The 144179-nt window shown below is 38.7% G+C and overlaps 5 protein-coding genes and 1 long non-coding RNA gene across 11 annotated transcripts; 3 read left to right on the forward strand and 3 right to left on the reverse strand.

Annotated features, from left to right (window-relative positions):
• The first annotated feature begins 10322 nt into the window (after positions 1–10322).
• LOC129777968 (uncharacterized) lies at positions 10323–11450 on the forward strand. Its single transcript, XR_008743336.1, has 4 exons — positions 10323–10540; positions 10602–10733; positions 10803–10997; positions 11059–11450. It is a non-coding gene; the product is annotated as an uncharacterized LOC129777968 (long non-coding RNA).
• A 50-nt stretch (positions 11451–11500) lies between these two features.
• LOC129777644 (FERM domain-containing protein 5) lies at positions 11501–25352 on the forward strand. Of its 4 annotated transcripts, XM_055784022.1 has the most exons (9): positions 11501–11593; positions 11651–11890; positions 13026–13130; positions 13282–13324; positions 13795–13968; positions 16362–16741; positions 16803–16891; positions 16946–17172; positions 17232–25352. In XM_055784022.1, exons 2-9 carry the CDS (start codon positions 11801–11803, stop codon positions 17798–17800), a joined length of 1677 nt encoding a protein of 558 aa, XP_055639997.1. In that variant the 5' UTR covers positions 11501–11593; positions 11651–11800; the 3' UTR covers positions 17801–25352. The 4 variants fall into 4 exon arrangements, with proteins under 4 accessions (XP_055639997.1, XP_055639996.1, XP_055639998.1 ...); XM_055784021.1 differs by having other exon boundaries at positions 11539–11890; XM_055784023.1 differs by having other exon boundaries at positions 11539–11890; positions 16946–17163.
• On the reverse strand, positions 13740–14561 carry LOC129777645 (uncharacterized). The gene is made up of 3 exons (XM_055784026.1): positions 14434–14561; positions 14223–14381; positions 13740–14166 (listed from the first exon to the last, which is right to left on the reverse strand). The coding sequence occupies exons 1-3, from the start codon at positions 14512–14514 to the stop codon at positions 14008–14010; spliced, it is 399 nt and encodes a 132-aa protein (XP_055640001.1). The 5' UTR covers positions 14515–14561; the 3' UTR covers positions 13740–14007.
• A 7626-nt stretch (positions 25353–32978) lies between the features above and the next one.
• Positions 32979–81171, reverse strand: LOC129776937 (uncharacterized). Of its 3 annotated transcripts, none has more exons than XM_055782892.1 (26): positions 81003–81171; positions 80100–80265; positions 62156–62200; positions 61488–62098; positions 61388–61432; positions 60927–61327; positions 60734–60868; positions 58297–60679; positions 53093–53424; positions 52816–53026; positions 52399–52754; positions 50355–52344; positions 45528–45686; positions 45090–45473; positions 44468–45033; positions 43575–44408; positions 43412–43520; positions 42848–43351; positions 42457–42792; positions 42234–42402; positions 38670–39385; positions 38474–38615; positions 37598–38415; positions 35231–35314; positions 34593–35170; positions 32979–34537 (listed from the first exon to the last, which is right to left on the reverse strand). In XM_055782892.1, the coding sequence occupies exons 2-26, from the start codon at positions 80176–80178 to the stop codon at positions 33562–33564; spliced, it is 12963 nt and encodes a 4320-aa protein (XP_055638867.1). In that variant the 5' UTR covers positions 80179–80265; positions 81003–81171; the 3' UTR covers positions 32979–33561. The 3 variants fall into 3 exon arrangements, with proteins under 3 accessions (XP_055638867.1, XP_055638865.1, XP_055638866.1); XM_055782890.1 differs by having other exon boundaries at positions 61488–62101; XM_055782891.1 differs by having other exon boundaries at positions 61488–62101; positions 81017–81169.
• A 10457-nt stretch (positions 81172–91628) lies between these two features.
• On the reverse strand, positions 91629–115158 carry LOC129776940 (galactosylgalactosylxylosylprotein 3-beta-glucuronosyltransferase S). Its single transcript, XM_055782898.1, has 5 exons — positions 114462–115158; positions 97893–98189; positions 97560–97822; positions 97137–97491; positions 91629–93299 (listed from the first exon to the last, which is right to left on the reverse strand). Exons 1-5 carry the CDS (start codon positions 114580–114582, stop codon positions 93238–93240), a joined length of 1098 nt encoding a protein of 365 aa, XP_055638873.1. The 5' UTR covers positions 114583–115158; the 3' UTR covers positions 91629–93237.
• A 7646-nt stretch (positions 115159–122804) lies between these two features.
• Positions 122805–137329, forward strand: LOC129776938 (ubiquitin carboxyl-terminal hydrolase 3-like). The gene is made up of 7 exons (XM_055782893.1): positions 122805–123380; positions 129442–129583; positions 129653–130190; positions 130241–130738; positions 130798–130940; positions 131000–131146; positions 136166–137329. The coding sequence occupies exons 1-7, from the start codon at positions 123212–123214 to the stop codon at positions 136359–136361; spliced, it is 1833 nt and encodes a 610-aa protein (XP_055638868.1). The 5' UTR covers positions 122805–123211; the 3' UTR covers positions 136362–137329.
• The last annotated feature ends 6850 nt before the right edge of the window (positions 137330–144179 follow it).

Raw genomic sequence — 144179 nt, forward strand, 5'->3', positions numbered from 1 at the left:
ATTTGAACGTCTGCAACAATAATAAATGAAGTTCGAATGAGCTAATATTCTGCATAGGATACATTATCGTGCAATCCAATATTTCGCAACATGTTCCAAATGAAAAATCGAGATAACTATTTTTATTGGCACTTAAAACCCTATGTTTCGCTTCGTATTCGGAAAAAAAAACTAAGTCCCAGAGTGTCGGTTTTTGACAAAAAAAAAATTCGAGATGACACTATATCTCGAAGTTTCATGCAATTTTAAGACATTTGGCAACACAACTTTTTTTTCGAAAACCCCGAATTCCCCCTCTTGGTCGATTTTTCGATTTTCAAAAGACTCAAACTTTGACCGCTTTGCGCCTCTCTCCCATATGTCCGATTTAGCTGATATTTGGCATAGGATGTAATGAACATTTTTTATGAGGTAACTTTTTAAAATTTTAGGGTCGATTTTTTCCCATACATTCATTGGCACTAATGTTCATATTGTCTTCACTATTATATCGAAGAAAACATAACATACATAACTTAGATTATTCAATGTTTATTCTAATTGACATTGTTATATAGCGCATTTAATTGAACTTACATTAAGGTTTTGAAGTTTATTTTACTTAATGTGAACAAAAAATATATATTCCGCAACTGCTAACTAATTTTTATGAGCTTAGAAATGGCTTGATATACAGTCTATCGCAGTGAACAAATGCTACTTCGCGATACTTTCCATTTATTTGGTATGAAGTATGTTGATACATTGATTCTTTTGATGCATATTTATTACCCATGCATTCAACTAGCTGTACGTGCAATAATATAATTCCTATTCCAAAAATTCCTAAAAATTGAAAACAATCTCTATTCTAGGCATCGCAGAATTAAATTTCTTAAATTTCTCCGAAAAAATTCGTCTTCTAAGTAAGTTTCTTTGCGAATTAGCGTCCTTTTTGTCATCAGTGATTGGTGTCAACACTTAACCATTGCTTGGGCAATGTTGATTTTCGTTTTTTTATTGATGTTTGCATGTTGTCAAAATGGCAAGATATTGAATGTGGAATGAATTGTCGTAGAAAGACATGGCAGGAAATAGCAAATATAGTCGAAAGAACTCACTTTACGGCAAAGAAAATCATAAACAAGTGGAAATGCGAAGGAACCATGGAAAATCTCCCGAGTAGAAGACACAAACGTATCCTGTCTTCTGATGATGAACGAGTAATTGTGCGAACATTGCGAAAGAACCCTATAACAAACATTCCTAAGTTGTCTACCGAAGCGGCCGGCATCATTGGAAGACCGCATACAGGAACAATTTGAGAGGTCGTATTGGCCGTGAAAATTGTTCCATCTCAAAGGTGAATATGGAAAAAACGACTATAGTTTGCTAATGCATGTGTAAACGGACTTAAGGAGTTCTGGAACAAGGTCTTTTATACGGATGAGCCGGAAACCAATCTCTTTGAATCGAATGGAAGACAGATTGGTGTGGAGAAAACCAGTATCGGTGCTCACGGCTGCGGTAGTCAGATGATGTATAGGACATTGGCGGCTTCTGGATCTGGTACCATGGAGTTTATTGATTCGGCGATGGACAAAATGGCTTAATTGATCTTCCTGAAACGTAACCTGCAGTCTCCCGTTCTGAAATTGAGTCTCCCTCGTGATTACTACTTTCAGCAGAATAATGACCCGAAGCAAACTGACCTTATCGTGCGGGAATACCTGCTCTATAATGTCCCAATTAACTCAAAACACCTCCGAAATCAACGGACTTCAGCACTATTGAGTATCTATGGTGGGAAATCAAGAAGCGGAACTCAAAACGATGATTACGGAAATCTGTGAGGCACTTCCGTCTAAAGTGTTCAGAAATCTCGACACGGCGCTTGCAGAAAGTGCTGAACGAAGGGGGACCATACCAGATACTAGGGGATTGGTTTTTTGTTATCTGTTAATGTTAACACTGAACTGATTTTAATTTTCTTTTTAAGAAAAACTTAAACTGTACACTCAATTTTGCCACGTCTTAATTGGAGATTTTTTATTTGTATTTTAAATATGAAGTAGAAATATGACAATTTTAATTTTTTTTAGTCACTACATGAGAGTAAAATGGATCAATTTTACAATAAATATGAGTCGCATTTGATTATTAACTTTTTAACCCCAAAATACTCAAAATAACCGCATGATGTGTATAATTAATTTTGCGATAGACTGTACCGTTGATTAAGTAAATATCGCCCCATTTCTTCCACAAAAAGGGAACTCTGACAACGCAATCTGTTTATATGCATTCAGACCGCTTAAAGTTCTCCAGAATTTTAAGTAAAAGTCTTTTTGTTGTTGAATTCAATTTATGGGGGGGTATTTGGACGCCCTAAGCAAATCGCCTTTCTTTCTTTCTTTGTTTTTAAGAGGCTTTAAACTTTGAAGTTCATTCGCCTCTAACAAATCGCCTAATATTTCCAAATCAATACGGTCTAAATAAAAAATGTCACATTGTATACTGAGCTACACTTGTTTTCTCTCAATCAATAATGTTCAATCATTATATCAAGCTTCAAATTACCAAATATACCATAAAATAGAAAAGATGATTTTTGGACATTAAAATTTGATGCGTGGTGATTTGGACAATCTGTGGGGTGATTTGGCCCAGTGTGTGTTTCATCGAAAAAATAAACATACTTATGTTTATGAAAAGTATTTTGGGATAACGCTACAATCAGTAACAGTGTTCTGGGATCGATACCAGGTTTTGGCCAGATTCCAGACCCTAAAAATCGAATTGAGACCATCTCGAATTCTGCGTTGCTCTTTCAAGCTCCTCCTTCCTCCAACGTTGTCTGCCACCCCATTTTTAGATTTAGCGGCATCTGGAATCAATAAGAACTACTGCACAACACACGAAAAGTTTATTTAATCAGCGGGAAAACCTTAAAACCATGATCGGGAAACTCACATTTTTTGACACTCAAAGTGCTTGCTGTGTTCATGCTACCGTTTCCTTCCACCTGTCAAATTTTACCAAAGTTTTTTACGTTAGGTACATACGGTTCAACAATAAAAGGGGATGCCATTATAAAAAACCCAAGTTGAGCCGTACTTTTTGAGATAAAGGGGTGGTCTAAATCATCTCGTATGTCCAACTCACCCCGTGTTACCCTACTTGTGTTTTTTTGCTTGGAAAAACTGAAAGCGAGTAAATTACCCCGTGACTAGCTTTGCGCAGTGGCGATATCGTAACCAATGAGGTTTAAGGCCCATTTATACGTTGCTAGTAGCTGACTTGACAATGAGCAGCTACTGACCCGGTGGACTCGCTTGACAATTGGTTGACTCGCCTTGTCCGTTCACATAGTGTGAGCTGCTGGCGAGAAACTAGATACTACGGCACGGGTTTACCTGGGATGCCAGGCGATTTTTCAAATGTCCATCAAATAGTCAGAAACAGCAATCAGGTCCGAATTTGTCAAATGATTGGTCCGAAATCGACTTCTTTATTGGTAGTTTTCATCTTAGGTTTTCAGTTGAATGTATCATTACACAATTTTATAGAGATTACAGAGCAGTGTTGAGAATAACACCTGAACAAGTGGAAAAACTGTTGAATTTAATTGCTCCACAAATACAACGCCAAGATACACTCATGAAGGATGCTGTACCTGCAAGAGTGATAATATAAATGACATTGATATGCCTTTCTTCTGGAATATTGTTCAGATTGTTGTCGATATTTTTTAGAATCTCGAAAGCATCCATAGCTAAGATAATTCCGGAAGTATGTGATGCTTTAAATGATAGTCTAGAAGACTTTTTAAAATTTTATTCACACGCGTCAAAAATTAAAATAATGAATGAAAATGTACTTTTTTAAATCGAATATGTATTCTGTTTCTTAGAACCTTACTTTTTTTCGCAAGTTGTGAGTGAATTTTGAATGAAAATTGTGCCTGATAATGATTCTATATTAGACATTCTCCAGAAAACTATCTCAAAAAGAAAGCGTGCCCCGCCAGCGTGCAAAACAGAATAACAATGATTTCGTTAAGAAACTATGAGGGTTTTATTTGTTTTTCCAATAATTTTCAAGTCTATAAATATCTTCGCATATTTTCAAATATCTTAAAAATAGAGACATTTCTTTACATTTGGCATCCCTGATTCGAACGCTAAATTCTGTTTTTGACGTTTTGAAGCATGCGAGTGCGAGTAAATTCAAAAAACTTTGAAGTAGCTCGCACGCCGGATCACACATGACAATAACTGGCATGATGTGTTCACACGGTGTGAGTAGCTGCACTGCAGTAACTGACTAGACCGACTCGTATGCTTGCTCGCACCGTCTGAACCCGGCTTTAGGTGCGATTATTGCTAGTTGAAAACTAAAAAAAAACACCGAGACAAAAGTCTCCGTTGATTACTAAGAACAAAAATAAACAAGTTACACTGATAAAAAAGCGAGCGAATGACACTGAGACAAAAGCACTACTTCTTTTGACGATATTTTCGACCAATGGTTAGAACTTTATGGAAATAATATCTATCACAAATTCACATACGCTATCATACTGAAATGTCTTCACATATTTCAGAATGTCTTCAAAATGTTTTCACAAAATCAAGTCTTTAAAATGAAGACATGTCTTCAAACCTAGCATCTCTGCTAGGTTTGATTGATTCGTTCGACTTGTTTGTTATATCTTGTTGCAATAACTCGTTATAATTTCATAATATTTGAATACATAGACATATATAGTACAAGATAACATTTTGAAGTTAACAATAAATAACTGTTCAAAAAATTGTGTGGCTGACACCAGATTAAAAAGACTCTATCGGGACAAATCTAATTATGAAGCTTCAATCTTTTATAATGTTCGTGTTTGAATGTGTTGTCATTTACGTGACCATTTTACATCACGAAATTCTAAAGTCGTAAAATTGCATGCTGACTGAAAAAAGGAAAAAAAACATTCTGTTGAAAATGCCCGAAAATCATTTTATCGTTTTCTCGGCAAAAAATTTATAATAATCGCGATACGACTCGCGTCGCGGGTAGGCGTAGGCACAGCTGGACGGAAAGAGTGATTTATTTGTGTTTTTGGGGTGTGCTTCCTATATTTTGCTTTCATGCTTGCTCAACGATTTTTTTTTGCGCTGATTCGCGAAAAATGTGGATGAGAATTACCAGACTAGCCGTGCTTTGTTAATGAGCAAATAAGCCAGAGAAGCGCGTGTTCGACTCTCCAACAACATCGCACAGATGATTGTTAGCTAAATCGTTGGATCGTCCTCGGCGATATAATTGTATGCTGGGTCAACGTTCGGATAAGAGTTCCTAGTGTTTGTCGCTGATCGCCGTAGAAATTGTTATAAATGAGATTTACTTTGCGAATCGATTCGCAAAGATTGATCCAAATGTGAGGATATGTGTGTTAGTCGGGCGGAGGAGAGCGTTTGTGGATGGTCAGTGAAGTAAAAATGAAAGTGTCGTATGTTTTGCTCTCGTGAATTACTTCACGTCATTACCATTTCGTAACATCATTATGTTATCATTATCATTGTGAGCATTCAGTTTTCGGCACAAATTGGACTGTTATCTACTATTAATAGAGAAAAATGATCAGTCTTTTTAAGATCATGTCCAGTTTAACAGCCAGATTTACGGCATAAATTCATTTTGAATAATCAGCAAAAACTGCTAATAATATGCGGTCAGAGTGGACCAAATCATAGCGACTAGAGATATGCCACGTTTTTCTGACAATCAGAAAATGGAAGGAATTTCAATGGAATGTTGGATTTCTCCGCAAAAGAGGATTTTTCCCTTTGTCCTTCAATGAACACAGAAGATTAACTCAAATCGCAACACAATGTAGATGTTGTTCAGACAATTCATAGCTATTGAAAAGTTGATCGTATAAATTAGGTTGGGAAAAAAGGTATTCATTATTTTTTGGTGAAATTCAAAACTATTTTTAATATGCTTCGGATTGTCCGATGTGGTTCAAATATGCACCGTTTCGTTGTAAAATTTGTTGCCATTCTGAAGGTAGCTTCATAATGTCTCTATCGTAGAAGTCTTGGTCCTTATTGGCAAAAAACTCTTTCACAATCTCCTCTTGATCTCAATTTCTTATCACTCTGGAAATTTTGCAAAACGAGAAAAAAGTGGTAATTTCTTGGTTCCAGGTATATGGTGGATGCATTAAAACATCCCAATCAAGCTGTGGCCTTGCGTTGTCCTGATGGAACACAACGGCTCTTCTGTTGTCCAAGTCTGAACGTTTCTAGGTTTCGTTACTTAATGTGACATAGGGGGAGGGGAGTAGCCGTGATCGTTTACAGATTACAAATTTGTTGTGTTTCATATAAAATTTACAGATTTTTCAAAATAATAATATTTTTCCCATCTCACCTTTTTTATTCATATAGCGTTATAATAAATAAATAACATCTTTTATCTTTTTCTTACTAAAGCACAGAGAATGTAAATTCGAAAAGTGCACTGTGCACTGCACTCATACTGTCGTGAAAATTAATTTCTTTTTAAAGTTTTTTTTTATCCCTTTTGTTTATTTTAGGCTCATTAGCGTTTTAGCGTGTGCTCCCGTGGCCGAGTGGTTAGCGTCATAACTAACATGCCGGGTGTTCGGGTTCGATTCCCGTTCTGGTCGGGGGAATTTTTCGTCAAAGAAATTTCCTCCGACTTGCACTGTGATCACGCGTATTCTCTAGAGCTTGCCACTCAGAATGCATTCAAGGCGTGTTATTTGGCATAGAAATTTCAACTAAGTACTAATAAAAATGACGCAAGTAATACTACGTTGAGACGGCGAAGTTCCTTTAGGAACGTTAGTGCCATTGAAGAAGAAGAAGAGAAGCGTTTTAGCTGTAACAGAGCCGAATTTTAATCGAGTACATGTCACATGTTTATCATATCTATAATTAGCACATTACACAGTCGCCATTTTTCGGCGTTAGAGTATTCTCTTCTATACCATTGCATATGGTACACATTTACACAGTAGTCATTTAGGCGTAAGAGTTTTCCTTCTGTTCTTCCATTATCCAGTTAGACCGGACAGTGGAGACAGTTGATTGATCATTGTTGAGGTATTTATAGAACAGCAGCCTTGTAGAGCAGAGCAGTTGTATAAATGAATCGACCTTATTTCGACCGTGGATCGATCTCCATCGAATCATCGAATCAAATCAGTTCAGGAAACATTGAAGCTCGAACCATTGAGAATGCTGAATTCGTCTACTCTCACAGGAATCCGCCGTTAAACATAACCTAGAGAGATTCAACTACGACCGAAATCCTATTTTACTGTTTTTTGAACTCGTTTTTGCTTTTGATTGTTGAATTGAACAAAATAAACTGAAACACTTGAATTCACTCAGATTAATACGGACACCAGAACACTTTATCTTATTTTCTTGAGTAATATGTGCCCAAAAACAATGCATCAAATCTGATGTTTCAGGACCAGACTATGGAGATTTAGAAAAGCATCTGAAGATATCTACGTAGGTGTTGAAAATGTAGAAATAGAAGCTACTGAACTGGGCGAGAACAAAACGATAGCTTTTAGGACCATCTGCTGAACCATCAAATGGTTAAACGACTAAAGTATTAAAGAAAATAAGAAATTTAAATAAAAACATACATATATTATTTGTTTAGAATGAAAAATTCGCATTTTTAGCGTTACGTAATTTGTGCACGACGCCTTATATGAGGCTCCCATTGTTGTGTTATTAGTAGCATAGATACTGATGTTTCTTGCTGTTGCAGCAGAGCGTGTGTGGGCGGAGAGAGGCATTATTACATGAACACTGAACTTGAACACTAGAAGAACTTCGAACTTTACAGCGTCTGAAAAACTAACTAACTGATTTACTTTACTTTATTTTCTTTCGATATATATATCGATCCGACCCTATCATGAAACTGGCTTACACGATTCGCAATAAGTATCATGCGATAAAGATGTATTTATTTATTCAGGATAGATAGTGTTCATTTTGGCTCGATCGGCCCTATCACAAACTTGGGTAAACAAAACCCGTTTGTTATTACGAGGTCGCTGCTTCATGATTTGTGACATTCACAACCATCTCCATATCACGTTTTTCTCGCGTGCCTGGCAAAAAAGAAGAGTTGACTGTGGATTGTTGTGACTTGTGATGAAAAGTGGATCTTCTACGATAATCCAAATGTTTGGAAATCATGGACAAAAATCAGCAACGTCGCAAAATCTAGTTTTATCTGCTTCTAAAATATCAAAACATATAGAGAGTGAGTTTTTCATCGATGTGACACCTCAAACAGTGCGAAATTGTCTTCGAAAACACGGTGTTAAGAAACCATCGCTATCAGAGAAAAACATTAAAAACGGCTGAAGTGAGCACAACATCACAATTAATGTCTGGACGAAGGTAATGTGGTCGGATAAGACTAAAATAATGTTATTTGGGTCTGATGGTATCACACGCAAATGAAAACGAACCGGTGATAGTCTGTAAAGTGAGTGTTCGAAGCCGAAAGTCGAACATGGAGGAGGCGAATTGTTGCAACCTCATAATTCGTGGTCTAAAAAAGAAAATAATCCAACAAGCCTTCAATATCTACGGCAAGTAATTGCAACGGAAACAAAATCGCACCAGAAACTACAGCTGATCTTGTTTCGAATAATGCCATGACGATGCTTGACATCGCAATCATTTATGCCAAGGGTTGTCACACAAAATATTAAGTGGATATCCAGAATAAAGTGGATATTCACTTTTGACTAATTTCTACTGTTATCTTGGATCTCAAAAAAAAAATTATCAAGGTTACTATGACTGTGATTCGAACTCAAGTCGCATAATTTTGATAAAGTGTATTGCATTATTTTGAGGAGAATTTTAAAATTGACCAGGTGTGGATACCCTTTCCGGTACTTATGTATTAACGCCACCGCAGCGCAATTTTTATTATGAAGATATTTTTTTTCTAATGAAATTTATACTGAGGTCAACGTAATGAGGGTGGAGTCCACATCTAAGGAGGATAAGGCGGCCCTAGCTGCCGAGGCGACACGATCCGAGTCGGCCGCTGATTCGCCGTCGGAAGCGGCGGCCTCTCGTAAGCAATCCTTTGTTCTACCGATTGCCCGGTTAGTTTGAAACATAGGAACGATCCTTCAGTTAACATATAATGTTCGACGTCTCCTATGTTTCAAACCAACCGTGAAATCATTAAAAAGTTACACAAGTTTCTGCAGCATAGAGAGATCGTGGAATGAAATGGCCGCTGACGTTGACCAACAGAGAGTCTAAACCTCGATGGCAGGTATTCGAGGAAATGTACGAAACTCTTTCCTATACATTTTCGAATCCATTGCCTTGTTTGTGACGATTTTTTGTCCACAGCTGCAAATCCCTTACCAAATAAAAAACTTCCTAGAAAAATTATCAGCGAAAACGAACTTAAAACTGCTACGAACATTACCTCTGGCAGTGACCTTATAGCTTATACGCCTGAGCGCTGTCCAAAATCCTTCTACGCGTACGTTTCGTCATCCATCAGTATGCATCCTTCGCCAAAACCTTGTTTTAAACCAACTTTTCGAATGCGTCTTTTGGCATCAGCATCCCGTTTGGTTGCTTTCAGGCACGGGTATCACGATAACCTTCTCGCATACGGATTCTCCGGATGGTATATTGGTTAGAGTTGTGTTTTATGTCGTAGTCCGAGAGTTCCGGGTTTGCCTTTATTGTTCTCAATACCTTCAATCTCAGTTTCCGTTCGCAAGTTCCACTACGACGCGTAATCTGTTCCATCTGAACAATACAAAAAAAAATGCACGAAAAAAAATGATTTCAGATACGCCTACTACGGATTTTAAATGTTTCAAGTTTTATTTGCAGTTTTATCTAATATCTTTATTTATTTGGGTGATTAAAAGTGTAATACTGGCTGTTACTCAACAGTTATTAGAAGAGTTTTCAATATGTTTACTAGAACTTTTTATTATAACATGAAATTATCAGCCACAATTTTCGAGTTCTAGATTTTTTACTACTTGCAGGGAACTTACTACCCTATTACATAGAATAGTAATTACATATTACATTACAATATTCATTCCATATGGAAAATGTAATTTTTCTCCATAACATTTATTTTGAAAAAAATGATTCATGTACACGATCTGTTTCTATCAGTTTTTTCACCGCAAATTGTGATCTTTCACCCCATTTTCGAACAAATTCCTCGCATAACGCTATAAACGATTAGACTCCCAGATTCCTATATTTTCGAGCGGTTATAAGCACAGTGTCGACCGAGTGACGAAAAGTGCTACAAAAGTGCCGGAATTTTACCCCGCTTTGCCACCCGCAGGCAGCACTGCCCTAAGCTTCTGCTATAATCACAATAAAACTACACGAATTGAGCGATTCGCCATCACAGCAGCCTATTTTCTCACACTGGACTGTCACTCATATAAATAAAAGCGAGAGAAGTGAACGGAGTAAACAATTTTCTTGAGCAAGTAATTCTTCCCCAATTTACAATTATATATCATATTTAACGCCTTTTTCTTCGAATTTCAGCTGACACTGATGTGAGGGATGCGAAACAATGGACAGACTTTAAGGATAACAGTACCAACGACTGCTGCAATGTACTATCCACGCACTAGGAGGGAAGTTCCAGTTATGTGTGTTGAAAACCGGCGATTAAACGTGAGTCAATAGCAGCTAAATTTGTATATCAATTTAATAATTTGTTAGATAAAATGCATTTAATTTCAGAGTATGTCGCAGTTGTGGAAGAACGTCTGATACCATGCATTCAAGGGTCCATCGCAACAGTTACCGATCCTCAAATTGGCACCTCCTTCATCGGCAGCTGGTATTGGACCCGTATTTACATTTAACGATTGCATCGAACACATCAATCGGTGATGCTATCAACATCCCAGAATTTAGCTGGATAGGGTTGTTCAGGTAATACTCAATTGCACAATTCATAGCAATCAAAGTATTTATGTCTGCATATACATTTCAGTTAAAATGTTATTCGTCCACATCAGCGAAATGCTGCATAACATTGCGTCATCTGAAATGAAGCTGTACTCTAGCCGTACCTGATAGTTCTACAGCATATACGCCATTTTGTCAGTGTTAGTAATCTGCATTGTAAATAAATGAAATAATTTCTAGCGACGGTGTTTTTTAATGTTTATTTCAACTTTTATGAGAACAAATGATGCTATAAACAGAGCCGAGCAGTTTTTCAATCGGTCGACGCGGTGCCAGATTGGCACAGTGTTGGCTCGTAAATGGTAATCGAATACGAACTGTAGGTCGACATAATCATTGCAAAATGGCACGACATCGGCACCGTTGTCGACACCATTTTTTGGAACCGATTTGACACAACAAAGTAGACTGGGCTGTATGGCACAAAACTGTTATATTTACGCTTCCCTGCCATAATATCGTCCTGTCACAATCCTGTTGCACACAAATACATTCAGCTCCACTGGCAGTGTGTGGCGTGAGAAGCATCAGGACGGCAGAAAATGTCAATGTCGTTAAAAGTCCTGCGAGAAAAGTGAAAAATTTTGGTGCATTTTAAATTTTATCCTACCTTTTAGTTTCGAACCCGGTACCCAACAAGTGTGTGAATCCAACGAAACTAGAGAGCGGCTAGGAGGGCGCATAAACTAGGCTGCAGCTGAGGCCTGGTATTTTTGGCTACCATTTAGTGCTGCGGGGACGACAAATTATAAAGTAGCACCCAAACTATGTTCAAAAGTCGCAGCGAAGGAAATGTGGTTTATAAGTGCACGGTTCGATTGTTGGAGGATTTGGACGTTTTGGAATGCGAATTTCAGGTAACGTATGATGCAGAGTTCATAAGCAAATATAATCTTCGCATTGCAGCTTCTCATAAATCTTTATGTGCTCCTTCAGTCAGCCTACGAGAATCTTGACTCAAGTGCTTTTGTGCGACATAAATGGTTCTATTATACTCGAGTGTTATCTTGAGCTTCTTATTTTTGATTTACCAATCTATTCAATCGTTTGAATGACAAAGATTATGGACACAAGTCCATTCAGTTTATATCTCTTCACTCTTAGTCATATTTCTATATCTACGTTGCTAGGATTCATGCATACAACATTACGCTAGCACATGGCGAAAGTTTTTATGTGCTCTTCGCACGATGGTATCCCGCGATTTACGTAAGACTATCAAAACAAAAGGACGACGCGTGCTAGAGATATCTCTGGGGGTGACCGGAATAAATCGCCACAGTAAACAACTGCAACAGAAACAACCGCTTAGAAAAAGTGTAGTAGGCTAGAAATATTTGGCGCGGGAAAAACATCATGTGCCTCACATTTCTATTATAAATTTATTCTCTTGTTCTCGTTTTTCGAAATTTATTCTGAGGACAATGTAATGGGGACGAAGTCCCCATTTGGCGAGGATAAGGAATCGAGGCGGCCCATGCCGCCAAGATGACGCAATCCGAGTCCACCGCCGACCCGCCGTCGGAAGCGGCGGTGTCTCGCACGCAAACCTGGGATCCACTGATTGCCCGGTTAGTTTGAAACATAGGATACGATCCTTTAGCAATGTCCGACCGAGCTCTAGCGAGCGTCGGACGGTATACGTCTGCCCGGGGCGTTACGTTTGCCTGGGGCGATACGTTTGCCCGGTTAATTCTTGTTTTGAAATACAATACCGCGCCACAATATTTATAGCCTACTACACATTTTATAAGCGGTGGTTTCTGTTGCAGTCGTTTTCTCCTGCGCTTTATTCCGGGAATCATCTCTGGGGTATACATTAATGCCAATTAATTATCCATTAGTGGATTCATTTCAATAATAGTGCATCTCTCACAGGAACGTATTTTGCTACAATCGTAACTGCTTTTACAATAAAAATATGCCAAGCGGCAGTAGAATATTTAATGCCTCGTACGTATTAATATGTCATTTTACCCCTTTTAATTTTAGCCCCACCACAAGGGCAGCTTTTTGCTGGAATATATTTGTGAACAGTTGGAGATCACCGAGAAGGACTATTTTGGGCTTCGATTCGTAGACTCCGCAAAGCAACGGGTAAGTGCGGTACGCCAACATGTCATCATTATGTAGTTGGCATAAATTTGCATTCGCTGCTGCAAAATGCGACCCCGGTCTCTGTAAAAGCGTATATAATAATATAGCTCTCTAAATGGCTTTCTCTTTGGCGCGTTTGTGGAAAATGCAGCACTGGCTGGACCTTGCGAAAAACATTATCAAACAAGTGAAAGGTAGATATTCTAGCCGTTTGAAAATAGAAACGCAGTAACGTTTTTTTGTGTGACTATGTAGAAGTTGCGAGTTTTGGGACGTGTGAACATAATATTCGCACATTGACGATTAGGGGAATGCTTCTATCATGATAGTTTTGATTTATGGAAAGCAGTTAACAAGTTGGATATTCCGTTTTAGTAGAAGTTAATTAGTTTTACTTTTTACCAATTCGATTCAAAACATTGAAACCCGTTGAATTTACACAAACTTTAAATTACGTCACATATTGTTTTTATTTCCTCAAAACTATAATGTGCTGTATTCCCAAAAAGTTTCTGCTTCAAACCTCATTTGTAGGTGACAGTTTACTCCAAATGTGCTTCAGAAAGCGTGAATTATTCTAACCAATGTTTTCTACATTTTAATATGCCTTCGACATTCATAATTAATACATAATCCTTATCGTTTTCCCTTCAAATCTTCGCAGATGTCGAGCCCCTCATATTTTCCTTTCGCGTGAAATTCTATCCTGCTGATCCATGTCGGCTAACGGGAAATGGTAAAGTGATGCTGTTTCAACAACTGAAACGAGATTTACGGCATGGACGATTGTACTGTTCGATTGGAGAAGCTGCTGCGCTGGGAGCGCTTATTGTGCAAGGTAAGCCAGGTTCCTTTTGCGAATATTATCGTTACACGCTTAGTGTTTGCTGGTAATTGTTGTCTCCGAACGGATACAGCTGACGATTTGTTTCGATGCATCAATCAGTCGCATCTCCGTTTGCCAGTGAGTATTCCCGATGGGGAATATTTCAAACGCCTTCATGTCAAGCACACCGTCTTTCGCAACGTATTTCCCCTTGAATTGTGGAATTATTTATAATCATTTCAGAGATGTTCATGAGCTTCACTTACTACTTGAACGGGGCAAGTCAGAGGTGGAGAGAAGAATCCCACAAAGGACCTGATGAGATGATTCTCATTGTACAGTGCACAAACATCATCAAAAGAGATTGTATCGAAATGTTCACATTTGGTTTTATCCACCTCACAACGGTGCAACGTCAGTTCAAACTAAAAACTTCGTATAAATGTATTCTAGAGTGATTATCTGTTGCAAAAATACCTGTAGTGGTGATTGCAGACTTCTCAAGACTTCTATTGTGCCTGAGATCAAAACTGCTTGCGATTTTCCAACGATATTCATATTTGAGTATTTTGCAACCCTGTTCGGAATTTCGTCACACAAATCGTATTTATCAACATGGTACAAATATGCAGCCTGGAATGAGTAGAGAATTTTATTGCAAATATTAAGAAAAAAATATTCGAAACCGGATAGAATACCTCGGAACCGCTTATTGTGAAACACCCGATCGAAAAGGCAACTAACAAACTGTACGACAACATTTCGATAAACTTGACTATTGAGATCAAACATGTTCTGACGAGATCTTTTATATCAATGGAATTGAGCCATTTCTCGCTCCAATGAGTTTTGTTGGAACGCACAGTACTATTTGAGTGTTAAATTTGATGGAACGTCGATTCGGATGCACAAAGTAACGATCGTCCGAGTTATCTCAATTGGATTGGCATGGACCTAATTTCACCTGCATGGAGCTACAATGTGGCGGTGATAGATTTTTAAAACAAACAAAACAACAAAACTCACAGTTTTAGAAGTAAAATTTGCAACTAATCATGCTCATGCTCAAGAGAATCATAAAGCTGCGCATTTGAGGGGTCTAAAAAGTCAACCATATGACCATATGTATATACAGGGGCTTTCAGAATAAACGCTCACGCAAAAAATCGAATAGCTCCTTATTTTTTTTCGCTCCGTCAATGGTAACACTGCATTCCCCACTTCGGGACGATAATATTCGGCTACTCGTTCAGTCTGATCAGGATTTTAGTGTCAAGATGTAAACTTTACAAGAACGTGTTTTTTCAGTGAAATCGTATTACTCGAGCAACTGAAGCCTTAATGAAACTTTGTCCTCTTATGGTAGGAATTTCAACATTTCTCGTCGTCGATTACGTCTCTGGGGGTACGTGAAGGACCGTTGTTAAAGTTAATAAGCCACAAAATTTGGAGGAACTTAAAGAAAGAAATAACTCGGATTTTCAACAGCATCGAAGTCGTAATGTCAGAGTTGTGCATGAAGAATTTTGTTCACCGTTTAAAACGCGTTATCGAAAAAAGGGGTGGTCACATCGAAAATGACCTAAGATAAGCTTTTTTTCGTTTTTTAAAAACAAAAATCAGTTCACTTTTGTAGAAGTTATTAAAATTTGTTGCGTGAGCGTGTAATCTGAAAGACCCTGTATTCAAAATGCATTTTTTTTATTGAGTAGTTGATTGATTGGTCAATAACATTGTTGTACATCATATTTTAATCTGACATCTAGATTTCGAGCTATGATTTTTTGCAAAATAGGTCAGTGATTCTAAATACGCTCTCGAAGTCAGTTGTAATTAGAATTGGTCATCTAATAATGAAAACTCTCATTTGTACATTATGCCACCTTATGTACAATATTGTGAAAAAATCAGAAAGAGCTGCGTCCAAACCGGCTGTTTTTTGCTGATTTGGCGTGAGATTGCTCTATAATATAACAAAGGTATTCAAAGTTTATTAAGTTTTATCGAAAACAGTGTCATCTATTTAATCAACGTTGTGTTCGAACATGTTTGATATAATCAAAAATAAAATACAGTAAAACCCGTTTATAGTGACATCGAAGGGAATTGACAAACGCGTCATAATAACCGGACATAATTTGATCATAACAATTGATCATAACTTTTTTTCAATTGATCATAACAAGCGACATGTCACTGTAAAGGAAGTCATAATTTTTTTTTGCAAAGAATGTTAAAAGAAACCAAACTTCGTTGTGAAATTACATCATAGTAAGCGGTTGGTCAATACAAACGGAGTCATAATAAACAAATTCTACTGTAGTTTCCATTTTCTAAATAACAATACATACATTCATATACGTTAAAAAAATGCATTTATGTTTTTTTTATTTTCATTCTCACAGATGAAATGGGTGATTACGACGCGGAAACTCACACCGGGGAGTACGTGGCGTCATTGAAAATAACCCTCCGGCAGACCGAACAGCTGGAGAAGAAGGCAATGGAGTTACACAAGAAGCGTGACCCGGGACAGGATACGGCGGGTGTTCATGATGAGTTCGTGGGTATCGCACGCAGCCTGGAAACCTACGGAATCGATCCGCATCCGGTGAAGGATCATCGGGGTACGCAGCTATATTTGGGGATAAACTTTTCCGGTATAAGTACATTCGCTGCAGGACGACGAGCGCAGCATTTTCGATGGCCAGAGGTACACAAAATCAATTTTGAAGGGAAAATGTTTATCATCCACCTCGCGTATTCAGATGATCGACGGGAGGTGGTAAGTTTGAAAATTGAGCTCCCCGTAGCGCTATTTTGAACATTTTGATCTGTTTCAACAGAAAAAACACACTGTAGGATTCAAGTGTCCATCTGGGTCAGCTTGTAGGTACGTCTGGAGATGTGCTATAGAACAAATGCTTTTCTTTACGTAAGAATACAATTCTTAAACATAGTGATCGTTGTATAACTAGTTCGCTTCTAGTCTTCCAACAAGCCAGCATGCATCAGTAATGTCCGGAGGAGGATTCTTCTCGTGGGGTACCAAGTTTAAATACTCTGGCCGAACGGAACGTGAAATCCTATCAGAATCGTTGAATGCACTCCGCCAACAGAAGCTAAATAACACCAGCCCAAGCAAGAGGAAAGCACAAAGTGTGCCTGCCACCCCTTCGAGCCCACAAGGTGATCTAGCAGAAATTCGTAAGTCGCGTAAGTACAACTGTTTCTGGCCAAACGAGCACTAATTTCCTTCTATTTCCATCTTATAGGATACAGTAGCCTTCCACGATCAACTATGTCTGAACCGTTAGGTGGTTGTAACGACCACATGGCACCATCTGTCTACTGCACCGATAACCCACTGCCAACGTTGGAGACTGTCTCAGAGGAAGCGCGCAAAACCAACGGTGAGAGCAATGATCACCTATCGGATTACTACTTCCGGGACTCATTCGATCATTCGTCGTCTGAGTCTGGTTTTACCAGCAATGTGATAGAGAACAGAATAGGATCACATCTACACCATCGCCAAATCTATACTTCCGATAACATCTCATCGCTAGCAATGCATAGCATGGCAAACAACTCAGCTATCATTCAGCAGCAAAATGCCACAAACAGTGCAAAAAACATGAAAAAGTTTTCACTCGTCCAAGCTTTCGTACCGTCGTTTATCTTTGTTGTTGTGATACTGGCGGTATCGGCGGTCTATGTCCTAGAGTCGGACTCGGAAATGTTTAGCTCAATGAAAAACTGGCCGGAGATGATTTGTTTGCGGTATCAGTATTATCAACCGTTGAAGGAATTCCTGTCGAAAAAGTTCGGTGCTATATTTTGATTCATTTTGGCAAGACCTGATGGTGATGGTGGAGTAATCAGTAGTAGTGTTAATAGTATCGAAGAGCGTCGTTACGCTAAAGCTGGCACCCTCGCAGAGGAGAGAGAAATGAGTTCGAATGATAGTCATATGACTCTTACGCTAACTCTACCCATCACGCGGCAGATGTAGAAGCAATTAGCTACTCGCATTTTTCGGAAGCGAATCAATCACATCGAATTAAACCGATTTATGTACGTCAGTATTCTTTGTTCCATGGTTATTATGTTTAGAAGTCAAGTTATATCTTCGGAAATAGCACGGCATTGAGCAATTTTCAAGGATGTTATCTGCTTTCCTGCCTCTGAATGTGCGGTCCACATTACTTTTTAGAATAACTAAAGAAATATGTTTTATACTATACGGTCATGAACAATATTTAATTGATTGATTTTTTTTCTTGTTTATTTGATAGTTGTTGCTTATTTGTATATCAAAGCTTCAAGATGCTCTATGAATATAGAGCTTATCTATGGTAAAATGGCTTTTCGGGTATTCCGTTGTGAATACTTGCTTTTTTTGTGAATATTTCAATGTCAAAAAGACAATCCACACAAACAATATTAATTAACAAGCAAAAATAGTAGAAATTTTCAAATATTAAACAATTTTTAAGTACATCGAGCTTTTTGTGATCGTGTGATCGCAAAACGCTATAACCAAGGCGGTATAATAAGGTGGAACGTTATGTCAGAACTGCTGTTCAGCCATTACTTGAGTTCGAATTGACAGCGGCCAAACGAACGGCTAGAGTTTTCCGATAAAGAGGATGGCATGCAATGAGGAGCTATGTGTTTGCTGTGCATAAACGTTGGTTTTGTTTATTTGTTTAGGCTGTTGGCATCATTGTTGTGTTTCGGTGACTGCTGCAAGTTATTGTCTGCATTGCTGTTTTACGGGACGTGAGGGTTGTTGCCGTTGCTGCTGGGATTGGCAACTCAGCGATTGTGGGAGCTTTGCTAGTGGGTATATGAAAGAACCACTACCGGCGGGCTTGTGCCGTACTGCTTTAGTTGGAGACTCACCTGATCGTTCCGGTTGTGAAACACAACAGCTAGTTCGACTGAAACCGGCCCAGCGTAGGTATATGTTGGTGGGGACCGCTATGTAACATAAAAATTAGACCTGCTTCATTTATAAACAAAAAAAGCCGCTGTCATTTTTCATCCCCTCTCGCATCTTCCATGTCTTATCTTCATACTGTCGAAAACGAACCACCTGTCAATTTCAGCTCCTTGGCTATAGCCTTATAACCGTTAAAACATACACAACCTTTAATAGTCGAGCATTTTTGGTCGTTTGAGATGCAGAAAAGAATCAAAATCTCTTGAGCTATGCCTGAAATACAAATTGTTCTAAAAGAGGACCGAAATACCCGAACCTGTCCCAAATACTCAAAAGATCTTGAGATTATTTGATATCCACGATGCCAGAAACAAGTCGATTCTTTTGTACCACGGAATCCTGGAACTCGCACTTGGACAATTATCATGACAGGTTCATTAAAACTTTATTCACGACATACTAGACGATCACGATTTTAATTACTTCTTGATCTCATTCACATCGAACTTTGCATTCGATGTTCATTGGTTATTTCCATATGATTAGGCTCCTCCCAATTAAATCGGAGAACTCTACACAAACTATTGGGAATGAACTTTAGGACTTTAGTTTAATCATGATTATGGGTCAGACTCTCGTCGTGAGCAGACGAAGTCCATGAGTATGCGATTCCGCTATCTAAGTGGTGGTCTTCAAAGTCGTGAAGAGCGCCTAGGGGTTCTACCACCGGTCCTGCTACGACAGGACTTCCGCTTTCTGACATGTATGTCCATGTTCGCCAGGTACTTTTTCACCGTTTGGTCGGTTGCACCGACCTCCCGGACAAGCGCATGCAGCGATATAGCCGCACGATGTCCGTTTTCGATGCTGTGGGGTACCGTTATTTGAACGTGCACACTTCTGACAGAGTAGCTTCACTGTTTTCGCCATCACGGTAAGAGTTCGACTGATAGAGCAGTCAAATTTTTCTGCTCACTCATGGGTTACTATGATTGATGCTGCATGGGTTGTTTCGTCAGTGCGTGTGAAGGTAAACCGACGAAAAATTGGCAATTTTTGTCCACTTTTTTTAAATGCAAACGTTAGTTGTCCGAAATTATTGCAACATGTCCTGCCCAACGTATCCTTCCAGCTTTAATCATTTTCTGGATACTGGTTCGCCGATGAGTTACGTGAGCTCGTGGTTCATTCTTCGCCTCTATACGTCATCCATCACACTGCCGAAGATGGTTCTTAAAACACGTCGTTCGAAGACTCCGACGGCTCGCAGGTCCTCTTCGAGAATTGTTCACGTTTCGTGCCCGTAGAGGACCACCAGTCTTATGAGCGTTTTATATAGGGAACGTTTTGCACGATTGCTGAGTCTGTTTGACCTCAAGTGTTTGTGGAGACCATAGAAGAATTTCATGCCAACTCGTCTTAGGAGTTGGCAGCACCATCTCAGATAGTAGTGAAACGTTGTGGGTGTAAAGTCATGGGTCATTTAAGCAACTTTGCAAACTTGAAATATTCGAAAAAGAATTAGACTACTTTTTGAAAAAAGCCAAACATTTTTTCTTAAATTTTAACTAAAATTTATAACTTCAAAACTATGATACCTACAAAATTCTGGCCAAAGATGAAATGTAGGAAATTGTTTAAATTTTTACAAAAAATATCAAAAAATTTTTGGAAAAAAATTTGATGAAAAAAAAAATATTTTAAAAATTAAAACTCATTTTTCTCATAAACTTTTTTTTTAATGGGCACTTTTACAGGAAAAAAAGTTTTTCTAACAACAACTTTTTCATGTTTTCTTTGAAAAAATTACAATTAATCTAATTTTGTTTAAAGTTAAGATAACGATATAGTGTATTCGACAAAGTTTCGGATCTTTTTAAAATATGAACTTTTGTCAAAGCCGTCAACTTTTTATCATTTATAGTTTTTGGAATGTAAGTCATTTTTGTATGAAGACCCCTGAAAAAAATAATGTTATGCTCGTAACATTTTTTTGAGTGAATTCTCACGTTTGATATGTTCTTGACATGTTTCTAAATAGAAAAAAAAGTTAGCGGAGCATAAAAATTTCGATAATTTATTCATGAAAATGTTACAAATTGAACATTAATAGTATTGTTTCATAGATAAACATGAAAAAGTTGTTATTCGAAAAACTTTTTCCATGTAAATGTGCCCCTCTTTCGATGTATGGGTGAATTGTTGGAAATTCTAAAGGCTATTTATATCTATTTTTTTCAGAATTTTTAAAACACATGTTTTCGAGAAAAATGAATTTTAGTTTTCAAAATTTTCAAAAACATGTTTATTCCAATGATTTTTTCACCAGCGCTTTCGATGCAGTCTCTGTGATATAGTGAGCTTGGTGAACGATATAAACATCTAAAAAAGCTTTCGATTTAAGATTACGACTGCGTGATGCCGGGAATTCTCATTAGAGCAAAACTATACGGAGTTTCCCGACAGTCGTCCAATGGCGGTTCGTAGGCTGCAGTACTTCACGAGACGACTGAAGACAAACCCAGTAATCAACGAGAGCGTTGTCTTCGTGTATGCAAGCAGGGTAAATCTTACAAAGAATTCTTCCAACCAAGAGAGGTATTCTATGATGTGTAATCAGACAGTACGGTCCACTCGATTTACTCCCGCATTTCCTTATTCATGACCGAGTTATCATACAATGAAGGTAGGTTGGAACTACACTGTCAATGTGGTGATCCTCAGCCGATTTCCCAAATGGATAGAGGTGTTCGAGGAACCCAGCAACCCACGAGTGTATTTCCTGGGTGTACGATAAGAAGAGATCGAGGACTAGCAGCTCCACGTCTTCGTCGACGTTAGTGGGACAGTTTAAACCTTGATTGGATCATTGGCTATAGCAATGTGGCCAAGTCAATCTACGGCCGAAAAAACGCTGGTTGAGTTAGAGCCATTGCCGTGTACGGTACATAACATTAAGCCTATGGAGGAACTGTCCGGTTGAAGTTGGTTCTCCAAGATCGAGAGGCTATGGTGCGCCGTCGCACACATCAACCGTTGTGCAGGAAACATGTCAAAGATAGATTTCGATAAAATAATGCTCCAGAGCGAAGATTGCTCCTTTTGCTTAAACCATAGCCACCTTTCTCCTTAGCTTTGATGCTGTTCTTCATTCCGCTTTGGAAGGAATTGCGATAGATATTCGTCTTATGCTGCTCTTCGTGCCACTCAAGTCTTTGGCATGCCGAAACAAAGTTGGCTCCGGTATGACGTAAAACCGTGAAGATTCCTCTTGTGTCATTGATTGGCTTCGCACAAAAGCGCTGCAGCAACAGTATACTTCGTAGTCGTAGTCGTAGTCTAACGTACCTTCAGACCATAATGGACAAAAAGTGCGATTCACAAGTGGCAATCAGTCGATTCATACCTTTGTTTCAACTTGCCCCGTTGTATGCGTTCCAACTTACCCAGGCCGTTGGTAAGTGGTAAGTGGAAAAAATCGAAAATCTACGAAAATAACAAACAATGCCATGGAGCGCGTTGAGACGCTTCAATCTTCCGGCTATGGCAGTCAGTTCGTGAATTTAGTGGATATGTATCCTGAAAAAAAAATCATGGCAAATGAAAAGTTCCGGCAATAGTTACGGCTTCCGTTTTAACTGACCCTGCTTTCCAATTTTCCCCGGTGTACCTTAATGAAAAAATGTCCGGGTTTAAAACCTTCCGGATTCAAAAGCAGTACGGTAATAGTAAGAAGCTCGTTGTACTTAAAAATAATGAAAATTGATTGTTTCTTCTAATGTGTATTTTAATCCAGTATTATGCTAAAATTTAGGTATTAATGTGTATTATTAGCTTTAAACAAAACACGCTGTTATTGTTCATTCAAGTTCGCTTCTACAGTATTATCATTACAACAGTGTCTAGAATTTTTTTTTTAAGTGTATCGAATCAATCGAGTCAGAATAACATGTTAAGACTTGTCATTAGAGGCATTTCAACCAGCATAGAACGCCACGGTGTGCGGACATTTGCACTTGTTCATCAAAAAAGTATTATTCAAGTTTGTAATGTAAACATTTCAGCTTATCGTCAAGATAGTTTTTTGCAAAGAACAACATCAATGAATACGCTCATTATCGTGCTATTAGGAAATATCAATGAAATTATTTTGTCCGATTCAAATGATTTTCCTTCCTTCATTCGATCGGTTCTAGCAACGTAGAATGGCTTTAGTTTCATTCCCATTTAGCGGAACGTCAAATAAACGAAACGTTATGGCAATTTAACGTCGAATATTTTTCTTTGTAATTATTGAGCTAATCACGTATACTAGCAACGTTATCAAACCTCGTCGGTACTCGTCAAACGTCATTCGTACAAATTTTTTGTATAAAGATTTGTAACCGCCAAATGTCAAATCCTAACATCGAACTTGTCATTCCTAGATGTTGCTATTACGGTAGCACTTTTTGCAGAAAAAACGTTTCTTCGAACATTACCGCCACCGTAAAATACTTTCTACTACAAGAATCGCTGGACGTTGACGTTTGCTAATGTCTGTTCTATTACACACATACATGTGAAAGTTATCATCAGAATTGCGATGAGAAATATCTGACGTTAGTTTCCTATCCCTTGATTGAAAATGGGGGCTAGTACGCAAAACATAAAAACGCGCGAAAAATATCATATATTCAAGAAACGAATTCTAATTTTAGGATAAATTAGATGAAACAAAATCTGACAAGAAATCAACTGCATAGTCTGGTAACGAGCCAAAGTTAATGAACGAAACCCAAAATATTAGTAATACGTTCGTCACAGTTTGACGGCAAGACTTTTTATTGATACGACATGTGGTACTGCATGTCGGATCCTAACCAAAAAAAAAAAAACTAAATGGGCAGAATTATTAGCACATTACAGTGAAAATCGCTTGAGTATTTTTATTGAAACTGGATTAAATAGAAGACAACTATACGTGAGAACGGTATGCACAAATGTACAATTGCACTTAATAATATTAGGTTAAGAGTGCGGCTAATTAGCATATTGCAAGGTGATGCAGCAAGGAAAACAACAAACGAGCCCGTCGTTTCTGTTTAGTTATTTTAGTTAGGAACATTGCATAGTAAAAAATAAGATGCAAAACGTAGTTCGATCACTTTTTGTAGAGTGAGTTGATGCAATGGAAAAAAAATGAGTAGTTCAAGAATGAAGCGACACGGCGTGATACATTAGTTCAGCTTTGTTGAGAAGTTGTCCGGCCTTTGGCCACTAACGAAAATTTTAGCTACGATGGTGTACTAAGCAAACTTTTCTATTTTTATGGAAGGCTTGAATGGAACACAAATTACTCCAGCCAATAGACGAATTAGAAGATTTCATAGTAATAGCGCGAAGGATAATTTCAATTAAATATACATTTTGAAAACAATAATGTTGCTTGCCTTATTTGTTGCTGTACCTTAAGAAGCAAAACGGTGAATAAAAATGTCAATAAAAGTGCTGCACTTAGCTAGCTAAGAATTATATCAACAAGCTGCTGTAGAGTTGCGGCGAAACGTCCAAGTCCTACTAATTAATGGAAAAAAATTATGGTTAGATTCTTAAATCAACTAAAAACATTGGAGATTTTCTCCCAGAGAAACACAACCATCCGTGTATAGCAAATTAGCGACAATCAATTGTACTGAAAAACGAAACTAGCTCAAATACCTAACAAGCAAGATATCCCATTTTGAATACTCGATCCGCTCGCGGATGCTTTCAGCCACCGGAAATTAGACATACAAAAGGTAGAACATATCGTAAGAGAAAATGGAATATAGATCTATAATTTCCTGTTGTAACATACAGTCACTAACACACTAAAGCATTACCAGTTCCTATTTATTATTCTCAGAGGAGTAAGAAAATCTGTAAAATTACGAAAAGTATCGATATCACCCGAAAGCATTTTGTATCACAATCTATGGCCGCAATCCCAGAACAGTGGTGAATAGTATTCAAAGCGGGATAGCCGAAAGGGGCTGTTTGGTTTGGCTTTTCTGAGTTCTGCCTAGATTCCCAGCTGCTGCTGCATTGACTGCAGATAAACCCATGGCCAGTGGTCGTATTGTAAATAATCCCGTGACCATTTTCCCTTCTTTGTTAAGGAAAAAGAAAACGCAATTAAAGGAACTACCATGATAGATGAGAGTGGATGATAACGAATAGAGAATGGACCCAGAAATGTGAGCATTTAAGTTTGAAAAACTTCTTGTTTTATTGGCAATGGAAGAAAAAAAAACATATATTTTTGTTCTAAGGACTAATTCTAGCGAGCGTAAGTATCTTTGAAATGACGTCAGGAGTGAGTAAATAGCATATGGGCAGTCGAGAAGCAAAAATTTTCAAGAAAACAAGTTTAATTATCCGAAGTGATGAACATGTAGGGAATATTAACGGAAATTTCCAATTAGTAATAAAGATCTTCTTTCCTATGTTGGTTGTATGTGTATATCGCTCTAGTTTATCACACATTCATGAAGGTTTCTGTTTTATTTTTCAGAGTAACAGTATCAAGGCTATCTAGTTATGAAGAAAAGAAGCGTCGGATCTTCGCGACTACTATAAGGTAAGTCAAAATGCTACTTTACCGTCTTTACTTGAATTCTAATTCGATTCTCTGCATGATTTTTTGACGTATGAATACGCCTATCTTTGGATGGTCCTTACTCGATTATTAAAAATGACCAGTGTGATACATATCAGTTTGTAGAATATGTCATTCTTTACCAGAGATGGTAAACCGTTCATGAACTGTTCAAAAGAGCGAAAATTCAGGAAAGAAAACAAACTATAGTCTTATGAAATACTCCTAAATGATAAGTACAAATTAACTTTTTCATATCAATTATGTAATTTATGTAACTGAGAATCACATTATTTTGCAAGTGATGAAAAAATCTTAAACGAAAATTGTTTCTGATAATCTATCTTCTTCTTCTAAATATATAAAAATCTCTAGTCACAGTGTTTGCGGCCAAACTTCTTCGATACAGTTCGACCGATTTATGCAGAGATTATGCACAAAAAACTTGGAATGCATGAGCATAGGTCGTAGACTATATATGACACTGCTAGGGTACCGATTACCGTATATTAAATACTGATTAGACTTAAATTTGACTTCAAACCATACATATAACCCCAATTTGAACCCTCATCTCCTATTTTCAAACGTTATTTTAGTATTTTTGTATAAACAATATTCAAATAATGTAACCGTTTTTCGTATTTCAAGCAAAACGAATTTCTTTACGTTTATAAATGATCAAAATCCTATCAAGAACTTATGAGGAGTGATCGTACGGATAGTAGATGTAGCTTACAAGCAGTATGAGTGCAGTATGATTTGAAGGGCCCAAACGAGCAGTATCTTCTTCGTAGAACGAGATACAAATGGGGTCTCCGTAGCCACATTGGTTGCGCGTTCGCTTAGTAAGCGATCGATCGTGAGTTCAAAACTCAGGGCCCTCATTGACCATCTTTGTGTTATTACAGAATAGCTACGTCCACGCAACAATCATCAGCGATATGGAGATCGATCCACGGTCGAAACAAGATCGATTCATCCATACAACTGCTCTGCTCTGCAAGACACACGGGCTGCTGTTCTATAAATAACTCAACAATGATCATATCAACTGTCTCCGACGTCCGGTGGTCTAACTGGATAATGGAAGAACAGATATAAAAATTTTACGCCTAAATGGCTACTGTGTAAAAATGTACCATATGCAATGGTATAGAAGAAATACTGGCGAATGGCAACTGTGTAATGTGCTATAATTATAGATTTGATAACCATGTGACATGAACACGATTAAAATTCGGCTCTGTTACAGCTAAAAATACTAATCCACACTTCCATTTCCCCCTGACACTAATTCATTACCCGCGTAGGCAATATTATTTTTACGTCCATATAAAAAGGAACGAAACCATGATTTCTGATGCAAAAAAGAAGTTACCCCATCAATGGACGGTTTATTGTCTACCCATCGTGAATTCAAATCAACGAACTTAGACATTTATCAAGTACGCTATAAAGGTCCTCGCGTTAGTATTAGTAAATAGCGTGCAAAATAGCGCACACACACTGCACGCTATTTTATACGTGTGAGTAATTTTCGTGTACGGTACAAAAGAATCTAGCTCAGCTGTAGCGTATTTCAAACCACGTTGAACTCAAACATCGATGCATGCACACGTACATGGGAGAGAGAAAGAGAGGAACGAATTCGTTTTTGGGGGAAGTCACTTCAAAATGCAATTTGACTGGGAAGAATGAAATGATATAGTCGAGTCGGTAGAGGGAGATAGCGACTAAACACCCGACTGACTGTTTAGTCGTTTTGGCGGAGAATCTGCGTGAAGAAGCCAAAAGTCATTACTAACTGAATACGGGTATAGTCAGTCAGACAGTCAGCTGACTATCCTCAGTTGACTGAGACTATGCAGAGATCTGATTCGAACTGATTGAGAACTAAAGATGACCTACGAACCTGAAAGTTATTGTAATTCATTTGAAATAGACGGTAATTTTATAAAGGAGTGAGAGTTTTTCCATCTGGTTCTACAGTTATGAAACACCGACCAACCGAATGTTTCGCTCCTGGACACAACAATAAAGTTCTTATAAATGAAGATAGTTATTACAGTAAAATCCGTTTATTATGACTCCGCTTATATTGACCTAACGCCTTTTATTACGTAATTACACAACGATGTTTGGTTTTCATATAAGATTCGTTGTAGAAAAGTCGAATATAATAACTTCTCTACATGCTTTTTTTTCACAAAAAGCTTTGTATGACGTTCGCTTAATATGACCTCTCTTCGATGTCATTATAAACGGATTCCACTGTATATCCTACATCATGTACTTCAATCCAACCGACTTATCACATATCTCTGAAACTCAGAAAAATGGAGTGGTTCTATAGTTATGAAACGCAGTGTGTAAAAAATTTGAGACAAACGGAAATTCGATTCTTTCCAGTTTTTTCCAGTTTTTTTTTTCGAATTCTCCAGCTTATTCAAAAATTTCGTTGGCATCTCTGCTGCACAGTGACGTAAGACATTGTGATTCAAAGAAAAAACAATAGTCTGATTTATCGTTGACACACACAATTCCTACGACACAATCAACAAAAGCGGCTTGAGGAAGATTACATTACCTTGCGAGACACTATCATGAGCATAGCCGACATAATTTTTGCTTTTGCCAAAACGCAATTCATTGTCATGACATTAATGCGCGTGTGTTCGAAATGGAATGCCGGTCGTATTTTGTCCCACCTGTTGCAGGATGTATTCGGTTGAATGGAAGATGTGAGGATTACCTCATGCACACATTTTTAGTTTGGTTAGTGCGCAAAATACACCCTGAGGAAATAGATAGTGTAATTTCCTCAAAAAATCCAAAGCTGTCTACTGATGTGCTACTCACTCATGTTCTGAAATCATATCGAGTTCGAATTACCCGATAGGATTGCAATTTTGCGTTTTGTAATCCGTTCGACTCAAGTCCAATCGAATTGTAGAAAAGTGGAAACTTTGCCACAAAATTCGACATAGACAACATTGAGCTCCGTGTTCCATTTCTGGGAAGCAAAGATGGTAATGGATATTCGGGTGGAATAAACACACTTTCAAAACAAACATCTATATAAATTAAAATGGAAGGCCAAATGTGTTGATAAGCGCAAGATCCGAGGAAGGAATAAAAACGTAAGGCCAAATGTTTTGTTAAGCGCAAAACCCGAGGAAGGAATCTTCCGATTTGAGCCTACTATATTTTGTTGTATTTGTCTCTACCCGTATTCAATGTTATGGTGCGAAAAAAAATTGTAAGGGGTTGTATCTAGGACACGAACGCATTTTCGACGTAGAACTATGGAATTATATTATTCAATCCGCTTGTTAGCACTTCGGATATTATTTTAGAATGTATCGAAATTTTTGAAATAATAATTTTGTTTAGTTATTTAGTTATTTCTACGTAAGAATTTTCATTTGAAATTTGAACAACTTAAAACTTCTTTCGGACCTGGTAAACTGATAGAGAATAAAATGCGTCCCTAAATATCGCTACCAAACGTCGACATATTAATTACACAACAATTTCATGTCAAACCGATATAGTGGTTCTCAGATTTTCGTGAAAAGTAGTAATTTTGTTCTTTATCGCAAAACATTAGACCCGTATTTTTAAATTTTTTATTAAGGTGTCCATTCCCAATTTAGGGTGGTCCAAAAAAACAAAGTCCTTTTTGGAAAAAAGAGGAAATAATGTACGCCAGCGACAAGGCGTCCACACCCCCGGGATGAAGTACAAATACAAGCATAAGTTTGAGAAGAAAGTTATGCTGTATATTGCAATCTCCGACAAAGGGATTTTAAAGCCATGGTTTAACAAACCGAGCGGACTTGCCATCAACCAAAAGGTGTACCAGGAGGAGTGCCTGGAGAAGGTTCTGGTTCCGTTCTTAGAGGAGCACCATTCCGATAGGAAGTACGTCTTCTGGCCGAACAAGAACTCGAGGCGTACCACGAGGAAAAACAAATACCGTACGTACCCAAGATACGGAACCCGACTAACTTGCTCCAGTGCCGGAGGATCCGGAATTGCATCCGGAAGATGAATGTCAGTGCCGTCCAGCGCTCTTGTGAAAGTAACTCCACCGAGTTGCACCGTACATTCACAGACTTTTTTTGAAGAACAACCGCTATGTTTTTAATAAAAAATATTGAATTGCTTGAAATATTTTTTTCTCTCATTTTTATTGAACACCCGTTATAACATATCAAATAAATCTTAGAGCATTTCCGATTCGATTAGTATGCAAATCATCAGCATTCGTTCGCTGTGAAAATAGTTATTAACGAAAACTTTATTTCATAACAACGTGACCTGTTTTCTAATTTGGCATCCTCGGTTCTACGTCAAAATTTTGATTTTTTTAAGCTTTGAAGTTCGAAAAAAAAAACAATCTCCATGTGTTCCACAATGACATCGTTGTTAGTCCAATTGGATTTCGCGTTTGCGGACTTAAGCTTCGTGTTCCGTTGGTCTGAAGCGAAAATGGCAATGCATTCTCAGGTGGAATAACGCGCTTTGAAAATAAAAATTATGAATGAACATTTTTATTTTTATGTATCAAACATGTACTCCATGTAGCTGAGAAACATGTTATTTGTAAGTGAATCAAGAATCATGAAAGGAAATTGTGTCTGAAAATAAATTTATATTATAATGGCGAGTTTTGGTAGAAGTACTAGAAAATTTATAGTAAAAAGAAATTGACCAAAGGGAAGGGCCAATAAAAAAGATCAATCAGTGAAGTGTTCTGCGATTGAATCCACGAACGGTCGCTTAGCAAGAAAACGTGAATTTTCGAATGAATTCATATCGAAATCTACGGCAACTCTACGGCGAACCCAGCATGCATAAAGTCGCTAAGGCGGGTTGAGTGCGATGAGCAGGACATGGTGCTAGAATGCCGAACAGCAGCTCCGCAAAAATAGTGTTCGCATCGAATCCAGCAAACAATCAAACACACACGCAAACGATGTGGACCGCTTTTTCTTCAAATGAAATTTAATTTCGCAAAAATTATAAATTCTCAAGAAATATAATCGATGGTTTCTTGAGCTTTGTATTATTGGTGCCGTGTTTTGGCCCAATACTCGATGGGGTTACTTCATAAGACAACGCGATCTACTGTTACAATACCTTTATTGGGTGGCATTCGATTTCGGATATTTACGCTGCTATATTTATTAGGACTAAGGGGCTGTCCACATACCACGTGGACATAAAAAAATCATGATTTCAGACACCCCCTCCCTCTTCGTGGACAAGCTTGGACATTCCTTATACCCCTCCCCCTGTTGTCCACGTGGACATTCCTCCAGCTTTAGAAAAAAATCAAGAAAATTCTATATTTTTCTATATTTTTTTATATTTCATTTCAAGATTCGATTTCCTATTAGATGTTTTTATTGATAAAATGAGAGCTTATTAATAGTAAAGATTCGTTTCATATTCTTGTCCAGGAAGCTTCCAAATTCCATTTACATTATCTCTATATCTCCATATACAGTAAGTTTAATTTAATTCGACATCTAGCTAATTGGACAGACCTGTAATGCGACACGTTTAATTTGACATATTTACCTCTAATTGAACATTTTTGTAAGTATCGAGTTCGGGCCTAAATTATGGCCCCACATTGAAAGTCGCCACCAGATGCAACACTGTACCACTGTTATCGCGAATGTACAATCACAGGTCAAAATCGCCTCCAATGCGACACTGAGCGGTGCCTTGGCATGTCCAATTCAATGTAAATTACTGTAGTTTTAAAAAATCAGACAATGAAATCGAGCACTTTGTTTGGAAACAGTCATTCGCATATATCGAAGAAAAACGAATCTCTAAACAATACAGAAGTGGTAAAAATGAACAAAAAGGTTTTCATATCACCGCGTTGTTCAAATTGTGAAAATGTTGTATTTTATTGCAGGTTCGGTAGTGACCGGTGTCTGTAATGGAATTAGTTAAAACAAATCATCTGCAGTATCATCGTGATCGATGATTTCGTTGACCTTGTTCGGATCGAATTTGAAAAACTCGTTTTGTAGCAGGCTGTAGTACGCAGCTCAAAACTGAAAATCATTTCATTTAATTTTATGACAATTTAGGTATATAAATTACTTACATTAGTGTTTCTGTTCATCGGTTTCTTTACCGAACAAATTCTATAATCGATCTTTATCGAGATTTACTAATCCTATAAAATAAATTTAGTTCCATATATTTTCATATTTTTTATCTAAAGCCATGTACTTACGAATCCGAAAATAACTAGAATAACGAATTCAATAGACTTTATAATTTCAATTTTAGTTTTAAACCCTTCTGACTATAGCTTTCTTGTTCAATTTAATTTAATGCTTTCTTCTCTATAGAATTATTGTTTACATCTTCTTTTCTATAAATCCTTAACGTCAAACTCTGGTCTATTCCGATCTGTCACGACGATCGTTTTCCGACAGGTTCTTCAGCGTGCCTACCGGTGTTATGCCTAAGGGCGGCGGCAACAGACCTAGTTATAACCCTTAATTCTTGAACCATGCTAAATATCGTCCGGATTAATTCGTGTCGATTCTAAGGAAGAAATCAAAAACATAATTTTTATAAACATACATTTATTCGAAGCCCTTGCGTTCCTTGCGTTAACGATCTAGAATCTAGATCGTTAATTTTAATACGTTCTGCTGCGAGCAATACCTACTTGTTGGAATTCATCGAGACTAGCTGATTGGTAGAATAACATTATTGTTAATGATTTACCCTTTGAAGCGAAATAAATATGTATTTTCGTGCTCCCGTGGCCGAGTGATTAGCGTCACATATTAGCATGTCGGAGGTTATTCAGCATAAAAATTTCAACTAAGTACTACTAATAAAAATGACGCAAGTAATACCTAAGTTAAAAAGGATAAAGTTCCACTGCAAACATTAGTGCCATCCAAGTCGAGTCATATTTTTACGTTGCGTTTATGAAATGAATCGTAGATTGAGATACGTTCCTTCAAATGACTCTCGGTAAAATAAACCCTTATTTTGGAAACCAGTCGGATTTAAAATTAGCACAATGTTGCGATATGTCAAATCCGATCGGGTTCCGGAATATGGGTTGATATGTAGTCCATACATTGTAGCGTTTTTCGCTCATGCTTCACAAGGTGCTCATGAGCAATTTTAGACATCTGTAGCAAATCTACTAATTCATGTGACGTGTACCGATGATTAGTCTTGATAAGTGTCTTAATTAAATTGCCATCAGTAGCAGCATGGACTTTCCAGACAACCCACTATAAGCGTATTACAAAAATTACCAAATATCAATAAAGAAAAACATCATTGCAAGAAACAAATCTCCACAGAAACGGCCTGTGCACTCATGGAAAAATTTGTTGTTCATTTAAAATTTCGGGAAACCTTGGGAGTTCTCGAAAAATAAAAACGAAGCAGTTTTGTCATCAAGAGCGGAAGCTGTTTTTAAATCCTTACATAAGTTGTGATTTTCAATACTACAAAAATTACAGCATTCTTTGTGTCTTTATCCTGACCGAATTCATGGTCCACTGTTAGCGATTGGAATAGATTAATCGATCCCAGTTCATGTGCGATTCTTTCAGAATATTCATCTCAGGGAAGAAGATCAGCCACATGAAAAATTATGGATGTTTGACTTGGCAACTTAGTCTTTTTATTGATAAATACAGAGTACTCAGGGCGAGCGTAAAGTTTGAATCATGTTGTAAATACAGTGCTGATCTCATTCAATTTTGACTATAACCATGAATGTTTTACTTAAAAATATATTTTACGTATCCACGTGGACATTATCTAAACCCCCTCCTCTCTCACCGTGGACAAGCGTGGACATTTTCGTAACTCCTACCCCCCATAAAGTTTTCCACGTGGTATGTGGACGGCCCCTAAATAAATCCGATCAAATACGAAACGCTTTTTTTATTCCTAATAAAAAAGATTCATTTTAATATACAGCCTTGTGTAACATATTGTCCTAACAATATGTTATTATAATAATTTATAATAATTCATCATCTTCCTCCCAGTCCCAGTCATGGTCTGGCTGCAAAACTGACAGTAACTCATCCTCGCTCATACGTTCGTGGTCTAAGCTGAAGGCAGAAGGATAACTACACGGCAAGCAGAGCATGTAAGAAACTCCAGTATTGTGACCCGTACATTCACACGTCTGGCATGCGTTTGGTGCAGCCGTGAGGGCCACTCTCTTCGTGAACACCGTAATGAATTTCTTCGTTGGATTCCGACGTTCTGGACGCAGCTTGCGTCCACTGAATACCGATCCATCCGTTTCCAATGCCAATGCGGCACAACTGCCAAGCGTTGCCTTCGGCAGTCGTACCTGTTTCCGCAGATCGGCATCTCCAACCACATCTTTGAGATCCTTTTTGGTGTAGGCTTTGTCGCGATCCATCCCAAAGAACATTCGGGACACACGAGACTTGTCGAACTCAATGTCCTGATCGGTGAGAATGTGTAACTTGATTCCATTCTCCAGCATCAGCTGGAGAAGCGACGAATAGTCTAGTTTCATACTCGAGCTTGCACATCTGGAGCATGGCATTAGGATGAAGGTCTTCGATGCCCCGGGTCGGAATACTAGTTTGGAGGCCACAATGATAGCGTCGAATATGTCGTCGTTGGTTCCGGGTGAAGTGGTAATGTGGTTGAAGAATGGTTCGATAAATTCGTGAGAAACGAACACGTTATCATTGACAGTGACACTGCGTGGCTTATCGAACGGCGATGCTCCTCCGAACGACAGCACAGAATATCGATTTTCAGTTATGTTCAGCTCTAGTAGTTCCTTGTGTAGAGATTGAACCATTGTCATGATGCTCTTTGAAGTGGTTATATTGTGATTGCACGGCTTTGCTTCAATGATAAACACGATATCCGTAGTTTGTGGTATCTCGTCGTCTTTTATCGGAACGAAAGTTCCCTCGGGGACATACGATCCATTGATGAGTTTGCAACTAGAAATAAACTGTTTTCAATTCACTGTATCATGAGCGATTCGATGAAACTTACTGGATGCATGTGTCTGGAACTCGAAGTGGCATATCTTCCAGACTGCAAGCTTCCATGTATGCGAGTGCAGAGGTACACGCGCCGTTGTTTGATGGGTCATTCGCTTTGGCTTCCAAATGGAGCCCAAGGTCGAGACACATTTCAAAGAAAGGCGTGGAGTCCACTATCGGGAAGCATGAAGCGAAATACGAATGTTTTTGCCGGAAAAAGGATTCGCATAGCTGACTTAACTCATTGGATGAAGAGAAATAGTTGCTAGTGTGGTTGGTGGTTTCCACATTTGTTTCACATCCGGGCAACTTCCAACTATTGATGAACTGCTCCTTCGAAGAGGCATATTGCCGATCGGATGTAATGGAATCGTCAAACGCCTCGTTGTTCATGGTTCCCAAGATGCCAGCAATTTTTCCGAAGTACCATCCACTAAGATCAAATGAACACATGTGATACTGCAAACTACAGGTCAACTGGAATCCTCTAAAAGACTTCACCGTGAGAAGGTCGGCCTCACGATAGACAACGGTGTCCCCTATCTGAGCGGGAAGGGCGGTTGTGACGTTACGACCGATTTTCACAGACTGTAATTCAGAGTGAAAGTTTGTGGTTGGGTTGTTCAGGAAAGTATGATGATTACTCACGGTATCGAATATGTCTATCTCGAGCAGATTATCTTCGGATACTAAAGTGATTATGCGGGACATTTTTCCACCTTTCTCTTGGACCTGAAAGTGAAACATACAAATTCATTAAGAATATTTGCATTCTATTAAGTCCATACGTTCTGTCAAATATATACCGACACTAGGGTGCCAATGAATGTATGGGAAAAAATTGACACTAAAATTTAAAAAAGTTACCCTATACAAAATGTTTACCACATCCTATGCCAAATATCAGCTCAATCGGACTTAAGGGAGAGTGGCGCAAAGCGGTCAAAGTTTGAGTTTTTTGAAAATCGAAAAATCATTCAAGGGGGGAAATCGGGGTTTTCGAAAAAAAAATTTGATGCCAAATGTCTGAAACGTCGAGATCTAATGTCATCACTAAAAGTTTGTTTTTTTGTCAAAAATCGACACTTTGGGACTTAGTTTTTTATCGGAATACGAAACGAAAAGTATGGTTTTGGGTGCCAATAAAAATAGTTATCTCGATTTTTCATTCGAAACTTGCCACGAAATGTTGTTTTACACGACAATATTCCCTATGCAAAATATTACTCATTCGGACTTCATTTACTGGTGTTACAAACGTTAAAATTTGAGTTTTCCCAGAGTCGATTTTGACCAAAAAAAAAATTTTCGAGATGACACTAGATCTCGACGTTTCCTGCAAATTTAAGACATTTGACTGTTAATAACACTACAATGAAATCCTCATATCAACAGTCCCACTGGGTATGGTCCAACTGTGAACATTCGAACAATGGGAATGTTCTTACGCCGAGAAAGGCGACATTGTGTATTTTACAACATGTGTATCAATAAGACAGGGATACTCTTACGCATAAATAGCTTCTTTGTAATATACAATATTATTATCGTTAGATAAAAATGTACACGAATTCATTCGGCTCTGTTACAGCCGATAGCTAAATGAACCTAATAAATATAAACAGATGGGATAAAAAAAAATCATTCATACATAATTCAAAACAGATGCAGTTCCTTCTTTTTGGTGAAAGAAACAATTGTTGTTTTTGAGAGATTTATGATCAGACCTTGTTTGGTACACCATGATTGTGTAAGGTTTAAGGCCATTTGCATCCTGCTCGATATCACATCGACTTTGCAGTAATCGAAGCTCTTCTTCTCATAGCCTGTGCCATTGATGCATAACAAGCATTTCGATTCCAACGAAATATAAAAATCGATAATCGAAAGCCCTTTCGATATCAAGAAACGCACATAACGCAGTTTCTTTTGACGAAAGAGATTTTTCAATTTTCTTGACAAGCGTGTGTAACGCTGTGAAGCCAAACTAAAAACTTGGCCTTGAGAAAGGCCATTTGTAAAACCCCGTTGCCATTGCCATCTGGTCGCTAGTAGGATGAAAGATAAATTGTGAAAAACTTATTGGTGACTTTTCTGATCCGAACAATTGATTCTCGTAAATCCGGTCATTGTTTCTGGGTGTAGCGCATTTCAAGCCAGGTGCGAAGAAGATATTTTTAAGTGGTGAGAGCTGCGTTCTTCGGTGGAAAACTGAAGATGAAAATTTATTCCGCTGCGGTTGCTGTCGAAAACGCCACCCTCCCACACATTCGATTCGATTCGGATTTCGAAGTCCTACGCTACAAAGCGTTCGTATCTTGGAGAACACACTTTTTCATTTTCTTTTTTTTGCGGCCCGCGACACTATGACTAACATGACTAACAGAGAGGTCCTCTGGGAAAAAGATTGACGGTTAACGATTCGCCGCGTCAAGGACGATCATCCATTTCTTCAACTGATGGAAACATCAACAAAATAAAAGGAATGTTGCTCGAAACCGTCATCTAAGTTTGAGAGAGCTATTCTATATCTCTCACGAGACCGTTCGTCATATTTGTTTGATGTTTGATGTTTTAGGCATGATTAAAGTCGCAGCTCGACCAGTGCCAAAAGAGTTAAATTTTTTTTCAAAAATTTCATCGCAATCAAGTAGCTGAACACATGCTGAAACGACCAAATTCTGAACTCACGTTCATCCAACGCATAATTACTGACGACGAGGCATGGGTGTGCCTTTTTTCCTATTTCCGAAACTCAAATTACCGCTTCGTGGGACCCGATTTGACAGCATTGAAATTGAAGACATAAAAATGAAAATGCTGCATGAACTGAAGCCAATTCCTGAATACAGCCATAAAAAGTGTTTCGATAACTTGATTGTTTGTTTGTATATTGCTTCAGAAGGCGCCTATTTTGAAGACGATAATATAAGCTTAGATGATAAATGAACAATTTTCTTTAAAAACACAAATTTCTGGTATATATTTGACAGAATGAACATACAATCAACTTACCGATGGTTCCAGCAAAAGCGTGAATGTCCTATTGTAGAAATCATGCGCTAAAACATAAGAGCATTGCTTCACATCCCCATATTCGTTCGAATCGCTCAAATCAATTGACACAAATCGTCTGTCAAACGACATGTAGTGCCTTGCTCCAACGAGTAGTGAATTTGCTTTAAACGGTGGCAACCACATTTTGGGGTCCGTATAGTGTCTCAAACCGCTATACAGTGACCAAATGGTGGTATTGCTTCCCGTGAAAAAGTCCTGAATGTCACCGACAAATCTATACTCCGGGATCTCTTCGAACTTTGGCGTTTCGTTGAACGCATGCCACGACATTGGTAGCTTCTGTTCCAACTCTAATATTCCTTGATCGGGATCGAAGATAAACTTGGTTTTCGCCTCACGGTAGCGATTTTCCGCCTGCAGGGCAGTTTGTGCGTATTTCGTTAGCTTATTTTTGGCAATTCGCAGCAATTGATGCAGACGCTTCTCCAACTGAAACTCTTCTGCTAGCCATTCGATCTTCGCACGTATGTCATTGACGTGCTGCATAATGAATTGAACATATTCTAACTTCTGCAGTTGCTTTATTTCCTCCCATAGCTCGGTGGTGACTTGACTTAACTCCCGCCCGAATGGTACCAGTCGAAAGAACTTCTCCTTCACGAAACGTATCACAATGGCGCCATATTTCTTAGTGTTGGTGATTATGTCATTTTGGACCAGATCTTTGTATAGGGTGTCCAAATCCTGGGTGAAATTGGATACCTTGGTGAAATATGGGGACTCAGCAATTTCCTGTGTTTTGTTGTACAGGAAAGCTGAAACCAATTCGGTTAATTATAATTCAGTGTCTCAAAGAATATTTAAAATGCTTACTGAACACTTCGTGACCTACATGCCACGTCAAAGATTCTACGTAATGAGCTAGTTTGATTACTGAGGGCTCTATGTTCATCAACATACGCTGCCAATACGAAGTAATCAACTCCGATAGCTTATTCCAAAGTTCTTGGACGTTCTGTGGAAAAAATCTAATTAATTAATCGCTACACCACATGTACCATACACGTACCTTTATAAACTGCAGGTGCACATCCTTTATAAACTTGTCATATCGAGCAACCGAGTTTTCCAAAACTTCAGAAAGGTACCTCATTGAGTCTCCCTGTAGGATGCGTCCTATAACGTCGACTAATTTCTGGTATGACACTCTGATGGTCTCCATAAGCCACGTGACTGACTTTTTGAGCGCCTGTCCCGAATCACCCATGACCTGCCAAAACTCGGTGATGATCTTAGGGAGAGATGTGATTTTATTCTTGATTGCCAATTCATCCAACACGGTAACGGTGAAATTGATCACCGACCGAATGTAGAAATCATCCGCCACGTAGGAAGCGTTCAAGAATTGACGCAGGTCCTCCAAGTCATCCTGAATTACATTCAAACCGGACACATCGTCCAGGAATCCTTCAATGTACGGATGTGCTGATTCCCAAACCCCGTTCACTGATTCCTTCGATTCCAGGTAAAATTGCTTTACCCAAAACTCCAGGGACTCGGTAAACGAATTGTGCATCGAGGAGAAATAGTTGCGGAGAAGATTGCGCACATCCGATCGAATTTCCGGCCGCCAGTGCAGTTTGCTGGTCACTAGTCGGGAATGGTTCATCTTCAAATAGTATGCAACGTCAACCTCCCGCGAGGTATCGTAGTCCCGCCAGAAATCGAAATAGGCACTTCTCGAGTCCGGAATAATTCCATACATATAGATGTTCTCCGAAGCGTCTGCAATGGGAATGAATCATTATATGCTATTTACATTACATTCACGAAATAGCTAATGGCGATTCAATTTGTATCATCAATCTATTTTCCGAAACATTCACGGAAATAAACTGTATAAATGCCTCGATCAGCTCAAGGGAATATCTCGATTAGATCAACAACGGAAAGATTTCCCTATCCGAAGCTGCGAAATGAAGGCGTGGGAACTCAAAGAGCTTATTAGCTAGCTGTCATTTGAATCATCATAACGATGTCACCCGCTGTCCAGGTGTCTCAAACGAAAGTTCCACCTGTTTCTTCTGATGGAATTCAGATTTTAGCTAGATGAACCACTCATGGTACATTCCAGATGAGGTATGCATAGTGTGTATGTGTATGTATGCATAGTGGGACGATTTCCGCTGACTAAACGTCCTTGAATTTTACGACCGTTGTTGTCAGTTCGATCGATTACAACCAGGTGGGATTATATTACAGTCAGCTCTTCCCGCTAGCATATATTCAGTTTTAGACGCATTGATCCTAAGCCCAATCAGATATGATATGAACACTAAAAACATTATTTAGTTTTACAGTTTTTCTTTGATAAAGGAGAAAATGCAAGCCAGGGTGCTGATATTGTGAATGGTGTTTATGGTGCCAATACTGTGACAGAGAACTACGTGCAATTTTCGTTTCGTCTATTCCGTTCTGGAATTTTTGATGTTAAAGATGCACCTTGAACAGGCAGGTCGAAAATGTCAATAAAGTCACAGAAATAAGCGAATTTGACCGGCGTGCTAGTAGTCGTAGCATCGCCCAGGAGCTATAGATCGACAATGAAGAAAGTTTTGAATCACTTACGCAAAGCTGGATTCACAAATAAGCTCGATGTCACACCAATTAATATCAAAAAAACATGATGAATCAAATTTCCATCTGCGAAGCCTTGAAGTCGAAGCGTGGTGAAGCAGCTCAAACAGTGCCCAACAAAGGACTAACAGCCTGGAAGGTTCTACTGTGTATTTGGTGGGACTTGAAAGGTGTCATTTGGAGTTGCTTCCGAATGGCCAAACACATATCACTTCGTACTATAAATTCCCCCGTTCACGGCCAGTCCGGAGCTAAAGAAGAGCGGCTTAAGCATCCCCTTCTCGCTGATTGTCAGCCACATCAGCACCTTCTTGGCCTTGCCCTGCCAGTCGTTCCCATCCAGGATGAGAAAGGTCTGGTCGTCCATCACCACTGCCACGTCGCGATTGGCCGGGGAAATCGATTTGACCATCTTATTCAGCCGCTACCACTGCATCATTGCCTGCAGTACTCGGAGCTGCAGGCAAGGTACTTTTTCACTGTTTGGCTGGTTGCACCGACCTCCCGGCCAAGCGCACGCAGCGATGTAGTTACTTTTCCCGCGATCTTCCTCTTCAGCATCTTTTGGAGCTTCTTGTAGCTCAGGGTCGTCTGCCGTTCGGGGTTTCTTTCGATGCTCTGGTTGTTGTCCAATAGTGCCAAGATGCTAGATGCCGGATCGGGCGAATCCGGCGTCCACAAAGTGCGGCATGTCCATTTTCGATGCGGCGGGCCTACGTTCTTGGAACGCGCACACTTCTGAACGGAGGAGCTTCACTGTTTTCGCCATCACGGTTAGAGTTCGACTGATAGAACTGTCAATATTTTTCTGTTGCCTCATGGGTTACTATGATTAATGCTGCATGGATAGTTTCGTCAGTGTGTGCGAAGCTAAACCCATGAAAAATCGGCACTTTTTGTCCATTTTTTTAATGTAAACGTTAGAACATTATTTTGTAGGAGTCTTCATTCAATATTGCCATATATTCCAGGAACTGTTAAAGATAAAAGGTTGACGTCTTCGACAAATCCCAAGACCACTTGGCATGGGATTCGTCTATCATCTTTTGAGTCGGTCCAAGAATCGAAACAAATTTTTGGCTCGACCATACCATGGACCGTCGAACGGAACAAAAGCTACTCTGGAAGATGTTTGTGCTTGCGACGGGTGAAGTTGGACATTCTTTTAAAGCACCTACAGCGTTTCTCTACGATTTCCGCATCATGTGGCCGAGAGTTGTCATGCAAATACAGTGTCAAACAAAACATTAAGATCACTGCTCAAGCAAAAAAAAGTACCAAATTTTGAGAAAAAATTATCCAATCCAGTGCTTGAATCTATTTATGATAATTTATGTGCATCGTTCGAAGAAATTTATAACATCTGCAGTTGAAACAATAGTGCGTTGCGTTTTTAGCATACTTAACCCTTGACTTGACGTGTCGAATATATTGACGTGACGTGTCGAATATATTTGATCAGTACACGTTGATCAAATTTTATCTATCATAAAGAGTCAAATATTTGGCTTCAGTCAAACAGTGTATGATCACCCTTAGGCACAGTGCGGGCGTTCGAGTTTGAATTCTCGCCTTACTCCATGATTTACTGCACTTTGAGGTATCGTAAAGGAGCGCGTGTTCGTTTCTCTCCATAATCCAATAAAAAAACACTTCCGATTCCGATTTTTTGACTTGAGTTCATGTGAAACTTATTTCCTTATTTGTCATCATAACTTTGGCCGAAGATGCCTCCGGCATGTTTTGTGTGACGCTAACCACTCAGCTAAGGGAGCCACTAAATAAAGTATCTACACAATTTCTATTTCTGGCGTTCTCGGCCAAAAACTGGTTCATTAAAATAGAGGAAAATTGTTTCATTGTTCGACACCTGTGACCGATTTTGTTTTACCAAAAATAGCATTTCTGCTGGTGGTCTTTCATCGTATTCTATCCATTTACAATTACATTACATTACATTACAACACGTCGAATTCTGCTCAGAATAATTACATACCTGGGGTCATGTTAACTTTCATTTCAACAAGCTTCTCATCAATATCGATGAGGAAGAATCCTGCTGAGTCTTGTTCTTGTCCATCCAGCAAGCTTCCGTTAACCATGTAGACAGGATAGTTGCCTGACGCTTTACCCCAGAGCCGATAGTTGCTATGAGATGTCATTTTCTGAAATAGGATAAAATATATTTGTTGCAGATGGCGTTAATCACTTATACCAACCTCCAAAAGTATTTCCCTTTTTTTGACATCCATTCTACCAACCACTACACCTTCCATTTGTGACAGGTATCCCCGTTTGTAGTGCGAGTTGGAGTTGATCTCATACAAACCCAAGCGAAGCCCAATCGAACCGACCGAGTCAAAATCTAGGCTAGAGGCTTCATGCTGGCCATACCCGTGGTATGAATAATTTCGATATCGAACCATTCGCGTAAGGTCTCTCGCATTGAATCCCACTAAGAGGTGATGATCATCTGCGTGGGTATACCGAACATCTACGTTTGTTTTGAGTAGATCGTTTTCGTCTGAGTAGTAGACTCCTTCAAGGGTGACGTCCTGAAATAAAGAAGAATTTGTAGTAGCTGTTGTCGTTGGAACGGTGTTAGTGTACCTGCTCAAAACTAGGATGACCCAATAATACCACAAAACTATGCTTCGTTGCATTGCTGACTGACTCGTCAACCCACCGAAGAGCACCTTGCAGTGTACGTTCACTAACATCATCTTCGTATGCTGTTTTGTTCGGTGTATAATGGAGCGATATTTTTGAATCAAACGCGTTATCGGTCACCATGTACCACCCTCCAGCCGATAAGTTTCTCCGAGGATAGGAAATATCCAGTCTAAAGTTCTGTGAGATATTATCCGCTTTGGAAAGATTAGTCAAATGAATGTCGTATGCAATCCAACGTTTCGGCGAAAGCTGAAGCTTTGATCTCTGCTTTATCGTGTCGCCTTTTTCGTCGTAATCCGCCGTCAGGACCACGGTTCGGTTTGGGTGAATTGCTGTAATGATGTATTCTCTACCGGTGTCCCTTGAGGTTATCTGAAGTTCACCTGTAATGTTGAACTTTTGTTTGTTGCGAAGCTCGAACACTTCGGCCCGTTTGGTATCCTAAAACAGTACTGGTAAATGAGTTGATATTATTGGATAAAAACATAAATAATAGCGTACAATTTCTCTCTCTGCATCCTTATAAAGCTTGGTGTGCACGTAGTGCACTCCGACAGGCTTGAAATCGTTCTCCAATATTACGTCAACTGTTTCCCTCTCATGACCCGCTCTACAAATCAAAGTATTTAGATTATCTGGATATTGGTTGGTCAAGTTAGTTTACCTGGATTCCTGTTTCGAAGTGTACTGGCCCCTAAGAACCTGCCGGTTGTTGTAGTCAATTTCAGCATGGCCGGTAGTTATTGCCGGCCTTTCAGCAAGGCCATACTTTACCTCGGCATAGTGTCTCGTTTGTAGAGGTATTTCAATTTTTATTGTACCCTGCTGCTCACGGTCCAAATTGTGTGGACTACTACTATATGTTGTCTTCGCGTCCAGTATGGCACTGGATTCTGGCCACGTGGCTTTCAGGTAACGAATCGATTCCAGTGGACTCTCAATAAACTCCAATTGGCCGTGTAACCATGTCACGTTCAAGAATGGAGTAGTGCAGTTAACGTCCCCTTTCATGTTAGAAAGGTTAGCAAATGCAACATTCGCCTCGGCTACTTTACGTGAGGCGGGCATGGACACGTTACCATTCACCAGGAACAGATTATCGTCGTTACTGTATACAGCCAAGGCATGAAACGCATCCTCGGTATACCATGGCCCGCGTAGCTTCGCTGAAATTTCGTGTTTTTCGCCGTTCTTGATTACATCGAAATTAGACTGAACCTGTTCCGAACGCACATCAGGTCCCCACTCGAAACGGAACAGAGTGCGTAGATCGTTTACGCGATCGTATTCCGAGCGCCAGGCATACCGTTTCCGAGACTCCTCAGTTTCGTACGACGACTCAAAGTTGAATGTGCGAACGTTTTCCAGGAACGGGATATTACCTTTCATACTAGCAGCTAGTTTGTGGACATCGCCGACAGGATTTGGAAGATGAACTCTGATAATGCCCGAAAGATCCGATATAGAGATTAAGTTTGCAGAAACATTTGCACTGAAACTAAAAAATGGGGAAATAGGTTTCACCAGGAACGTATTTTGTTTTCAAGATATACTAACACCCAAATATTATTCAGGTTCAAATCGCCTCCGAAGGTCATGTTGTGATTGCTCTCCAAATCTGGGTGAAGATAGCGTATACCTGTTTGGAAATACCGTTCAACAGAGTCTCGCCTCACTCGGTTGCGTAACTTAAATTGCATGTTTTCCAATAGATGCCAATTCCACATGCAGCTAGCATCACCGTTAATGGGAGGAATACTATAGTTCGCCATCACTGCTCCGGAAATCGGGTGTACGTCAAATAGTATTATAACGTCAATTCTTTCGATCCCGTAGCGCTTCCAAGGTGTCCTGAGTTTCAGTTTTCCCAAAGCATTGTCATTATCGCTGGGACTTATACCGACTTTAAGATCGATATCATTCAATTCCGATTCCGATGACTTCGAGTCTACACCGATGTTCCAGTCAGCAAGGGACGAGAATTTGAAACTTCCATCTAGATTGGTGTTTTTGTTCCCACGTTCAAATTTTGCTTGAAAACTAGTAACGTCGTTAGTCACTGAATACGCATAAGTTATTGATCCTTCCTCTCCACCACCAACTGGTTTCAAGTTCAGTGCAACCTATAAGAAATTATTCTACTACAAACATTTCAAGTTAGCGTACATAATTTACGTACATTTTTGGGAATGTCCTCAATGATTACAGCATCCCCGTCGACGTTGAATACCTCTTCGTTGCGATAGAACTGACCAGCCACAGAGTATTCGTTGCCTCGTTTCTTAAGCAATCTGCCATACAGCGACATATTCTGGTATTCATGCATCGGAATGCTCAGTTCAATCGTGAACATTTCTCGATTCCGTGAAGCTGTGGCACGAACATGTTGCAGATGACCATCGCTGTGGTTGTATCGTAACTCAAATTGTGCCTTTGGATATGGGTCACGAGTTACCACAAATTCACTATCGATCATCTCCAGTGGTAGAATGTTGGATCGATACTTCCCTTTGCCCACCAAAAAGTGTGGCGCGGCCGTTGACCATACTCCATCCACGCGTAACTAGAATCATGCGATGATAGCTAGACAGCAAAAAAAATGTAACATTCGACCTACGTGGTTGTGTTGATCCCCCTCAATTACGGCGAATCCTATATCCATTAAGTTATCCGATCCAGCAAAATCTTGTTTGTAGAACACTCGACACGCATAGTACGGTACCAATGGAGCTTGCACCCATATTGACAACGTAGAATCGATGAATTGGTCTTCGCTCTAAACAAGTTCAAAATGGTGATATAGAATGTGTGGGATTATTGGTAATACTCATTTCACAGTACATTGTGACACAATTGATTCTGTAGATGATATTCATATAATTTACAACATATCTACAGGCAACTGGTAGTAACCGTACTCAAATTGATAGCGCCTTGTTGTTTTTATTGTAAGCCAGTTCTCCTAATAATTTGAAATAGTTCATATAGTTTTATATTTGTACAGTTTGTATTTCATTTCCATGCAAACCCCGAGAATACGAGAGAACGTTCCTACTAAAATAATAAATCGATAGATCTGTTTCATCTGCTCATCTGAGATTGCAAACAGAGGACGTTGCGGTCATCAAGAGAATTATCTTCAATACTGCAATATAATTTTTCGAAACATTTCCAGTTATCTTAATTTTAGAAAAGAAAAATTCCCGTTTTTAATAATCCTTATAACACTACATTTTTTACATTTATTTTCTAAGGATTATTTCACCCGAAGGTCAGCTACTACTGTTTCATTTATGGGTGCGAGCACCGGAGTATCTTATTTTTGGCTTAAATGAGTAAAAAGGTCTAAGGGTTGTCTTTAGTCCAGTCAAAAGAAGGAATTGCTGATGTTTAAATGCCATCGGCATATAATTTGGCTTTTTATATGCAGCCCGTGAGACCATGTTTAGACCTTTATCTTTTGGATCACCATTTAGACCAGTAAATTGTCAGGGCGGAGAAGAAGGCAAAGTATACTGAAATTCGTAAATAAAAATGGTTTCCAAAAGTTTGATTTAGTTAGAATTCTGAATCACTGTTGATTTTACAGCAGCGGTCGTAGTAGGCTTATCTTAAATCTTTTGACAGCAAATTGTTCGGAAAGCTGTATCTTTCGACGGTAAAAATTAACCGTTGGTACGTTTTGTATTGAAAAAATGTGCAGGATGGAAGCCGAGAGAAGAAATTTGATTTCGGACATCCACATTGAAAATCCGGCGTGGTCAGGTACTAAAATCGCGAATCGACCGTGTATGATGTTCTGAAACGTTTCCGTGAACGTACAACTGTTGTTCGGATGGATCGGAGGACGAGTTTTAGTGGAACGACCGGAAGCTGAGGTTAAAGCTATTGAGAACAATTAAGCCAAATCCGAAACTCTCGGAATACGTCATTGCCAAAAAAAAACACAACTCTAATCAATGTACCAATCCGTATGTGAGAAGGTTATCGCAATTTCTGTGCCTGCAAGCAATGCATTTTGGCAATAAATGACACTATTTTTCGTGTATCCGTTTTTTTCGTATTCAACTTCAAGTATCGCAAACCGTTGCGATGTTATTCATATAATTACTATTTCCTGTTGATTACACCGCAGCGAATATAAAGCATTCTTAATGCTCATTATCTTGTAACATTTGTACATTTGATGTTTGGAGGTTATAATAAGAATTCTCAACATTAACAACGTCATTCATCAAATTTTTCATCGTACCATCCAGCATGAGCTTGGTTATATTGTACACTTTGTAATTGATCTCCATGATTGACTTGCACCAATGAAGTTGCACAAAAAACACACTAAATGGTGCTCGAGAGCAGGGTTGCCATAAGAAAAAATCTGTGTTTTTGGTCTCTAAAAATCTTTCTATCTGTTTTTTCTCAGAAAATCTGTATCGAAATCTGTATAAACCCTTTGCGGTAGTTTGTCTGCTTTCAGCCACCACAGCAAAGCAGTACACTAATATTATAATTTATGCAACAATGTATCAGTTAAAACTTTTTCTAAACGAATTTTAACGTCTTGAGAACTTATTCACGAACCAAAACTGTGCTACTATGAATAAAAGATAACGGTACTCAATATAAACAAAAGTTGTCATCCATGCTTGAGGAAAGGATTAATGGAAAACTCCATGTATTGCGGCCCTGTGTAGATGTAAATAACATTGTTCTGTATGTTCAAACAAAAAGATAAAAGGCGAAAGATGCCAAACTAATTATTTTTGTGATTCGAAAAAAGGCGAAAAACGCCAAACTAATTATTTTTGTGATACACCCAGGTTTTTTTACGCGGTTTTTTTCGCGTGTTTTTTTACGCGGATTTTCCAATTAACGCGGTTTTTTTACGCGGATTTTTCAATTAACGCGGTTTTTTTTACGCGGATTTCCAATGTTTTTTTCCAAACGCGGTTTTTTTTTACGCGGATTTCCAATTAACACGTTTTTTACGAGGGTTTTCCAATTAACGGCGTTTTTTTACGCGGTTTTTTTACGAGGTACGTATCTCTCACGTAAAAAAAACCTCGGCGTACATGCGAAAGATATCACACGAAGAAGAATTATAACAAATATTTTTGATCATAAACATAAAAACATTGTTTAGTAAATCCTTATCAGAAGTTTACAAAAAAATAAGGAATCTTGTTCATTTTTCATAACCTCACAAAGTTATATATCACTGCTTTATCATGTAAAAAAAAAAATTGCGACCAGTACGACACACATGTCGAAATTCAATACGACCACAAAGAGTTAAATTTATAAGTTCAATCTTGAATCATAATCTTAGCTTATTATAAATTTTACGATGTTGATGGTTTCCACGTAAAAATTCGTATTCACTGTGCTTCAGTAGGAAAAAGATGAGCAGTGTTATTTAATTTTCGTAAAGCTAGCCGATGACGCAGACTTTAGCATATTTTCGCCTTAGATTGAACATGAGAAAGCAGTACTACTCACTACATATGAATGCCAAAATGGCTCTCATTCAGACTGATTCGAATGCAATATGAATGAAATTGGTGAGTTGGGAAAAATATTATTGAGATCAAACCGCAACTAATATTTGATCGTTCTTTTGGAAAATCTCTAAATCTGTATGAAAACCAAAAAATATGTAATCTGTATCTACAGATTCTTGGTTTCAAAAAGTCTGAAAAATCTATATAAATACAGATTATTCTGTAGATATGGTAGTTCTGCTTGAGAGTAGCACTCAATTTGCGTAGTATAAGTTTCAGTGATTCGAAATTTAAATAGTTAATAACGACGATGTGTTGTGTGATTTATAGTCTATCAATTTCTATTTTATCTCTATCTCTTCTGAACAATTGGTGACGTGGGTTAGCAACATTAGAGGGCAACCAAAAGAACACCACCACCATAAGGACATATCTAAAATCATTGTTTTTTTTAAATCGTAACTTGAAATCCAACTGTCTAATTAAAACAAGGGGTATGAAAAAATTCATGGAAAATCGTTCATTATTAGGAACAAATATCAACTCTCTGAATTCGAACGATTCGTAACTTTCGTATTTATGAGTTTGTGGGTGTGGAGCGCGTGTACGTGTGGAAAATGCGTATGAATATGTGTGAGTATCATCATTCCTTACAATATTTGTACGTACAAACGCATGAAAACGAAAGTTACGAATCGTTCGTTCAGAGAGTCGCGTAGGATTTTGTACTTCTGATACGATTGCGATTAAATGCTCCTCTAATTTACTGCAAACTTTGAAAAATCGTCTAGAATAAACGGCTGAACGTATCAATATGAAACGTTCACGGATGTTTAGGAAATACACTAGGCTAAAAATTTGCCTGCAAACATTAGAACTAACTGCGATATTTGCAGAACTACAGTGGATTTTGTAAAACACTATAAAAATCCTGTTTTTGGCACTTTTTTGAAAACGATGAAAAAATTTTAAATATTTTTTTTTCGTCGAAGTAATAGATTATCGTTGTGCAAAATTTATCGGTGTTTTCATAACTGCCTTTCGATTTGCGGTGCGATGGTTTTTTATTGAATTATTCATCATCAAAGACGAAGGGGTAATTTTTCATTCAAACTGGAATATCTCTGTGTGGCGTGTGGCGAGTTTCTGAGTCCTATAGGTAGGACCAAGATTCATCATCAATAATAACCTTCAACATGATGGGCCCTGTTACAGAAATCAAGTCGACAAGAATTTTGCTCGATAGCTCCATATTACTATTATAGATACCGAGCAAGTTGATAGCATCGACCGAGTGAAAACTATCAGTGCTGTCATGCTTTTTCGAGTTGTTTGGTTTGCTTGTAGCATATCTTCAGAGAATTATTTTGTTTTGGTTTGCGTCCCTGATATTTTCCTTCGAGAAACATTTCAGAAACGCTTAAATATATGCAGAATTCGACTCGGTAAGAAATTTTACTTGGTGTGATAGTGATGGGGATTGTAGTGGTTTCTCGATTCGATTTACATAATAGGGACCGATGTTTTCATCTGTTACAAACTGTTTTTTGAAGCACGACATCGTTCGACTAGATGTTTTTTTGGCTATCAGACAGAGCTCTTGTTACAAATGTGACAGCGTCCCTTGACACGAAAAAAAGATCACAAAACAGCTGCTAAATCAAAATCTACTAGAATCAAAACCCCCTAGGACAAATGTGGCCCAGGAGATGAGAAGATGAACTGAATAAGCGGGCTAGCGGGATGAATTTGTACTGCATACGCCCAGCCCAGAGCAGAGCTACTCGGGAACATTTGTACTTTTGATATATTTGAATCCGACACATACGATAAGCTTCGCTCTGTTGGTGGGGTATTCCGACTTACTCTACAGTTAAAAAAATATTCCACAGACTTTGTATTCGTTGTGAAAAACTATGAGGAAACCAATCCTTTATTCTTACCTCAAACCCTAAAGCCATGGATGCTTCGGTGGTGCTTGTTTTTGCCGTAAGATTCCCCTTGTACCCATGCTCCTCGATGTCCAGCACACCGTGGAGACGAACTTTTTTCAGATTGTTCATTGGAGTCATTAGATTAACAATTGCGTGATGAGTTTTCGTGTCCGATTCATCATCCGTAACGTTGTAATATATGTGGAATCCACTGTTGACCCATTCCGTTTCGTTCAACACGAGTACATTGAAGCCAACCACAAATTTGTTCGTGGGGTAGGGTATCCTCAATTCAAACCCAGACTGAATTTCTTTCATAAACGGGAAGGGAGTTTTAACCTTCAGAAGATTCTTCATGTTCATCAAGTCCTCCAGCCAGAAACGGTCGTGAATATCCACCTGACCTTGGGGTAAATTTATCATCCCGCTTATGTAGTATTTAGAATTATGCTCTTCCAGATCCACGGAACCGGTTATGGTCGGCCACACGATTGTATCAATTTCTACGGTTCCCACTAGGTTCATAAGATTTTCCTCGTCCTCTTCCTCTTCGTCTTCTTCCTCATCAAGATCCATTTCTCGGCTACTAGGAGACTCTTCGAGAAATTCATCTATTATTTCGAATGCCTTTTGCACTCCGAGTTGCTGTAGTAATCGTTGCTTTGGCTCTGAGACCGCCTTCAGACCCAATTTGTATTGTGAGAGTCTGCCACCGAACTCCAAATCGAAATATTCACTGTTTTCCTCATTAATAATCAACTTCAGTATGATTCCATTCTCTTCGAATTTGGGCAGTGGCGAAAATACTTTGTACGAGTATTCGAAATTTTTCAAGTGTTGTTTGCGCCAAACACCTACGAAGCCTATGATCATTTTATTGAGACCAATTCGGAAGTCAACGTTGTCCGGTTTCAACTTTCCTCTCAGCAAAACCCTCTCGAAATCCTTCAAAGGGGTGGCTAAGTAAAATTTCACATCAAAATCGTAGGCGGACACTAGCGCAAACAGGATCTCCACTCCCAGGGCACTTCTGGGAGTTATAATTTCCGCAACAACATACCTATCTTTCTCACTGATACCGACTCGTCCATTGATATTTCTGAACTTCTCGTTCGACGAAGTTACGTTAACGGTCAGCATATTGTCCACCAGGTTACGAACGTGTCCTCTTAGCACAAGTTCATACTTGTCTTCATCCAGCTGTAAATCAGCAGCACCTTGAAGCTCGCGACTTTCACTTAGCGAAAACTTCGTGGACAGCGCTCCCATTTTGTATCCTTCGAATGGACTCATCAGCGCTAGCTTACCGGAAATATTACGATACATTTCGTCGTGATCGTATTGCCATGCGGACCGGACTGAGAACACTTGCGGTGGTTCATCCGTCACAGTGTGGTTCACAGTAACAACAGTATCCACTCGTTTGATGTCGTATTTGTGCTTCAGATGAACCTTCACCGTGGGGACGTGTGGAATTGAGCTGTGCAATTTCGTTTTCATTTCACAGTTAAAGTCAGAGTCGTTGGACTGGTAGAGGCCCATTACTTCCAATCCAAGTATTTGATCTTCCGCCCAGTTGGCGGAAATGTTTGTTTTCAGAAGATTATCCTTGAAATAGAATCCGCCGTTTAAAGCGTTATATCGCCAACCTTCGAAAGGGGTGGTTAGTTTGAACAGCAACCACATATTCCGGAGGATCTCCTCATCCGATCCCGCATCCAGCTTCAGTTCAATGGTTTCGGTGGTGTTCCAGGATATTCTAGCGTTTGCCATATAGTTGGGATCGATTGCTTTAAGATCGAAAACACCACTGACAGTCCGATTGGGATAAGCCACCAGGAACCGCCCATTGAAGATACGATACTTTGGCGTATTAAGCTCCCCAGTAATTGCGATCTTCTGTGTTGGGTCTCGGTTTGCGTCCCATTTGATTTCCACGCCTGCTTCCCTCTTCCGATCGGTTGAGTAGCCTTTCAACGTTACACTAATGTCTCGCAATCTGGAAAATAACTATAATAATTTCATGTTTTATTTGCTAATGCTATAGTCCTACTTGTCGATATGAACTTCAAGTACCAGCTGCTTAATCGGAGCGGAATTCATTACGGCTGAAACCCAGTATAAGCTGTCCCGCCACTTGAAACCCGCATATGTATTGGTACCATTTTCTAATTCTCGCGAATGCTTTACCGTTATCCCGTAAGGTTGTTTACCATACTCGGCATTGGCCTCTAATTTGTATTCGATTTCATCACGGACGTATTTAACATCGGCCGTGAGGTCACCGAACGAGGGGCTTTGAGCATCCATCTTGATGTGATGGTAGGTTTTGATGAACGAGCTACGATCCTCGTACCATCCATTGATAGTGATTGAATGGCCTGAGAACCACATACCAGTGATGTCGAACTGAAATAAATAGCGTGGCTTGGAGCATGATTCTCTACAGTTACCTTGAAAGCCTACTCACGTAGTACTCCTTCCGGATTTTCTCCGTCACTCTGAAATGGATCGTACACGAGTCGAAGCCAGGAACTGTGATATTGGCAGCTGTGTCGATGGCAAACAACACTCCACGAGGTAAATACACAGAGAAAACGGCAGTAACCTCTTTGTTCGTAGCGTATCGTAATAACATGAGCACATTATGTTCAGTTCCTTTCTTGATGTTATTTTCATGTCTGGATAAAGAACAAATAAATTATCGGTGTAAGATTGGTTGGGGAAGTGGGGAAGTGTATATTTACTTGATCATTGCTTTGAAATCCATTCTCGAGCGTGGTCTGGTCAGTTCGACAGAGGCTTTAGTTCTGCCAGAGTCGGGCACATGGAAGCGAGCAAATATCAGCCGTAAGGTTGTCGTATAGTTCGGATCCTTCAAATCCGGCGCATTATTGTACTCCACTTTACACTCGATGTGACCCATCGCCGAAAGGAACTTTAGGTTCGAAGCGAAATCAAAGTATGGATAGGCCGTTGAACGTAGATCAAAAGAACCATGGTACTCTGTGCGGCCTCTGTTGCTTCTATTCGCCAGCGTTCCTCCGAGTGTGAGTCGCTCAAGCTTCCCATTGATGAACTGCAAATTGGGGCAGAAATCGAGAATGAAAAAAGGGTAGATGCTCCAGTAATAGTGGGTGTACCAGTTACGGTTTGAAAACCATCGTCGTCGTTATTTACGCTTACACAGGGTTATTATCAGATGAAGTATATTTCTTGACGAATATTCCTATTTTAATATGTATAAACATAGGTGATTTAGATTAAATTATATCGGAATATTAATACTCTATTATGGAAACAACTTCCAAGCTCCACTGATAGGCAACATAAAATGAACTCCTCACCATTTTTCGAATTTCTTTCATTTATTTGGTTCAATTTGAAGCAAACATGCTGTAATCGTTTTTGATATTTCATTTATTATAATTTTTTGATGTTTCACTTATGGAATACTGAAAAAAAGTTAACTGAAACTTAAAGCAACAAACAAATCAATTTGTATTGAAGAAAAACTGTGACAACAAAGAGCACATTTTGAAAATCGATATGTTTTCGATAATGTTCCACCCCTCTATTATTTAGGTTTTGACATTATGTCATGCCATTGTACCCGACAATTTGTCTTACGTGTTGTACAAAACGGTTAATCTAACGGGCTGTCGCTTGGATGTACAGTATCAGCATGATTTGTATTCTCAGATGATGAATTGACAGGATTTGGAGCATACGCTAATGAAGAAAACAACGGCAGCATTGACGGGATCCGTTGTAAGGATATGATGGATACAGAAACGGTGAATACACTGATGACAGATTATACCAATGATCGTTGTTTGCAATTGAAGCAATGATGGCACAGAAAGCTGCGGTAAGAGCGACAGTTAAGAAACATCGATTCATCCTAACCCGAATGATCAGCAATCCAGACAAATATCAAGTGAGACTCAAACATCGTATGCAAATCCTGCAATACTTTCACAGCAACACATCGCTACGCGTCGAGTGCTGGGTAAAGAACCTCTAACATTTAGTGGAAACCCCGAAGACTGGCCCATCTTCATTAGCAACTTTCCGCAGTTTATGCTTGTGGCTTCACGGATGCAGAAAACCTTAGTCGCCTCCAGAGGTACCTACGCGTCCGAGCTCTAGTGTCGTTTAAGAGTCGGTTATTTCTGCCATCAGGAGTACCGCACGTCATACAGACTATGCTGCTTGTCCATTCGCTATTCGACAAAATCCTTCGCTAGACATGACCGACTCGACACTTTGAACGATTTCAGAATTTCGGTGCAGAATCTCGTGGACCACCTCTTTGCACCTTTCGAATCCGTTTTTGATGAGAGAGCTGGTGGAAAAGCTTCAAGGATCGATGTAGCCGGACTGGGCTGCATATACAAACTGTTCTCAGATAGTAAACCTTGAGAATTTCGAAAGTTCTTTAACCCATTAACGACCAAGCCGTAAAAATATTTTTTTTGACAAAAGCCATTGGTGTAATTTTGATTATTGACGCTAAAGAATCCCCAATGTTCAAGAATTATTTTTTCCCATCTCCCGTTTTCCGGGAAATTACTGTTCGAAAAATCGAACATTGGCCCAGACCCGCACTTTTTTTATAAGTACAAACATACTGCGAACTAAAAGTCACTTCAATTAGCAAGTATGCGGCATTCATAAATGCATTGATTTTACATTCCGGGAGCACAGGAGAATGAAAGTCTCTAAGTATAAGCCTTAATCCTTTCATCCTTTCAATCCTAAGTAATAAGACTTAAATTAATACATTTATGTTGAGATGTGACATTTCTTGTTTCATGTAGTTTTAACTTATTACCGGCAGGCATTTTCTTTCAAACAAAAGTTAGTGCTGTTATTTTTATCATTGACCGTGGAGCAATATCATTGCTTGAGAATTATTTCTTTCCGATTATCCATTTCTCGAAAAATCGAACATTTCCCAAAACCTGCAAAGTACAAAAACGCTGCGAAAAAACAACGACATTGAGTTTGAGGTGTTATTATTCAGTTGGACAGAATCGTCACTTAGGTTTACTTCATCGATGAGACCGCCCACCGGATCCGGCGGAAGAATATTGACACCAGAAGTCCTTTTAGAATCCTCGTTACACGTACTGAAGATTTTCTCCAGATCCTCCAGACACGAAATTCTATGGACTCCTAAGGTTATTATGGACAACAAATCATTTCTTAATTAATCAATACTTGCGAACATTCACATTTGAGAATGCAAAAATTAATGAAAAAACCTTCCGTCTTCTAAAGTGAACAAACCAGAGAGCGCTGCGGAGGCTAGATGTGTTGGTATTAATTCAGCAGAAAAAAATGTTCGTTATGGCCAACGTTCGATTTTTCGAACACTCAATTTTCCCGGCTGTTATTTCCCTGCAGGAGGATCAATCGAATGATTTTTGCCCTGCAATACAATGTGTATCGTTTTATCAAAGTAATACTGTAGGAAAATTTTCATATTTTTGTATTTTATTGGGGGTTTTTATTTGAATTTAAAACACCTTCCATACATACTTGCTTTAAATCGAATCCATTGCTCAATAAAGTTGTACAAAACTGAATAAAATTGATGGTAAGTGGTAGCTAACAAATTACGCTATCTTTTGATCCAAAAACATTACCATATGGTTGCTTCTCAAAGACATGAAAAACTATCAAAGTTGCTGTTCGATTTTTCGAACGCTTGGCCTGAAATGGGTTAAGGATGGACAAGCGTAAGCAGAAAGATACTGGGTTCATTCATGCTCACGTCCCCGGTTCAACTGAACCCTCAACAATAGGCGGATCTTCTGTGTCTGTGTGTGTCTGTGATGAGCATCGAGTTGACGGGTTGACGAGCGGTGGAAGTTAGTCCAGCGAAAAGGACTGCGTGAACCGTGTATTAACATATTAAGGACCGCTCACGAGTTTTCTCGTGTTTCGCGTTCCGTTTGTTACGGATGGAGCACGAAATAACCCGTGTTTTCTACATTTGGTGGTTACATCCTTGGTCTGCCAAGAATCTAATAAGACCTACCGATGGCTCGCCTTCGTCTCATCAACACCGAAGGGAAGGATCCGATTCGTGGAATCCGAACAAATGTACCCCAAAACGTGCGGTCTCAGGCGGTTGTCTTACAGATTTTATTTGTGGTCCTTATTATGTTAATAGTCATGACAAATGCCCATGTCGATCATGGCGAGGCTGTAAAATCGAAAGATGAAATCACTTGACCTCTCTACCGAATATGACCGATAGTTCTCTCTGGGAAGCATGTTTCACTGGTGGTGTTCGCCTTTATCGACGAAGGATCCTCGTTTAAGCTTCCGAAAAACTCGGTTGCCGACAAGTTAGGCATTTCAGGACGAAAAGAAACTCTCACGCTTCAGTGGAGCGGCAACATTGAAACGATCTAACTAAAATCAATGGTGGTACAAGTCAATATCTAAGGGAAAAGCTATTCGATCAAACACGAGTTACTCCTTCCGTGTCAAACGCTGAGGTAACGCGAATTAACTCAACGATTTCCCCATTTGCGTAGTTTTCCGGTCCGCTCAGTCTTGGGGAAAGGGGTCCGAATGATCCCATCGCTGCCAAATGCCGCATGGGTGGAGTATATACAGAAGCATTCAAGGAAAATGGATTTTACTTTGAAACTGGGTTGTTGTGATAAATATCCATTCTCTTATGGATTTGCTCTGTTCATTGCCTGTACAATTAGTTTATAGCCGTCCGCATAGATGAAATCTTGACAAACACGGATCAAATGGAGTGGAGTTGGATTCCCACGAAGCGTCATCGATCAAGCAACGAAGTGGAACAGCGGACCACAGCTTTAGACAGAGAATCTTCTGTGAGTTTTCTATACGAAGGAGAAGGTTCATGGCCAAAACACCGCAAATGATTGAATATCTCAATCGATATATCCCGGTTCAACTCATAGACTAGGATTCAACAAACCGTAGCCTTCGTGTTCCGCTACGTGAATAACTGTTGCCGAATGAACAGGCATGAGAGTTTGCAACTGGAAATTCTCATTCAGGACGAATTGAAGCGAGCTGATGAAGTACTGTGGAAGAATTGTCAATGGTTACAGGGACCATCCGAAAAAACGACATCGTAATGTGTCCAGATTCAGCTCTATTTATAAGACATGGACGATCGTGGGATCTTGAGGATGCGTGACAGAATCGGTGTTGTTCCTCAAATACCAAAATAAGCTAAATTTCCCGCAATTTTGTCGATAAATCATCCAATTACACTTCATTGACTGGTATCATTGTCATGCAAATCGGGAAGTGTAGTCGCGAACGTGAGCGTCATCGATTTGAGATTCTGTGGCCTAAATTGATGGCGGAAAAGATTACATTCGATGGGATTCACTACTTCGGACCGGTATTTATAAGAGTTGGTCGAAGTCTCGCAAAACGGTGGATTGTGCTGTTCACATGCCTGGCAGTGCACATGAAAGTGGTGCATTCTCCCAGTTCGGAATTCTGCATCATGGCATTTTGTCGTTTTGTGGCTCGCCATTTTACCCCACGAGAATTCTACTCGGACAACGGAACGTGGCAAAAACGGAAGAGTACATCAGGTGCTCGTACGCACTGCAACAGGATTTATCCGACGATCAGCAGCCTTCTATTTAGAACGTCGTAGAAAGAGCAGCTGGTTAGAAATCATCCGGAACTCCAAAAGGCCACCAAGGTTTATGGACGGGGTAATGTAACATGACACAGTTCCCAATTATCTATATAAATGTCAACATTCTAATGGTATATGAGAATTTTTACATCTTAACATCATACACCTACGAACCATCACGTAAATTCACCAAAAAAATAGAACAATTTTAGTTTTTTTAAAACTCTGATGCTTAAACTCACTGGTACATCTATCTAATAGCATTCAAATGTAATAAAAAAAATCCATACTCACCCTATAATCCATTGAAAGCTTACTCGTAATTGAGGCCTGTGTTTGTTGGATATAACCCAAGATTTTCGTCTGAACTCGTTTCGTTTCGAACTGGAGACTGTAATCCCACTGTTTGATGCCTTTCTTGTCTGTCATTTTAATCTGACCAGCCATCCCGGCTATCCGATCGTTGTTGACCGACAGAAACAGGGTAGGGCTGTATATCATACCGTACTTGATTTCCGTTTTGTTATAACCCATCTCGAGTGCCAGATACTTTCGATCATTCACATTCAAAGACATATCCAGCCATCGCTGATCTTTGTTGTTTTTATAAATACCAATCGCCGAATGTGAAGTGTCCCCATTTCGGAAACCCATCGAAACGCTGTACCCTTCAGGGTCCGCCGAGATATTCGCAATGAAAATTCTCGGTATCTGAGAATTTGGTGTTTCGAAAATTATCGAGCCGCTTGAGGAGTTCTGTTGGCTGTCCCAAGCGTACTGAAAGAGAAAAACTTTAGCCGTGGGATCTGCCTTCTGCAGACTTATGTCCATATTGACGGGACCACTCAGGATCAAGCTAGGGACTTCTGTATTGTTGCTAACATCTGGCAAACTGTAGTCTGCGCAGAGCTTGAGACCAATCGCTCGATCGATGACCGGCCACGTGCAGGTCGAGTTCGAATAGCGACGTTCGATTCCCTTCTGGTGGATTTCTTTGGAATCGTGGAACACTAGCATTTCCGATCGAACACTGAAGATCTCGTTGTGATCTTGTGGTAACGAAAATTGAAGTGAAGCAAGACGATCTCCTCTCACCTTGAGCTTGGCTTCAAGTGCGGAACTGGAGTACAGATTGCTCTTGACTTTTATTCCAGTGGCCGTGTGAATAAAGTCCGTTTTCATAGTCGCTGTGATATCGACCGAAATACTTGGCTTGATTTTGCCTTCAACATCAATGTGGCGCTTGGGACTGAAAACATCCGCTGCTTTGAATGATCCTGCCATTCGGAGATCAACAGATGATGCACCAACTACGCTTAGCGCTAACGGCAATCCGACACTGAGCGGGACATCGTAAGACGTGTCCAAAATTACTCCGGATTTCGTGTACGAAATTTCCTTTCCTGAAAGAAGTTGTCTCAGTTTGGCGAGAGGATTTATTTTCTCAGCAGCCATCATTGTTTCGGCGAATCCTTCAATCGTGTAGTATTTAAGATCGTTGCCGAAAATTTTGATCCCAAGCGATGCATGGGGGTCTTTGAAATCAGTCCTCATTTTGTAACCCATGTCGTCGATTTGCTCATGGATGTCCCTAGATATAATGACTGGACTTCTTGTGTCCTCGCGTTTTTCTCTGGTTCTAATTTCATCTTCTTCAAATGTATATTCTCCACTATCACCCGACTCCCGTCTCGTTCGCATGTGTCCAGTTGGATCGTATCCGGCTTGTTCGTCCTCTTCTGATTCCGAGTTGAACAATGAAGAAACAGTTGCGGTATATTCCTTGATTTTCTTCGAATTCAATGGTCCCGTGGGACCAAATATCGATTCAACCAAATATTCGAATCCTTCGGTGCGTGCATTGAGTTCCAAAAAGTTCACAGATTCACCGAATACGTCCGCGGTTAGGTTCAGTGAAGCTGTTTTCGGTAGGTACGAATCCGTACTGAAGATCAAATTGGCATCCGTCGCAACACCAAAGTTGTAGTCATCGAAAAATAATGTGTGTTCATAGTTTCGCGAGAACTTCCGGATATCCATCTGGAATCGCTTGCCAATATCATTGTCTGCCAGAAGACCTTGCGCTTCCACCTGCACCGGCGAAGCGCTTTTTGCCAGATTGCTCAAATGAGACCAAACGTACGATCCGACCTGGTTTACCTCCTCAATTTTTAGCATGTATTTGATAAGTTTGATAGAGAGATAGTCCGGACATCGCATTGATTGCTGGTACGCGGCTATTCGGATTTCGATGTCATTTTCAAAGTTTGAATACAGTTTCAGGAAGTAATCCCTAGTTCGGATGCAGTCGTGTCTTCGGAACGCATAAACAGCCTGAAGCCTGATCTCATTGGGTAGTGCTTCGTTTTCGATGATTTTTCGTAGGACGTGGTAATATTCTGCGTTGATCACTCCCATATTCCCTAGTCCTTTCAATATAACGAGTATATTTTCTCGCTGACGCCTGGTTAGCTCAGCCGTAGAAGCCAGCTGTTCAATCAGGTCGGTTTCCAGGAGATGGACAATCGCTTGGATACCTTCGCTGTTTGTGCAATCTACATGGACGGTACAGAATGTGTGAGCCACAGATGTGGCAGCGAGAATAAACTCTTTCTCGCCAATATTCTTTCCATGTTCAACTAGCTCCAACATAGCTTCGAGAACTTCTTCGTTGGGTCTGCAAGATCATGATGTCATAATTGTTGTAACAAAAAATTGCATAAAAGATTACCTGGTGAGACACGCAAACGAATCTAACCATTGCCTCGCTAAATCATTCGGAATCTGCTGTTTCACAATTTGATCCTTCATAAGGGTTACCGAAGCGGGACTTCCAATGTACGGAAGACTATCTAAAACGTGATTCCTTTGCACGAAAATAATAAATCAATATATGCATGTTACAATGATCATAAACTATTCACCTTCCATTATCACATATGCTCTTCGACCGGTACAGCAGCTGTGAAAGAGCCGTGAAGGAGAGAACCCTAGTAGTGGAAAGAAAATTTAAGAACACGTCGGGGAAATTGCGCCTAATATCTGGAAAACCGGATCGACAGAGTTCCTTCAGTATCTCACGTGATGCTTTTATTTCATCATGGCTGTCCCGAGCCGATGGTGTATGATCGTAGATAAGTGTGGAACGCTTCTGAATCTCATATTCGTCGTCATTATGCTCTTCGGGTGAATACGATTCCGTATCGGCAAAGGCAAGTCTACTGTAGACTTTCGTCACCGCACCTGCATTTTGATTCGAGAACGGCACAAGCTGATGCCGTTCGAAACACTCGACCTCACTGTATATGAAGTCGTCTACAGAAATCTGTAATTAAAAGTGCGTTATGTCAAACAGAAAGGAACCTTCAATTTTCGTTAAACATACGCTACAGTAACTGGTGGAGTTCAGAAGTGGCCAAGCAACGTAATCCTGAAAAAGATTCAAAATGAACACTGATGATGAACTAAAACGTTCCTTTTCTTACCGGTCTGAAATCATACGGAACTGTTTGAATGAACGAATTGGTTTTATACCGCTTCTTACAAGATGTAATATCCTTCGTTTTGGTAATCATCAGCTTCGTGTCATTGGTTCCACTGATTGTGTATGCCACATCGCAAACTCCGGAAACGTCCGTCTCGGTAGTGTGATAGTCTATATCGAACCGCGGCATACTGTTTTGGAACGATGACAGGATGCCTCGTTTCAGATTTAATGTCCACACCGGTTCATCCGTTTCGTAGCATATCTCACTAACAATACCATCGTGGAATGCAAATTTCAGCTCGAAACGCGTCAGCTCGTCCGCTATCGTTTCACTTTTGGGATGCTGACCAACATCGGGTGGGGGTTCCTCGTAATCCGCACCGTATTCAAAGTCTTGCTCGGGTACAACTGGCAGGGGTCGATCTCTAACTTCGATTGAGTTCAGCTTTAGCAAACCCTGGCATGGTTTGGTGAATTCTATCTGGACAGCGGCGATCAGATGGAGCTCGGATGAATTCTCTCCGCTTCCGGAGAACTCAGTTTTGACGTACATAGCGTAGTCATATTTGTAAAGCGTGTGGTTTTTATACTTGAATTTGTTGTTCAATTCTGCTGAAAGATGATCTTTGAGATGAAGTAATATATCGTAAAATAGAGTTCCTATACCTTTACACTGGGGCCGCCCACATATCCGTGGATCTTTAAGTGGATCTAAGAAATAAAAGATAATATATACCGATATTGATCAAAATATCTGAAGTCAGAAACATGAGTTTTATCATAAAATGACCCGAATACCGTTTTACCTTAAATATTCGGACAATAGAATACTGTTAACACACGCCAATCAATAGGATCTAATGATTCCATTCGGCATCGTGCTTAACAATTGGAGCTGTGTCCATCCACTTCATGGAGGGTTATGCGGAAAGATTGGTATTTGCGGGATTACAAAATTTCACTCCTGCAAAAATTGAAGCTGTGCCATCGGGTACTCCGATACATTTAGTGAATGGGCTCAAAACGTAGTTGGAGTGAATAGAATCCTCGTGCTTTTATTGGAACACAATTGCATCATGAAAAAAATACCATAGGAACCAGGTAATTTTTTTCCAAAAATTATGCCGACGGTGCCACACCTCGCATTCCACAATTGGTTTATTCAATCAAACCTAACCCATGAATTGATTTTCATGGTTTCATATTGATTTCATGAACAAAGCCGACACAGCCTTTGCTATTGCCAGGTCAAAACGCAATGTATTATCATGACATTACAGTGCGTATGTTCAAAGTATAAGGAAGTTTTTATTGAGCTTCATTCCAACATTACACGTCTTCAGTCCCACACGTTACTGGATGTGTTCGGTTGAATGGCGGAAGCGATTCGATTCATTCTTTTTTAGTTTGGTTAGTCAACAAAATACGCCCGAGGAAATAGTTTTCCTCGGAAACTCCAAATATGCCTACTGATCTACTGCTCACCCGTATTCTCCAATCCGTTCCAGTCAGAATTACCCATACGGATCGCAATCTTGCATGCTGTAATCCGCTCAACTCAAGTCCAATCGAGTTGTTCAAATGTGGCAACCTCGACATAGAAAACATCGAGCTTCGGGTTCCATTTTTGTAAAGTGGAAAATTTAATGGATTTTCGGGTGGAATCAGCACGCTTTAAAAACAAAAATTATCTCTATCATTAGCTCTTAGATCTACTATGTATAGATCGTTAAAACATCCAAACACGCTTAATAATTAATGTATTATTTTTTATTAAACAAAAATGTTCACTAGAAATAATGTATATATGGTAGAACAACGTTTGCCGGGTCAGCTAGTAATTTTATAAATTTTTATTTTAATTTATAAGTTTACAGGCTCAGTTACATAAGTTTAAAGGAGCCGAATTCTTAACTATATATATATATATAAACTATATCTTTTCTCTATATATAAATCTCGTGTCACGATGTTCGTGGTCGAACTCCTCCGAAACGGCTCGACCGTTGATTCTAAAATTATACACAAAAAACTTGGTAGGCATGAGAATAGGTCGTAATCTATATATGATATCGCTAGGGTATCGATTGCTATATATTTGATACCGATTAGGGTGGCCCTACACAGAAAAAAAAATCTGAATAATTTTTATTTGTACATTTTTTTAGTTGGGCTGCTAAAAATACATATAAAAACACAATAAAAATACAGGGTGCGGCAGCATAACTCCCTTTTTTCAAAACTCAAAAAAAACTATTGTATGCATCGGAAAATATTTATTTATTTTTTTATAATGTAGGTACATGTCTAAAGTTTTTATTTATTTGTTTCAAATTTCAGATCAAATCTGTTAGGTGACGTCCCCCATTCTCCATACATTGCGTAAACCGATTTCTGGCGTTTGTCATGACTCTTGTTAGCATAGCAGATGTTATGTTGGCAATTTATTCTTGGATGTTGGTCTTCAAATCTTGTTAACCGACCCACACAAATGAAAATGGGCTTCAACGCTCAAAAAACCAATAGCACCCTCGGGAACGAAATCAAGAAGAAGCTCATACGCGTTCATCCGAGAATTGAAGTCACGTTCTGAAAGTTCCTGCACTATCGCCATCTTATAGGGATGAAAATGAAGATCATCACGAAGAATTCTTCTCACAGAACGATCGGACAGTCCAAGGGCAGATGCGTGTTTGCGCGCAGAACGCCGTGGCGATCGCAACATTAACGCTCTCACTGCTTCAATGTTCTCAGGTGATCGAACGGGCCGAGGAACTCCTGTTCTTCCTTTTGTCGCACTTGCAGTTTGTCTGAATGTAGTGACCCATGTAACAATTGATTTGCGGTCTGGGACGGGAGCCAACGGGGCTAAATTAAAGCGATTCCGAAATGCACGCTGTGTTGCAATAACCGAACATCCGTTTGAAAAGTAAACCTCAACGGCAAAAGCACGCTCCTCACTATTCCAACGCATGATGGCGACTGAACCATGTCGGGACAAAACTTTACAGTATCCCCTCTTGAACGAGACCACTAGCGCTCCGCTATGACATCAACTAACTGAGTGGCGCGCATTTTAAAAAAGGAAGTTACCGTTCTGAATCATATTTCGGACAACATCATATTTCGGACACTTTTTTCTAATATCATGAAATGCTTCATGCACTGATGATATAACTATAAATTTGGAATCACAATAGCTTCATTAGAGTAACCCCTTGGTTTCACTATCACTTCATTTGAGAATAACATTTGAATTATTACATAGTAGGAAAAAGATCAACAGCACCACTCATTATCGTTTGTGTTTGACGTTTGTTTAGCGTGAGCACGTAGAATTTACCCGTTCACAAATATTTAAATTTATCCCGTGTTTCATCAGGTCGCATCATCGTTAACAGTTTACTGTGATTGCTTGGTAAGTGTTTTGCAGTTGACTATAAAATATAATCAAGTGTAATGTAATCTTCGTTCATGACATTACAAAATAAAGTGTCCGAAATTTGAATTCAATCTGTCCGAAATTTGATTTAGTGTCCGAAGTTTGATTCTTATTCGCCTCATTTGAAAAGCATTTTATTCGATGATTTTCTTATGTTTTCAATCAAATAGGTACTACACTAGAAAGCTTAAAAGCATATTGATCTAATTTATCAAAAATATCTACCAAATAATACCTGTGCATAAAGTTTATATCTGTTTTCTGCATCATATGCCTTAAGCGTCCGAAATATGATTCGGAACGGTATGCTGCCGCACCCTGTACAATCGATTGTTTTTCACCTCCATCCCCATTTGAACCACAATTTTAGTATTTTTGTATAAACAATATCCAAATATTTAAATCGTCGTTCGTGTTCCGAACAGAACGCATTTATTTACGTTGTTTACGTTGTTACGTTGTCACGTTGTTTACGTTTGTTACGTTGCCTTTTCTAAGTAGATGTTTGAAGTATAAGCAATTAAAATTGAACATAAGTAAAACGACATATCCCTCCTATCCGATCGATAAACTTTTACATAGTCGCGGCAATACATACACACACTCTTTACAGATGCACGGGCCGAAGGTTGTGCAGTCCACTGATCATTCAATAAGAGCCAAAGGTTGTACCGCTCATGACAACTCTACACGAACTGATGATTGCGCCGGCTAGTGACCATTCTATCCTGGATTCCTCGAGTCGAGAAAGACGCACCACGCAAGATATGGGGTACAGACTAGGGAGCGTTGCTGATTAATGGTCAGCTGCATCCCAATAGGAAGTAGCCCGTGTCGGGCACACGTATAGAGCATCGAAGACTGCAACATACCAATTATGAGAACACTTGTAATACTAGCCTCGAGCCAACCGCGAGTAATCGGTTACATATTACTAACATAGTTGTAAGACAAAAATTGTCAAAATATTAGACTCCCGGCCCCGTCAGGCTAACGCCACATGTGCCTTAATAAAAAATATATTTTGGAAAAAAAAAAAAAAAAAATAAGTAAAACGACACACATGATAATCTCGCGAAATCGAATAAATGAGAACATATCTATTGTTATTGATTATGAGACTATTGACCGCGTTCGGGAGATTAAATATCTCGGCGTGATTGTTGATGACAAACTTAAGTTCAACACTCACATTGACAGTGTCATCAAGAAAATTGCCAAGAAGTATGAAATCTTATGCCGATTGAAAAACGATTTAACTATTTGCTATACAGCTATACAAATCAATCATCTCTCCTCATTTGGACTTTTGTTCTTCCTTTCTATTTCTAGCCAATGGAACACAAATATCGAGATTACAGCGTTTGCAGAATAAAATAATGCGATTAATACTAAAATGGAATAGGTTCACTTCCTCATCTTCAATGCTGGACGCTTTGCAATGATTATCCGTGAAGCAAAGAATTGTATATTTAAACATGGTGTTCATTTTTAAAGAAATTAACGGTTTGCTACCTCGATATTCATAGTTATAACACTAGAAACGCGAATGAATTAAGAACACTTCAAAAAATTTGTTCGAATAAATGTTTTCAACTCGATGCTAAGACATATTAAACGTGCAATATCATTAGAAGAATTTAAGAGAAGCTGTATTTCATACGTGAAAGTTGTGTTTTCATTACAGCTGAATAATTTATTTTTCTTTATGACGAAAAGTATCTGACGAAGTTTCTATTGAACGGATTATAATGTGTAGACAATTTTAGATTATTTTTTTTTTCTTCTCTATTTTTTATTTATCTCTATTATGTCTGTCATGATCTTGGTGACGATGGACTATTTTTATTTTTATTTTGATGTTTTTATATTGTGATAGTTAAAAAAAAGTAGTCTACAAAAGTTTGAGCGTCGCGCGCGTGGTGCAGATATGAAGCATGAAAATTTAAAAGTTTTGTTTGTAGAAATTTTTCGTGAAGGAAAGTTTCTCGATTTCTCTGGATGGGGATATTCATGTTAACCCAAAACAAGGCTGTCAGTTGGACTTGAGTCTTGGTGGACCATTTGGCTGCAAGGGCCTTGTCGGGACCGTATAGGCTCTGTGGCGCACAAGACTGAGTATTGGCTTGTCTTTTGACATTCCAATTTTTTGAACTTATATCTGTAAATAAAGCTCGTTTTTTTTGCTTAACTTATTTCAATGCTGAGAAAAAAAATATCTTTTAGATAACTCGTCTTGCTCAAATCTCTGTAGGGGAAGGAGGCGGGACCATCATCATCGCCGACGATTTGGAGCCTTCTTGATTGAGCGTAATGAATTATTGAAATTCTTCAAATCACACACGCTTGAAAACTTAAAGAAGAAATAACTCGGATTTTTAACAGCATCAAAGTCTTAATGTTAAAGTTGTGCATGAATAATTTTGTTCACCGTTTAAAACGCGTTATCGAAAAAAAGGGGTGGTCACATCGAAAATGTCCTAAAATAAGCTTTATTTTCGTTTTTTAAAAATAAAAATCGATTCACTGTTGTAGAAGTTATTAAAATTTGTTGCGTGAGCGTTTAATCTGGAAGACTCTGTATATCGCAAAGGTGTTTACATCAATTGATAGGAAATATTTCTATACATCTATCACGATGAATTGAACTTTTCTCAACGAATTTTAATGTCTAATGTTACCTATGAATAATAGTTAACGGTATTCGATATAAACAAAATATGATTAACGTGGAAAGATAAAAGTTTCTCTTTCATTTCGAAAAAATTGATTTCGACCGCAAAGGGTTAAGACGAGATTACTGAGATGACTGGTGCAACGTTTGATGGCGGAAAGTGCTCCATTTTCTTGATCAGAAACTGTTTGCCATCAACTGACCCCCATTCAAAAAGTACATTATTTAGAACGTTTCTGTTACTCTCATCTCGCTGCTACTCTTTCAATTTTGGTTGATAGGAACAAACTACTTCTCAAATGGTACTTTATTTTACTAATTGGAATGTCTTATTATTCAAACCAGCCCTCTTTTTTGATTTCTGAACATAGTATTGTGAAACGCTTGCCATTTTCGTTTGAAAAGAGCCACCACTTTCGAATGAGTTTTAGAATCAGCTGTGTTTGCTTTTCTGTCGCTTCCGGGTTTTCCTGTCGACGGTCAGATGAGCTCCACATAGTTTCAGGACGAAAATACCGAGCGAATCGTACAAGGGAGCGTTCAGGATCAATTCGCGACGCGTTTGTTCTGGTAACGCCATGATGTAAACCAGGGTTTCTCAAACCGATATCCCCCCGGGGTCGATTTCGGTTTCCCAGGGGTCGACAGAAACGAAAATTGATTTTGGGGGGTGACGGGGTCTAAATATCGATCCCTATAAAATAACACAAGTTCTTATTTGGAATATTCAAGATGCTCCATATGTTGTGTTACGTGGACCATCCTGTTATAAGAATGACCAGGGTTGCCACATTCGACCCTGTAAAATTTTCTGAAAAGCAATAAAACAAAATAAAAATTTGTATCAAAAAACTAACGGAAAAATGGAAAGAAAGATTTATTTTCATTTTAAATACATTGTTCTTATTTATGGTTTGCTTAAGTCGTATCAAAACAACAAAATAAATCATAAAAAAAGTTTTCTCATAATAAATTGTATGATGTTTATACATGGTTTTGTTGAACTTTGCTTTTCTTAAATTTTCCGTCAATTTCATCCCTGACGCCAGTGTTGCCACATAGGGTAGAAGTACCTATCAGCAATACTACTTATTATGGTTATACGAGTGAGTTTAGAAAACATATCTTATATTGAAAGGCTTTAGAAATCTCTTCTTTGTCAATTTTGGTACTTGATTCCATGCGAAACACTGTTCTTTTGTTGAAAAATTTAGTTTGAAAATAATGTATCCCATTGATACTTGCCTCTAAGTATTTTGCTAAGGAATATGCGATCAAAATGATGGGATTTTTATGCTGTGAAGTGGCTGTTTTGATGCAATTACAGTGTAGACGCATACATTATAACCTTCTTGACGTTGTGATTCGACCAATATATACGATTATATCGAAATAAAGTTGTATTTTTTTATTACCATAATTGGTGCAATTTTACATCTACATGTCAATTATCGCCATATCGAAATCTGGCCGTCTTTGTGATTCTCCTGTCTGCTAGCAGAGAGGCCTAGCAACGAGGAGCAGTGAGTTATTTTACAACCGGGAAGCACATAACAACAGTCTAATCTAGAGATAAAACGATATCGATAAACGGTAAATATTCGATATCCTTCCTATCCGGTGATTATTTGATATCCGGCCGGGTACCGGAAATTCTTTACATATTGAAATTACGTGGCACAAAATTTGTCTGGAAGGCCCTGGTTATCGTAAGAGAAAGTCAATCGATCAAAGCAAAAGCAAAAAAATGGGCAAAAGTTGCCGAATAATGAATAACAAATAATGAGTCTTGTACAGAATTTATTGAAATTTTCAAAACTGCCTTCTGATTTGGAAATAATGGCTTTATTGAAAAGTATTCATTATAAAAAGCGAAATTTTTCATTCAATCAAATTTTTTTCCTATAGTAAAATGACCTACAGGAGCGTTCTTGGAATCAAATGCTGATTGATATAGTTAATTGGATTTACTATTGACTTGGTTCATAAAACATTGTGTTTATTTATCTATTTATTTATTTATTATACTACGTCTTCAGCTATAATGCTGCACAGACTGAAAACTCCTTATTTATATGTTGATTATTTATAGTATTAATCTACAAAATCTTTGAAGAACCAGAAAAAATCAAGTTTTTTCTTTCCAGTATTGTTATCTACTATACCTACACACAAAAAGATAGAAGCACACGAGTATTACATCTCAAAACTTGATGTTTCAAATGAAGCTTTAAAATGATGTTACAACGTTTGTAAAATCACTCAAAAACTTCGACTTCGCGCTACGTTCCAATAATTTTTGTCGAGTGTAGAATCAGCGACATAGTATTGCATACTAGGAATAAGATTTAGAGGCATAGTTTTATTTAAAAATTATTATTGAAATATTATTTGAATCCTATTAACACTTTTTCCATGTGACACTGACTATTACCATAATAAGTACACTTATTACGAAACTCCGGGAACACTATTACCATAATGGGCACATGAAAGTGACATTTTCAAAAATGTTTTTCATATAATTTAGTCAATTCATCATCCAAATATCAGTGAGAATCTTCAAAAACAGAGTTCAAACTGCTAGAGAAAGTATACTTTTGTATACTTTTGAACTAAAATAGAGTATTTATTCGCCAATTTCTGCAAGTTGGTGACATATGTCCTCCATAATTGGTACACTTATCCTATACAGATTTTTCTGTAATGATACAGATTTTCAGCATGTTTTTTGATCAAAAATCTGTATATGCTGATTACAGATTATTGGATGCCCATGCAGATTTCATACAGATTTTGTTATAAACTAAACTAATTTTAAAATATGTGATCAGTTTACACAACAATTAATAGTTAACAATCAGACAATTCGAACAGTACTGAAATTAACTATTTTTTCCACTGTCAAATGTGTAAATATAGTGGTGACAGAAATCGTATTTTTTCGCAAATAATGCGAACAAAACAAAAGTTTGTCATCGTCTCGCTACAGAAACTATGAACGCCATTCGATTTGAAATTATTTGTTAAAATCCAAGGGGGAAGTGCCTCAGCACAGTTGTCAAACGACATTGTGGCCAAATCCTCCAAGATGTCGAAACACCACGAGCAAAGTGAGGTTTAAATGAATACATAAACTGTTTCCGTCGGTTTTTCCAAAAAAAATGCATTTTAAAATGTTTTAATTGTTTTAATGGCATAATTTTCTATGGCTCTAAAACTCTGAATCTAAGATATCTCACATTTTTGATCAAATTAGACCTCTGTGCGAGAAAGAATTGCACAGTAAACTTTTTGCATAGACCTGAAAATTGAAAATTAGTCTCATTCAAAATACAAGTATGCTATTATTACTTTGTACTTAAATCTAATGCAAAAGTCTAATTCGGTACAAAATCCGTTATACAGATTCCAATACAGGTATTCTATTTTCACTACAGATAAAAAAGATTTTTTTGCTCGGAAATACAGATTTAAATGTGGCAACATTACTTGACGCTCGTCCTTGAGCCGATACATGGTTCTTTGCTTTCAAATAGAGTCCATCATTGTGGAAGCCAACCGTGTCCCAAAAACATCCTTAGCAGGAATGGAGAAGTGAGGTGACAAAAATTATGAATGAAAATTATTTTCATAATATTAAATTAATCAAATTAGTATTCTATGTAAATGAATATCACTTTTGCTTGCAAGTAGTGAAGAAATATCATACATAAATTGTAAATTGTAAAAGATAATTCTATATTACAATAGTAAGTTTTAGTGAGAATATCTGAAAATTCATACAAAATAGTTTAAATTAGGGTCAGAACAACGTACTTCTAGTAGATAAATAACGCCAAGCAAATATTTTCAATACTATATTTTACTATATACTATATTTTTTAATGTCAGCAATTTAAAACTGCTTTAGTGCCGACTAATCAGATAAAGAATAGTTGGCCTCATACAAACTAATGTTGTATCCAGATGTCGACACCATTCCGCCGTCAACGCGAATTTCATATGATTGAACATTTTTATAAATCAAGGTACATATCTTCATGACTCAACTAGAGATGGGCAAACCGTTCACGAACGGTATGAACGAACTAGTTCGCCGAAAAGAGTGAACGAACGGTCGTTCTTTTTCAAAGAACGGTAGTTCTCCTCACGAACTGATGGCCAGCGAACGGTTTGTGAACGAACTGAATCCAAAAGAACGTTTTGCGAGTGAACTGCTTGTGAACGAACTGGTTCAGAACGAACTGTTTGCGAGTGTATGGGAAAGAACTGATTGAGAGTGAACTGTTTGGGAACGTACTGTTTGAGGTCGAAGTGTTTGCGGGCGAACTGTTTGCAAACGAACTAGTGCAGCTGAACTGATTTGCGCTGGACGGAATGGACAAATATAACGAGAACGTTTGTAAGGAAAATAAAACGATATTGTCATGATGAGCAAAATGCATCTAATGCAGGGTTTATTTTGTTAATGTACACTCAATTTTGTGTTAAAAATTAAATTAAAGGGTGTGTTACAACGCTGTAGAAATTCGCCCAGTAGACCGATCCTTTTGAAAATTTTAGACAGTAAAATAAAAACCATTAAACAACTTTTGGCATTTTCTTTTTATTCATACTTCGAGCCCAAGCCCGTATGCTCGCACCTTCCTCTTTACCCCGTCCATAAGGTTCTGTACAACGTCAGGTTGTAGTTTTTTTTTAACAGAAATCCATTTTCTCTTGAAGTCCGCCTCCGATTTGACAACTTTTGGGTTCTTCCGGAGGGCCTGCTTCATAATCGCCCAGTATTTCTCTATTGGGCGAAGCTCCGGCGCGTTGGGCGGGTTCATTTCCTTTGGCACGAAGGTGGCCCCGTTGGCTTCGTACCACTCCAACACGTCCTTTGAATAGTGGCACGAAGCGAGATCCGGCCAGAAGATGGTCGGGCCCTCGTGCTGCTTCAATAGTGGTAGTAAGCGCTTCTGTAGGCACTCCTTAAGGTAAACCTGCCCGTTTACCGTGCCGGTCATCACGAAGGGGGCGCTCCGCTTTCCGCAAGAGCAGATCGCTTGCCACACCATGTACTTTTTGGCAAACTTGGATAGTTTCTGCTTGCGAATCTCCTCCGGAACGCTGAATTTGTCCTCTGCGGAGAAGAACAACAGGCCCGGCAGCTGACGAAAGTCCGCTTTGACGTAGGTTTCGTCGTCCATTACCAGGCAATGCGGCTTCGTCAGCATTTCGGTGAACAGCTTCCGGGCTCGCGTCTTCCCCACCATGTTTTGCCTTTCGTCGCGGTTAGGAGCCTTCTGAACCTTGTATGTACGCAGGCCCTCCCGCTGCTTGGTCCGCTGGACGAATGAACTTGACAAATTCAGCTTATTGGAGACATCCCGGACCGAACTTCTCGGATCACGTCTAAACTGCTTAACTACGCGCTTGTGATCTTTTTCACTGACGGAGCATCCATTTTTGCCGTTATTCACCTTCCGGTCGATGGTTAGGTTCTCGAAGTATCGTTTTAGTACTCTGCTGACCGTGGATTGGACGATTCCCAGCATCTTACCGATGTTCCGATGTGACAACTCCGGATTCTCGAAATGAGTGCACAGGATTAATTCACGACGCTCTTTTTTGTTCGACGACATTTTTCCAAATTTACGAAAAATTGACAGTGAAGCATGGCCAACGTGATCTATACACTCTTATCTGATTATAAGCGAAAGCTGAAGATATAATTCCTTAAAATTAAATTTCTACAGCGTTTTTTCCGTGATGCAATTTGATGTGACACACCCTTTAGATTTTCGTAGTTTTAAAAGCAAAACTATATATTTTCAATTACATGTATTCTTTCAATTTCGCGTAACATTCATATATTTCCTGATTATCAGAAAAAAAAATCTGGGGGAAGCTGGGGCGATTAATGAATTACGTAAACATAAAATCTTATAGTGAGGGCAAAGTTTTTTCGTTGCTTTCAATTCATTGTTTGGCCTATTGCGTATACGTGTTATCGTGATTGTTTGTATGATTGATTGTTAGTGCTGCTGATTTTTTCCCCTGAATGAACATTATGAAATATGATCTTACATGGAACCTGTGTGTTGTCCAAAAAGAGAATATGAAAAATTGTATATATTTTGTGCACATCAAATTATTACATAAACTTTTGTCGACCGACAAACATATTTTCACATACAGTTTGCGACTTTTAAAGAAGAAGCAGCTTATCTTTCCCCACTAAATTTCAAAAATATAAATCCCATACGTACACTATCCAATCCAACGATATTAAATAATAGCTGTCTATTGATGTTGGGTTACAGCTAACATTCTATGTTGTTCTTAACACTTTGACGTCCTCACGGTTTGTAAAAAAATATGCGCTTGGCGTCGGCAGCGCTAACTCGGATTACTTGGCTCGTCGCCGCCCGTTCTTGACATCTAGATCTAGAAATAGAAATCTAATCTTATCGTTAGTTTTCATAAGTTCTCAACCCTATTCCCCTAATCTCACGAAATTTCGAAGATATACATACGTAAATATTACAAACATGTCCGTATTCCCCCCACTATATGTCAATGCAGATAATCGTCGAATAAATGTTCTACTTTTCGGTCTGTTTTAATTTTATTAAAAACATTGAAAAACCTTCGATTGATTATTTCGAAAAACAGTACATTGAATTGCAAGAAACTGCATTTAAGTTTGGTAAAACACGAGTTTCGAAAGATATAATAAAAGTTCTTCTTAATATGTCCGTTTTTCCCCACCTTCCCTACTTATAAAAACATTAAAATTGATAGTCTGTGTATGTTATTGTTACTTAAACCAAACCCCAACAGAATGCAAATGATACTCAAGTGCTATTGCCGGCCACTGAGATACTATGCGCACGTAACCACTGTGGTGTCGCCGGACGCCAAAGTGTTAATACCGCTGAACGAAAGAGCGAAAGAACGGTTAAAAAGAACTGATTCACTTAGATGAACGGTTAATGAGTGAACCGTTCATCAAAGTGAACTGTTTTGCCCTAAGTGGTGCGGACTCAATCCACTTCATTTTCAAGTTAATTTATGGATTTTTTTTCAAGCGATTTCTTGCAATAAATTCTAAGACCACCAGAGATGCCAGATTAACAGATATGTTTGTAAATTTACAGACATATCTGTAAAACTCATTTTATTTTTGTTGCAGACTTTTTGGATACAACAATATTTCACAGGTTTTTGAGAAATGAGAGGCTCTATTTATCACATCAAAGATATTTGACTCATCGTATTACATTCTTCCATAGTTTTAATACATAAATAAAAATATTTAGTTCATATCAATACACATGACGTTAGACCTATTTTTTGAGTAATAATGGTTATGTGCGCAAACTAGCGCCTAACTGCCGGTTTCACCACAGTGATTACGTGCGCAAAATAGGTTGCATTGCAGTGATGTCGTGAGCATAGTATCGCTCAGTGGCCGACGACAGTACTTCAGTATCTTTTGCATTCTATTGGTGTTTTGTTTGGTAACAATAAATTGTATACGTCAGCGTTTTTCATGATTTCATAAGTACTTTTGCCCTGAAATCATTGCAGACGAAACAGACAATATGATTCCTCACGATGAATGAAAAATTGCTTTAAATGTATCTATACTATACTTCAAAATTTCATGACAGTGAGGGAACAGAGTCGAGAACCTCTGAGAACTATCGATGAGATTGGTAAAACGTGTAATTGTAATTTTCAGAGAATATCGAGAACAGCCGACGACAAACCAAGTAAACCGAATTAGCGCTGCCGCCGCCAAGCGAATCATTTTTTAGCAAGCATACGGTGCAACATGTGCGTCGCTAATTCCCTTAAAAATGACTCTACTAGAGTGGTATCTTTTAGCAAACGACAATGAGTTGATTCTCAAAGCTTTAACCCTTTCGTTACGAGCGTCGTCTTTAGACGTCATGAAATTCATACTGCTCTTCGATCACACCAGCGCGATGTGCATACTTTTCGGCGCAGTATTCCGTGTAGCACTGTGGCGGAGCACACTGCCGTAATGAAAGGGTTAATTGAACAACTTTGAGTAATATTGAGATTGACTACATCCGAGCGAAAACGGAAACCGTTTCATCCCAGTCTTTGAGCATCCCTTCAACCTCGCACTGTTAGCCTATATCTATCTATATAAATGAAAATGGAAGGCCAAATATGTTCGTAAGCGGGCCTCGAAGGAGGGATGATCCGATTTTAGCCTTCTTTATTTTGTTGTGTTCGTCTCTTCCTGTAGACCATTATAGTGGAGAGCAAAATCGGAAAGTTTCCGGAAAACTCAGAAGGAATGTAAAAAAATTCTGAAAAATGAATTCCCATATGACCGAAAATTACAACATGATACGCGTTTTTAGTCCATTCAATATATGCGCTAGCGAAGTTGATCGTTGTTCGAAAGTGGAAATGGATTTTCAGACAAAACAACGCATTCCTATATCTTTTATCTATCTATTTAAATAAAAATGGAAGGCTAAATCTGTTGCTTATCCCAAAATCCAATGAAAGAAAGGTCCCTTTTGAGCTGTCTTCATTTTATTGTATTTGTGGTATTTTGCCCACAACGTGCCGCATTACAGGTCTGTTCAATTTGCTAAATGTCGCATTAAATGTAAACTACTGTATATACAGTCATTTCATGCAAATAAAGTGGTGCTCAAGGGGAAAAAATATTTTTCGGACCACCAGTTTACCTTAAAAATCATATCTCAAAAACGTAAACAAAGCTTCTCTGAAATCGAGATATGTTATGTATAACATCCGCAGCTTTCTAGAAAAGTATAAAAAATATATAGCTCTAGTCCAACGCCATGAAAATAATAAAAAAAAACTACAATCGATAATTACGAAAACAAAATCCTTTTTTTGCAATTTCAATATATTATATTTTAATGAAAAGCTAGCTCATTGGCCTCAATTAGATATGCCGATAATCTAAATCGGTTCAGTAATTCAAAAGTAAAGAATTTCTGAAAAAAGTCAGTTTTGGGAAAAACTGGGGAAAATGATTTTTCGGACCACTCTAAAATGGAAATGGTCACCCTAACGAAAAAATAAAAAAAGGGTCTAATGCTTTGCGATAAAGCAGAAAACTACCACTTTTCATCGAAATCTGAGAACCACTATATCGGTTTGGCATGGAAATGCTGTATATATGAAAGATGTACATATACAAAATATACAATAATATATAATACAAAAGACAATCTCACGAGCATCGCGATGTACAAAGCATCAATGAATCTGGAAAAATTAACGTTAAAAGACATTTCTACAGATCCGCACACTTTTACAGACATTTCCACATTTTTAATAGACTTTCACATATTTTTACAGACTTTTTTTAAAAATCATCTGGTAACTCTTCGTTCCACTTTTCATAGAATGTTTTCAAATCGCAGGAGTAAACATTTACGTGACTTTGACTTCGTTTGTTTTTATTTCGTTCGGAGAAATATTATATCACGGAAATTGGACATTAAAAATGCGTTGCTCAGTGTAAGGCTGCCCGAATACGAGTGAAAATATTCGCGTTAGCTTTTATTGTATTCACTCGGAAACGTATTTACAGACGCGCTGGGTCGATTTTTAAGGAGACAACAAACTAGTTCCGAATAAGGATTCGCGTATCTGTGGAGTAAGTACTATGTTTGAATTATTGAAAATCAAAAGTGTAGCAAACCTTTCATACACATTTTCAGGATTATTTTTATAGCGTCTTAATACAGTGGACTGTAAAAACTGCTACTTAATCCCGCTGCGCGATACCAAAGCAGCCTTTATGCGGATTGCCCAGCGTGAGAAACCAAATTCCCCCTGTGGGCGCGATGCAGACTGCCTTCATTGCAGTGATGCAGCGAGGATTTTCCATTCGCATGGAACTTCACATCACTGTAGCAGATTGAGGGACTCGTTTCATCGGAGACAAAACACAACACATGCTTAAACTATAACTATGTACATTGTATTTTACTTAATACTATAGAAATATATACTCTGTATGAGTTATAAATTATACAAGCACTTAAATTTCTTCTTAAATTCTGCTTCAAATTTACTGCTGTTGCGTACACTCTGCTGTCTTTAATCGAACTAGTGTGCTGTCCAATCCGTTGGCGGAGCATGTTCGATTCTTTTTGCAGGAGAGCTGAGGATTGCACTTTAGGATCTGACGTCGAGGGATTGCATCGCATGCATCTGTTCTCTCTTCAGTGCGCTTGCGACTGTACATTTTTGAAAGAGATACATCGTTACATTTCAACCGGAAAAGAAACCTCGAAGCGCAGATTGCTTTACCGTTATATTCATAACCAGTACTAGCGGATCATAATTACGCGGATTTCATTCAGCCAGCTTCACTAGCAAAACTGTTTTCACCGACGTTAGAAAAAATAGTCCTCAAAACATTTCACTTTTGCTGTGTATGTACGTATCAAAATTCGCCAATGTCGAATTTCGCTCCCACGTTAAAATCTCGGAGTGAACTAAGCGTTATTCGTAGTTTGTTGATGATCGGTCAGGTTCTGATACCTTGCAATATGAGATTCTCTTTCAGAGATGCAATGGCCAATTAAACAATTGACGGAAAAATGAAGTTCGTTCATTTTATAAGTTTAATTATTTTTGCCTTTGATAACAATACCTTTTTTTATAGTGTTGATTATCATAAGAAAAATAACATTCCTAATCGTTGGATCTCTTTTGACATTTCAATTGGATCTTTTTTGACAGCCGTTTTGATTCAGTCCGCACTACCTAGGTTTTGCCCATCTCTAGACTCAACGGTACAAAAAAACAAAGTTTATTAGTAAGAAGGTAGACAGAGAAAATGAACTGTAACTAATTCATCAATTAAATTTGAATATGAAAAAATGTCTTTAAATTATGTATCTTTGCAGAAAATCTACAACTCTGTATATACAGATTCTGTATCTGAAATATGACGAAAAATCTGTAAAATATAGAATATTCTATATATGTAGCAACCCTGAGAATGACTAATATCTTAATAGAAAATATCATTGCAGTACATTTTAAAAACTCAACAGGACGATGAGTAGATGAAAATTAAAAAATGAAAAAGTACAAGATGAAAAATTCGGCAAGTAAAAAAACGTGAACATATTCGTGCAAGACAGTACGCAAGTACACGCAGCAAGTACGAGTCCTTCAGGTATGTTCAACGTTTCTCTGTATTCTAAACATATAGGGGAAATGAGGTTAAAATGAACAGGGTTGGTAAAATGATACAGTGCTCAAACTTCGATAATTAAGCTATAAATAAATTGATTCTTCTTCATTATCCTACTCTTAGAACATTTGAAGCTGTTTAAGACACCCTGTTATGCATGAAACTGTCAAATGTAAAAAATAATAAATAAAACAAAAATTTCTCTCACGGTAGCCATTTTGATGTAATTTTGTGCGCATCGTATTTAAGGAATTTCCCGTGAAATTTAAATTATTCGTCCTGATATCTTCGACAAATCATCAGTTTGGACAACTATTCACATATTCAATGAGAGGTGAACAGATATTTTGTTTGGTTTCAGTGATTAATTCGCATTCGGAATTAATTTGTTGTTTGGGGCTTGTTTTCCAAAGCTGTTCTACCTCATCAAATGTTGCTTTTCAAGGGATTCTTTTTGTGGCTCTGACCCTGAATATGACCCTCCGCACCCCCCAGTCGACACCACTGATCTCGCATCATCTCGGTCAAAAGTTGAGAAGCCTCCTCATCGTAGACGTACCTCCATAATCCATTAGGATCGGAATAAGTCTCGGTATAAGAAATAAGGATAACCATCCTTGATTTTTGATAACCACACTATGTGCCAATAAATGGACAGTTGTGAACTGTTTCCGTGAATGCAGTATCCATCCGTTCAATCGAACGGAGTTACTGAAACAAATATTCAACCGCTCTACAGGCCTGTCAGAGACGCATCGGTAACATCGTAGAGTATATAGTATGAATACTATGTCAAGACTAGTTGAATGCTATATTCAATGTGCTGTAACCAAGCTTCCATAGAACCATTTTTGGATACAATGAACCACTGTCAAGTTCTATTCGTGCGTTTTCGGATGTCGAAGAGTTTTTTGATTTTAATGAACCAACTAGACACTTTTTTTTAGTAGAATTAGACATGTTTTGAATTAACTGTTACTTAACAAATTTTATTCATCAAGACTAGTGTCAAATGAATTACCACAAATAAATAAATGAAAGAAAATGCTATGGTAAGACTAGTAGCAAAAATATAGGTCGAGAACCATCATAATATGGTCGAAGCACAAAGATGTAACTTTCATCCATCGTAGAAAAGATAATTCACAATTTAACACACTTCAGATTTACTGTCTTCTATTTAAAATGTTGTCGCAATTCATTACAAACGAAATAATGACATTTGATAAGGTAGTAAAATGTATGTCATAATCACAATTCAAATACTAACTTCTTTTCTCTGCATGTGTCCTGCTGCAGCAATATAACACCAACGCTAGAACCAATAATAAACGAGTCCACTTTTCCATTTTACATCCGGCGATCTTCGTTCTTTCGTTATCGCAGCTGATGAGTAATGCAACTGATCTTCTCGCTCATTTCAACTTTCAAAGATTCTGTGGAAGAAACACATTGCGCTGTTAGTGATTAAATACTCGAGCCTCCAGCGGCACACATTATGAACTATAATTCGAAAACAAATTCACTTCAAAACATATTCTTTAAAATGCTGATTGCCGTACTATACTTTCACTTATCAGTGTGGCAAAGTTCCTGATAGACACAATACGTTCATCTCTTCGACGTTAATCAATGAACAATTCCGAGCACTATATAAATAAGCATCCTGTACAAAGGTTCACGTTCCGTTGGAAGTATTCCGTTTGCGTCACATGCGACGTACTTGTTCACTTATCACCGTTTATAAACTTGAACTTTACATCCTTAGGAATTGCTCACAATTCGAATCCAGCGTGGATCGAAGTCAAAGACCACACGAAGGAAAATTTTACGATGTATTTAAAATAAAATTGGAAAATAGCACTTAAATTGAAATTGAACATAACATGATGCCTTTGACCAAATATGTTTTTTTCCAATTTTCTCGATTGGAAAATTCATTTCATGTCACTGTTTTCTACTTTTCGATATATGCACTGAACTTTACGACAATCGGCCGTTTTCAAAACCTCAGATATATGTAGATTTCACTGTTTTTTGAATTATAATACGGGTATAGAAGCGGAGTAGATTCACTACGTGTTATGTAATCACGTATTCCAAGTGCCACGTTGTGGTTTCTGCGTTGGTGAATTACAACGGCTTTTGGGGACCACTCTACGTAATCCTATACCTTTGGTAGCGTACCACGGCAACGGACAACAGGCTGCTTAGTACGATATCCGATATTCTCAATGGGAAAAAATGGTAATTGAGTGGCACTAAATTCACTTGAGTGAAGTGAATACTTAGAGACCGACGAGCGCACGACTAATCCGAACCGACCGATAGAACAAACTGGCGAAATTGTGAGGTCTTTCACTGCATCCAGCCGATAATGATGAGCTCGTTATCAGCGAACCAGTGTCAAAGGTCTTGCGTATACAGGTCACACACTACAGCATTGTCCACAGGAAAGCAAACGAAAGGATAGGCAAGATCAGGATGAGCCGAGCGAATAATTTGTTTGTGAACGGCGATCGCTCGAACCGCATGGCTTTGTGATTGATAATTTCTCTTTATTTAGAAAGCAGATGATTGGATTACTGGGAATTTCTTTTTGGAATCAATGGAGATACGCACGTTATATATTCATTTGCACAGTATTTCCGTTTCTTTTTTCTGGCCCTAGAATGAGTGCAAACTCATGGAGTGATCATTGGAATTTAGGTACAAAAACTGTGTGGCGCCTAAAATTCTCACGTTTGTACGACAAAAAGTTCGCAAGTATATCAATTACAGTGTCCAATTGTTAGATCATCCGCTTATTCACCGGATCGTACGATTTGTTTATACTATCAGTACTATGCTAGGTTGAATTCTACATAAAAAGAAGCATGTTTTGAGTCTGCTGAAGCAGTGAATAAGTAATTGACACGCGTTTTGAAGTTGTTGACAGTAGTAGACTTACAGCATTGATTTCAACAATAGAAGATTCGTGTGGAGCATCGCATGAATACAGCAGCCTCTTTGGAGAGGCTCTCAAGAGGCATACAACTTCTTAACATTCATAACCAAGAGATTTCAAATATAAAAAGCTTTACAGTGATGTACATTTCAACCCCAGATGATCATTTGACACGAATTCTTTGCAAAAATCATTAAAAAATCCCGATGCTGCACTTTTTTCCTTTCTCTTTGTCGCTGGTAGATTCTTGATCCTTCTTCGCTTCCAATGAATGTCTCAATTTTAGTGTTCATCTGACGTGAATTAACTAAAGAAGCTCAAAAAGATTGAAATCTAATGCTTCCTACACGCAAAAAATCCGAAGATACTAGGTGCATTCGAAAACATAGGCGCCGCATAGTTACTAATGGCTGCCTAAATTAGATAGGTTTATCTCTCGAAGATGCTCTGCCAAACTTCAAGAAAGACAGATGATTGAATGTTAAGATATGTTGGAGATCTCGCGTTAGAACATAAGAAAAAATAAGAACCATATTCGAATTTTCCTAATCAGAATCCCACTACATATTGTGAACTAAAGTTTATAGCTAGCTTGAAATTAATACGCTAATGCAAATCAATCGCCTTCCCGTTTTCTATCTTTCTCCCACCCGATCATTGCGCGACAAACCGACGGCGATCGAGGTCGAACTGCGTTAAGATAGTTATAGTCGGTCATCGTTTAGTTCTGATCGAAAAATAAATAAAAATAAATAAGATATTTTTTTGACAAGTGAGGTTTTAAAAAACTCCCTGTAATGTTGAATATCACTCAGATAGTAACAGGCACCATAAGAACCACAACCACAATAGAGCCCGTTGACCTATACACATGGGAGCATATGAATTTCCTCTCCATTGAGTCCTCAAAACTAGGATTAGGCCATCTTGGATCGATATTTAGATGATCGATTTTTTCAATTCCGATCTTTTTTCAAAGATCGCTCAATCCTACTCACAACAGCTACGTACCACTTAATGACCACTTTGTCAACCGATTTTGTATTGAACAAAAAACAACAACAACGCAGTGTACTACCCATGCCATATGTTTATTTATTACAATAATCAACAGGCAGAATCTATGCCCTAATGATATTTAAGTTGGTTAATATTCTCTTAAAGTTACGTTTAATAGCTACTCTACATAAATAGAAATCAAAGCCCTCTGTAACTCTGTTGAACATTCTGAGCAGACCGGATATACTACCGTAGGTCGCGTAATTTGTTCGCCGGACCGGTATACGCAGCAAATTTTGGTTCCGCAGACTTCTTGGAGGCACCTGTAGTTGGAATGAACGGAGCAACGCCGGACACTCTGGTTTCGACGTCAGGACATCGGACACTAGCATAGCACGGGCGACATTGCGGCGAACAGCTAATTGATTAGAAGGCATCTACTATCATAGCTGGGTAGCCGAAAAGGATCCCTCCACGGCAAGCGTCGAAGAGAAAAGCGCACAAACCTGCGCTGTACAGCTTCAATTCTGTCGACACCATTTTGGTAGTAAGGACTCCAAACTTGACAGCCGTACTCAAGAGTCGAACGTACCAGCGAGCAGTACAAAGACTTCAAGCAATATATGTCATTGAAATCTTTACCGATTCGAAACAAAAAGCCCAGACTTCTGGAAGCTTTGCCAACAATATATGAAATGTGCTGCTGGAACGATAGTTTGCTTTCTAGAAGTACCCCTAGATCTTTGATACAGTTGGTTCTCTCGATGGAAGTATCCAAGAGTTTATAATCGAACAAGATCGGTTCCTTTTTTCTTGAACAGGTGATAATAGCACATTTAATTGGGTTCACCTTCATGCAATTAGCAATACACCATTCGGCAAAACTATCCAGCTGTTGCTGAAGTAGGCAGGCATCGGCAGTCGAGTTGATTATAAAATAAATTTTCACATCGTCGGCGAATGACAAGCGCGGAAGGTTCAGCTTAAAATACCCATGCCATATGAAGATAGAAGACAGTTCATGTTCTAAAGGGATGAACGCTAAAACAAAAATCCTCAAAGATCATGAAGACCTCCAATCAGGAACCCCCTTTAGGCAGAATACTTAGGTTCTCGCCGAATTATGTCTATTCAGAACAACTAAAGATCATTTTAGTGATGACCCACAGCATCATCCTGGATCACCAGCTGTTCATTCTTTGAAGAGAACGTAATTGCATCGCAAGATCCACTCCTTCTCGATTTTTTTTGATTCTTTTATCAGCCTTAGTTGTCCCACTGCGAAGAAGAGTTAGAATAAGATTTCCAGATTATTCTTGCTGCGCTTTTCATTCAGTCCACATCAAACGTTTTTGCACAATATCAGTGTCGGTTCCCATTCCCAAAGATATTTATTGAGCTTGACCTTGGATAGACTGTATATTTCGTAGTTGTTCTCCATGATTGACCTGAACCACAAAACATTGCACAAATAACACACTGAATGACGTTTGGGAGTAACCAATCATTCTCATTGTGCAAGTTTCGGTGATTCGAGCTTTAAATAGCCACGTCCTGTCAGTTACCAGAGGACGGGAAGGAACGTTAGTGTGATATTCGCAGGCAGAAGTATCGCCCCTATAGCGTGGTTCCCTTGCGATTATCATGGAAGGAAAAATTGGGTAGGAAGTATAATGGGTAGGAAGAATCGGGATTCACTGTGGGAGTGACATGATTCTGAAAACGCGAACCGAGATTTCGAGAATAATGTTCATACATTTCGTATTTCATTGTGCATACTTCGTAGGTATTTTTCTTGATCTGAGAAGGCCACTGAGAAAACTCCTTCAAAAACTCTAGAACTAAATATGTTAATCCGTCACATGTATTGCATTTCAAAATTTATTTAATCGTTGCCACCAAGATTATTACAGCAAGGCCTACCAGCAGCGCGTTGGCGTAAGCATATTGGTATTTGTCTTTGCTTTCTGCATCGTTCTGATTGGCTATTGATTGTTCCAGGTTTCTCCCACCATGCGCAATTAGCTAGCGCAGTACTAGATTTAAGAACTAACGTGTAAACTAAGTAAGAATGAATAAACGAGTCTTGTTCATACTACGATCGTGTGCACATGTACATAATCCGAAATTCCGCGACAAATAGCCCAAACATGTTTACTTTGTCGCCTTCTGGAATTACCACTGGGTTTCTTTTTTGCTATCGGAAGCCACCAATCCAAACACCATAACATTAGCAGGATGCATGATCATATACTCGTTTTATGCTCGTCGGCCACTTAAAGGAACACGAAATTATTGCGACACCGAAAATGTCATGCCAATTTTCTTATAATGTTTAAAATCAAGCCAAAATTTTAGGGTAATTTTATACATATATTGACGTAGGACTACGTCTAACCGGAAGATATAGGGGGTGAAATGGAAATCTAGGCACTGAACAAGTAGGAAAAAATGCAAGATTTGGAACGCTTATAACTCGAGCATTTCTCAATAGATCGCAAAGGTTTTTGCATCAATTGATAGGAAATATATCTACGCATCTATCATAACGAATAACATTTCATTTTTCTTGAGATAAATAATTGAATAATTGTGAAATATCAAGCGTTGTCAAAATGCACTATGTGCCCATTTTTGATTGGTCCATTTTGTGCTCCTCAAATCGTACCGACCAAAACGGGCAACCAGCGGCAGCAGCGAAATAGAATGAAGCACGCTTGGAAAGGAAAAAGAAAAAAATGAACCATACATTGGTCGCAGTCTCACACATGCGTAATTCTCGAGCCAGCCAGTCAGCTTAAAAATCCCCGCTCCGCTGCCGTAACGATCATTCTTTGTGTGGACACCGACTGGACAACATCGTTGCTGGACGAGCTGGACGGCGAGGGATCGAGTGCCTTTCTCAAGGCAAGAGGGCGGAGGTGGTAGCGCTGGAGTAGAGTAATAGAGTAGAGTAGGGTTTTCAAAGGGCCTTTCTCAAGGCTAGAGACGAATGAACTGCAAAAGTTTAAAGTCTCTATAATACAAGACCTTCCTTCCTTCCGTAACGATCATTCTCATTCAAACCGTACACCACATCGGTTCGCATCACAACACATCAAGAAACCAACCCAAGCAGCCATGTCTGGACATGGTAAAGGAGGAAAAATGAAGGGAAAGGCAAAATCCCGCTCGAACCGTGTTTAGTTTCGGCCGCCGAAGTGATCGAGTTAGCTGACAAAGCTGCTCGCGACGATAAGAAAACCCGCATTCGGAACAGAACATATTTGGTTCGGTGGACATCAAGACAACAGGCAGTTGCAGCGAGTGGCGAGTGGCAAACGCAATCGCAAAACGGCATCAGGTACCAGAAGAAAAAAGTTTGTTCTTTATACAAACTGCGTTGGTGGCAAATCCAGAACAAGGCGGCATCGAGGGCATTCGAAATGGTTTTTTTTCAAAACCACGAGTACTAAGTTGTCTAAATTGGAACCATTCCATAAAACAAGGTGCTTTTCAGGGCCATTAAACCTTCCAAAAAAGAGTTTAGGAAATACAGTTCAATGCTTTCTAAAACATTATCCAAAATAATAATAAAACACAAATTGATTTTTTCATAATTTGTTTGCCAGGATCTGATGAGTATGTGAATTTGGCAGTTGTTCTGAGCTTATTGATAGTTGGGGATTTTCCTGATTATTCAATTTTCACCAATTCTTAAATTGTTTCCAGATTGAAAGTACAGCAATTTACAATTAGTTCGACAGTTAGCTAATTGGACGGACATGTAATGCGACTTATTTAGTTGGACATTTTTGTAAACATAGAGATCCAAATTATGACCCCACATTGAAAGTCGACACTGTACCACTGTCATATCGCAAATGTTCAATTACTGGTTAAAATCGCCTCCAATGCGACACTGAGTGGCGCTTCGGCACGTCGCATTGAATGTAATTTACTGTACAACATGTCACAAAGCTGGATGGGAAGAAATTTTCCAACTGTGAAAGCTGTGGCGAGTGGCAACAAATCGCTAAACAGGAAGGTTTAGCCGAACAAGATGGGGATATCGAGTGATAACAAAACAATAAACTCTTTAGATTGAAGATAATTTTGTGATCCTGAAAAGGACCCTTTTTAGCCTGCATGTGAATCCAACGAGCGAACAAATCGTAATGAATGTATTTTTTTCTCTTTTTCTATTGTTCGTCTCGTTGGACTCGCCCCTCTGGCTGAGTCTGCCGATTTGTCTCTATTCTGTGAGTGTGTACCGCTAGAGTATAAAACACGCGGACCCCAAAAAAATATCTTATTTTCTTTCAAACCGTAAACCCGTGTGGTTGTACGGCATCGGCATCGTGGACGTAACAAAGGAGGACAAGTTAAGGGAAAGGCAAAGTCTCACTCGAACCGTGCAGGTCTCCAGTTCCCTGTTGGTCGCATTCACTGATTGCTCCGCAAGGGTAACTAGGCCGAACGGATTGGTGCCGGAGCACCAATATTCCTAGCAGCGATTATAGAGTTTCGGCCGTCGGAGTGCTCGAGTTGGCTTGCAAAGCTGCTCACGACAATCAGAAAACCCGCATCAAGAACAGAGCAGCTTCGGTTCGGCGCTCATCAAGGCAACAATTAGTTTCAGTGAGTGGCAAAGTGTTTCTCCGGCACGTCGCATTAAATGTAATTTACTGAACAACATGTACAAGCTGGATAGGAAGAAATTTTCCAACTGTGAAAGCTGTGACGAGTGGCAAACGCAATAGCTAAACAGGAAGGTTTAACCGAACAAGATGGGAATATCGAGTGATAACAAAAACACAACACCAAAGGTTCTTTTCAGAACCATCAACATGTCATAAAGAGTAAACAGTAAACTAATCCATTTTTCAGGTAGATAGGTAGGTATTCACGTAGGAGAAGAAAATAAAACAATATATTTAAAATATATATTTAACAAAAGCTGTTCCGTTTGTATAGTCCTACGTCACTCCGGTTATGTCCCCGACATTACCCACCCGTCTTTTTTTACTTCAAAAATCAAAAGAAAAGTTAGTCAATGGAGCCTTGAGTGTAAAATTGAACGCTTGATGCCCTCCATCAAAGTCTTTACAGTGTCATCCGGTACCAGTTTCTCAGTTTTTTTTCCATTTTCTTAACATGTCCTCCTCGTCTTTGACTGTCTTCTTGCTCTTCCAAAGTTCCCGCTTCATTATTGCCCAGTACTGCTCCACCGGGCGCAGCTCCGGACAGTTTGGCGGGTTCATGTCCTTTAGAACAAAATGGACAGAATTGGCCTCATACCACTTCAGGACACTTTTAGAATAGTGGCATGATGCCAAATCTGGCCAAAAAAGCGGAGCTTCGTCGTGCTGCTGCAAGAACGGCAAAAGGCGCTTCTCGAGGCACTCAGATTTGTAGATCTCGCCATTTACTGTGCCCTTTGTCACGAAAGGCTCACTCCTCAGTCCGCAAGAGCAGATGGCCTGCCAAACGAGATATTTGGAGGCGAACTTCGACATTTTCTTCTTCTTAAATTCGTCGTCCACATCGAACTTGCTCTTGCCGGTGAAAAACTCCAACCCCGGAATTTGCTTAAAATCGGCTTTTATATACGTTTCGTCGTCCATCACACAGCAGCCATATTTTGTCAGCATCTTCTCGTAGAGCTTCCGTGCCCGAGTTTTAGCCGTCGATTGTTGCCGCTCATCGCGGTTTGGGAAGTTCTGTACCTTGTATGTATGTAGTCCAGCTCTCTTCTTTGCATTCTGGACGTAGCTCTGCGACATGCCGATCTTTTTAGCCAAATCACGGCTTGAGACGTTGGAATTTGCTTTACTCATCCGCTTCACCTTTCCCTCCGCCTTTTTGTTCTCCGGTCCCGGTTTTCTTCCAGCTCCTTTGCCGTGGTCCAACGTCAACCGCTCCTGGAACCGCTCCAACACTCTGGAGACGGTTGAATGGTGCAAGTTCAACATTTTTCCCAACTGTCGGTGCGACAGGTCAAGAAATTCCAGGTGTTTGGAAAGAATTTGTTCTCTCGACTCGCGTTGGTTCACCTCCATTTTCGTTGAATCGAAAAACACGACTTCGAGTTTGACAGAATGTATACAATACACATCAATGAAAAAGTGTGCAAAATTTGGTTGATTTTTACCCAATGGTAAAAAAGTTATGCCCTGTTAAATGTGTCGCAATAATTTCGTGTTCGCCCTTTAGTTTACCAACTCCGCCTGTGAATGACGGATCTCTATAGAAGAATGTCCGAAAAAGAACCTAAAACTATTGAGAACCAGAGCAAAGGGTTTGAACCATAAGCCCCTAAGGAGAATGGTTGTAGTGGCTGTTATCCATGGTTATTATGGAAAGAAAGAAATAGATAAACTCCCAATCACATCACTCACCATAGTGAATCCTGGTTCTTACCTCCCCCCACTAACAACTATGCCTTCCTTGATAAACGCTAGAGAACCACGCTATAGAGGCGAGCCATCTGGAATTCGGGCGGCGAATAGCATACTAACATTCCTTCCCTTCCCATGGTGACTGTAAGGACGTGGCCGGCGTCGTTATTGACTATTTAAAGTTCGAATCACCGAAACTCGTACAATGAGAATGGTCTGCTGCACCCACGCGTCATTCGGTGTGTTCGTTGTGCAATTTCGCTGGTTTAGGTAAGGTCAATCACGGAGAGCAATTACGAAGTGTACAGTCTATCTAAGCCAAAGCTCAAGCTGTATCCAAGTCTTGCTTTTAATGGCAGCGATAACCCTCGGAATCCGAGCTGACCTCGAACGACTTGTGAGCACCTTCGCGGATATGATTGAAATGTTCTTTGCGACATTTGCACGTGGGAAAAATCACGGATACGCTGCCACTTCGCCATGGTGCAACTGTCAAACTAGGGAAATCGCCTTCATTTACTAGCAGGCTATAATGATATGAACTATAGGTTTCCGCAATAAAACGCTGCAGAAAACGACTGCAACAGAAACGACCACTCACAAAAAGTGAAGTAGGCTAGAAATATTGTGGCGCGGTATTGTATTTCCAAACAAAAATTAACCGGGCAAACGAATCGCGATCAGGCCCATTATCGCGCATACGGTAGCCGATATGCCATGGAGTGGGAAGCGGTTTTCTCTCGCGCATCGATGGTTGAAATTGCTTGTCACGACATTCGTGATTAGAAAAAGTTGGTTTACAGTAGATTTATGAAATTCTAACGTGTTGTCATCTTTTCCGATGATCATCAAGTTCCGGTAAACACAATTTTCCTTTTCTTATGTGGATGTAACTGAGTTACGTAGAGAATTCAACATTTTCAATGGTAGAAGAATGCTACCTAGCATTTCTCACCGATGTGAAGGTGTCTTCTACGCAGCGTTTCCAATGCTCCAGTTTAAACTGGATTCTTTTTTGTCTCGATCCAGTTTTATTCAGTTTATTTATATTTTCTTAAGTTTCGCCCATTTTATGGAAAATAAATTCACATTGTATAAATATTATTCCTCCCAGGGATACCACAACGAAATATGTGTTTTTGATCTAAACAAATCTTTTCATCTAGGCTTTTTTTCTCTGGAAATCTGTATTGATATATGTTTCAAAAATTATAAAAACAATGTTGAAAAATAATCATAGCTTCAGTATCACTTACCTTCAGTATATATCATAGCATATGATCATATGCTTAGGTTACGGACAGGTTTTAACAGAATTTCATCATTCTAAAAAAAAAATAATTGGGTATGTTTTTATTTAAATTTACATGATTTATTCGAGCTTTTGTCGTTCAAACATTTGACGATTCCGCAATCAGTCCAAAAGGTTATTTTTCTTCTCTCGCACAGTTCAGTAGCTTCTGTTTCTACAACTTCAACATTCATGTATTTGGCTTCTTTAGATGATGTTCAAAATTTCCCTAGTTCAATTCTGCTTCCTTAGATTTGTGCATTATTTGAACATATATAGCTCGAGAGAGAAAAAATATGCTGGTTTATGAATTAATCTGCGTGAATTTGAATGTTTCAGTTTTTTTTGTTCAACTTACTAATCAATATTAAAAAATAGGCGAGTCGTTCAAATGATTCAAAATTAATTTCACTATTTGGTTTCGGTCGTTGTTGAACATCTCCAGGTTATGTCTAACGACGGATCCATCTTGTTGCAGACGAATTCAATATTTTTCAATGGCTTGAGCTTCAACATTTCATGAATGGAGTTAATATCATTCAATATCAGTGAATTCACTCCGGACTGTGCGAAAAATAACTATAAATGTGCAGACCGCAATACGTTTTCCTAACGCGGACTAGACCTAACCCTGTTTTGCCCGTGTTAGGGGATCAACATAAATACATCGTGAATTCAAAAAGTTTCGGGACTACTTTTTTAAAACAAAGAAAAAACGAGATACTCAAAAGATTAGATATTAGTTTTCTACGTATAGGCCTTCTCTTTCCACACAAATTTCTGAACGTTTGTTGAGGTGTCGGAAGGCGCGTTTAAACTACTCAGCCGGTATAGAGTTCATACGCTTCTACGTATGGTCCCCATGTTTCAGGCAAGAGTTTATCTTTTTCACTCTCTGCCTCAAAGTAATTGGGCCTGATCACGAACGTCACTCCACGGTGTAAACGAAAGGTTTTGTATGCAAGGCTATATGCACTTCATTTCGTTTTCACCGTGAAGTGACGTTCGTGATCAGGCCCATTATCTACCTTCACCCAAACATGTGCTTATACATTTTTCCCGCGAAACCTTGTACTTCTGACACTTATGCACATAAAACTAGAAATAGTTTTGAAAGGGACTGGTAGATTAACAAGTCATAAAGAAGGTCTTTCGGACAAAACTAAATTTGAGAGACACGCCTAAATTATATTGAGTTTATAATATTTTGAAGGACACAAAGCGATTTCAAGCATTGGATTAACGAATTTGATCTCTTATGATTACAAACTATACAACCTAAAATAGAGTTTAATATCAAGATCGATTGCGACATAAACATCTTGTTATATTAGAGTAAAATTTAAAAGTTAGTTACAGTATATATTATTCCACAGTACATCGTAGATGGAAGCGAAAATGTTTGTTTCCTGTTTCATCTAGCAGAAATCCGATCATACTTGATATACAGATGTAAAAACTAAATATTCTTCCATTTTTTGGAAAGACTAATGCCTTCAACTTACAATCTCAGATCAGATATGGCCAATTTTTGTAACACAAACTACGAGAAATGTCCCTTGCTCTTCCAAATACACTTTCTTGAAACAGTGTTAGTTTGAGGAGGTGTTCCGTAAAAAAAAAATAACAAAGGACCAACATATATCTACTTCTGGAATGAGGAAAAATTGATTTATCTTTATATGTGGAACTCAACTTCAGAAGTAGTTTGGATATTTGTGGAATAAAATGGAGTAAAGCTCAATGTACCTTGATGGTAGTACCCGATAACCTGATAACCAAAATGTAGTACCAGAAATAACCCCAAACAAACTAAAACCTCCGTGGTATCGCTTATTTCCAACCAATTCTTATGAATAGAAGTTAGCTGGAACATCAAAATTTATTGATGTTATGTTATTCTTCCTAGTCATGGAAAGCATATGTCTAGTAAAGCCGTGTTTGTGCAATGGTTCGAGTCTAGTCTTTTTATACAACTTCCCTATGAGATTTGTAACTGGGTGGTGGAAGCAACTTATTGATCCTAACAATTCAATTGTACAATCGTAAATCAGATGGCGCCATGAAAACTAAACTAATATCACAACGAAGCTGATTAATCTTCCTGGTACGGTTGTTATCACCAACAATTGTTCTTTTTACATAAAAACGTATTATCCTTGCAAATTTTACTTGTGGTTTTTTTACACCCCGAAAAGCTCTGAGCTCTATCTAAGTAAATTAAATATTCAAATTTGAAATATAAGTTTCTGCCGCAAATTTCGATAGTTATGTTTGAACAGTGGTGATTGATTTTTGCATTTTTGCTAACCCTAGAATAAACCTATAATGTTTTATACTAACTTTTTGCTGCGTTCTATCTATCATTTGGCAAATTCCAATCATTGTGTTTGTGATAATCTCAAAAAGTGCGTCCAATTAATGACTCATTCTTAAACCTAATCCTCTCAATTTCCCCAAACCCATTAGATAATTGTTCGCTTAGAGTCCCCTCGGTCGTTTGAGACTGATTGGGATGGTGTGATTTGAACGTCTTTTTCTACCGCATTTACACTTGTTGACCCTCTGGGGATTTACAACCGATCCCAATGTGTTGTTGTGCGTCATTCTATCTTATTGTGCATTCGAACAATCTCTCAATCATTTGTCTTTCATATACTTCCCTTACTGCTATCATCTTCTGTGAAGCGTGTGACATGTCCACAGAAATTTTCGAGTTGAATTTCACTGTCTTGCGGCAGATGCTGGTGGTGTTTTATACCGATACTCAAGTTAAGTGATATGTCTGTGATTAACTAAACCATGATACCAATGATTTGGATTTCCCGTCCTTAGTTATTTGTGCCTTAGTACCTGGAAGAAAAATAAAATTGACGAATTTAGAGCGACCGCAAAAATAAATAAAGAAGGATGTCTATGACACAACCGACAACAAAACATAGAAATTTGAGAATGAAACTCTTTAGTAAAAATAAATAAGCTTTGACAAGAATGCTTCCCTTAAGTGACGGATTTCGCGCCAACTCGTCTATGGGACTGGCATGACCCTCTCAAAACTTAATTAAACTTTCTAGTTGTGAAGACCTTACCTAATTAAGCCACTTAACATACTTAGTTTTCCAAACACTTATTTCAGCTAACATATGAAAAGGGCTAAATATTTCTGATCATTTTTTTAATAAATTTTTTTTACTTGAAAATGGAAAGTCCTACAAAAAAAGTGATATATGGAAAAGTTTTAGAAAAATAATTGAATTTTCAGAAAAAATACTGAAAAAATATTTTTTGATATTCTACACTGAAAAAAATAGATTACAAAAACTACGTCGATTTTCTCAAAATGGTCATCTCAGATTTTGATGAAATGATAGATAAAAGGTAGATAAATATGTGCCCTACAACTCTTCCATACATCGCAACTTGACAATATTTAAGGCAAAAAAGTTTTTCTAACAAAAACTTTTTCAAGATTTTTTCTCGAAAATTTTCAGTTTTTTCAATTATAGAAAAAAATAATAACAGAAAGAAATGGATTTATGATGACCCTTGGATCCTAAAGATTTCAGTTCTCAGCTTTTTTGGTAGTACAGCTCTCAAACAATCTGCAAATAATCTCTTGATCGGTCGGTCAGGTATCGACTAGTTGTTGTAGATTTAGGTATCTATTAAGAATCACTATAAGTCACTGTAGATATCATAATAAGAAATGGATTGTATACATACTTAAAGGATGAATAAAATGGCTTTGCAGTTGTTTGAAAATTAGCAGTCGTGACCGGCAGCAAATGTAAAGTGACGGAAAGGAAATAGCATTATTTTGTTCCTGCGCAATCATCAGAATTCAACAAAGAAAAGTGTGACATTGTTTAGCAACATGAGTCAAGCCGTGATCTCCAGAATTTGCAAGGATTACAAATGCAGGGCTGGTTAGAGTGCCAATGAAAATGGCCATCTCGAATTTTCAAAGCGAACTTGATTAAAAATGTTGATTTCCACGGAAACCTTCCCAGTGCAAAATATCAGCTCAATCGGACTTCATTTACTAGTGTCGCACAGTGGTCAAAGTTTGAGTTTTTTGAAAACCAAAAAATCACCTAAGGGGGGAGAAAACGAAATCGGGGTATTCGAAAAAAAAAATTGATGCCAAATGTCTTCAAAAAAAAAATTGATTCCACAGGCACAGTACAAAATGTTCCCGTGCCAGTGAGACAAAGTAGTGCCCGTAGTGTCGAGAATATTGCTGTCGCTAGCGCATCAATTGAGGAAGACCCAAATCAGTCTCTCACACGTCGTTTTAAACGTTGGGCATCTCTGTGACGTTGTTGTGGCGAATTTCGGGAAAAGATCTTGGCCTACATCCTTACAAGATCAAATTGACGCAAGAACTGAAGCCGCTTGGCAACCAGGAGTGTCGTATGTTAGTGAATTGAACTTAGCGACAACTTGAAAATGATCCGGATTTTCATCGAGAAATCACCTTCATCGATGAGGCTCATTTCTGGTTCTCCGTCAATTAGCAAAATATACGTTATTGGTCAGGCAGCAATCCACACGTACTCCATGAGTCACCATAGCATCCCGAAAAAAATACGGTTCGGTGCGGTTTATGGTCCGGCGGCGTCATTGGGCCGTACTTCTTTCGTGATGATCAAAACCGGCACTTTACTGTGAATGGGAATCGCTACTACTCAATGATAACCGAATAGTTTTGGCCCGATTTGGATGATATGGACTTGGACAATATGTGGTTTCAACAGGACGGCGCCACAAACCACGCAGCGAATTTAACAATCGATTTTTTGAAAACCAAGTTTGGTGAGCGTGTATCTTAAGAAATGGCCCTGTCAATTGGCCGCCCCGGCCGTGCGATTTGACACCGTTAAACTATTTCCTGTGAGACTACGTCAAGCCTATGGTCTATGACAACAAGCCAGCGACGATTGATAAACTTCGTACGAATATCGAACATGAAATTGCAGCAGTATCGGCCGATTTATGCTTGAAAACCGTCGAAAATTGGGTTAAGCGTCTGGACTTCTGCAAGCGTGCCCGTAGTGGCCTTGCAAAAGAAAGCGAGTTCCATACATAATGGCATCGAATGTACTTTCACATAAATAAAGAATTTCATTCATATCCAAAACCGTTTTTGTTTTATTTGAAAAAACTTTTGTAGCGCTCTTATTGAAAAACAGGAAGTGGGTTCTATCTGTGGTATAGCGGCAAGGTTAACGTAGGACTATCGTTAATTCAGTGATCATTTGTTTGAAGTTGAATCTGAATCCATTCTGAATGAATGAATAAATGAATATTTGGGGGAATTCGAAAACGAAAGCGTTACGTTGGAGGCACAAATTTTTATCCATCCAATATTGGTTAAGAAAATATTCTACTGGTGGGGAAGAGTAATCTCCAGCAGCTTTCCTGTTAATTGCACTTGATTGAAAAATCACAAAACGAAATGCATTTGATCGCAGTATTATATGGATAGAAAATAATAAAATAAACTCATTCGCTTGAATATAATTTTCAATTCCAAGGGGAACTACAAGATCATTTTCAGCATCGATAACATCTTTCCGGATTCGTCTCGACGCTCGATGCCCGCCAGTGGTTAATGCTAACTCTATAACCACCAAACGAAAAGAGTTGCGCGCGTGTATGTATGTGTGTGGCGGCTGCTCCGATGCATCAAACGGCACCAATTTTCGATGCAGGTACTCTCTTGGTCGCCTTTTCATTGGCATCACTCTCTTCCCGATGGATTCCCTTCTGGCCTAAGCTGCACAAACAGGCCCCTGGTGACACCGTTCATCAGCGCTCTCATGATAAACGAAGTAAGCTTCGTTACAACAGCGACAACATGCTCCAACCGCTGTTCAAATATAACTGAGTGTATTTCCGAGCGGCGCTCACTTATATACCGATTGGTGATTTCAATAGCATATTTTGAAAGTAATTTTAAGGCTATTGAAACAAGTTTTTGGATCAAAAAGTAACAAGTACATAACGCGTAGACATTTTGTCTTTCGAATGAAGTGTTTATCATACCGTTTCGTTGTCTTCTTGAATGGCGTTAACGTTCCCTGTGGAACTTTTGCCGTCTCAACGTATGCATTAACTAGCGTCATTTATCAATACATAGTTGAGATTTCTTAAGCCGAATAACACGCCTTGAATGTATTCCGAGGGGCAAGCTCTAGAATACGCGTGACCACAGTGCAAGACTGAAGAAATTTCTTTGGCGAAAAATCTCCCGACCAGAACGGGAATCGAACCCGAACACCCGGCATGATAATGTGAGACGCTAACCACTCGGCCACGGGTGCACTTTCGTTCAGTTGTTGAGGAGCTATTAATGTGCAGCCAACTGAAGTATGTAATATCTAAAGCCCAGACTGCGCTCAGAAGCTGTAGTAGTATATTCGGGAAAAAAGTGGAGACTAAAGCCGAGAATGATTCACTGGATTCACTCGGCAGACTAACATATGCTTCGCTAGTGCGGTGGCCTGAAACTACACAAATATCAGCTGTTATTCAGAGAGAGACTGTGATTTGAATAATGATGATCATGGTTTGAGTTATAATGCCTTTAAAATTACTCAGTCCACGTCTCATACTTTCACATCTAATACAAACATACGAGATAACAAAAATAACATAACCATTCTAGAAATTGCGTTAGCTACTCACCATCGGACTGACTGATATGACTCACGCCCATCCTTACGAGTTGCTTGAGGAGGACACCTAAATTAACCACATCGTTCTCTAGTATACCACTGCTTATTCGTATCTTTGGTGGTTTATTGTTCTTGGTTTGCGTGTGCCACACAAGTATCTCCGTACAGTTGTTGGCTTTTGGTTCAATGTCCTGCATTTTAAGACCGAGGCTCTTCAAAAATTCGTCCTCCTCGTAACCCGCCCTAAATGGCATAGTTACGTTTGGACTGAGGGCCATGTACTCCAAGTTGACGGCAAATCCGGCCATATCCACTGGCCATTTTCGTTTTGCTGGCCACGAGTCAAAGAAACCCTCAACCATACCCTGAAATAACACAATTCAATCAGTCAATCGTGAAAATTACAACAACAAATAGTTGAATAAAGTCTCACATTCCGCACAACCGGCGTGCTAACAGCATAATCGCCGATTAAACCCACAGGGAACATGGACACCTTCTTGGTAGTACGTATTTCGCTAAACAGTTTCAGGTCGAACGTGTTATCGTCATCGCCGAAGTACAGCACACCGGTCTTCTTATTGTTATTGCGTATCCACGCCAGCGCGGCACGGCGATTAGCGACACCACGGGGAACAAGCTTTTTCGTGCGATAAAACTCCGGCATTGGGCTGGCAATGTGCGTATAGGGGATACCTAGCGATAACAGATCAGATTACCCAATTGTATTTTGATTGCGATTATAAACATTTGACCATTGATTTACCGAATTTTTTCAATAGATTATTGAGTAATCGGTTGCAGTTCTCCGTGTCATCTGCCACGATCCAGTGCAAATTAGGAATGTGCATCAGTGTTTGGCCGAGGCGGGTAATTTCGGCGATCTGTTCCCGGCGAGGATATGTTGGCGTTACGAAGTAGATGATCGGTTCCGGATTGACCTCCACAGTGTTGTCATTGACGTTGGGGGCGAAGACACGCTCTCGGTTATCCTTATAGCTCTCGAAGCACACCGCCATGCTATCGTTCAAGGGCATCATCGCGATCGCTTCATTGGCGTCGTCTGCAGATGGAGAAGAAACGAATTATTTTTAATATGAGGACAGTTTTTAACAGGTCATTGGCCAGGCCAACATCGGATCAATCGATTCACACATATTCAAGATAACGGCTAAAATTACATGTGAGTATTAAGTGGCTCGCGACCAGTTAGAGTCTGGTTAGAAGGTGCTGTCGGCATATCTAATTTTAAAGCGATCTCCTTTGTTCCAGTTTATCTTGAGTAAATTGACGTAATTGCAATCATCTTAAAATTTAGCGAACATTCTGCTGTGAGTAAAGTATAAGCTCAGCGTCTACCGTCTATCATACATTGAAACATTAGAGCGATGCGATTCTATTCTTTGCCATTGGCTCTAATTTAACTCGGCGTTTAGCATCCCCACATCCGAACGATACATATTTGGATTGCAGCGAAATTTGCGCAGTATTGTTCATCGGTTGATTTCAAATATGAGAACTCAGCGAAAAAGAAAATGAAGAACAGGCGCGAAAACGTATACATAATTGAGTTGAATTGGCAATGAACAGAAACAGCGTAATAGTACAGTATTGAACAAAATATTTTCAACCAATCGGCCACATAAAACTTTTCATTAGAAGGTTGTAATGCGAGGTTCGTTCAGAAAGTCCATGTAAGGTCAGAGAGATGGCACTAATGACGCGTATCGAGGTTATGTTTAGTAGCATCTCTTGAAAGAACACACAGCAAGTTTCAGCCAGATCTGTTTCTTCGTGTTTGGCATTCTTTTGAATCGAGGAAGTGGATTGATTTTCGACGTAGAACTACGTCTAATCGGATGATATGGGGGGGTAAAATGAAAATCTAAAATCAAGCAAAGAATTGTATTGTAAGACACTCCCCTTGTCATTCTATCGCCAGTCAAATCAAATAAATTTGGCAGTTGTTTCCGAAAACATTATTCATCTTCCTACCTGATATGCTAACGCCATCGTTCCAGCTTATATCGGTAGCAGCAGCGGAAGTGGCAGAAGCGGCAGCGGCGACAACGGCAATAGAGGGCAACGAGTTTTAATTTTGTTGCGCTCATATATTAAGAGCCCTCGCAGACTGCAGACGTTTCATCGGCCGATATTTTTTACGGTTTGGGTTAGTGCAAACACCGCTCTAACTGAACCGATGCATTGTGCGCGCATCACGATATCATCAGCAACGACCAACGAGTTTTCATTTGGACCAATGGTTGCATTCAATTTGTCGAGAAAAGTGTATCGGCAACGGCATCGTGAGAATAAAAATTAATTGGCGCTTTTCATGGCCACCAAACCTTTCACAAACGAGGTATTAAAAGTTATTTACAAGACGATGCATTCTAAAGTGAATGATAAAACAGGAAGTGGGTTATATCTATGGTTTAACCGCAAGGGTGACGTAGGACTATCGTTGATTTAGTGGTCATTTGTTTGAAGTTGAATCTGAATCCATTCTGAATGAATGAATAAACGAATATTTGGGGGACTTCGAAAACGAGAGCGTTACGTTGGGGGCACAATGTTTTATGAATCCAATATTGGATAAGAAAATATTCTACTGATGGGGAAGAATAATCTTCAGAAGCTTTCCTGCTAACTGCACTTGATTGACAAATAGAGAAAACAAATGTATTTGGTTGCAGTATTATTTGGATAGAAAACATTAAAATAAACTCTTTCGCTTGCATGTAATTTTCAATTCCAAGGGGAACTGGCAGATTATTTTTCAGCAACGATCACTTCTTTCCGGATTCTTCTCGATAACCAGCAAACGAAGGGTTGCGCGCGTGTATGTGTGTGTGGCAGTTGCTCCGATGCCTCAAGCGGAACCAATTTGCGATGCTGGTACTTTCTTGGTCGCCTTTTCAGTGGCATCACTCTCCTCCTGATAGATTCCCTTCTGGCCTAAGCTGCACAAACAGGCCCCTGGTGACACCGTTCATCAGCGCTTTCATGATGAACAAAGTTAGCTTCACCACAACAGCGACAACATGCTCCAATCGCTGTTCAATTATAACTGAGTGGATTTCTGAGCGGCGCTCGCTTATATACCGATTGGTGATTTCAATAGCCTATTTTGAAAGCAATTCTAAGGCTATTGAAACAAGTTTTTGGATCAAAAAGTAACAAGTATAAAACGCGTAGACATTTTATCTTTCGAATGAAGTGTTTATCATACCATTTCGTTCAGTTGTTTAGGAAACGTTTTCGAAACTTTGAATTTATACCCCGGTATAGAAATGAAAGACGTAGTCCTACGTCAAAATATAGAAACTGATTTTTGTTTGCTTGGGGAGAGCCTGTGTTAATTGAGAAGTGTTTTCAGCTTATTGGTGATTGGAGAATTGGAGCAACAGCGAAATACAATTTGATTATATCACTATAATTGTGAATACAAACGTTGCTAGCCAAGCCACCGACAATATAAGTCAGTCAAAAAAAGCATGAAAATATAAATAATAAAACAACGAAGCCAACAGACGCACGTGTCGGTGATCTGTTGTCTGCTATCCTTTCTCTCCTAAAGCTGCTAGTAAATACAACGGTTTTTCTCAATACAATAAATCATGAAGAGAAGCATTGTTATTAGAGATGAATGAACTGCAAAGTTTAAAGTCTTCTTGTGATTACAAAATAGAGTTACAACTCCCTCCTGTTCACCAGACTTAACTGCCTCAGACTACCGTTTGTTACCCTAATTTGAAGAAATGGTTGGCGGGGAAAAGATTTCATTCAAACGAGGAGATGGTTGCAGAAACGAATGGCTATTTTTTGGACTTGGTTAAATACTATTACTTACTATACTAGACAAATTAGAGAAGCATGTGGACGAAGTGTGTAAGCCAAAAAGATATTACGTTAAAAAATGAAAAAGGATTCACGAAAAAATTAAGTACAGGTAAACCAGCTTTAATGCAAGGGATAGGGACTCATGAAAAAATCGTGCAAAACTTCCAGTAGTCAAAAAAAAATTTTTTTCGCTACACGAATTGAAAAAAACCGTATAAACCGTAAAAATTATAGGAAGTTTTCTAAGACACGACCGCATTGTTGACGTAAAACTACGCTGTAGTTTAATTCAAGTCGCTTGTTTATAACTGCGGATATTATTTTATAATGCTACAAAAACTTTGAAATAACCATTCTACCAGTTTGGTCACCCTGAAATGTTTTTTTTATTCTAGAATTGTTTGACGATAAATAATAATCATACTTGTGCTCGCAGAACAACATATGCTCGAGATAAGGGTAAATAATTCCCTCCCGCTAACTCCCCTCCTTGTTTATATTTATCATTCCAAATGGGGTTTCAGCATAGCGAAGATACACTATTTTTACGTACGGGTTATGAAGCACGCACGTATGCACACAAATATCCATATATCGATGGCTTGAAGCAACTAAATATACACACACTTATCTCTATTTTACGCTCTTCTCAACAGAAGTCCTTTCTGTTAATATTGCCAGTCTAGATTAGCTTAGCTGTCATCCTTTGTGGAGAGAGTTTTCCTACCGTCATGCAAAACCAAATCACTGACAAAATTCCAGAACATTTACTTTCTTGGTGAGCTGACGATAGCCTAGCTTGATGATTCCCCACACAATTGTGTAGCTCAAAACATTACTGCAATGGCGTCAGTTTGATGCCATTCGATCCCTCGCCGTCCAGCTCGCCCAGCAAAGATGTTGTCTAGTCGGTGTCCTCACGAAGAATGAAGTTTGCCTCAGCAAGATCCACTGTTTATACTCTAGGCAAACATTGCCCTTCGTTCTTCTTCTTTTCCTTTGTTCACGGAGACTTTACATCTTACGATTTCCCCTTCGTTGCTCGTCGATAACTTGCTCGTTATTGACAGCTCTGTTCGGGAAAACACACAAATGGACAGAACAAATGTATGAAGAAATGGGAATGCTTCCAATTTTCCTCAATTTAAACAATATACAGACTTTGAGATTGTAATGTATAGCATATCAAACAAATCTTAGGGAATTTCCGATTCGTTTGGTATGTAAATCGCCAGAATCCGTTCACGGCAAAAATAGTTATTAACTATAACTTTATTTCACAAAAACGTGACCTGTTATCTGATTTGGCACCCTCAATGAAAGACGTAGTTCTACGCCGAAAGTTCCCACAAAAAAATAACTTCAATTCCAATCGACAATTCGACATTCATTCGACGAGTTTGTCTCTTGCAGATAGGCCACCAGATAACGACAGATAACACTCCTCCTGTGGCTGTTCTTGTTTCATTTCATTTCAATTAACGCTTGCATGAAAAAAACAATTTTCGAATGGAGAAAAACTACGGAAGATAGTTTAATGGGACAAATTTCCCATAAAACATAATTTTATTGATCATGTTACAAAAATATAACGAAATTGTTGGAGTAGAACCTCCGCTGCTGGTGTGCTCAAAAATTTCCGATGGGACGCAGCTGGACGACGTTTGGAGGATTGGTGGACTCCGGAACAACATCTATTTTCAAGCGGTTCATCTCACCCAGCAACTTCTTCGCGTAATGGACAGAGGCCAGGTCCGGCCAAAACACCACATCTCGTCCTTATACCGACTTGATCTCAAAATCTCACTTATACCTACTTGACTCTCAAAATAACCCCCATTGTGCTGTAAATCTCCTCGTTCAGCGCAAGTCCCGAACGGAAGAAGAGTGGCTTTGGCATCCTCTTTTCGCTGATGGTTAGCCTCCGAAGCGCTGAGACGAACCAGCCTACAGCTGGAAGTCTCTTAAATAAAGACAAAAAAAGCCTCCGAAGCCCCTTCTTTGGGAAGTTGGTGTGGGAGATGTACTTCACGTTGGAATTTTTTTCTTGGTGGGGAACGTAAAGTAGTTGGTTCCCTACCAGTTGTTCCGGCCTCTAGACCCAACCTGGAACGATGTAGCCATCTTTCCTTCCACAAGTTCACGATCGCTTAGCTTAGAAGAAGGAAAGCATTGAACCAGGCTCCTGTTCAATGCTTTCCTTCTTCTCCACATGTGTAAGTATTTTTTTTTTGACGTAAGACTACGTCTAACCTTTCAATATAGGGGCCCATTTCAATATTTCGGTGTGAAAAAGTGTCCAGTTTTTGAACGCTAATACCTCCTCAATTAATGAATGGATTTTGGTTCCAAATACACACATTGATAGGAAATATCCTCAGCAATTGTTTATATGCTACACATTCCGGGTTTTCAGCTCATATAAAGTTCAAATTGATGATAAATTAGAACAAAGAGTTCCCTGCTTTCCCATACATTTTGTCTGCGCTCCCACAGCAAACAGCTATTCATTACAAGCAACCACGGGTACGGACGAAACGTATGGACAAAGCGAAGGAAGGAGACTACAACGTTAACTATATGACTATATAAGGTGAGAGATGGTGGGGCTTGGCCACATTCTATCATCGGATGCCAAGCAGAAAAGACGCTATCTTGAAATTGATTTTCAGCGTAAGAGATTGCTGCATTTGCCGGGGATGTATGCGGTGCGATACCGCAAGAGTGAAAGACAGGAGTTTCAATGGGATTACGATATGATTGCCATCAAGTATGTGTTCGTTGCCGGCTGAACAATAACCCCTGCAACATTTGCACCGCACGACAAATTTTGATTTTTTTTCGTATTAGAACCTAAACGTTTGAGTGTTGCTGAGTGCTGAGGCTTTATTTTATCCTTTGATTTGATTTTCTGTAATTTTGTGCATGAAAAGTTGATCATTCTGGGATCTGTGCACCATGATATTCGGATAATGGACACCCCTTGGTGTAGTCCTACGTCTCTCCGGTTATGTCCCCGACATTACCCACCCGTCTTTTTATCCTGTTGATATGTTGTTGTTGACTGTTGATATGAGGCATCTTTTGTTGCATTATTAATAGTGTCAATTACCGATGCAGCAGACCGAAAATGTGAGCGGTAAGGGACTGGGATTACCGACAAATGATGATTGTTGCGTGGACATAGTAGCTAGAATAACACACTGAGATGGTCAGTTGAGGGGCCCTGAGATATGAGCTCATGATCGTTCGCTTAGTAGCAGACACGCAGCCAATTAAACTACGAAGACTCCCTAAGACGAAGACCTCAAAGTATTTGACGATGTCCACTTTCATCGCAACGGAGTGGAGCTCCAGGTACGCACGATGCACAAGTGGTCTTATCACTTATCTGTAAGATGATTGCATTAAAAATTGGTGAAAATTGTCCATATTAATGCAAGCTTTAACTCAAAAATTGCTTTGTAAATAAACTATTAAAAACACAAAAATCTAGATTCTGTCATTCTGTTGTGTTTTCAAAGAAAATGCTCATTTATCATCTAAATTTATATTATAGCCTTCACCATAGGCCTCTTCTGAAGCAATACACTTTTTCCAACGAACAATTAAGTCATCGAAACACTTTTTATTGCTGTATAAAGGAATTGCCTTCAGTTCATGAAGAGAATTAGTTTTTTATGTCTTCAATGCTGTCAAAACGGGTCCCACGAAGCGGTAAATTAAGTTTCGGAAATAGGATAAAGTCAATCGGTGCTATATCTGGAGACGATGCTTGTTCAATCACATTCGTGCAGAGCTGCATTTTTCATCAATGTCACTGACAACTGGCGAGGCACGTTAGTCACTTCCTACTGACAAAAATCTCGGTCAAATGGTGACTGACAGAGTACGATGCAACAATTTGCCTGTTACTGAGCTTTGTCAATACGCTTTGACCGATCAAGTAGGCGGTAAAATTGTCCGTAATGAATTGATGATTGTCGCAGATTGCATCTTATATTCATCGAACAAAACTTCGATTTTCATTTCGGTTGTTGTTTCTTGTATTTATCGAAGTGAATACTATGTCGAACACGTGTGAGCGATTGCAAGCCAGGTAGGCAACGGAATATATAATTGACCAAAGCTTGAGCAATCTCTACATGCTGAAATAATGAAGAAATTTCTCTTTTCGTTGAAATTTCTGCCCGATATCGACGATATCTTGTCTTGACGATCACAGTGCGCTGACTTGCAACATGCTTTGATGGTCAATACACTCTGACAAACTATTTAGCATCAAAGAGTGAGGAATTTGTTTTGTTGGTTTATGTTTTGTTGCACGTCGTTTGGTGGTAATGTTGCAATGGTCGTCATAGTAGCCCAAATATATGCAGTGACTGTGACAAATTGCAGCTCTGCATTCGTGCCATTTTTTGGTCAGAAAATCGTCCAAAATTTCGATCAATCAACTGGTACATTATCGTGGTGCATAATCCAAGTGTTCTTCCACAAATCTGGCCCTTTGCGACGAATTTTCTCTCTCAAACGCATCATAACACCAAAGTAATACTCTTTGTTGGCCGTCCGGAAGAATTTCCAAAAGGGCAACATATCAAAAAACCGCCTAGAAAAAAAACGTTAAATTGTTCTTGATAGCGCTGTAAACAAACAAAATGGCAAATCGCGCTCTTGATTGACATTAAGATCACTGCCAGTAGTACCAACTCAAAAAAAAAAAAAGAAAAATGTAAAGCGGAATGATTTGAAATTACAAGTTCCCGGTATATATTTGACAGAATGTATATCTATCATGATTGTTTGATGGGCAAATTATGTTCGTGTTGAACGGACGTGCAACATTTTTCACCTCAATACATCCGCATAACATTGCACCCACTTGGACCTTAAGACTTCACTTCATTCATTGAGAATTGATTCTGATCAAGGATGGAAAACAAGGGAGCATGATGTGATTTACGATTAATCGCAAACTGCACAGATCGCAATCTGTGCAAACTGCGACTAACTGTTAATCCTCACCCATCATAACCAAATGATTTTCTCTTGGTAACTCTGAGTTGACCAAAGCATTGCTAGACTGAAACTAGTTCGAATAATTGAGTTACTCTCCTTCCTCGTTTTGTTTTCAACTCCTAACACGAATTTGCTCCATGGGAATGAGTGTTTCTATGACGTACGCTTTACGATTCTCGCTCTCTCGTCCGGGCGTTCAATTTTCCTTTCCGAGCGCGTTTACTTCGATGAAACTGGGTAAAATAAAAAAAATGCGCTACAGCAGATAGGACGACTTTAATGTTTAATGTTTCACATAGAATTTCTAATTTCTAATACTCATACAACTCAAATGGATAATGATTATCTGCTATCACAAAGCTGAGAAATTTTTTGACGTTTTCTTTTACTATTGATTCATTCAAAAAAAAAAAGCTTTATTTTTTAATGTTTTTCTTATTGTTGGGAGGACAACCCTGACGAGCAACGTACATCGAGTCGGAGGCTCACCATCTGACAGCTGTCAGATCGGTCGATGTCGACCGTGCTCGATAAGAGGAGACATCGCTCAACTCTTTCTCTTGTGTGTGGCACGTCATCGGGAAAGTCCACGTTTATAGATCGCACATAGTCTCATATTTTAATAAAGTTTTAATTTGTTTGTTGTATAACCGCGTGCATTTTTATTACAACAAAGTGGCGACGAGTATTATCGGTGTCGGTTTTGCGCGTCAGTGATCCGATTTTGCCAAGTTTTGTCGGAAATACGTTCGCGAAATAAAAAGTAAGGTTACCCGAACAATGGACACAGCAATCATCAGGAGCATCCAACCAAGCATCGAACACTAACACGATGCTTATGCAGATCCTGATCCAACAGCAAACGTTGATGACGAAACTCAACGATCAGATGTCAGCGACCCAGCTGGCCCTCAAAGAGTTATCGAGAGATGAAATCGCGCTAGATTCGCTCTCCAGTAACATCATCGAGTTCGTCTATGATCCGGAACATGGGTGCACCTTCGATATGTGGTACTCGCGATATACCGATTTATTCGACAAAGACGCAGGCAAGTTGGACGAGGCAGCAAAAGTCCGGCTCCTTCTAAGGAAACTGAATCCATCAGCACATGAGCGATACACCAGCTTTATTCTTCCGAAAGCACCAAAGGACTTCACGTTCCAGCAAACCATCGAGAAGTTAAAAACCATCTTCGGGGCGACGACCTCCATCTTCCACCGACGCTACTAGTGTCTGCAAACTTCCAAGGACGATTCTGACGATATTGCTTCATACTCCTGCAAAGTGAACAAAGCGTGTTGGAACTTCAAGCTGGGTGATTTGACGGAAGAGCAGTTCAAAATGCTCATCTTTGTGTGTGGACTGAAATCACCGAAAGATTCCGACATTCGCATGCGTCTGATCACCAAGCTGAATGACATGGCGGACATAACTTTGGAAAAAGTCGTCGAAGAGTGTCAGAGCATGGTTAACCTCAAAAAGGACACCAGCCTCGTGGAAAAACTTTCTGCGTCGGTAGCAGTACATGCGGTTCATCAGCAGGGCAGCTCGAGGTTCAAACGGAAGCAGCAAAAACCCAAGCACGAGTTCAAACAGCAGACGTTCGGTAGTGGATTTAGCAACGAACAGCCTAAAACACCATGTTGGTCATGCGGGGGCATGCATTTCTCGAAGGATTGTCAGTTTCGGGAACATCAGTGCCGTGACTGCAAGAAAAAGGGACATAAGGAAGGATACTGCGCCTGCTTCTCTAAGAAATCAGCCAACGTCAAGAAGAATGTAGGAGCGACCAAGAAGGAAGTGAATATCGTTTCCGTCAAAAATATCAGCCAGGGGAGGAAGTTTGCCGAGGTCCGGATGAATCATGTTCCGACACGACTACAGATCGACTCAGCGTCGGATATTACTATCATATCCGAGCAACTTTGGAAGCAGATTGGTCAGCCTCCGGGAGTGCAACCCTCCTGCAGAGCTAAAACCGCTTCTGGAGAACCCCTGGACCTTATATTGGAGTTCTGGAGTGACGCGGAAATTGGCGGCATTTCGAAACGAGGTTTGTGCCGTTTAGTACCCGCTAATCTGAGTCTGAATATTTTAGGTGCAGACTGGATTGAATTGTTTGGGCTGTGGGACATCCCGTTCAGCTCATTCTGCCGCAAAGTCAGCGGTTCATCAGCAAATGGCGTTCAGGCGCTGCAATCACAGTTCCCCAAGGTGTTCACCAGCAACTTGGGTCTATGCATCAAAACAATAGTTCGGCTCACACTGAAAGGGGACCCAAAACCAATTTTCCGTCCTAAACGTCCCGTGGCATAGTGTGCAGAATGCTGTGGAAGACGAAATTCAGCGTCTACAGAACCTGGGCATCCTCGTTCCTGTCGACCATTCTGACTGGGCAGCACCAATCGTGGTTGTGCGCAAACCAAATAGCACCGTCCGCATTTGTGCTGACACCGGTTGACACCGGGGTCAACAACGCTTTAGAGCCGAACCAGTATCCATTACCACTACCTGAGGACATTTTCACGAAAATGGCAGGCTGCAGGTGGTATAGCCACATTGATTTGTCGGACGCTTACCTCCAGGTGGAAGTCGATCCCAGAGACCAGCATTTACTCACCATCAACACACATAAGGGATTGTTCCGCTACACCCGTATCACCCCGGGCATCAAGTCAGCGCCGGGGGCATTTCAACAGTTGGTGGACACAATGATTGGTGGTCTCGCTGGCACGTGTGGTTATTTAGATGACATTTTGGTCGGTGGTCGCACTGAAGAGGAACACGACAACAACCTAAAACAAGTGCTCCGCCGTCTTGAAGAGTACGGGTTTACCGTCAGGATAGAAAAATGCAGTTTTCGGATGCCTGAAGTAAAGTACCTCAGACAGATTTTGGATGGGAATGGAATCAAGCCATGCCAACTCCTCACGACATCCCTTCGTTACGTTCGTATCTTGGTGCCGTTAATTATTACGGAAAGTATGTTCCGGAGATGCGCAAACTACGGTACCCGATGGACCAACTACTGAAAGCTGGCGTGAAATGGGAATGGTCAGAGGTCAGATTCCGTGACATTCTGCAGTCTCCGCTAACACTTGCCCACTACAATCCAAAACTGGGTCTTATAGTTTCGGCAGACGCATCACAGCACGGTATTGGCGCTCGCATTGCTCATCAGTTCCCGGACGGAACAGTTAAAGCGATTTCCTATGCTTCTCGCAGTCTCACACCAGCAGAGTCCAACTATAGCCAAATCGAGAAGGAGGGTCTCGCACTCATCTTCGCCGTAACTCGTTTTCATCGGATGATTTTTGGTAGAAAATTCACACTTGAAACCGATCATAAACCGTTATTGGTCATCTTTGGCAGCAGAAAAGGAATCCCGATGTACACCGCGAACAGACTACAGCGTTGGGCACTTACACTGTTGCTGTATGATTTCAATATCCAGTACGTCAAAACGGAGAGTTTCGGGTACGCAGATATTCTATCTAGGCTGATCAACACCCATGTTCGGCCGAATGAAGAATACGTCATTGCATCGATCGAGTTGGAGGACTGCATGCAGAACATAATTAAGCAGTCCCTGGAAGATTTCCCCGTCACCTTTAAGATGGTCCAAAATGAAACGCAGTCGGATTCAATTCTCAAACAGGTGGCGCTGTACATACAATCTGGTTGGCCTTCAAACAAGTCCGATCGCAGCGACCCTCAGCTGCAACAATAGTACCAGCGTAAAGACAGTCTTTCAGTGGTTTCCAACTGCGTGTTAGGGGGTCTCCGTAGCCACAATGGTTGCGCGTTCGCTTAGTAAGCGATCGATCGTGAGTTCAAAACTCAGGGCCCTCATTGATCATCTTTGTGTTGTTACAGAATAGCTACGTCCACGCAATAATCATCAGCGATGGAGATCGATCCACGGTCGAAATAAGATCGATTCATCCATACAACTGCTCTGCTCTGCAAGACACATCGGGCTGCTGTTCTATAAATAACTCAACAATGATCAATCAACTGTCTCCGCTGTCCGGTCTAACTGGATAATGGAAGAACAGATAGAAAACTCTTACGCCTAAATGGCTATTGTGTGAATGTAACATATGTAATGGTATAGAAGGAATACTGGCGAATGGCAACTGTGTGTAATGTGCTAATTATAGATATGATAATCATGTGACATGTACACGATTAAAATTCGGCTCTGTTACAGCTGAAATGCTAATGAGCCTCCAATAAATAAATGGGATAAAAAAAAATAAAAACTGCGTGTTGTACGGAGAACGTTCAGTTATTCCATCCAAATTTCGGACCCGTGTTCTCCGTCAACTCCACAAAGGACACCCCGGCGTGGAGCGTATGAGGTCGGTGGCACGTAACTATGTCTATTGGCTTGGCATCGACGAGCAGATCACGCAGCTCGTTCGTTCATGCACCGAATGCGCTAAGGCAGCGAAAACCAGCAGTAAAGTAAACCTGGAGAGTTGGCCTTCATCGCAAAAACCATGGCAACGTGTACATGCAGATTATGCTGGACCTGTGGACGACTTCTACTACCTTATCGTGGTGGATGCATTCAGCAAATGGCCTGAGGTGATACCAACCAAGCGAATCACCACTGAAGCAACACTCACCATGTTCAGAGAAATTTTTGCAACCCACGGTATGCCAGAGACGCTGGTAACTGACAATGGTCGTCAGTTTGTCAGCGAGGATTTCGAGCGCTATTGTGAGCAGAACGGCATACTCCATCTGAAGACACCGCCATATCACCCACAATCCAACGGGCTTGCTGAACGCTTCGTAGACACGTTCAAGAGAACGCCGAAAAAATCACATCGGGGGGAGAGGCCCTCCGTGAAGCAATAGCAACCTTTTTGCTTTGTTATCGCTCTACACCGTGTCGAAGCGCACCCCAGGGAAAATCACCAGGCGAGCTGCTACTGGGTCGGCGACTCCGAACTTCATTGGATCTGTTGAAGCCACCCGCATCATTCCACAAAGTTGCAGATCCCAAGCAGAACGCTCAGTTTAACAAAAAACATGGTGCAAAACCGATGAATTACGACGTCAAAGAACTTGTCTGGGCAAAAGTACATCGCAATAACACTTGGTCTTGGGAACCAGGACAAGTATTGGAAAGAGTCGGGTGCTATACAACGTCTGGCTACAGAGTAAACAGAATCTCATTACGACTCACTGCAACCAACTACGTAGGCGATATATATGTGAACAAACCGAGTTGACTGAGCAGCAGCAGCCAGCGTTAATCTCACTCAACCTTCTTCTGGACTCGTGTGGGCTTCTACCAGCAGCAGTTGATGCAGCTGCACCGGAGCCTGATCCAGAGTCACAACCATCATCATTCGAGAGTCAGCCTCTCGAATCTCCCGAACCTAGGACAATTCATCGAAATCCTTCCCTCACCTCGTCAAGAGCTACTCCTCAGCTAGAACCAGTTCAGCCTCGCCAATCTTCACGACCCAGAAGAAAGCCGGTAAGGTATGACCCGTATTACCTTTACTAAAAGGGGGCGGTGTTGGGAGGACAACCCTGACGAGCAACGTACATCGAGTCGGAGGCTCGCCATCTGACAGCTGTCAGATCGGTCGATGTCGATCGTGCTCGATAAGAGGAAACATCGCTCAACTCTTTCTCTTGTGTGTGGCACGTCATCGGGAAAGGCCACGTTTATAGATCGCACATAGTCTCATATTTTAATAAAGTTTTAATTTGTTTGTTGTATAACCGCGTGCATTTTTATTACAACACTTATCCTGAGACTGGCTCACCATATTGCACTGCTACTAAAACCGTAGGCTAACTTCAAGGATATTTTTTATTCATTTTCGGCGAATAATCAATAGAGAGCCGTGTTATGAAACATCAGAATAAAAGCAAAAACAATATTACGATCATAAGGTGTTGGACAGGTTTTTCCAGACGACATTGGAATATATTTCAACTGATCATCTTTAGAAAGGTTAATGATCTTCAAAGGATAAATTTGTCTTGGGCACATTGAATTGATGTTCATGACTTCCAGTCGGACGTTTATCTGCTCCGATAATAATTGTGTGGTCCTCACAAAGCATATATTCCAATGCCGTCAGTTCACTGAAATTCTTCGCATACCGTTTGATGATAAGGTAGGATGTTGATAATCATTTGCTGCGATACCTATTGTTCCAACAGTATTCATTCGACAATATGAAGACTGAATACCTGAAATTAGCCAGATTCAACCATGCATACTGCGGTCAAAGCAATATGTCCACTTGAGAGATGCAACAAGTTTGAAGGGATATTAATCGTTCGATAAATCTACTGCCACATATGTCGGAAGTCCACTATATATGAATAACATATGTCCATACTAATTCATTACATTTATTCCCAACGAAGAACGTAACCACACAGAATTGAATTAATCAAATATGTGATCCGTTTTATCTACAAAATAAAAAACGGTCTGAAATTCAATCGAATTCGTAAGGTGTTTCGTGAAGTCACTAATTGAATTACTATTGGAAAAATTATTTTGAGAGAAATGTGAATGTTCAGAATTATTGGTATCTAAAAAACGATTTTGGGCGGGATGAGATTCGCCCAAATCTGCTGGTAATAAAATTAATCAATTGCATCCATTACCCGTCTGCTGTTTATTGGGCGGGAGACGACAGCAAAATAAAATCAACACGAGACTGAGTCAGCCACTCAATGCGGTCAGTGCAATAGAGAATTAAAAATCACTCGATGAGTGTCGTAAGATTTCAGATGATCGTCTCTTGTACACTTTACGATCAAGAACTCATCATCCGCTCTATGGAATGGGATCAACCGTTTGTAGCTTGCACTCACGATAAAACTTGAGTAGTAGAAGTAATGCTTCGAGAGTGCAAGCAGTGGGGATTCCGCTTTCATATTGCTTTTTTGAGATCTTGGTAGCTCACCGTTCCAAGTATTCTCTCTGTGTACATATGAAGAATAAAAAAGCAACGCCTGTTGGGGGTGATTTAAAAACATCCGACTAGAGGGAGATACTTATTCATTGATCGTTGAATGTGATTTTTTACCATCCCTGATTCTGATGCAACTTCAATCTAATGATAACTAAGCCAAAGGTAGTCTTACGTCAACCTTGCGATTGTTTCACAGATATGACACATCTCTAGTTTTTTTGTCAATGTTAAGTATCTGTTGCAAATGTTCTGTCCAATACTGTTTGTGATTTGCTTCCTTTCTAATTTAATCAACCACAAAATTGAATGAGTATCTGGTAAACCTAACATGTTTTTGAGATGTGTTTAGATCTAAATCGAGAATCATAAGCAAAAAACGCAAAACTAGTTATCTATTTTTCATGCCATAAGCCCTGAAGTCACTCGAATTCATCGCGATACCTCATAGGTGTGAACGCATGGTTAGCGAATGTTTAGAATCCCAATTTCACATACACAAATAATTCATTGTTAACATTTTACTTATTGGAGATAACCGTCTTGAACCGGAATACCTTATTTTTCGATGAGTACATAAAAAATTGGCTTTGATTGATTGATTGTGATGCTGTAGACGACGGGAACATCGTTTATTTACTTAAAAATATTAGAGAAGCATTATACACTTCTAATTTATCAGCAGATGAAGCAATATATCAACGATTTCATTGCAACATATTAATCTCATCGACGATTGCATCTTATCTCTGTTTCCTCATCAGTGTGATTAGAGTCGAGACATTTTGAGAAATATTCATTGCCAGACCTGAACGTGTTTTCGTGGTTGTTGTATCTATAAATATGTACAGTGGAACCCCGATTATCCACGAGTGGATAATCCGCGGTGCGGATTATTCGCGACAGCGAGTTCCATAGTACATCTACAAACCTTCCTGAAATTTGCCAGTGAGTGGTAGGATCATGCTCTTTTGTTTTGGTCATGGCTTTCAAATTTTCTGACCACTGGTGCACATGACCTTATAGACGGATAGTTTAATGATTTCTGTAATGATAAAACATAGTTTTCATGCTGAAATGTGATTTTTTCGTGTTTGCACTTCATTTTAATCCATTATTGCGTTATCCGCGAATTTCGTTATTCGCGATGACCTTGCCCGACTATTCCGCGGATAATCGGGGTTCTACTGTATATTGTGGTTGTATCTAAGTGTATTTTTTCGCTTTAGCCAAAGTCGTGATATCGTTAGATTATCAATTAATTATGAATAAATCTAATACCATATATTACAATATTTCGGCATTCAAATATGAAACGCAAAACAACGACACTAATAATAGAAAATGTCACATGACTTTTATGATGACAAAAACGCATTCATATTACATAAAAACAACATTGGACGATCTGAAGTAACAGCATTTCTGATAATGCAATATCGTTATTTCATTATATATCATTTCTCGGTAATTGGCTATCGTTTCTAGCAATCACAATAAACTTATTACATACCTGATGAAGCAGACGTATTAAAAATTAAAATTCCCGCAATCAGCAGAAATAGTACCAGCAAGGCAAAGTTTTTTGCTTTGATCATCATTCTACATGGCGAGTACATCATTTTCCAAAGCATTCCTTTTCGTCAGTCGAAATGCTCGGAAATCCGTAAAACTCCTTCGTTGTGAATTCAATGCATCTCTTCTTGAAAGTACCACTTTGTTTGAATCACTACTTGGCCATCCTGCTTTGCCAGATCGCTCCCAAATTGGATTGTGCTCTTTCCCCTTCAAATTAAATTATCTGTTACCGGATTTGGAATGAATGCCAAATTTGCATCCATATAATATCGCCAACAATTTAAAATACATAAGCAACTGCAGTTATTTTTTTTCCCCCAAATACCGCACACTACCAGAATAGAATCGTTATCACCAGGACACCTCGAGTTGCTCGCGAAAATACATCCCGTGCGCCTAGGATGGTTCAAGTTTCGAATTTCGCTTATTACCACACACGGAGCAAAAGCGTAATACGCAACCGAAACAAACACTTCACGTACGGACGGTGGCCGCAATTTTCGCCAATCAACGCAAAACAGCGAAAAATTATGTGCACATTATTGTTCACTTAAACCCGCAAATATTTATGCTTCCTTCGCCGAGTGTTATTGGTGAATGAAAGAGATTCTCTTCGCATGAACTGCGAGAGTTATCCCGGAATGACAGCAGTTGTTCTGACAATCCGATGTAAACATCCGCGTTGACGGCATTGAGCTTCGTATTAAGCTTGCTTCAGAATGAGCGAATTTTCCACTTGAGAAATTCGTCCTTGCGAAATGTTTTCGCTAAAGTCATTCACATTGAATTACGAAATCATGCGAATCTGTCAAACTATCGTCTTTACAACGAAAGCAGGTTGTACGAGATTGGTGAATCAAATTCATATTACTCACAAATGTGAGTTCAAGTATATCTTGAACCTCATACAATTCAATGTTAGAAAATTCAGTAAAGTATAAATAGAAATTCGAAAAATTATTTACTATCCTGCCGCAAGCTTGAATATTCTTTCCATCGATGTGAAGCTGAGCAAAATTTTTCATATCTTGTTGCACCCATCTTGATTGACTTGTTTCAACTTTCTGATGTGGGCAGAGACTATCTTTCAAGTTCTATCTTTTTTCGCTCTTTCGCAAGTGATCCCGCGCTTCGTTCTGATTGGTTGGCGAAAAATGTTCGCAAACATTCGCATGAATTTGTTTTTATTGTGAAGGATTGAAAAACAAGCTTTACGGAATGGAGAAATAGGCATGATAATATGGGTTTGCAGAAGAAACAAACACACTTTTATAATAAAAATTATTTTTTTCCAAATCAAATGAGTACTCTATCTAATTGAAAATCACTTCTGCTTGCAAGTAGTGAAAATATATTATACAAAAATTGATAATTTTCTATTATATAGTAAGTTTTGGTGAGAACATCTGAAAATTCATAGAAAATAGTTTAAATTAGGGTCAGAACAATGTACTTCTAGTAGGTAAATAACGCTAAGAAAAAAAATTCATTCAAATTTTAGCAATTAAAAACTGCCTTAGGGCCGACTAATCTGATAGAGAATAATTGTCCTCATACAAACTAATGTCGTATCGAGATGTCGACACCATTCCGCCGTCAACGCGAATAGACGTAATTGACGAATTTACGTTAGAACTGCAAACAGATGGCGCAGCGAGTAAAATGATGATTTTTTTTTCTTGTATGGAATTGGTTTGATTTGTTTTGAAAGTCAGAAATTTTCTGTAAATTTTCCTGATTAAAGTATTCTTTCTACGCTGAAAAAGTTAGAAAATCATCATTTTACAATGTTTCATTTATATTATATGACGAATGATTCGCTGCAATTATTATAATTTACATTTTTTCACTAGATAAATGAGGGGGTGGAGAATTGGTTGAGCTTCAAACATTGTAGTTCCTTCTCGTATCGGCCGAAAGGAAGTCCCTGCATAATCAATGATATCAACCAACTTGATATGATATCGATTGAATCTTTTGCATCTAAATAGAATGCTCGCAACCTTGTTTACGACTTTCAAAAAAAAAACAAAAAAAGGAAAAAAAGATGGTGGAGTACGATTACGAGTTTGTATCACTGTATGGTTATCTGGGCCATGCGGATAGAATCAAACAGAATCCAATTGACGAATTTACGCAAAGCTGAATCAGCTCATGCGACACCTACATTAGAACTCAGAACTACAAAAGTGATGGTGTTTGTTTATTTTACGCATTGAAAAGACAGATTCGGTGGTGATTATTCATTTTATTTCAATTTAGATTCATTTCAGCCATTGAATGTCGTCAGTATATGGTAAGAAAGTTGGAGTTTAGTTTATTTATGATGGTTTCGACACGCGATTTCACCAAAGTCATAGATAATCTTCGGTAATTTTAAGGTTGATAATGCATACCGGTTATTGATACTATGGATAATTGCGATGAAATCGATATCATATCAAATTGGCTGATATCATTGGTTATGTAGGGACCGATACGAGAAGGATTTGCAGTATTTTTAACGCAAAACATCCTATTCATCGTTTACTTAGTTGAAAAAAATTAAAGTTACAATACTCATAACAAGCCATTCCTCGTAATATACATAGCACATTGTAAAATGATGATTTTCTAACCTTTTCAGCATGGAAAGAATACATGAAACCGGGAAATTTGAAGATAAATTCTCATTTTTCTAGAAAATTTGAACGAATTTCATACCAAAAAAACAAAACATCCTCATTTTACTCGCTGCGCTATCTGGTTGTAAATCCAACGTAAATTCGTCAATAGAAATATCAAAAGAGATCCAATAATCGGGAGGGGAAAAAGTGTTACTTTTCTTATAATAATCCACTACATAGGGAAAGTATTGCTGTTAAAGGTGAAAATAATCGAATTGATAAAAATGAACGAACTACATTTTTCCTCAATTAATGCTAACGTATCAAATCATAAGAGCCCCCGCAGACTGCAGACTGACTTGTCGACCGATAGTTCGGTCGGATTCTTAGGCGGCTCGCACACCGCAGCAATAAGCAACTAGCAAACTGCAACACGCAATATACAACAGGCAACATATATTGTTGTTCTTCGCATACCAGAGCAATAAAAACCCCTGACATTATGTAAACAATCGGCTCAATGTACGAAACTTGCCAAATATGTGCGATAAGTTGCTCTTCAACCAACACGCCGTGTTGCTAGCGACATGTGTTGCTCTATAAAGGCGACAGCAATATCGTATTGCGTCGGTGTGCGAGATCAACAAAAATTAAATGGAAAAATCCATTGGCGATAATATTGCTTATTGCATGTTTACAGTTGCTAGTTGCTTATTGCTCCGGTGTGCGAGCGGCCTTAATCAGTACGGAAAGATATGCATGTGCGCACATTACACCGATTCAATTGGGTCAGTTTTTGCACCAGCGGGCCGATCCGACCAAACTGTCGGCTGAAAAGAAGTCTGTAGTATGCGGGGACTCTAAGGGTAAACTGACCAGACGTCCCGCGTTACGCGGGACATCATCGCTTTCCTGGGAGAGGTAAATACTCGGTCCCCTGCCGGTCGTTGAACTCTAGCATCAAGTACGTCTCGTCTTTCATCATGAGCACGAAAAGAAGTTTTTCACCAGCGAAGAAAAAGTTTTTCACCAGTGAAAAAGAAGTTTTTCACTTCTTTCGCCGGAAAAAAGTTTTTCACCAGCACCTCAAGCTGTGGAGGCGATCTGACGTAGTGGTAACATTCATACCTCTCACGCTAAAGGTCACGAGTTCAATTCTCACTCCCGACATTCTTCCAAAAATGGAAGCAAAGTGACGAACCATCCAAATGTGTTGAAAGTCACTAAAATACAGATAAAAAAAAGCACCTCAAGCTACTCCTTCTGGGTGATTGCCTGCTGCTCAGATACTGCCGGTCTCGTCTGACGCTTCCGCATAAAAATGTCCATTTTGGTCAGATTCTCCTTTACCGTTTGGCCGGTTACTTCTATCTCCCGGCTTAAGGAGCGACAGGGAGATGATGTTGTAAATACCAGATCGGCTATATCTAGCGGACACAAAGTGCCTCAGGATGTCCAACTCAAGTTGCTTGACAGTGCATTCCATTCGGTAATTTGAAGAAAATTATAGAATTTTAATAGTGCTTTTCGGGCGTAAATAAAATCTAAACCACCGAAAAATCACAACTGAGTGCCGATACTTAGAAAGAAATAGTACAGATCAGTTTAGACTTGCTAAGCTATGGTTTATATTAACATAACGTATATACATAACGATTTGTTTTTTGTGTCCCGCGTTAGACCTCTGACCATCTGGTCACATTATCTAAGGGTCCAACTGACATTTTTGCAGATACTAAAATTGGCAGATTACTGAAATTTCTGACTTCTAAAGCTTGAGCTTGAGCTTGGGTAGACTGTACAGTTCGTAGTTGCTCTCCATGATTTATTTGAACCACCGAAATTGCACAAAGAACACGCCTGAATGTAGCAAATCATTCTCATTGTGCAAGTTCTGGTAGTTTGAGCTTTAAACAGTCAATGAAACAGTGGAAAGGGAATGAATGTTCGTATGATATTCGCCGTCCGAAGGCCAGAAGGGTCGCCTCTATAGCGTGGTTCCCTAGCGAATATCATGGAAGGGATATTTGTTAGTGGAAATGGGTACGACGTCATCGTTCTGAGGGCTGAAGGGCTTTCTTATTTCTCGGTGATAACATCACTGCTGTAAATTGATGCGCTTGAACCAAAGGAAAACACAAAGATTCGCCAATTTTGCAACGACCTAAGACAAGCTTGCCCCTCGTGAACATACCACATCATAAACAGTTGAATATGGAACCACAGCAGTGGAACTCCATACAATTGACTGACGTAAAAGTGGCCATATTTTCAATCCTTGTTTACATGAAGAATAAAAATTTCTCAGGCATACTTGATTTGAGAGTGTATCGATTTCTAGATGTCTCGACCCAAGGTCCTTAATGAAGAGTGATAAGATGGGAAGGTTTATATAAACATGTTCATAATTACATAAGTTTATTCAAATATTAATATTAGTGTTTTTTATACTATTCAGTGCAATTTTATCAAAATTTGAAAGAGAAATTAAAAAAAGGAATGTGTTTTTTCAATAATGTTTCTGATATGGTTATTAAAATTCCATGATTATATTTACTCCATCCATGATTTGACATTCACGCCTACCACCCCCCCCCCCCCACCTATTTATTCATTTTTCCTGCTTATCATTCTTCGTTCTATCATTTTGTCAGTTCAATTTAAGAGGTTTAAAAAGTAATTGCGAAAAGATTGCGACAAGATTTGTTTTGAATTGTGGAAAATTAAGTGGCAAATTTCCTCAGCTTTATAATTAAAGTTACTCTGCAGTCCTACATTTCTAAGTTTGGGACATATTAAAGTTGATTAATGGAAAGATAAGATTTCATTTGATATGTCGAGGTTTGGAATCGGCTCGATGGTTGAAAAGTTATGAATTTTTGGAAGAAATCATGCTCAAACCATGAGCTTCTTTCAAGGATCGAAATATTATATAGAATCTTATCTTTCTATGAATCCGCACACATTCCTAGTAGTAATTTAAAACGACAAAAAGAGCCTTTGATTGTAAAAAACTCAAACTCAAAAAATAAAAGCACATTATAAAATGTTTTAGTTTTGCAGTTCGTTTGACGAATGTTTTCATTTAAAAATATTAAGTAGAACCTCTATTATTCGCGAGCGGATGATCCGCGGCTATGAAACATAGTTTTCACGCTAAAAAAAACTTTTTTTTGTGTTTGTACCTTTGTTTGTTTTTAGCCTTTTATTGCGGTTTTCGCGTTTTTCGTTATACGCGGTGATCTAGACCGACTATTTCGTGAATAATCGGGGTTCTACTGTATATAAATATATAAAGTGAATTATATCACATACACTATTCAAGGAAGTTAATGACACTTCTATTATATTATTATTGTATTATTACAGCCATTCCATGCCTAACCGATATAGTCCCAGCAAACATTAAGTCGTATGAATAGCTATAATTGGAGGCGATATACATACAACCAAGACACATTTGTATGATATATAATGCAGATAACTAGCATATACACACAAAAGTGGAGGCGATATAAGTATATGCCATATTTTGTACGCATATAAAGCCGTATATAACGATAAAGGGTGTGTCACATCAAATTACATCACGGAAAAAACGCTATAGAAATTTAATTTTTAGGAATTATATCTTCAGCTTTAGCTTATAATCAGGTAAGAGTGTATAGATCACGTTGGCCATGCTTCACTGTCAATTTTTCGTGAATTTGGAAAAATGTCGTCGAACGAAAAAGAGCGTCGTGAATTAATCCTGTGCACTCATTTCGTGAATCCGGAGTTGTCACATCGGGACATCGGTAAGATGCTGGGAATCGTCCAATCTACGGTCAGCAGAGTACTAAAACGATACTTCGAGAATCTAACCATCGACCGGAAGGTGAAGAACGGCAAAAATGGATGCTCCGTCAGTGAAAAAGATCACAAGCGCGTAGTTAAGCAGTTTAGACGTGATCCGAGAAGTTCGGTCCGGGATGTCGCCAATAAGCTGAATTTGTCAAGTTCATTCGTTCAGCGGGCCAAGCAGCGGGAGGGCCTGCGTACATACAAGGTTCAGAAGGCTCCTAACCGCGACGAAAGGCAAAACATGGTGGGGAAGACGCGAGCCCGGAAGCTGTACACCGAAATGCTGACGAAGCCGCATTGCCTGGTAATGGACGACGAAACCTACGTCAAAGCGGACTTTCGTCATGCGGCGGGGCCTGTTGTTCTTCTCCGCAGAGGACAAATTCAGCGTTCCGGAGGAGATTCGCAAGCAGAAGCTATCCAAGTTTGCCAAAAAGTACATGGTGTGGCAAGCGATCTGCTCTTGCGGAAAGCGGAGCGCCCCCTTCGTGATGACCGACACGGTAAACGGGCAGGTTTACCTTAAGGAGTGCCTACAGAAGCGCTTACTACCACTATTGAAGCAGCACGAGGGCCCGACCATCTTCTGGCCGGATCTCGCTTCGTGCCACTATTCAAAGGACGTGTTGGAGTGGTACGAAGCCAACGGGGTCACCTTCGTGCCAAAGGAAATGAACCCGCCCAACGCGCTGGAGCTTCGCCCAATAGAGAAATATTGGGCGATTATGAAGCAGGCCCTCCGGAAGAACCCAAAAGTTGTCAAATCGGAGGCGGACTTCAAGAGAAAATGGATTTCTGTTCAAAAAAAACTACAACCTGACGTTGTACAGAACCTTATGGACGGGGTAAAGAGGAAGTTGCGAGCACACGGGCTTGGGCTCGAAGTATGAATAAAAAGAAAATGCCAAAAGTTGTTTAATAGTTTTTATTTTACTGTCTAAAATTTTCAAAAGGATCGGTCTACTGGGCGAATTTCTACAGCGCTTTTTCCGTGATGCAATTTGATGTGACACACCCTTTATGCGATGCTTTTTGGACTGATATGCGATTTGATACGACAACGTTACCACTCAATCCATCGATGACATGGAAAATCGTGTTTTTGCATTTTATGCGATTTTAGATATATATGATCGATATATTGATTGATATTTAATGCAATTGTGATTTGATACGAAATTATATGTAACTTATCATGTGCAAAGTTATACGATTTAATGTTTGCTGGGGTGGTTCTCAGATGTTCGTCAAAAGTGGTAATTTTGTTTTTATTGCAAAACATTAGACCCCTATTTTTTTCATTTTAGGGTGGTCCGAAAAATCAATCCGAGAAATCAATAGAATGGTCCGGAAAAAAATCAATTATAATGTTTTCATTGTCAGCATCACATATGTCAATACAAAAAAAATAGTTTGGTATCAATTTTGCCAGCAACTAAAAAATAGATTACTAGAAACGATAGTAGAACCGAAACGGTAATGTTTCGGTTCTTAACCGCAATCAACCGTGCCGGCGGGACTGCAGTCAATGCTTGGTGTTGCTGTGTTGCTTACATATGATCCATGTTTGTAAACAAATTTGATCAGACGTGAGTAAAGTTGAACGGCAATTTCAACATATCGTTTTACCTTTCACTTCATTACTTGGTTGACATTACAATTGCTAGCTTTTTCACTGTTTGGTAACCCTTAACATCGACTGTTTCTTCGACTTCGACTAGATTTCGAACAGCACATTTCATATGGGTCAGTTCCACATCATTCGTGGTGCAACAACCAAACGTCAGTGGATGTAACACTGCGTTGTTTCGTGCGACAAAATTATATGCTTTTCTCAGCGAGTCGTAGTGTGCGTATAGAACGCGCATTGAGGTCCTCTAGGTCCGTATCGCGTTTTTACTCTCGTTTACTTTCCTACCTCACTGTTTGGTATTTTTTTTCCTACTTGAAAGCGAGACTAAACTGCAAAACCACAGCAGCGAGTCTAGTTCAGCGAACAGCCATCGTGCATCGGGTAGAAATCGTCAAAGGATTACGGTACAAGATTGTGAAACTAAGCAACAGCAGCAGATTGCTGCGATACGGTGATTTTCCATAGGAGCTAGAAGATTGGATTTCCGAAAAATTGTAAGAAGCAAATCGACTACACAGATCAATCTGGAATAGCATTTGAAGCTTGTGGAGGGCTCTCGGGTTTGGATGCTATAGGAAAATATTCGATCGTGGCGTGCAGAAAATGGATTGTCCCCATATAGGTGATAATGTGGTACTACGAAAGGACGCAGTTAAAAATTTGAAGCAAACATTGTGCGGAAGTCTTCAATCGGTTTCTGCTGGTGTATCAGGAGCTGGAACACCTCTAGCAATTTCTCCAGCAGCGATATCGAAATTATGGAAATGTGCAGGTAATTTATATCACAGCAAATGGCAGGGCACGGCAATTCCCACGAACTGGCAAGAAAACTTGCGAGCTAGGAAAATAGCTTATTCAGCAGAAAGCACCATAAGTTGCATTAATTTGTTGTTATGAATTGGCGATAAAACAATTCCGTGGAATATATGTTTCGTAATCAAAATAAGTGCAATTCAATGTGAATCTTTCGCAGAACAATTTTTGTGTTTCCCTCGACTGAAAAAAATCGATATTACATTAGAAGGCAACGTTTATTGTCGTCCGTCCATTCACATCGCTAGTCATTCTGCGACTCCCGTATTTCGTAGTCTGACCCCGCCGCATGAGGCCACCGAACGTCGTCATCACTGCTGCTGCTGTCTTCCCTTTGTCCCCGTTGATAGCTAAGCCCTATTCGGGCTTGTCACTCCTAGTAGGGTAATATAGCCCTACGCGTATGCAGACTCACGTATACATTCAGGCAGCACCCATCCGGAGGAGACATGATGCATGATTTATAGAACTTCATCGTAGAGCATTTTTGCATCCAACTCACAGCAGGCGTGTGAACGAAATGTTAATGAAAAAATAGAAGCACAGAACTCGAAGAGATTCGTTGAATGTATGAGAGCTTAAACTGGCTTATTGAATGCAATGATGCCAGACTATTCGCTTGTTAACACTCCATAATCTAACACTATTGTTTATTTGGTGAAAATGGAAGAATTTTTTGCTCAAAATATAAAAGAAATTCAAAATTGAAATATGTGTAATTTCGCAGAATGACTCAATAAGTGAATAATCGAAATAATTTTCTAGAGCTGACAACACTGATGCTTTCTCAATCACGCTGTGTATGTGTTGGTTCATGCTATCATTACGCATGTGTTCTAAGCAGCAGTTATCTGTTTGCAAATATCAAGACAGCTCTGATGCGTATTTATTTCAGTTGTCGTTTATTAACATCTTCAAATATACTGGCAAAACTATAGACATTTGTTGTCAAGGTGAAATTGCAAATTTGGTTATTCTGACGTGATCTCTGCTAATATAAACATTCAATTATTGTTGCGTACCTCCGCAAACTATCGAATGTATTAGTAGCAACAACATTTTGAGAGTATGCATAAGTTACATTCATGTTGCGTGTCTCTAGTTTGTATTCAAGTGTTTTCATTCGAAAATATCTCATGACATTACATTGGTTATGTAATAATTGAAACAAAAATTTTAATACGTGTTCAAATTCGCAACAGCTTCGTTTCGCTCAGGAAAAAAATACCATCGACCTCATTATTCGCCCACAAAATTTGCTCTGCCTATTCTCTCGTTATTCAATCACCCATTTCCACCATATGATGAGTGAACACGTATTGGTGACGAATTCATAGGGCAACTGCAATGAGATACATATAAGGTGGAGCAGTAGGCAGGGTATATTTGTATTGGTAAACAAAATATTGTGTCGTCATTACTTGCATTCAATATGGAATGTATATGGAAGAAACGAAACAATATTTCATTAACTCACAATTTGATGATGTCATGATTCAAAATATTCATGAAATCTTGTAACTGATTGTTTTTCAATATATGATAATTGTATTGTGACTTATTTCCATCATTTACGGAGCAAAAATGTCCAAAGAACAGTCGTATTCTTAGTCTTCGGGAATAGCATAATTTTAAATAAAATGTTGCTTATGTGTAAACTATTTTTCTCAAATCACGTACACCGATACTGGGAGCATTCAAAACATCATATCATCGCGATAATAACGAATTTTTTTTTTGTTTCTATGAAGTTGAGAGAATGAAAATGACATATAAAAATACCACTTATATTTATCTTTTTCTGCATAATTTCACAAATATCCACTGCACACTGTAGCATTATACGCATATTCAGTGGGAACTTCACGAAAAGATATGTTTTTAATTGATAAAAAATATGCCGAAAAAAAGCGTTTTCACATGGATGTAGGTGATTGTAAACACAAATATTGACGTCACAATGTGAAAAGTAGTTATGGCGGCGCATTGTATCACGCTCACTACGTTCGCAAATTCTGCCATCTGCTCCATCTAATAATCCTGCTCATGAAGTTGCCCATAAAAGTACCGGTAAGTTTCTTGTTTTTTTTTCAAAAATTAATGCTTTATCCGAAAAAATGGTTACAAATTTAATATTCAAAGCATTGCCCATCGCTAGTCACAACTTTCTACCATCTTTCTGGCAACTCACGGATCTATTTGCGGAAATAATCGGCCGGTTTATCGGCTAACCACGAATCGATCCAATTTTTGACTCCATAAAAATTGGAGAAGAACTGGTCAACCAGGCCATGTTGCATCGATCGAAAAAGGTAGCAATCGGACGGAGCAATGTCTGTAGAATATGGCGGGTGGGATAGGACCTCCCATTTCAGCGTTTCCAAGTATGTTTTACCGGTTTCTCGACATGCCGCCGAACATTGTCGTGCTGCAAAATAACTTTATCGTGTCTTTGCTCGTATTGTGGCCGTTTTTCCTTCAGTGCACGGCTTAAACACATTAATTGTCGGTAGAGGTCCCCCGCTCAATGCTTCTGGTAGACAAATATGCTTTGAACTTTGATTCCGTTTTTCTCAGTTGCTGATTTCAGAACATGGGACAACTATGCGTAGAACGGCAGCATAGACGTTCAATATTATATTTTTTGATTTGTACAAAAAATGGTACCGTATGGAGGCGATATTGAAGGTTGTGCAAAATGTTGCACAACCACATTGTGCAAACAGTACCTGCGATGCCTTCGGGTTAACAGAAAATATTATGAAACCCTACCCCCAAGCAGTATTGAATGTGGAGAGCAGAAATTTCAATTATCAATTGAGTTGTGCTCGTCGTGTGGTCAAAAATGCCTTTGAGATGTTGGTCAGCCGAGCCGGATGACCACGATACACATCAGTAAATTCAACAAATTCTTTTTCGACTTGTCACTCATGATAATAACGCGTGCTTGAGGTAAATAGTTCAAACGACCGCTAGAAACCAACTGACAGGATATTTCGGAATATTGCCAACAGACGGCACAATAAATTTTCAATATTTTGAAAATAACACAATATTCTGCACAATGTTTCAATTTTGCTCCTAGACAAACAATTCTATTGCACAAACCAAAAAAATTGCGCAATAATATTGACCGAGCCAGACATCCAATACCGATAGCTTTACACCAGCCTTTCCACTAGCCTTTCCACTCCTTTCGTATGCTTCCGTTAACAGCAGCTTTCTTGATCTAATTCTTTTCGATTGAATTCTTAGTAACCTTCGATGTTGTCTTTTACTCGCGACATTTCACTATCTCAACACGTAACGTCCTCTTCCGGTCCTTAGTGTTCAATGTCTCTAGCGCTGATGAGATCATCTTGGATTTCAATACATCAGCTTGTATCAATCGGTGTAAAGCAAGAACAAAAGCTTGCAGAATCATGAAAAATCTGTACTAGACAAAGGATATCTGGAAGATTCCAGGCAAATCTGGAAATTTGGCAACGCTGATTTATACACAACAAGAGATAGTGTTGTCAGTTTCGAACTTCTTCGAAATTTCTAATGGCGGGTTTACATTAGGGAGATCTATTGCTATAGATGGATTTACTCACGTGAAAATAGGTGTAAACGGGTGAGGATAAATATGATACACTTATTCGAGGTATATATAACTTGAATAAATTCGGCATATGTAAACGCTTGTGAATCTCTCACTGGTGAGAAATCACTCAAGTTGGATGCAGTACTACTTCAGGTGAATACATTCCCCGAAAATTTGAATATATTCATTATAGAAGTTCACGCTAGTGTAAACGGTTGATGCGATTTCTATAAATCTCGTCATATTTCTTCACATGAATATATCACTAGTCTAAACCCACCCTAATGTAAGGGTACGTTTCACCCATTAGCGACCAACATGTTTGCATAAATTAAGTTTCGGCGAACAAGGTGAGCCGATGCGTATCAAGAATTCTCGCGTAGCGGTCGAAAATGACCTATAACAACATTCATCAACTTTCTCTTTTGTTAATAACTCAGCGGTAAAAGCGTTTCCTGATGTGTTCGACGACCAGCAGTGCAGACCGAGATTTCGTTCATTTGAAGATTTTATTAGAATTGTTGCTGCCAATCATATCGTGTTCATTGCACGTCTCAATCATGTAGGTTTTACTATGACCACTTTATTTAAAAGGATCTTATATTGAGTACATTGGTAATATAGAAAGATTTGCAATAATGTTACTAAGCTGGCTACCGATTAGGAGGTTATTCTGTTATTCTCCAAATCCGTTTGTTCATTCCCTTTCTCTTTTCAATAAATAAACAACACCCGTTGGGATTAATTCACTAAAGGATCCACACACATTTCACAATGGACCTCCATTTGGTGTATCGAATGAGGTCAATTCACGGATTTCTGAATAGTTACAAAAACTCAATTCAATAGTGATTGTCCTCAATAATAGAAGTTCTACGTCAAGCTTCCGTTCGTGGTGGAGTTATTCAGTCCCCCCCCTCTTTAGAAATGGGAGGAGTGACAAACTACCATAAAAACATTTATTGCTACCTAAAACCCCCATTTCCCAAATTTGGCTCTTTTTGTTTGATTAGTTTTTGAGTTATGCAGAAATGTATGCTTCATTTGTATGGCAACCCTCCCTCATCTAGGGGGAGGAATGTCTGACCACTATAGAACCATTTATTGCACCCTTAAACCTCCACATGCCAAATATGGTTCCGTTCGCTTGATTAGTTTTTGAGTTATGAAGAAATTTATGTTTCACCTGTATGGCATTCCCCACTTAGAGAGGGGGAGGAATGTCTAACCACCATAGAAACATTTATTGCGCCCTAAAACCTCCACATGTCAAATTTGGTTTCGTTTGCTTGATTAATTCTTGAGTAATGCAGAAATTTTTGTTTTGTGTCAAATTACGACTATATTTTAAGAGAGTTTGGATGATGTAGGGGAAAAGGGGGGAATTTGGACCACCTAAGCAAATCGCCTAATATTTCCAAACCAATACGGTCTAAATCAAAAATGTCACATTGTATACTAAGCTACACTTGTTTTCTCTCAATCAATAATGTTTAATCATTATATCAAGCTTTAAACTACCAAATATATCATGCTCTTTCAAGCTCTCCCTTCTTCCAACGTTGTCTGCCCATCCTTTTTTTTTTGTAATTCAGCGGCATCTGGAATCAATTAGACCAAAGAAAAGCCTCAAACCTGTAGGACCAATTCATCCCGCAGAAACGTGTCCATGTCACCCCACACTATATGCGAAAATTAAAATGCAATTAATTCCATTTATTGTTATCAAACTGACAGTTTCGCTGCATCAAATTGTTCCTCTTCTGTAGACGAACAGAACTTTACTGCACAATACACGATAAGTTTGTTTAATCAGCGGGAAAAACCTTAAAACTACGATCGTAAAACTCACATTTTTTGACAATCAAAGTGCTTGTTGTGTTCATGCTACCATTTCCTTCCACCTGTCGAATTTTACAAAAGTTGTTTTACGTTAGGTACATACGGTTCAACAATAGAAGGAGATGACATTGTAAAAAATCCAAGTTGAGACGTACTTTTTGAGATAAAGGGGTGGTCCAAATCACCCCGTATGTCCAACTCACCCCGTGTTACCCTAATTGTTCAGATTGATGTTTTTCACTGCGAAACTTTTGTTATTTCCAATTGTAGAAATTAACTACAATTGGACCAACTATTCATTGCAGAACAAATGCCCAATCGTTTTTTAAGCCCTTTTTTCATTTCAAATTCTCCAAAGTATTCTATCATTCTAATTTGGGTAGAGACTAGCACAACGATGTATAGTCGACTCAAATGTGATCAACCGTTCTCTTGTGACGATGAGTTGTTCGTACGTGAGAGAATTTTTGTTTTATATATAAGACCCTTTCGAAAATCTTATCAAGAAAATCTCAATCTTATTATTCAGTATCGGCATTTATTTAATTATTTGCGCTGCGAACGCTCTAACGTTTCGTATTTTTCCTTCCAGAATGCGCGGGCAAGGACAACTGGCTATGTTTGCAGTGTGGGTCAGTGCGTTGCGGCCGATACGAAAGTGGGCACGCGTTGAAACATTCATCCAAACAAAACCACAATATTTGTATTAATACAGTCAATCAGACGGTTTACTGGTTCGTTGAAATAAATTTGATAACCAGATCGTGCCTTTTAACATTCTGAACATTGTGTTTTCTTTCCAGCTACAAATGCGACGAGTACGTGGTAAACGACACTATCGACAATGTGATCGAAGAAATTCGACAGGAGTTGAAGGATGGCGACGGAGATACCGTGTCGGAGACGTCCTCCACGATGGAGGAGATCAGTTCGTCCAAATCAACGCAGGAAACGGCCAGCAGTACATCATCCTCGAGTGATTCAGGCTGGGAAGAACCACTGACATCGTCGGTGACATCTTCGATATCATCATCAACATCATCCTCAGGCGCTCGGAAATTGCGGCCGCGCAAACGAACAATTTCCAGTGACAGTAACAACGAAAATGGGACGGCCACGGCCAAGCGAAAGTCAGTGCGACGTGTCGTTGGGCTGCGGAATCTCGGCAACACATGCTTCATGAATTCAGTATTACAATCGCTGAGCAACATCCAGGAGTTTAGCTGCTATTTCAATGCAATGCCCTCGCTGGACACGGGTAAGCACAAGCAGAAGGTGTATCACTCGCGCAGCATGAAGGAAAATTTAGATGATGTGTTCGTGGTGGAAGAACTGAGAAAGGTAGTTTTATATGATGAAAGTGAACTTTTGGTTTATTCCCGTCCTCGTAGGTTTTATTAAATCTTAGTCAAGGAGGCGATGGCTCGAAAGGTGCCATTTCACCGGAATGCTTGTTCCTAGTAATTTGGAAAGTGGTCCCCCAGTTCAGAGGTCATCGACAGCACGATGCACACGAGTTCTTGCGCTACATGCTGGATCGATTACATACCGAGCTGCAGCAAGTCTCGCTTCCGGTGGACATTTCCAGTTCGTCCACGCAGAGGTCGGGAGAGACAAAAACTAATCCCTACAACATACCTGCGTTGAGTCACCTGCACACCAAAGGGCGGAACTCGATCGTGACGAACGTCTTTGGGGGTGTTCTCCAGAGTGAGGTACGCTGTCTCATTTGTGGTATGGAAAGCAAAAAGCATGACCCATTCCTTGATCTATCGCTGGACATTCCGGAAAAATTTTACAACAAGGAACCACCCGAAGGTAGCGAGAAAGACAAAGACACAAATGCACCGGTTTGTCACATTTCCGATTGTTTATCTAGTTTTACGGAGGTACGTTTGTCTTTGAGGTATTTATGATTATCGATCTAAGTTTGATATCGACTTTTTAGGTGGAAGAACTTGCTGAAACGGAACTGTATTATTGTAACTCGTGCAAATGTAAGCAGAAATCCACAAAACGATTCTGGATTCGGAGATTACCGAACGTGCTATGCTTACACATAAAACGTTTCCGATGGAATAATTTCTACAGGTATTCCGTTGTAACGTTTTGTGCTCGTTATCTACTTTACTTTTCCATATACTTTACAGAACCAAAATTGATCTAAGGATATCGTTTCCCATTAACGCGCTGGACATGTCACAATTCGTGCTGAATAACGGACCGGAGACCAGACGATCGAATTCCAGCTGTAATGTTTACGACCTGGCGGCAGTTATTGTTCATCACGGAAATGGGTAAGAACATGACGGATTTCGCGTCAACTCATCTATGGAGTTGGCATGACCCTCTCAGAATTTAATGAAATTTTCTGGGCGTGAAACCTTATCTAATTAAACAATTTGGCATACTTAGTTTCCCGAAAATTTATCTAGACTAACATATGGAAAGGGCCAAATATTTTTGACATTTTTCTTATAAATTTTATTTACTCGACAATGGTAAGTCCTACAAAAAAGAAGATCTATGGAAGAGTTTTAGAAAAATAATTGAATTTTCAGAAAAAAAAAATACTTAATTTTTTTTTCTAAAAGTCGATTTTCTCAAAATGGTCACCTCAGATATTGATGAAATGGTAGATAAATGATAAATAAATATGTGCCCTACAATTCTTGCAACTTGTGCATATTTAAGATTGAAAAAAAATTCTAACAAAAGCTTTTTTAATATTTTAGAAATTAGGTTTATTTCTTTTTCCAGTGCAGAAAGCCAACCCAAAATAAAAAAAAAAATAATAAAAATGTTGAATGAGTGTTTTAGAGGTCTTTATTTCAAATCAAATGTAATAAAACTTATGACATTTTTTGACATTTGATTCATTTTCATTCATCTGATCTTATACCATGTACAAGTTAACTTATATTCTAAGAGATACAATCATCATATGTTCTTCTTCAACTTTTTGGCTTTAAGAGGGTTTAAACTTTTCAGTTCATTCGCCTCTAGGACAATCATCCTATTTTTTTCTTTTTATCTAACATTCTGAAGATTTTGGGATCATATACTGAATTTGAAAACCTTTTAGCTCCGCTTTTATTTTCATCTACAGGAATAATGCAATTAATTTTTTGTGTTCCCAATATGGTTTTCGCGTGATTGAATAGTTCCTCAAGTTCAGTTGCCTTTTTTGTATGCTGTTCTTTGGATACGTAACTGTGATACTTCGTGATACATTTGTTATTTTGTTTAACTGCTCAATTACAAGGCTCTAGTGCTGTTTGGATTGTGTTTCCAATTAATCAATTCATCAATTTTAAAACCAGTCGATGAATTTGTGCCGTATTTTGTTGATAAAATAGTCTGCTTTTTTTGCGAAATTAAAATAAAATATCTTTGACGCAGGGAGAAATAATAATAATCTGTTATTTTTCAGAGAATTATTCATAATTCAAAATGCGGCACAGGGTTATCACTGGAATAACTCGCAAGCAACTATTCACCCATTTAAAATATACTACAAAAAAAATAGTAAACTAGAAAACGTAAGCTTTATAGTTATTTCAAAAGTTTTAACACACTACACTGTGACAACAACTGCACGTTTGTAGAAAAATTGATAGAATTTGTCAGAAAAATAATCGATTTTACTAAAATGATTTTCATGTCCGCTCCATCGGCAGCACACTACAAAAACAAAAAGAATTTCGCCAGTCTGTGTAATTTCGAAAAAGTTTACGAACTAGAAGCAGAATGGCATTTCTTTGCCACCTCCCACGGGAAAGTAGCCTGTGACGCAATAGAAGGGACTCTAACACGAATGGCAAAGAGAGCAAGTCTTGCCCATTATTACGGAAACACAATCCAAACAGCATTAGAGCTTTATGATTGGGCAGTTAAACAAAATGACAAATGTATCACGAAATTGAATTTCTGTTACTTATCTAAAGAACAGCATACAAAAAAATTTTAAGGGGTTGTATCTAGGAAACGACCGCATGCTCGACGTAGAACTACGCAATTATATTATGCAATCTACTTGTATTATTTATATTAATATTATTTTAGAATGCATCGAAATTTTCAAAATAACTTTTTAGTTTTTTTTGTTACTACTCCAGTAGTAAAAATTTTCATTTGAAATTTGAACTGGCCTGGTAAACTGATAGCGAATAATATGGATATCGCTACCAGACTGTAGATTTACCTATTAGATATATAATATATTAATGTATTACATTTACGAGTGAACAGCGCTGCCAACCAGAATTTCTCATACTCACTCAGATATCGATCACAAACTATAAATACTTTTGCTCCTATATTTTGCTTGAGATAGAATCGAACCCTAAAACATGCAACAGTAAAGTCTTCCTACAGGGATTTGAAAGCATAATTCCAAGAAATATGCGTTGTATCTAAATAAATGCAGTGTATATCTATATTTACACACAGACATTTATATATTTATATAATATATAAATGTCTGGATACTCTTCCATATCCGCACTAGCACAAACATTTTCCGCATGCATCTTTTTTGTCGTAGCACACTTTGACACAGAGGGCTTCCTCTTCTTATATCGAGCTGTGTGATATCCGATGATATCCGCTCACTCGCAACTGTGGTTTCATTCCATCCTTTTTTTTTTGTTTTTCACCTTTAGCCCTGAGTAGAACCCTTGTGGAAAATATGGGTGGGTTAGATATATGATATAACGGCAGAGTTGACGTGGGACTACCGTTGGCTTAGTATTTGTATTGCATTGAATAAATTATCGATTGAATAAAAAAAAATCGAATTAAATTGAATTCAACATATTAGCTTTGTAAGTAAAAGGTTCAAACAGTTGCCATGTAGGATCAATTTAATAGAGGTAATAGATTATGTTCTTCGATACAAATAAATTTGATGAACGTCCTTTTACGTTTGATATAGACTCTCGGACTAACAAAATGTGTGAACGGAACAATTGTCAAACGATCATTGTATTTTACATTTCCCTCTGATTTATTTCACATCTCATGTTTACGTAGTTCTCGGACCGCGAAAGTTCATTCACTTCTAGTATCTTAACTGACGAGCTTCCCAGGCTTCTCAGTTTAAAAGTACGTGTTAGGCAAACATATTCCGGCGTGCACAACGACAAGCGAGTACTCAACACGAAAAAATACCACCGACTTGCATGTATATTTGCAAAGCGGATTTCCACTGGTACATCGATTTTAAAGTCTGTGTTGGGGAAACCGTAAATCGGGCCAATCAAAACTTGGCAGCTAGGTCGTTTAGTTAACGCTTGACTTTTCACAGTTCTTCAATTGTTCATCTCATGAAAAAATAACATTTTATTAATTGTGATAGCTGCTTAGAAATATTTCATATCAATTGATGCAACATCCTTCCGATCTATTAAGAAATGTTCGAATTATAAGCATTCGAAATACGGGTAGGGTTAGCACACAAATCGGCCGAACAAATGTATGGGAAAAAAGGAAATTCTTCTAGTTTTCATGAATTCAAACCGTTAAGAGATTAGCGAATTGTAATGTATAGCATATCAAACAAATCTTAGAGAATTCCCGATTCGATTGGTATGCAAATCATGAGAATTCGTTCACAGTGAAAATAGTTGTTAACGTTAACTTTATTTCATAAAAACGTTACCTGTTTTCTGATTGGGCACCCTTCTTGAAAGACGTAGTTCTACGTCAAAAGGCAATTGAACTTGAGGAACCATTCAATCACGCGAGAACCATATCGGGAACACAAAAATTTCATTGCTTTATTCCTGTAGATGGAAATAAAATCGCAGCTAAAAGTTTTCAAAATCAGTAGATGATCCCGTAATCTTCAAAATGCTAGATAAAAAAATGGGAAAGATATGATTATTGTATCTTTTAGAATATTAGTTAACATGTACATTAGGGGGTGCCAATGAGAATGGTCATCTCTAATTTCAAAAAGTTACCTCATAAAAATGTTCATCACCTCGGAAAAAAACCCTATGTCAAATATTAGCTCAATCGGATTTAAGGGAGAGCGGCGCAAAGCGGCCAAAGTTTGAGTTTTTTTGAAAATCGAAAAATTACCCAAGGAGATCACACTAGATCTCGACGTTTCATGCAATTTTAAGACATTTGTCATCAAAAAATTTTTTTTCGAAAACCCTGATTTCCTTCACTGCATCCCCCCCCCTAAGCTGATTGTTATTTGGCAAAGGGTGTTTTTTCGAGGTGGTAAATTTTTTTTGAAATTTTAGGGTCAATTTGTTCCCATACATTCATTGGTACCCTAATGTACATGGTATAAGATCAGATGAATATGTCATAAGTTTTATTACATTTGGTTTGGAATAAAGACCTCTAAAACACTCATTAAACATTTTTATTATTATTATTTATTTTTTTATTTTGGGTTGGCTTTCTGCACTGAAAAAAGAAATAAACTTAATTTCAAAGTTTTTGTTAGAGAAATTTTTTTGCCTTGACACGTTCGTCGCCCAGCGCGTCGTTTTTGAGTTTCTTGCGGAGCCCAACTTTCGGATAAATTATTAAATGAAGATCATACTTAGTTTGTAGACAACTTTTACATTATCTAGCAATATTTGTTATGATTTGAAGACGATTTGACAACAATAACACATGCCTAAGTCATATTATATGGGTTTAGTAGAAAACTGCAGTACAAACCAGCCGTACTATAAATTAATGAAAAGTATAGTATAAACGTTATAATAAAATTGTTATGACTTTATTATTTTTCTACAAATCCTATAGTTACATTCAGGTGCCTATTTTATCAAATTCCTTTCAAAAATCCTATTCAACTTGAACGAGAAAAGTGTCACCCATATCTGGGTGACGGGGCGATGAAAGTGTTAAATATGCACAAGTTGCAATGTATGGAAGAGTTGTAGGATAATTATCTACCATCTACCATTATCATTCCATCAAAATCTGAGATGACCTTTTTGACGACTTTTTGTTTTTAAAAACGATTTTTTTCAGTGTAGGATTTAAAAAAATCAGTATTGCATAGATTCCATAGATCACTTTTTTGTAGGACTCGAGTAAAAAAATAAAAAAAAATAAAAATGGTCAAAAATATTTGGCCCTTTCCATATGTTAGTCTAGATAAATTTTCGGAAAACAAAGTATGCCAAGTTGCTTAATTAGGTAAGGTTTTCAGGCCCTGAAAGTTTCATTAAGTTCTGAGAGGATCATGCCAACATCTGGTCGAGTTGGCGCGAAATCCGTCACACTTCCTTTGCCTTTAACGAGCAGAAACCGAAACGAAGTAATCTATTTTCAACATTCAGCTCCAGCTGTGGTCACTACACCTCGTTTGCGATCAACAACGGTGTTTGGATGCACTTCAACGATCACACAGTGAAGGAGGTGAGCAGTGCGGCGGTGGCCGAGTGCAAACCGTACATTCTGTTCTACATCAAGCGAGATCCGACCAACTCTAGCCGGCTATTCTCTAGTGGTGGATCCGCTGCGACCGCGTCCTGAGATTAAGTTTTTCTTCTTTCAAGACTGATTATTCTAGTATAGCAAGTGCATGCTGCTGCATACAAAACAAACACTGCACACAGCAGAAACCTGGTTCTTAAATCTATTAGTGAGTTCGATATTTGAGAGTAAAACCAACAGCAAACAGATCTTGAACTGAGGGGATCAGATGAAAAATTAGCGGAAAATCATATGTACGAAGCTGCAACCCATTGGAAATACTTGAGCTTATTCTGTCCTAAATTGCCTTCTCGTTGATGGATCCCAATACAAGTTTAAATGTGATAATTTAAAGCATTTTAGTACCCTACTTTCTTTTACCAAAACTGTAATACTTACGTCGGACCAGTCCACCATAAGTTCGGATGATGTCTTCACACCCGTACATTTTTTCGCGAGGAAGGTATTTGTCTGGTCCTGGCATGTTCTTTAGCGTTATACATATTTCAAGAGTTCAGAGATTCTCAAAGAGGCCGCTGCGTTTTTGTGATTTTTAATTTTAGGCGTAGACTATTTGTACTAGTTTATTTGTAGGTAGTGTTTCCCACCCACACAGGTCTTTAATTTTTTGCTGGCCGCATGCAATATTTCGTTCAAGCCGAGTATGAGAGGGGAGCGGATGGTTCTACAATCATCCAATCAGCATTATACATTGAAATGTTCCCGTAAGCGTATCTCATCTAGGGTGATCTTAGCGATTCAATGCAAGATGCTGGCGAAAAAATTGCGTTTTAGCTTCATTGTGTTTTTGGGCAACAAGAGCAGGAAGTAACAGTTCATCTTAGAGAAAACAAAACTACTGGTAATGCAGAATATCACTACACAAATACAAAAAAATAAATAAAACAAATAAAACCTATACGATGGTTGAGCAACAGAGTACGAAAGATTTAATTATATTATAATAATTGATATATTAAGAAGTAATTTCTTTAGCTATCGATATAAAAGAATATCAAGATATAGAATGACGTGCATATTTTAAATGAAGAGAAAATCCTTTACATTAATCTGGGGTTGGTAAGTCCTGAAGAAGTCCTTTTAATGCGAATATGGAAATTTTATAAAAAACAATGTTGTGAATCGGAATAATAATCATACAATTGAACATCGTGCCGCTCGCGACTAAGTTTTTTTTCTCACTTAACAGTTTCCTTCCATGTTTCCATGCAAATACATAAAAGTAGGGGGAGCTTTTGTTTCCATCGAAATATGTTCCTCAACAGAAATTTCAAAATCGAGGTACATGGTGAAATTGGCATTGTGCATATATGAAAGTAGTGGGAATTTTTGTTCCCATCGAAACTAGAGATGGGCAAATCAGCTCATCATGGTGAGCGGCTCAGAGCCGTTCAGCTCATAAAAGTGAGCTGCTCATTTAGAACTAAGTGGTGCGGACTCAATCCACTTCATTCTCAAGCAAATTCTTGCATGTTTTCAAGCGATTTCTTGCAATAAATTCTCAGACCACCAGAGATGCCAGATTTACAAATATGTTTGTAAATTTACAGACATATCTGTAAAACATTCATCACATCTATTCATCACATCAAAAATATTTGACTCACCATATGACATTTTTCCATAGTTTTAATACAGAAAAGTTATTATATTTAGTATATATCAATACACATGACGTTAGACCAGCGATACTCAACCTGCGGCCCGGCAGTCCTTCTTGTTGGCCCAACTGGTGTGTATGATGTTTGGAACTCATACACATAAGTACTTTTGCCTTGACATCATTGCAGACGAAAAAGAGGATACGGTTATTCACAATTAATGAACAATTGCATTCTCTGCAGGTAAGGAAAAATCTTGAACGAAAATTGTCTCTGATAATTATTTTCTGTTCTAGACAAGATTGTTTTGCTGAAATGCAAGGAGATTTATTGAAAAATAGTTAAGTTAGGGTCAGGACTATGCAACCTATGTATTTAAACAACATCGAATAAAAATTTTCATTCTATTTTCAACAACTTACATTTGCTTTCGGGTCTGCTTATGACGAAATATGGGTTACTGTTCGATATTGTTACGACAGACATGGTTCATGGCCGTGTGGTGGTCTAAAACTTGTATAGCCTTGCATGGCGGATGGAAAATATACACTGCATTTTTTTAAAAATAAAAACGACAAGACCGCAAGCCTTGGTGGATGTCCAATATATCAACGGAGAAATACTGTGTTTTATAAAAATTAACAACGCGTATGTTTGTGTATGTATGTGTATGTATGTATGTGTAGATCGTTGAAACATTTAAACACACTTACAGCACATAAGTTATTAAGTGGTCCGAAAAATCATTGAAATGAATGAAATGAAAATTAATAACATTTGAATCACTGAATCGATTTAGATGATCGACATATAAAATTGACCTAGCCTTTTATGAAAAAATATTTAACTTGCGAAAAACATAATTATATTTTAGTAATTATTGATTGTAGTCGTTTTTTATTTTTTTTATGACTTTGGACTAGAGGGCGCTATATATTTTTATATTTTTTCTTGAAAGCTGAGGATTTTTTACACAACATATCTCGATATCAGGGTTGCTATTTTTTCGTTTTTTAGATATGATTTTCAAAAAAAATCATTTTTCCCCATTTGTCCAAAAATAACTTTCTGCAAAAAATCATAACATTTGAACTACTGAACCGATTTAGATGATCGATATATTAAATTGAAGCCAATAAGCAAAACTCACACTTGCGGGAAGATTGGATTCTAGTAGCATATGTCTAGTTTAGTCACATATGAATATTGATCGAAGACTTAAAACATGTTAAATTTAAAAAATTCTAACTTAAAAACGATAATTATAGCATCTCTGATATCGAGATATGTTAAGTAAATACTCCTCAGCTTTCCATAAAAAATATAAAAAAATATAGCGCTCCTATTTTTAACCGAGAAAACTATGAAAAACTAACTCAATCCATAATTACAAAAACAAAATTCAATTTTTCGCAAAACTAATATTTTTAAAAAAAATATATCTCGTAAGCTTCAATTTGATATGTCGATGATATGAATCGGTCCAATAGTTCGAAAGTTATGACTTTTTGTAGTGGGAAAAATGGGGAAAAATTGTTTTTCGAACCATCGATTAGTTTTGCAAAATCATATTTCAAAAACGAAAAAAATAGCATCTCTGATATCGAGATATTTTATGCAAAAGTTCTCAGCTTTCAATCCATATTAAAAATAGGATCCATATTATATGCAAGTTTAATATTTCTCAATTAAAGCTCATTGGCTTAAATTTGATATGTCGATCATCTAAATCGGTTGAGTGGTTCGAAAGTTATAAATTTTTGAAAAAAGTCATTTTGGGAAAAAGTGGAAAAAATGATTTTTGGGATCACCCTAAAATGGAAATGGGCACCCTAATGACAAATTTAAAAAATACGAGTTTAATGTTTTGCGATAAAGAACAAAATTACCACTTTTGACGAAGAGCTGAGAACCACTATATTAGTTTGGCATGGAATGGCTGTATATATATATACAGAATACAATCTTACGTGCATCGTGATGTACAAAGTATTAATGAATAAGTGAAAATTAACGTTAAAAGACATTTCTATTGATCTGCACACTTTTACAGACTTTTCCACATTTTTAACAGACATTCACATGTTTTTACAGACTTTTTTAAAAATCATCTGGCAGCTCTTCCTTCCACTATTTATGGAATATTTCCAAATCGCAGGAGTAAACATTTACGTGACTCTGACTTTGTTTGTTTTTATTACGTTCGGAAAAACGTTATGACAAAGAGAGGGGACATTAAAAATGCGTTGCTCAGTGAAAGGCTGAGATGGTCTTTTAGAGATGCAATGGTTAATTAAACAATTGACGGAAAAATGTAGTTCGTTCATTTTATAATTTTACTTATTTTTGCCCTTGACAACAATACCTCTTTTATAGTGTTGATTATCATAAGAAAAATAACACTCCTGATCGTTGGATCTCTTTTGACATTTCAATTGGATCTTTTTTGACAGCCGTTTTGATTCAGTCCGCACTACCTAGATTTAGAACAGCTCTTCAGCTCAGTTGAATTTTGAAGTTGTCCACACAATTGCATATGAAACGTAATCACCATGGGACATTACATAGTGTGCATTTTCTTAATAGACGGAAATCAAAAAATAAACGAATTTAATTTGTAATTGTACAAAAACTAGAACTGATATGAATTCCAATAATATAATATACAACAAATACTGAATGCTAGAATCCAACATAGAAGATGCCTAGGATATGCTGAACTTAAACAACAGAAAAACCACCAGTAGCCAAATAAAATGCCTTCAGGAATATTGGCCGAGACAACGTTTTTTGATAAAACTACCGTGATTTTTTGACGTAGAACTACGTCTTTCATTAAGGGTGCCAAATCAGAAAACAGGTCACGTTTTTATGAAATAATGTTAACGTTAACAACTATTTTTGCCGCCAACGGATTTTGGCGATTTACATACCAAACGAATCGGAAATTCCCTAAGATTTGTTTGAAATTCTATACATTGCAATCCCATGGTGTGTAAATGGTTAAAAATCATGAAAATTATAAGCGTTTCCATTTTCCCATACATTTGTTCTGTCCATTTATGTGATTTCCTGAACAGAGCTGTCAATAACGAGCAACTTATGGACGAACAACGAAGGGGAAATCGTAAGACTTAAAGTCTCCGTGAACAAAGGAAAAGAAGAAAAACGAAGGGGAATATTTGCCTAAAGTATAAACACTGGATCTCGCTGAGGCAAACTTTCATTCTTCGTGAGGACACCGACTGAACAATCGGCCTTATTCTGCGTGGCGTGTGAGGTGAGATGACAATTGTCACTTATGTCACGCGATTCCACCAGGCGTATGCCGTGAGAAATCTCACTTGAATGAACTCTCACTTTATTCCCGCTCTCAAATATACGTGACGATTGTCACATGAACTGGGATTTCTAGGTGACAATCGTCGACATGTCTTGAGGTGTCGACAGTGCATGAAAACAAATGAAAAAAGGAAGAGGAATAATAAGTGTTTTTTTGGGTCGTATAGAATCGATAGTAATGGTATTATATGTATCAATAAATTCAATTTATCTTCAATTTTCACAGTACGAAAGACAAATTGCAAGTAGTTTGTTTTTTTTTGTGAAAGCGGTAGTGAGTCTGTTATTCCTCAATTGGACGAATAAGCACACCGAAATTATTTTCATTTCATGAAATCTATTTATTTTCTCTAAAATATATCTATCATATGGGTCTTGTGTTTCATCTATCTATCCGCGAGTCATCGTCACCGAACTGCATATCCATTTCAGAAGCCGTGGTATATGCCCGAGCCAGAGCCAGAGCAACAATTTAACACTGAGAGTGCAGAGAGCAGCAGCAACTACGACCAAAACAAACAAAAATGCTAAACTTTACAGGATGCAATCAACTGTTTCACCAAATCTAAATCAAATACCTGCAAATTCGGCAGAATGTCCTGATACACTAACAACAGGCCAGGTTAAATCAGATCTATAGATACGGTACTGACTGCAGCAAAACAAATATCTGACCTCTCTGAGCGAAACAAATAAAATTCTGGGATGCCAGATGTTTTTTCTCAAATATATGCGATAAAAATCTGAAATATTTGTAAATATGTGCTAATGTCTGACATACTGACCAGCTTTGTTTATCATATGGAATCAATAATGTTTTGTCACTATTTTAAATAGCCTGCAGCAGGAATAAAAGGTTATGATAAAAGTTAAATGTCTACAAATTCGTGAACACATGTGCTAATGTGGCATCTCTGATCAGATTTGGCAACCAGCAGAATGAACGCCTTGTCACTTGCTGTTCATCCTCTCACATACATCAAATGAACCTCTCACGGCATCCGAAACGACTGTAGGAATAGAGTGAGGAGAGTTGCGTGATGGTGATGTGACAATTGTCATCTCACCTCACACGCCGCGTAGCTGGGCGAGCTGGATGGTGAGGAGTGGAGGAGTAATACGAGGAAAAAGTAAAGTTTTCCAAGGGCCTTTTTGAAGGTTACAGCCGAATGAACTAAAGAAGTTTAAAGTTTCACGTGTCTTAGTTTCGGATTGAGCTGAGAACGAGACCAAATTACTCACTCGCTGATGTCTCTAGTATTGCAATAATTGCATCAAACTGATTGCATTAAGGTTCTGAGCTACACAATTGTGTGGGGAATCATCAAGCTAGGCTATTGTCGGCTCACCAAGGAAGTAAATGTTCTGGAATTTTGTCTGTGATTTGGTTTGCGGTAGCAAAACTCTCTCCACAAAGGATGACATCTAAGCTGATCTAGACCGGCAATATTAACAAAAAGGGCTTCTGTTGAGAAGAGCGCAAAACGGAGATAAGTGTATGCATATTTAATTGCTTCAAGTCCTCGATATATGGATATTTTTGTGTGTGTACGTGCGTGCGTTTTAACGTATTGCGCTGTTGCGGGTGAACATGTCGATACGAACATGGAGACAAGGAGGGGAGATAGCAGGAAGGAAATATTTGCGCTAGGATATTAGTAATGAATCTCCACTGAGGCAAATATTCACCCTTCTTCCAAACAGTAGACATTGTTTGTTTTCCGTCATCATGAAGGCTTCGTTGGTGCCTTTGACATTATATCAATGCATTGAACTGACGCTATGGTGAAGCAGATGTTAAGGTTGTGCACCAAAAAAATTATTTGGGAATACCAAGTTATTCAAGTCATAAATTTATTTGGGCTCACGTGCCAGTTGCAAAACTCCCTTCAACTAGGATTGCATTTGCGCTAATCTTGATCATAATGAAGCAGTGCTATTCTTTTCGAGGTTGTTGAGATCAACAGGAAGAGTTTATTTCGTTTATTTAGTCACCAGGAAAGTAAATTTCGTTCTGGAATTTTGTATGTGATTTGGTTTCGCTTGCCAATAGCAAGACTTTCTCCACTAAGGATGATAACTGTGCTTATCTCGAGCATGTATTGTTCTGAGAGGACAAGAATGAATTATCAAACAATAATCGTCATATGATTCTACAAGAAAAAAATATTTCAGAGCGACCAAACTGGTAGAATGGTTATTTCTAAAATTTCGTGGCAATATAATATAATATTCGCAATTATGAACAAGCGACTTGAATTAAACTACAGTGTAGTTCTACGTCAACAATGCGGTCGTGTCTTGGACACAACCCCCTATATATTTTTTGCATCCGAGGATATAAAAATAAATCCACTAATAGGTGCAACCTAAGTGGTGCGGACTCAATCTACTTCATTTTCAAGCAAATTTATGGATTTTTTCAAGCGATTTCTTGCAATAAATTCTCAGACCACCAGAGATGCCAGATTATTTAAAATTTACAGACATATCTGTAAATTACTTTTAATTTTTGTTGCAGAGTTTTTGGATACAACAATATTTCACAGGTTTTTTTAAAAATGAGATCTCTATTTATCACATCAAAAATATTTTAATCATCGTATTACATTTTTCCATAGTTTTAATACATAAAAAGTTTTTATATTTAGTTTATATCAATACACATGACGTTAGACCTATTTTTTGAGTAATTCATTAACACTTTGTCGTTCGGCGTAACCACAGTGGTTATGTGCGCAAACTAGCGCCTAACTGCCGGTGTCACCACAGTGATTACGAGGCAAAATAGGTCGCATCGCAGTGATGTCGTGAGCATGGTATCGCTCAGTAGCCGACGACAGTATTTCAGTATCTTTTGCATTCTGTTGGTGTTTTGTTTGGTAACAATAAATTGTATACGTCAGCGTTTTTC

This window comes from Toxorhynchites rutilus, chromosome 3 (genome assembly GCF_029784135.1).
Source record: "Toxorhynchites rutilus septentrionalis strain SRP chromosome 3, ASM2978413v1, whole genome shotgun sequence".
Lineage (NCBI taxonomy): Eukaryota > Metazoa > Arthropoda > Insecta > Diptera > Culicidae > Toxorhynchites > Toxorhynchites rutilus.

Coding starts and splice junctions, on each gene's coding strand:
- LOC129777644 (XM_055784022.1), top strand. CDS start 11,801: ATGTTCAAAAGTCGCAGCGAAGGAAATGTGGTTTATAAGTGCACGGTT. Junction 16,892..16,945: donor GAACAAATGCTTTTCTTTAC/GTAAGAATACAA, acceptor GTTCGCTTCTAG/TCTTCCAACAAGCCAGCATG. Junction 17,173..17,231: donor AGCAGAAATTCGTAAGTCGC/GTAAGTACAACT, acceptor TCCATCTTATAG/GATACAGTAGCCTTCCACGA.
- LOC129777645 (XM_055784026.1), bottom strand. CDS start 14,514: ATGAATATCGTTGGAAAATCGCAAGCAGTTTTGATCTCAGGCACAATA. Junction 14,382..14,433: donor GTCTGCAATCACCACTACAG/GTATTTTTGCAA, acceptor CGAAGTTTTTAG/TTTGAACTGACGTTGCACCG. Junction 14,167..14,222: donor TGACTTGCCCCGTTCAAGTA/GTAAGTGAAGCT, acceptor CCACAATTCAAG/GGGAAATACGTTGCGAAAGA.
- LOC129776937 (XM_055782890.1), bottom strand. CDS start 80,178: ATGGAAAAGTGGACTCGTTTATTATTGGTTCTAGCGTTGGTGTTATAT. Junction 45,474..45,527: donor AGGGGGATCAACACAACCAC/GTAGGTCGAATG, acceptor GCATGATTCTAG/TTACGCGTGGATGGAGTATG. Junction 45,034..45,089: donor TTGAGGACATTCCCAAAAAT/GTACGTAAATTA, acceptor AATTTCTTATAG/GTTGCACTGAACTTGAAACC.
- LOC129776940 (XM_055782898.1), bottom strand. CDS start 114,582: ATGCTTTGGAAAATGATGTACTCGCCATGTAGAATGATGATCAAAGCA. Junction 98,190..114,461: donor TAATACGTCTGCTTCATCAG/GTATGTAATAAG, acceptor CTCCATCTGCAG/ACGACGCCAATGAAGCGATC. Junction 97,492..97,559: donor GCACGCCGGTTGTGCGGAAT/GTGAGACTTTAT, acceptor GTGTTATTTCAG/GGTATGGTTGAGGGTTTCTT.
- LOC129776938 (XM_055782893.1), top strand. CDS start 123,212: ATGGATTGTCCCCATATAGGTGATAATGTGGTACTACGAAAGGACGCA. Junction 130,941..130,999: donor CGATGGAATAATTTCTACAG/GTATTCCGTTGT, acceptor TATACTTTACAG/AACCAAAATTGATCTAAGGA. Junction 131,147..136,165: donor ATTGTTCATCACGGAAATGG/GTAAGAACATGA, acceptor TTCAACATTCAG/CTCCAGCTGTGGTCACTACA.